The sequence below is a fragment of the Canis lupus genome, chromosome 2, assembly GCF_048164855.1.
Source record: "Canis lupus baileyi chromosome 2, mCanLup2.hap1, whole genome shotgun sequence".
Classification (NCBI taxonomy): Eukaryota; Metazoa; Chordata; class Mammalia; order Carnivora; family Canidae; genus Canis; species Canis lupus.
In genome coordinates, this window is record NC_132839.1 from 36,806,895 (window position 1) to 36,951,073 (window position 144,179).

The window sequence follows — 144,179 nt, forward strand, 5'->3', positions numbered from 1 at the left end:
GGATGTTGGCCAGTGAAGATGATTCTTTTGGTGGGGAGGATGCAGAGGAGCAGAGGGAGAGGGAGAGAGAGAAAATCTTAAGCAGGCTCAATGCCCAGCACAGAGCCTGACATGGGGCTTGATCTCACATCCCTGGGATCATGACCTGAGCCAAAATCAAGAGTTGGATGTTTAATAGACTGAGCCATCCAGGTGCCCCGTGTCAAGATGATTCCTAATGGAAGTTGAAAATATTGGGTATTTGAGCTTACTGTCATCAAAATTCAGTTCCTCCAACTCCCTTTGTCTAGATCTCAAGCTTCATGAGCAAGTATCTGTTATTGAGGGCCCTGTACATCTTCTTACAGGGAAAGAATGTTCTGGTCGTATGCACTGTCAGTATTCCAGTCCCTGTAATAATTATTTCTCTATTTAAATCAAATTGGCATTCTGATTTTAAAATTCTATCTTCTCAGCTTAGTTAGTGTTAATTTGGTTGGTGGACTGCCCTAACAGGCTTCTAAACCTGCAACCATGACAGGCCATCTGAATGTGGTAAATTCATCAGATTTGGCTCATTTGTCCCTTTGTTTATTTGTGCATTTATTCATGTAGCAGATGCTGTTGGTAACCTGGGTCTTATCAACATAGCACATGCCAATCCTAGTTCCTGTTGCCAGCATTTGCATTTTTTTTCTTTGGGCACTCTCTGACCAGCTGGAACTGCCATGCCCCTACTGCAGCAAGCCAGCAGGTGAGCAGTCACTGGGACAGTCAGTGTATAAAAAACTCCCTCTCCCTATTGACAGGATAACTGTGAAGTGAATATTCTACACTTACTCTCAGAGTTCCTCAGCAGAATTAAGCACTAATCACCCACAGTGGATACTTGATTGATAATGCACACTTTTTGGTTGTTCTCCTTCCCTAACTCATTTCCTTGCTTCCCTACCAAAGTTTCTGTGATTACCTCCCAAAGAAAATACTTGTACTCAAATTATTGCCTCAAATCTGCTTCTGGGGAACCCCAAAATAAGACAATTTCATTTATTCACCCATTCATTCATTAACATTTACTGAGCATTTGTCATGTGCCAGACAGAGTCAAGTCCTTAGCAATGCATGGTCTCCTTAATCATTATTCATATCATCCCCTTTACAAATGAAGAAATTGATGCTTTAAGAAGTTAAGCAGCTCATCCAACATCACAAAATAGAACTGAGTGCTGGAAGGGAGTGGTGGCAGATTAGTTTGGCTGAGGCTCTCACAATCTGAGTTCTGGGTTGAACAATATGGAGAAGGAGGTTTCTGTTGGGGTAACAATTGAGAATATTGTTCTGGTATACAAGTATCCTCTGCTTCTGAAAGTTCATGTTACACCACTTTGCTTTTATGAAAGACACACATTAGCACATACCTATTTTTACTAACTGAAAGAAATCTGAAGATTTTTACTTTTACAAAAAAAAAAAAAAGTTGCAGTGAAAATAGTGCTCAGTATTTGTTTTGCAGCTAGCCATAATAGAAGCAGCGCATGCCCAGAGCAGGGGATAGTGTCATCACCAGCTTCTTCTCTAGGAACTACACTAGCATCTCAGCATCTGCCATAGTTTTTAACTGTGTCTATGAGAATCTTTACTTTTTATTTCCATTCATTGTGTCATCCATTAGCAAGATGTTTTCTAAGGTATCTGAAAAGCCTATGAGAGGTTCTTTTTTTTTGGGTCTGGGAATGCTAAAAAGATTTTCAATGTAAATTAATGGTAATTGCTTTTTTTTGCTTTATGTCATTTCAGCTTATGAAAGATTTCATAGGAACATTCTACTTTTGAAAAGCAGAGAAAATTGTAATACTGTTAGGGATGACTGAATGATTAAAAAAGCATTTCAATAAAATATATTTGAATTTTAAAAAATTATTTTATTTTCTGGGAAAATAGCAACAACAATAACACACACACACACACACACACACACACACACACACACACACCTGAATTTAAATCCTACCTCTACTAGGTTTCAGCTGTAAGACATACAGTTACTTACTCTAAGCTTAATTTCCTAATCCATAAAATGTATAAACTCAAAATTGTTATAAGAATTAATGAGATTTATTCAGACAACTAGCATCAAAAGGGTATAGAAATGTAATCTGTGGAAATAAACTGTCATTTCAGAAACTCCGTGTTAAATACTAAAATACAGATGCAATTAGTACCATGCTCAACCAAATTGAAACAAAACATAAAACATCTTATGACATGAATAATATCTACATTGTTGTCTTAAAAAGCCTTTGTCTTTCTATATCAAAATGATGGTTAACTGTCACAAAGCAAAATTAAAAACAAACAAAAAAAGGCAAGGGTTAGGTATAAAATTGTTTGAAGCAATCTTAGAGTCCAGAGTCCAATAGTAAATTTTATCATTTTAATAATTTTGTACTGTTGGTGTCAAGCAAGAATAAAAAAAAGGAAATATTGCTTATCAATTGAAAACAATATTCATGGGTGGCTCAGCAGTTGAGCCTCTGCCTTTGGTTCAGGGTGGGATCTGAGAGTCCCGGCATTGAGTCCAACGTGGGGCTCCCTGCATGGAGTTTGCTTCTTCCTCTGCCTGTGTCTCTGCCTCTGTGTGTGTCTCTCTCATGAATAAATGAACAAATTTTTTTTTAAAGAAAACAATATTCATTATTCTTCCATAGCCAGATATCTTCTTTTGTTTATATCCTGAAGAAAAAAGTGTAGTCTGCACCATTTTTAATAATTGATTTTATTTAACCAATGCCCTTTCTTAGATTTAAAAAAGTATTTTGTTAGAATTCCTGTTAGAATAAGTATTAAAAATAGTTTTAGACATAGGAATGCAATGTGAATGATTTCAAAGAACTAAATGATTCACTTGTCAGAAGGCAAAATTTCTAAGGATGGGTTCATTGATTCCAGTGGAACTGTTTTTTTCAGAACAGCTCAGATTAGCAGCAGTAGCAGCAGCTGGTATTCAATGAAACTCTTTTCCACCTACTCTCCAACTGGGTTTAAGGTAGGCACAAAGAGACTGAAATGACCAAGGTCAAAGCATGATAGCACTTCCAGGCTTTTTTCTTGAATGACTTTTTTTTTTAAATCCCAGTAAACATACAGTATTATATTAGTTTCAGTTGTACAATATAGCACTTCATGGGACACCTGGGTGGCTCAGTGGTTGAGCATCTGCCTTCAGCTCAGGGCGTGATCTCAGAGTCTTGGGATCGAGTCCCACATCGGGCTCCCTGCAGGGAGCCTGCTTCTCCTCCTTCTGCCTATGTCTCTGCCTCTCTCTCTGTATCTCTTGTGAATAAATAAAATATTTTAAAAAATACAATATAGCAATTCAACACTTCCATACATCACCCTATGCTCATTACAAGTATCCTCCTTAATACCCATCACCTATTTCACCATCTGCCCACCCACCTCCCCTCTGGTAACTATCAGTTTGTTCTCTATTGTTAAGTCTATTTCTTGGTTTCTCTCTCTCTTTTTTCCCATTTGTTTTGTTTCTTAAATTCCATATGAGTGAAATCATATGGTATTTGTCTTTTCTGATTTATTTTGCTTAGCATTATACTCTGTAGCTCCATCCTAGTCATTACAAATGAAAGATTTCTTGCTTTTTTAATGGTTGAATAATATTCATATACGTATATATCACCTCTTCTTTATTCATCTATCCATGAACCCATTATGCTATTTCCATAGTTTGGCTACCGTAAATAATGCTGCAATAAACACAGGGGTGCATGTATCCCTTTGAATTAGTGTTTTCCCATTTTTTTGATAAATAGTAATGCAATTACTGGATCATATGGTAATTCTATTTCTAACTTCCTGAGGAACGTCCACACTCTTTCCTATAGTAGCTGCACAATTTGCAGTCCCACCAGAGGCGCAGGAGTGTTTCTTTTTCTCCACATTCTTGCCAATACTTGTTTCTTATGTTGTTAATTTTAGCCATTCTGACAGGTGTGATGCAATACCTCGTTGTGGTTTTGATGTGCATTTTCCTGATGTTGAGTTATGTTGAACATCTTTTCAGTGTCTATTGGTCATCTGTAGGTCTTCTTTGAAGAAATGTCTATGCATGTCTTCTGCTCATTTGTTTATTGGATTACTTGGTTTTTGGTGTTGAGTTGTAGAAGTTCTTTGTATATTTTAGATGCTAACCCTTTATCAGATATATCATTTGTAAGTATCTTCCATTCCCAGATGGTCTTTAGTTTTGGTGTTGAAGGGGATTAGGAGTGCATCTGTCTTGATGAGTACTAATACATGGAATTGTTGAATCACTATATGGTACACCTGAAACTAATATAACACTGTTAACTACATTGCAATCGGAAAATCAAAAAAAAAAAAAAAAAAAAAACAACAAGAAATTGCATGTAAAAGAGCTTCAAATGACTTTTTGAAAGTGTTTAGAGAACTGCTCCAGCAATGGATTCATGTGCAGAGTGGAAGAAGTTGGTGCTGGAAGGGAAAGCAGGGCCCACATCCAATGGGGCTTGGTCTTGGAGTTTGGACATTTTCCAGAAAGCTGTAAAGAACCAGTGACAGATTCAGGCAAGGATGCAATGAAATCATATTTGTTTCCTTAAAAAACATTCCACAGTGAGCTTCAGTAGCGAAGCACTGTAATATGGACCAGCATTGTGTTGCATTTGGAAGATATAATAATGAATAAGGTAGTATGATCTTGCCTTTCCAGGGCTTACATTTGAGTTCAAGTGAGAAACACTAAGGATCTAAATTAAGGTAGTATCCGTGGGATTGTATAAAAGGAAATGGATGTTATAATAATAATAACCATCATAGCTAGTAATAATAATAGTGTTTATTACCACTTATCGAACATGTCCTATATGTCAGGCACTAAACACTTCACACGTGCTGTCTGCCCATTTCCACACAATAGCCAGAATGATTCCAATGGGTTAAGTTTGTTGTAACTCTCTCAAATACTTCTAGGTCGTCTCCACCTCATTCAGTGCAAATACCCATGTCCTCAGGATGAGGTACATAGCCTGGACTGTGGCCCACTCTGACTTCCCTGAGCTCATCTCAACTCTCTCACTTTGTTTCAGAAACTGTGTATGTGCGTATGTGGAGGAGTATACAAATTTTCTAGGGAGTCCTAGGCTGCTGTAGGCACCTTTCTGCTTCAGGGCCCTCTCTGCCTGGAATGCTTTTTCCCTTATACCCTACATCTCATTCTGTCACTTCTGTCAAGCTTAAATGTCACCTTTTCAATGACACCACTCTGGCCATCCTGTGGCATTCTCTGTCGTCCTCATCTTGTTCTACAGTTCTCCTTAGCATTTATCACTTCTGATACACCAGATTTGTTGTTTTTCTCTACTAGATCCTAAATCCCATGAGGACAGGCTTTGTTTACTGCTGTATTCTTGACACCTAGAACAGTGCTGGTCATTGTATCTGTCTGATAAACATATATTAAAAGGATGCATGAAGACTTACAGTGGCCCTATGAGATTAGTACTATTATTTTACCCACTTCGTTGGTGAGGAAACAAAGACATTAATTGGAGGTTTATTTAACTGAAGGTTCTGTATCTAGTAATTGTCAGAACTGGGATTTGCGTCAGATAAAAAAATTAAGTGCTGGGCACTTTAATTATGCACTATTCTAAAACCTTTACATATATTAACACTTAATACTCACAATAACCCCATTTTCAGATGAGAAAAATAAATCCAGGGAGGGATTTATGATTTTGCCTGGCATTTTTGCATTTGCTAATAAATTTGGAGCCTGTGCTCTTAACCATTTTGCTATGCTACCTATTTTTAAAACTGGTGCTTTAAGGAGTATGTGACTTTCCATACTAATTTGCCAGGAGAGTGAGGAAGAGGAAGAAATCTTGGATTACTAACATTATTGTGATTGAGGACTGCCACAGATGAGAGCCATCAAGTCAGGAAATGTAGGATGAATTGGTTTCATTCTCCCTTAACTCCAGATATCCACATCCAAACGCCTCCTTGATTTCTTCATTTGGATATTAGGATACGAGTTCAGCTTCAGTAAAAGGTATCTAGAATAACCATGCAGATTATAGAAGTTAGCTGTCTCACACTAAAGCTCTGTGACTCACAAAGTCTTCAGGGATCCACCTTGTACCTACAAAATAGCTCACATTCCCATCATCAGAAAGGGACAAAGGGAAAAAAGGCATCCCATTTATTTTAGAGTATCATCTAGAAATTGCTCACATCGTTTCAATGGCCAGAACCTACTGACATGGCCACATTTAGAGAGCTTATTACAGGCAACCATGTGTCTGGCTAGATAAATCCATTATCATGAATGAATAGGAGAATGTATATTAGGGGTCAACTAGCAGTCAATCTCTATTACAGATATCCACTACAAGGATAGAGGCATCTCTAACTTAACATTTGCAAAACCCAATTCCTGCTTGTTCTTCCAAAATCTGCTCTTCTCCAAAATTATTCCCGTCCTAGTTAGTGGTGGAAAATGGAACAAATGAGTAGTTTGATTTTAGACATGCCGAGTTTTGAGGTGCTATAGAACATCCAGTATAGATTTCCAATAAGGGGTTGAAGATATGTCTGGTTTGGAGTGAGATCAATATTCAAGATTCAGACTTGATCCCTGACTGAAATAAATGAAGAGGAAGAGTATATGTATGTGGTACTGTCGGAGACTGCATAATACAGAGGGCAAAAAAGAAACAAGGATGGAAAGGAAGAACATTCTGCAAAGAAGACTTCAAGAAGAGGGCCCAAGACACATGGAAAGAGGCTGGAGAATGTGGGGTGATGGAACCAGTGTGTGAGCCTGCAAAAAGGTCAGATACCGTGAACACCGAGAAGCAACTTTCAGATTTGGCCATTGTGCTATTACAGACATTAACACAAGCAGTGTATACAGTAAAATGGGGGCAAATGCTAATGTAAAGAGGGACTTAGAAATGACAAGTACAGATAGCTCTTCCAAATAGAAGGAACAGAATTAGTAGAGGGAGAATTTATGAAGAAGAGAGGGAACAACTAAGGGATTAAGAGTCTTGAGATTCTTTCCCACCTCCCACCGAAGGGGGAAAAAAAACTCTGTAGAAAAAGGATGGCTCACACTTTAAGGCATAAGACAACATAAAGACTCCTAACTCTGGGAAACGAACTAGGGGTGGTGGAAGGGGAGGAGGGCAGGGGGGTGGGGGTGAATGGGTGATGGGCACTGAGGGGGGCACTTGACGGGATGAGCACTGGGTGTTACTCTGTATGTTGGTAAATTGAACACCAATAAAAAATAAATTTATTAAAAGAAAAAGACAGGAGATCAGGGTGAGTGCAAATTTAGGTAAATCTGCAGGAATCAGGGTGAAGGTGTGGAGTTCATGAAGTGTGTAATGCTAATCAACAGTATTGATAATACTATTATTATTACTAAGCCCTAACATTTATTAAGCACCTCTCATATGTCAGTCAATACGCCAGTAATTTGACACAGGCAGAGGGAGAAACAGGCTCCTCACAGGGCACCGGATAAGGGACTCTATCCCCGGACCCGGGGTCACGCCCTCAGCCAAAGGCAGACGTTTAACCGAGGGGATCCCTGGGTGGCGCGGCGGTTTGGCGCCTGCCTTTGGCCCAGGGCGGGATCCTGGAGACCCGGGATCGAATCCCACGTCGGGCTCCCGGTGCATGGAGCCTGCTTCTCCCTCTGCCTGTGTCTCTGCCCCTCTCTCTCTCTTTCTCTGTGTGACTATCATAAATAAATAAAAATTAAAAAAAAATGTGTGTAACCACTGAGCCACCGAGACGTCCCCACAGTGGGTTCTTGAATCAGGTCTGACACTAATGTCACACAAAATACCAATTCATGAACTAAAAAGGCCTATGTGTAATTTCTCCATATTCAAAGGATGACTTGAGATCCTTTATTTTAAAGACCTAGTCATTCCAAAGTTTAACTAAGAGCAGATTTATTTCTCTTCAGTCTTTAACTTTTTGAGACTCAGGAATTTGTTCCATTTTGATGCACCAGGTTATATAAAATCACGTTTCATTTATTCGGGCAATTTCTACTTAATAATAGTTAGAAGTATCTTCACATGCCAGGTACTGCAGTAACATTTTGCTTTGATTATTCAACAAAAATCTTTAAAGATTTTCATCTTATTTGCCTATCTTATAGGCAAAGAAACTCCTTAAAAGATTACGATTTTAACTATCCCATTAAATACAACTGCAAATTGTTTTCAAATGAGGATCTGTTAATGGGAGAAAATGAAAAAAAGAGTAAGGAACCGAGTTAAAAATCGGACATGATTTAATACTGTCATTTATCATTAATTGTTCTGGGATAATTTAAATTCCACTAGCTTATTTTTTACGTTTTTTTTTTTTTTTTTTTTTTTTTTTTTACAGGTTATAATTGGGAAGCCGTATCCATATATCTGACTTATAATGTTCTAAGAATGGCAGTTAAATACAGTGCTATGTAAGACTGTTGATTTAAAAAAAATTGAGTATCAGATGAATGGGATCTATATAGTATTTCGGGGCTTAGCGAAGTCGTAAGCCATTAGGAATACTGTTTGTTAGTGATCCCACTACAGCTTTGCTAAGTGTCGCAGAGCCATAAAATAAGCCCTTTTAAATAAAAAGGTGACCTTGATAGTATGAAGACGCATGGCTTTAAGTGGCTTCAATTGTCACGGGGATGGAATCAGCATCCCCCCGGCTGGTGTGGACCACGAGGCCACCATCTCCTAACAACCTGCCAAGGGATGGGCTTTCACCTTCGACTACAGTGATGACATTGTGTCGGCGGGAGGCCCAAGCAGATGACCTTGTCCCCTGAAGGTGGCTCACGCTCTCGGGGTACCACAGCAGGACCTACAGCTGCCGCCTGACGGGAAGGGGCTGAGATCGAAGGCCCGGTGTCCGGAGGCGTCGGCCCCGCTATGCGGGGCTGGAAGCCATCACAGCCCCCGCCCCCCGGCGGACCCATCCCGGTTAACATCGGGAGCGTTTATGTCCTAGCACGTCCCTGGACTTGGGTATACCAGGGGGCCGTCCAGCCCTCCCAGGGGCTCCAGGGGGCTCCCGGCGTTACCCCCTTCTTTCCGCGGGGATAGAGCCACCACAGACAGAGGTGGCTCCATGGAAACACGAACTCCTCTGCCTCGTCCCAAGATGGCGACCAGCCCTGGTAGGACTCCAGGGAGCCCCGAGCCACTTCCCCTTCCCAGCAGGCCCTGCGCGGGCGACGACGGCAAGAAGGCAGGGGGCGGAGCCGGCGTGAGAGGGCGGGGCACAGCGCTGCGCCCGCCCGCGCGCACCCCAGCCCCGCCTCACGTCGCTGCGTCCCGGCCCGGAGCTCTCGCCCGGCCGGGCGGCGCGCGCTGCCTGCTGGGATACTCGGCCCGCCCAGCCAGTCCTCCCGGCTTGCGCTGCGGCCGCGAGATCCGCGTTTTTTTCCAAGATGGTGGCGCTGGGTTCGGGGTGACTGGCAGTAGACGACAGAGCCTGAATCCCCTTCGCCGGAACCTCGACACACCGCCTTCCTCCCGCTCACGCACCCCGCTGCCACTTAGCCATCCGCCGGCCTGCGCGCTCGCCTTCCGCCGCCGCCTCGGACTTGGGCTTCATCTTGCGGACCCAACGCTTCGGGCAGCGGGCGGCGGCGCCTCCCTCGGCGCGTCTCGGGGTCGCGCTCGGAGCAGTCCGCAGCCCAGCCCCGGCTCGGCGGGCCCCGCAGCTCCCCAGCGCGGACAGGCGGCGGCTGGCGGCGAGCTCGGGGTCTCTTGCGGCCCCGGCGCCCCCTTTCCCGGCCTCCGTCTCCGGAGAAGGAAGCGCGGGTCCCGCATGAGCCCCGGCGGTGGCGGCAGCGACAGGGAACGAGGCGGTGGCGGGCGGAGGCGGCGAGCGAAGGCTACTGCGACCAGTGAGGCAGCCGCGGCTGCGAGGGCCACGGCCCGGGCGCGGGGGCGACCGCAGGTCAGTGTGGCCGGGGGCCGTTCCCGACGTCGTCCGTGTCGCCGAGCCGCCTTCCGGGGCCTGGGACGGAGGGTGGGAGGCCCCCGGACCGCGCGGCGGTGGGGGGGGGGGGGGCGGCTGCTGCCAGGACTAGGCCTCTGGTGGCGGTGGCGGCGGCGGCGGCGGCTGCCTCCGTAACTGTCAGTCCTGGCCGAGGGCCGGAGGGAGGGTGGTGTGGCCGGAGGGGACGCGAGCGGGCCCGGGGCGGGGCGTGCAGGGCGTCGAGAGTTGGCCTCGGTGGAAGGGCTCGCGGAGCAGGCCGGAGCCGGGCTGGTAGGGCCGGCCCTCTCCTCCCGAGGGGAGAGTTTTTCTTGAGGGCTCGGCCCCGTGGGTGAAAAATGCTGAGCCTGGCGCTGCGGTGGGTTGGGATTTGGGGGTGGACGGTGGCGGGGGTGGGGTTGGGGGGGAGGGCGGATGAAGTGGGAAATCGAGCCCCGGGTCGCGTCCACAGATTATCCGCGTTTTCATGTTAAACGTGAGTTACCGGGTTTGCCAGAAATTCCCTTAAATGCAAACCTGCAAACAGTTGGCATTTTTTACTTTCCCTTTTCAGTTGAGAAAATGAAAAGGACTCTTTCTTCGTCATGGCGTGGAGGTTTTGTTGGTAAAGTGAGAATTGAACGTGGCAAATGCTTTAATCAATAAAATTGTTAGAAATGATTTTAATGTAGACTTAGACTCCTTCAAAGATAATTTAGTCTCTGAATTTTTAAAAACGACCAGTGGGCATACTAAAATAGAAACATTACTAAATCTGTCTGGGATTCTATTTATTAAGTGGCTAGGGTGCTGTTGAAATGTAAAAGAATAGTAATATGGGATTTACAGTCCATAGTTACCCTCCGTAAATATGAGGGGAATATGGATATGACCCATAATTTTGGAGAATTCCACTGCCTGCAATATTGAAAGAAGCAGGAAATTATTCCAGAATATTCTGGGGGGAAGAAAAGGGCCTGAAATGGAAAGGACCTAGAGTTTGGAAGTATAACTGTTAAAAAGTTACCTGTCAGAGTCACTGTGGATACCCAATAAATATCTTGAGTGAATTAGACAAGAAGGATAAGAAGTGTTTATTCATAATCTCTGACTAATAAGTACTCAGATTATTGTGTAAGCCATGTAAAAATTTAGAATTTAGAAAGATAAAAGTATAATTTTGTCATGATATATATAGAAATAATTTTAGAGGTAGATGGTGCTTATAAATCGGGTTATCACATTTGTAATAAAATGAATACAATATTCACGATGATGCTGATAAGACCAAAGAATGAACCTGAAGCCTTTTAAAGAAACTAATAATCATGACAACAAAAGCAAGAAATAAATTCAAGAAATAATGACCTTCTCCTTACAAGAATGGGACTGGAAACTAAGGAAGTCTTGTATCAATATATATTATCTAGTATGCTAAGTATTATGTACACTGTTGTCTGGACATTGCCTAGTTCTTGAGGACTTTACAGAGTAAATTACAATATTACAATGTTTTGGTTCCTTTTCAGGGGTTTTGTAAGCTGTTTTTGTTTTACTTCTCTGAAATTGTACATTTTTTTCATGGCTTAAAAAAATACCTTCTTAAGTATGCTTATTAGAAGTGTGAGGAAGACACATTCTCATCCCACTTGCCCAGCTCATGTAATAAGGTTTATTGGGTATTTAAAATTGGATTTTAACATTTAATCAGTTGTATTTCTTAAACTTTAGATCATTTTTAAAGTGGTACTCCTCTCTCCCCTCCAAAAAAGAAAAAAAAAAAATCACCCCACACATCTGAAATGATTTGCCATTTCAAATAAGCAGTCAGTGGAATAATCCAAAACTATGCATCATATCTAAATTTTTCAACCCAAACACTTGAAATATTTACAGATGTTTATTTTCTTAAATGATTATTGGTTATGTACTTGTCATGTTGCACATTTTTGTTTATATCTAAACTAGTATTGGTCAAAACAGGGACATTACATTAAGTACATAGGTATCTGTTAAGAAATTAGTTTTTTGATTTTTTTTATGAGTGAAGACAAGTTTTCTCTTTTTAGGATAATTCGGGATAACAGAGTTTTGGCTGATTTTGACATTCCCTGCTCTGCCCCCACTGCAAATGAAAAGATAAATTCAGACATTATAATGTATACAGGGAAGATAGCTTTGGAATTAGATTCCATTTTTACTTCTGGGCTCAACCTTACTTGTTTGATCTTAGAAAGTTACTTAGTCTTGGTGAGCTGCAGTTTTGTCATCTGTAAAATGGGGTGGTGAAACTAACTCAGTTTCAAGGATTAGAGTTCGTAAAATGTCTGACACTTCAGCCCTCAATAAGTATTATCATTTGAAATCTTCCTGAAACACCGTTTTTTTGTTCTTAATATTATTCTCACCTTACACACAGTGAACTCTTACCATGTTATCTTTTACGTTATTTTCATTCTCACTACCTATGAATTCCCTTTAAGGGCAGGGACTTCTAGAGATTACTAGAAAGTGTGTTGCCAGAGTGTGGATGAATTAGTTACCAGTAAATAGCTAACGTTATTGGGTACCTACTGTGACTGCTGTGAGGGTTAGGTGTAGGAGCTACAAAGACAGGAAACTGTGTGTTTGTCCTTTGGAGGCTTATAGTCTAGAGGACTTTCTCCACTTAACACCATGTTTTGTGAAGTCTATCACACAAGGGAGCCTCATCTGTGCTTTTGGTCATAGGGCAGTTCTGTGGACCCAACACTTCCTGCCTGCAGCTGCTATTCTAAAGAATATTGTTTTACGCTTTTAGACAACTATTTGGCACATGTGATATACTTTATATGCCTTTATACCTTGGTCCTACTCCATAACCCAAAATCGGGCACAGTATGTGTGTGTGTGTGTGTGCGCGCGCGCGTGTGTGTATGAAATTTACTTTGGTAGTTGTCCATAAAGACTTTGATATTTTTCTGGGGTGATTGTCTTCTGGTTCTAGATTTATAGAAGTTTCAAAGGTGAGTAGGACTGTTCTTGAGGCCAGGCACTCCATTTTACACCTGAAGAACTTGAACTGCAAAGCTTTAAAATGATTTTTTAAGGCCACCCAGTAGCAGAGCTAGAACCACAGTCTGAGTCTCTGGACTAGAGTTCAGGACTCTTTGTACACAGTGGCACATGTCCTCTCCTACCTAAAGGGAGTAGTTTGCTTCTATTTGAGTGTTTTCTACACTATTATAGGAAGACAGACTTCCTAAGATGCCATCTTTGGGCCTTCTCTGAGCATAACAGTGCAGGAAATGGGGCTTTTTCTTCTAATAAAGGAAGTCAATTAAAACTACAGTAAATAGAAATGATGTTAATGTACAAACATATCTTGTGTATGGAACAGGTGTTTAAAATATTTAAAGGTGCTATATAATGTCATAATTTAAATACATAAATACATATTTATAAATAATAAATATTTATACCGGCTTTCATTTTCATTTACTCTCAGAAATGTTACCTATAGTGTGCTTTTATCTAAGTTATCTTTAGTAAGTAAACACCATTATGGATAATAAGTTAAAGTTTTTTTAAGTTTAAGGCCAATCTGAGAATGAAAAAAAACTAATACTTGTTTTTTGTAATATTGCTGTTTGCAAATGAGATTTAGCTGACAGTTGTTACTGTTTGATTCTAAGCTTCATGACTGTGAACTCCCTAAATTATATATAAATTTTAAGTTTCAGAGTCTCAACAGGTTCAGTGAACAAAAGCCACCAAGAACCACTGATGTGGAGGAAGAAGCACTTACTTTGGTGTCAGAAGATCATGGGTTCATCCTTCCCATCTAGCTTCCTATCTGGTCCTAGCAGGTCATTTATCTTTCAAAGCCTATGTTCTGTTAACTTCTGTTAAATAAGGTGATACTTGCTTTGTCTGTTTCAAAGGATTGTTTTTCAGATGTGGTCATTCTCAAACATTGGAATAATACTGTATAAAGTGACCTTATACATGATTTAGTGACTTGTCCAAGAAATCAAAGTTGGTTAGTGGTAAACACATGATTGGAACCTTGGTGTATTTACATGCTTTTCTCTATAAACATTTTTAAACTTTTCGTACTTCCAGAAGTATTATTTTGGGAAATATTTAGTGCGTGAATTTATTTTAAATTTGTTAACTACATTTGAAATAAACAATAGATCTTAATAATTAGCGATGCGGGGGCAGCCCGGGTGGCTCAGTGGTTTAGTGCGCCTTCAGCCCGGCGCGTGATCCTGGAGACCTGGGGTCGAGTCCCACGTCAGGCTCCCCGCATGGAGCCTGCTTCTCCCTCTGCCTGTCTCTCTGCCTCTCTCTATGTCTCTCATGAATAAATAAATAAAATCTTTAAAAAAAATTGTTGATGCACTATTTGGTATCATTAATCCTTAGTCAAATTCCTTCTGTAATTACCTTTACTTCTTGACCTCTTGTTACTTTGATAAATGGCAGGTGAATCATAAGGTTGACATAGATTCTTACTTGGTAAGATTATTCCTGAAGTTCAAACCTAGTAAGTCTGCTGGAATCTACAAGACATCACATTGGATCATAGAAAAAAATCCTATATAAGACTTTATTAAAAGTCAGCATCTATGCCACAAATAAAAGCATGGAAGTTGCATTTGATCCCTCAACACTTATTATACAAATAGGATAAAATGTTCCTTAAATGAAACTCCTTGGCCAGTATGGAGCTTAATGTGACTCTTAACAGTTAAGTGTGATACAGAAGTTGACTTTCTATACTCTTCCAGGTTAGTTGAGGTTAGTCAAGCACAGATCCTTTTATATTACAGAAATAAAACGAAAAAAAAATTGACCTGTCTCTGCAGTATGCAGGCTTGTAACTCTTTGTTGCTAATGCGATGACTTCTTGTATCAAGAGGGATATCTTATCCATTTCAAGCTTCTAATATAATAGACTTCTATTCTTGGATGTGAGAGGATAGTTTTAGAATTGTTTTTGTGGCCTGTAACCACTATCTTAATATATTTACTTTTATATTCTTTGTAATTCAGAATAAATTCTGAATTTATCCTCTGAATTAAATATGCAGACAGTACCGAGAATAATGTAACAATCATGTATCTACCATTCAATATGGATAAATGTCACATTTTGTCTCTTGTACTCTTTAGCTCCATCTTTAAAACTGGTGTTATTCATTTTCTTCTGAGATGATACTTGTAGCACTGTAGATAACACTATGGGAATTTTCTTCGTACTGCCAACAAATACTTCCTTTCTCTTGTCAGATGTACAACATAATCCTTTTCCTTGGAAGGGAAAGGATGAAATGCCCACCAATGTTTTCTCTATAAAGGTAATGGGTCATAGGGAGAAACATGAGTATTTCCAGCTTATTAATTATTTTAGTATTTTTTCTTATGGATTCTATTTATTGTGCTTCTGTATGTGTATATGCGCCAATATTGATAACCGTATAATGTGCCGTAAATCAGGATGTTGATTATTTACCTTTGTTAAATAAAGTTTTGTTTGGGGAAAAATATAATCTTTCGAGCACCTGTTGTATGTGATATGTATACTGATCTATTTCACACAAAGAGTAATTGGGTAACATTTTTCTTTTATAGTTTTCTTTTTTTTTTTTTTCTAGATTTTATTTATTTATTCACAAGATACACAGAGAGAGACAGAGACATAGGAAGAGGGAGGAGAAGCAGGCTCCATGCAGGGAGCCTGATGGGACTCGATCCCAGGACTCCGGGATCATGCCCTGAGCAGGAGGCAGATGCTCAGCCACTGAGCCACCCAGGCATCCCCTCTTGTAGTTTTCTGAAGTGAGCTGACATTGCATTATATTCCATGTTGATGATAGAAACTATGCTGTTTAAGATACTCTAAATTTAAAACTTCTAAGAAATGAAAGTTTCCCTAATTACTTAAGCTGTTTCATTCATATTCAATTTCTTACACATTTTTCTATATCTGTGACATATTACTATAGACTGAAAGATTATATCCTTCCAAAATTTAATATGTTGGTATTGTAACGCCCATGGTAATGGTATTAGGTGGTGAGGCCTTTTGGAAGTGAGATCATGAGAGTAGAGTCTTCTTGAATGGGATTAGTGCCTTATAAAAGATTTCAGAGTTCCCTCTTCAGCCGTATGAGGACCCAGCCAGCAGACAGACAGCTAGCTGTCTGTAAACCAGGAAGGTGGTTCTTGTCAGATACTGAATTTGCCAGTTTCTTAGGCCCTAGGAATATGAGAAAGAAGTTTGTTTATAAGCCACCCAGTCTGTGGTATTTTGTTTTAGCAGCCTGAAATGGACTAGGACACATTAAATATATTTTAAAAAACAGAGAGGGAAAGTAGGAAATTAAATGGATAAAGTTTGGTAGGTAAGGTAGGGATACATTGTGCTTGACAGAATGGAAATGCTTAAAAAGTGGAGATAGTATTGAAATGTGAATGCTTAAGGAAATATATTAGAAAAACCAAGCTGACTTTAGTTTTAAATACATAAAACTAGATTTCTGCATTTCAGATATTATTGTATATTTCTTTACTGCCCAGAGTACTGTATTTCAAATTATCAACAGGAAAAAGTCTAACTGGTCTCATTTAACTTTAGAAGGGAGTCAGTTCACTCCTAAAATTCTTCTTACAACTTGTGGGCTAGATGAAAGGCAAGGAGGGGTGAACTTAAAAATAGTTGGATCTCAACTGGAAAATAGGTAAGTCACTTATCTCAACTGAAATTAAATCTTTTCTTTCCTCTTGGATTGAAGATTCTATGAGAACAATAAACATTTGCTGCCTGTCTCATTTTTTTTTCTTTTCATGTATAGTTTTATATATTTGTAGGTGCTTGATGAGTTGAGCACTACTTTTAGATATGTACTGTGGGTTGATGAACTAAGAAAGAATGGTCAGGAACAAAATCCTCTAGGCTTCAGAACTTTAATTTTAAGTAGATACAGGACTAGGGGTCAGCCTAGATAATGGGCCAAAGACCTATCTATGTTATGGCCCCACTTTACTGCCTCTCCCTGTACTGAATTTGACAAGGCTTTCCTAGTAGGAAGGGTATGTTTGTGTTCTCCGTAATTCTAGCTGACATCAAACTTTGAGAAATTGAGGCTTATCCCTACCTTACAAGTTTCTCTTAAGTGATCAAGATTTAATTCCCCTAAGTGCTATTTTAGACATGTAGCATGTGTTTAAAACTGCCATGACTACAATAGTATTTATTTTATGTTATCTCGATATCTTCCTTTAATAAGAGTAGATTGGGTTAGATGATCTCAAAGGTAACTTTCAGTTTAGATACTATATATATTCATTTTTTCTCTTTGAATATATGTTTTAATTATACTTAACACATACAGTAAATAATATAGGAAATATTCATTCCATTCAGAATTAAATTCTTCCACTTTTGATTCTTTGAGAAGTAAATGCAGTCTTACGTATTCACTTACAGCAACATCGTCCTAATCTTTCCCAGTCCTATTACCCTCTTTCTACTTAGATAATAACGATCCTGAGGTTGAGTATACATCATATTGTTTATACTTTTACTGTACCCCTGTACGAGTATCCATAAGTGATAGATGTTCTGTTTTAAATTTTTACGAATGGTACTGTATTGTACAGAATCTTTCATCAGATTCCTTTAAAAAATTTTTTTTGAGATATATGTATTGGTGGATGTGTGTCTAGTTTATTCAGTTTGCCATATGGTACTCCATTATATGGCTGTATAAAATGTATTTCACTATTGATGGATATTTTGAGTTATTTCCCTTTTTGTTATAAAAAATGCAGTGATTGCGTTTACACATTTTTTTTGGTTGAGATATTGGGCAGACTCATTAAAGTGAAATCCCTGGGAATAGGTTGTGAACAACTTTTACTTTATTAGATATTTTTTAATTCTTAAATGAAATCAATACACCAGTATATACTTTACTACCAATATATGTGTATTTTGTTTTCCAGCATCCTAGCCCATACTTGGGATTGTCCTATTTTAAAATTTTTGCAAATTTGATGGCTGTGAAATGATACCTTTTTTTTTCTACCTCACTTTAATTTGCATTAAATGGTGAAAATTGTGGGTAAATGGATATGAATTTTATTATTTTTGGTATCTTTTAAGTTTTGTAAATTAAAGAATTGTTTTAAAAGAAAGAGCCATTTTCATACAGTATATTTGTTGTAAGGGACCTTGAGGATCATCTCATACAACCTTCTTATTTTTCAGCGCAGCCATGAAAATTATCAGAATAAAATACTGCTTTTTGCCCATTATGGTATTCTCTTTTGGGATATAGAATCTCAAGTTTCAGTGTTGAAATCATGAGTCTTTTCCTTTATGATTTGTATTTTTTGTTAAAATCCTCTTTTATATTGTCTGCTAGGGGTTAAGAGGTTCATGTTATTTGGGATTTTGTGGGCTTTTTTTTTTTTTTTAAGATATTTTATTTATTCATAGAGACACAGAGAGGCAGAGGCAGAGGCAGAGGCAGAGGGAGAAGCAGGCTCCATGCAGGGAACCTGACGTGGGACTTGATCCCGGGTCTCCAGGATCATGCCCTGGGCTGCAGGCGGCGCTAAACCGCTGTGCCACCGGGGCTGCCCAGGATTTTGTGTTCTTGTGAGTTTTTTTTTTTTTTTTTTTCTTTTTTTCATTTAGGTCCATGTGGGAGGGAGTCAGAAATCAGATTTTTTTTCATATGATAATCTAGTTGTTCCAACATTAAATATTGAATTCTTCCCTCTTTTTTTTTTTTTTTTTTTGTCCCCTGTATCACCTGCCATGTACTTGGGTTTTAGTTTCTTTTTTTTTTGCTTTTTAAAAATTTTTTGGTCTTTCTCTTTAAAACACCAGTACTACATTGTTTCATTTCAAATAGGTTTATATTAAGCTTTGAAATCTGAGAATATAGGCCTCTCTTTTATTAATTTTCAGAACTATCCTGGCTCTTAGACTTTCATTCTTTCATAATCACTTAAAACTGGTTTATCAGATTCCTTTGGAGATATTATTTGAAATTGCATTGAATATATATTGAGAATTGATGTGGTTTATCTTGTTATTTATTTGATTCTTCTATATTTTGCATTTTTCTACATAAGTGCCTTTTACACATATCTCATGTTCTTAGATATTTGATTAATGTTTTTACATTTAAATAGCATCTTTTAATAACATTTGGTTGTTGCTGTATTGATTTTGTATCCATCAATTTGGATGAACTCCATCATTTCTAATAGTTTATAATTCTTTTGGATTATTGTGAACAAATTACAATTCTGTCTTTTCAAGTGATCTTTTAAAAATATAATTCTAACCTTGTTACTTTCTATTTAACATTTTTCTTTGACTTTCCATTGCTTTTAGAGTAAAATTCAAAAAGCATTATTAGTTAACCAAGTCCCACGTGATCTAGATTTTCTACTTCCTCAGCCTTACCTTTCTCCACACTCCCTATTGAACAGAACCATCCAATAGTACTGACCTTTTCAGTGTTTTGAGCTGTCCAACCTGTTTCTTTGCCAAACCCTTTGCCACTGCACATTTGGGCAACAAATTTCACCCATCCTTTTGGTCTCAGGGAATAGTGCTAAATATTCCAAAGTATTACTCAGGGAAGCCTTCTCTGAAGAATCCTCTTGTACTCACTGGTTTTAGTGCTTCCTTGTATTATGCTGTTATTGAATCCTGCTTTTTCTAAGTACATAATTTCAACTGCAATTATGTAATTTCTTTACTATTGAGTTGATTGTATGAGAAAAGTAAATGGTTCTCTATTTAAATGATTTTTTTACAGTAATCTTTAAACCAAATATGGGGCTCCCACAACCCCAAGATCAAGAGTCGGTGTCCCACCTTACTGAGCCAGCGAATTGTTCCCTCTCTTTTTTTTAATGTGCAATTTCAAGCATTTGTGAGTGTTGGGTGAATGAATGAATGTTCGTGTACTGATTGTTCTAGAAATATTACTCCAGTTGGTAGCTAATCAAAAGAATGAAGCTACTTTGAGGTATTTTACTGCACATTAATAGAAAATTAAATGCCCTCAATTTTTACTATTTATGTCCTTCAAGTATGGCTGGTCTTTAGAACAACAATTTTCTGTTTTTAATAGAAGCAGTCTAGTTCACTTAAAATTATATGTGGTAAGTTTTCTTAAAAGCAGTTTGAAGTTAAATTAGAAGCCAGTGGTCTTTTGTTATCCTTAAGTCAGATTTTATGAGTTTGATACACAGGTGAAATAAAATAAACCTGCAAGTACATGTTCATGATTATTTCAAGGAAAACCCACCTACCTTTAGTTATTTTAGTATCTTGTACTATACATCTTTGTGTGTGTGTGTGCGCGCGCGCGCGTGCGTGTATAACACAGGCTGAAAGCTAGCATAATTCTGAGTTTAATTTTAGGTTAGGCACTATATAAGATTGAACTCAAATGAACTATTAGTGCAAAAAGAACCCAGGGGAAAATTTCACAGTAGCAAGCCCTTGAGACTACGTGGCACATTTGCTTCTATTTTCAGTTCATAGAATAGTTGACTAGAATGAGTGATTTATCATTAAAACTAGGAAATTGAAATAATTCTGGTGACTTAGAATTTCTAAAGGATCTCCATAGATGACACTTGATCTACACTTAGATAAGATATGCTCACTGCTGTAAGTCATGTGATAAAATAAGTGTGTAAAGATAACCTTGTTGGGGGAAAATAACGTTTTATTATTGACCAATCATGAGTCTGCTTTCTATAGTTATTCAGATAGGTAAATAAGCATAATTTAATTAATTTCTAAAATGTTCACAGAACCCAGAGGGAGGGCAGACCAGTTGTTACTTTAGAGAGTTCAGTTCTTTTCCAGTGCACAGTGATTGTGATCCCAGAGTTCTCCTACGTATAACTGATTGTACAACCTAGATTTGCAGCACACTCTCAATTTTAAGTATTAGATTATTCCTATAAATCATAAAACCAAAAATTCCAACATTTTCATATTTCCAGAGAGCCTCCTTTATTTCCTGGTTGGTTGTCCCCCTCCCCCCATATTGGTGTGTAGAATTATTTTCGACTGAGGAAATACAGGTAGATAGCTGTATATTTTTAAGTACAAAAATAAATGAACGTTTCCTCTCTCTTTCTTAGCTAATTCTAAAACATAACAGTTGTTCAACGTAAGTGTGGAAAAACATAAAATTGCCTGGCAAATACCAAACAAGTATATCCATAACTACAGGTACATGCAGCTTTTATCCTTTCTTGAGAAATTAAAACAAACACACACAACACTGTAGTTTTTACAGTTTCTAACTTTATTGAGATATAATTCACATAACCATAAGATTAACCCTTTATTTATCTTTTATACAGATTTTATTTATTCATGAGAGAGAGAGGCAGAGATACAGGCAGAGGGAGAAGCAGGCTCAATGCAGGGAGCCTGACATGGGACTTGATCCCGGGACCCCAGGACCACACCCTGAGGCAAAGGCAAACACTCAACAGCTGAGCCACCCAGGCATCCCAGATTCACCCTTTTAAAGCATACATTTCAGTTTTAGTATATTTGGGTTGTAGTATATTCACTACCACTAATAGAACATTTTCATCATCCCCAAAAGAAACCCTGTACCTGTTAGTAGTCATTCCCTATTCCCTTGTCCTCCAGCCTCTTACAAACACTAATCTGCATGCTTTCTATGAATTTGCCTGTTCTAGATCTTTCATATATAAGAAATCATGAAATACGAGCCCTTTTGTGTATGGTTTCTTTTTACATAGAATTTTTAACTTTTTTTTAATGGCTGAATAGTATTATACTATGAATATATGAACTGTTCAGTCATCAGTTGATAAATATATTTGGATTGTGTCTTTTTTTATATGAATCACATTGCTATAAACACTCATATACAAACTTTTGTGTGAACATATATGTTCAGCTATCTTGGGTATATATATATATCTAGAGAAACTGCTGGGTCATGAGATATCTATGTTTAATATTTTGAAGAGCTACCAAAATCCTCCAAAGTGACTGCATCATTTTACAGTTGCATCAGTAATGTATGAAGGTTCTTTCTGATAGCTCTACTTCCATGCCAAAGATGATTGTCTCTATTTTAGTAATTTTTGTGTGTGAAGGTTTCTCTTTGTGGTTTTGATTTGCATTTGCTTAATGATTAATGATAACATTTCATGTGCTGATTGGCCCTCTTTGGAGAAGATCTACTCAAATCCTTTCCTGTGTTTTAATTTTTTCTTTTTACTGGGCTTTAAGCATTTTTTATATGTTCAGATGCAAGTCCCTTATCAGATAGATGATTTCCAACTATTTCTCCTCATGCTATAGGCTGTCTTTTCACTTTCATGATTGTTTCCTTGAAGCACCCAAGTTTTAATTTTTGATGAAGTCCAACTTACATATTTTTCTTTTGTTGCCTTTGGTGTTAAACCATTGCCTAATCTGAGGTCATAAAGGTTTATGTCTGTTTTCTCTAAGACTTTTGTAGTTTTAGTTCTACATTTAGGTCTGTCACCTGTTCTAAGTGAATTTTTGGATATGGTATGATAAGTTTAGATCTGGAATGCATTTGGGATGTTTTTGGATATGGTATACAAATACCTATCTTACATTTTTTTCCCACTTTGGTAGCCAATTTTTTAGACCACTTGAGGGGTCCTTTGCTCATTGATGTAAAATGCTGCCTTTTTATTTTATTCTCTTTTTTTTAAAGATTATTTTAGAGTAGTGGAGGAGCATAGGGAGAGGGAGAGGAATTGCAAGCAGACCCTGTTGAGCATGTAGCCCAGTTTGGGGCCCAATTCCACGACCCTGAGATCATGACCTAAACTAAAACCAAGAGTTGTATGCTTAACCAACTCAACCACCCAGGAACTCCAAAATGCCACTTATAAACTAAAAAAACGAAGTATAATTTGTATCCTATAATGTATACATTTTTTAAGTATACAGTTTTATGTATTTTGATGCATGTGTATACTGTAACAACTACCACAGTTAAGATACAGAACATTTGAGTTACTCCCCAAAAATGTTACTTTGGTAGTCATTCTTCCCTTTTTTAAAAAAAAAATTTTTTTTTTTCATTCTTCCCTTTTGGCTCTGGGCAACCATTGATCTGCTTGCTAGTTTTCCCTTTTCTAGAATTGCATATAAATAATATGGTAAGTTATGTACTCTTTTTTTGTTTGTTTGGCTTTGTTCCTTCAATACGTATTTGAGATTCCTCCATTTTGTGTTTATCAATTTTTTTTTTTTTTTCAAATATAGTGTGGCTGTGCCACAGTTTACTTATTTATTTGGTGAACATTTAGATTTTTTCCACCACTAGGCTGTTGTGAGAAAAGGTACTCTTTGCATGTGTCTTTGTGTGAACATACTTTGATTTATCCAGGGTAAACAACTTAAACTGGAATTACTAGATCATATAATAAGTTTATGTTTGAATTTATAAGGAATTATTTTCCAAATAGTTAATGCTATTTTGCATTCCCACGAGCACCGTTCTTTCAAATCCTTGCCAGCATTTGATATTCTCAAAAGGCAGACATTCTGATGGTTGTGTAATCCCATTGCAGTTTCTTTTTCTTTAACTGTAAAATACACATAACATAAAATCCACCATTTTAAACCATTTTTAAGTGTACAGTTCAGTGGCATAAAATACATGCGTGTTGTTTTGCAGCCATCACTCTTACTTATGCCTGGAACTTTCTCATCATCCCAAATTCAAATAGTAACACTTCCTCACCTCCTTGTCTTTCCCCTCTCTCCAGCCTCTGGTGACCACTGTTCTACTTTCTGTCTCTAAAAATTAGACTGTTCTAGCTACTTACATAAGTGTGATCATATAATATTTGTCCTTTTGCTTCTGGCTTGTTTCACTTACTGTGATATTCTCAAGGCTCACTCATGTTACAGCATGTATAAGAATTTCTGTTTTTCTTTTAAGTTTGATTTATTTTTGAGGGAGGGAGCATGAATGCAGGAGGAGAGGGGAGAGGAAGGTGCAAAGCAGACTCCCAGCCCAAAGCTGGGCTCCATCTATCTCATGGCTCTGAGATCATGACCTGAGCTGAAATCAAGTCAGGTGGTCAAATCACTAAGCCACCCAGGAGCTCCTCCTTCCTTTTAAGGCTGAATATTATTTCCTTGTATGTAAAAATACCACATTTTGTTTAGCCATTCATTCACTGGACACTTGGATTGCTCTTCTTGTATGTTTAGTTCTTGGGTATATACCTAGGAATGATAATGCTTGGTCATATGGTAATTCTGTTTAATTTTTTGGGGAAATCAGCGTATCATTTTCCATGAAAGCCGTACCCATTTTACGTTCCTACCAGCAATCAGAAAAAGATTCCAGTTTCTCCACATCCTTGCTAACACTTGTTATTTTGTTATTTTTTAAAAATAATTTTCATACTAAAGGGCGTGAAGTATCATGGTTCTTACATTTCCATGATGATGAATGATGTTGAGAAGTTGTCATATGTTTATTGGCCATCTGTGTATTACCTTTTGTGAGTACCCAAATACTTTGCTCATTCTTTTCGGGATACGAATGCTTTATTAGATACATGTCTTTCTTCTGTGTCATTACTGATTTTTTTTTTTTTGGTCAATTATTTTATTAATTACTAAGAATATTGAAACCTTCAACCATAATTGTGAACTTGCTATCTTTTCTTTCAGGACTGTCCATTTGGTCTCATGTATTTTGAAGCTCCAGCTGTCATGTGCATTCATATTTAGGACTGTTAGGTACCTTTGAATTGATTCTTTATTGTTATGAAATATCTCTGTGGTCCTCTGTTAATGTTTATTGTCCTAAGGTTTACTTCGTCTGGTATCAGTATAACCACTCTTCCTTGTGATGATTCATGTTTACATATTACATCTTTTCCAACTTCTCTGTATAGTGTCTTTCTTTTAGACTGTGTATAGTTGCATCTTTTTGATTTTTACAATTTCTTGCTTTCTGAGTGTTTAGTCCATTTACATTTATTATACTTGACTACATGAATGGGTTTAAGACTACCAAGTTACTATTCATCTCTATTCCATCTACGTTCTTTTTTCTCCTCTTTCCTGTTTTCTTTTGGATTGAGCATTTTTATAGAAGTCTGTTTGATCTTTGCTATTAGCTTATACCTTCTCTGCCCCCAGGGGTTGTACTAGTATTTACAGTATATCCCTTAATTTATATCAGTCTGTTTTCAGAAATATACTTCTTAGAGTATATTGTGAGAATTCTAATAGAGTATAAATTTGTTTACCCTCCTCTGTCATCCTTTTGGTATTGTTGTCTTATATTTTACTTCTATGTAAATTATAAATTCCACAGTCTTACTTGTAATTATTTATTTTTTAAAAAATTTTATTTATTTATTCATGAAAGACCCAGAGAGAGAGGCAGAGACATAGGCAGAGGGAAAAGCAGGCTCTGCAAAGGGAGCCTGATGCGGTACTTGATCCCAGAACCCTAGGATCACACCCTGAGCCAAAGGCAGAAGTTCAACCACTGAGCCACCCAGGCATCCCTGTAATCATTTCTTTTATTTTTTATTTTTTTAAAATTAGTTCTTTTAAATGGCCAGTTGTTTTGTAAAGAAATTTAAAAATTGAAAAAAAACAGGTTATTAAACCAGATTTATCAACATTTTTTGGTATTTATGGTCATCTTTACCATTTTTATTTTCCTTTGTGTAGATTTCTTTATGTAGATGCTGTTTTCTATCTTGTGTTATTTCTCTTCTACTTGAAGAATTTAAAATTTTTTGAAGTGCAAATACATGAGCCAGAAAACTTTCAGGTTTTATTAGCATGAAAATGCCTTAATTTCTTTATTATTTTATTAGGAAAATACTCCAACTCAAGTGTGAAATAATTGTAGAATATAATTCCACAATTAACATTTTTCTTTGTGTTGTATCTGTCCATTATTTGTTTTAATTCTTAGAGGTTTTTCAAAGTAAGTTGCAGTTATTATTATTCCTCATCCTTAACTTCAGCATGTATGTTGTTAACTAAAGCTTAGTAATTTACTATTAGATAACTTTAGTATATTGAATTTAACTGATTTTAGTATATTATTCCAGTTATTTATTTCTGTGTACTAAATCACCCTTAAACATCAGCATTTAGTTTGCTTATGAGTCTGTGCTTTGTGCATACTGGAAGGCACAGCTTTGTCTTGGCTTCAAGTATGTCACAGTGGCTTGATAACTGGTGTAACTTGATAACTGGAGGCTAGAATTATCTGAAGTATGGTTCACAAATCTGGAGATTGATGCTGGCTCTTAGGACTTCAGCTAGAGTTCAGATCTAGAACACTTAAATGTTGCCTTTATGTGTGGTCGCTTAGCTTCCTTACCAGGTGGCTGACTTATTCAATATATGGTGACTGAATTTTAAGAGTATCTTAAAAGAGCAAGGCGGAAGTACATGGCATTTTTATAACCTAGCATTAAGTCACACAGCACCATACTCTTGATTCAAAGATCACAGAGGCCACTCATATTCAAGAAGAAGGGACATAGACCCCACCACCTGATGGGAGAATGCCAGTGTTAAGTTTGTAAGAATAGTATGTGTTATGGATTATATTGTGTGGTGACCATATTTGGAAAATAAAATCTGCCAAATATACATACCATTCCATGAGAGTTTTGACAAATGTGTACACCTTTGCAATCCAACCTATACCCATTTCTAGTCAATTTTTTCCTCCAAATCAACCATTGTTCTGATAACTTTATCTTAGATTAGTTTAGCTTACATTAGAATTTCATATGAATGGTATATTAATTTGTATGAGGTTTCTTTTATTCAGCATAGTATTTTTGAGATTCACCCGTGTTACTGCATGTGTAAGTTGTTTGTACCTTCATTCTTATACTGTTTTCAGTTCTTAGCTGTTATGAATAAAGCTAAAATGAATAATTCTTTAAAGTTGGTGTGAATATAATATCTTTTCTCTTGGATAAATGCCTAGGAATGTAATTTTTGGGTTATAGGGTAGTTATAATGCCAGATCTTTTCCCCAAATTCATTTGTTTTGTTTTATACTCCTACTAACAATAAATGAGATTTCCAGTTGCCTAGTGTTGTTAACATTTAGTTGTTTTGATATAGCCATTCTAGTAGTTGTATAGTAGTTTCTCTTCATTATTTTGGAGGGCAGTTTCACTTGATACATAATTCTAGATTGACTTTTTTTTTTTCAGTCTTTGTTTCTTTTTTTTAAAAGAAATATTTATATACATTTTTAAAGATTTTATTTATTTATTTATTTTAGAGATGTGTGCATAAGCTGGGGGAGGGCAGTGGAGGAGGAAGAGAGAGGGGGAAAGAATCTCAAGCTGACTTCGCAGTGAGCCTGGAGCCCAGTGCAGGGCTTGATCCTGTGTCCCCAAGATCACGACCTGAGCCAGAAACCAAGTCAGACACTTAACCAACTTAGCAACCTAGGTGCTCCATGTTAGCCTTTGTTTCTGATGAGAAGTCTGTGGTTATGCTTACCTTCTTTCCCTGTATTTGAAGTCTTTTCTTCCCCTCCCTCCCCCTTTTAAGATTTTCTCTTTATCACTGATTTCATTTGTGATTATCCTGCTTAGGATTTGCTCAGTTTTTCTTTTTGCATGTGTTTTTTTGATCTGTACATTTATAGTTTTATCAAATTTGAAGTGTCAGTCATTGTTTCTTTTTTAAATTACCTCCCCTCCTCTTACACAGTCTCTTTTTCTTGGGACTCCAGTTACATGTGTGTTAGACCAATTGATCTTGTCTCAGGTCATTAACATTTTTAGTCTTTGTGTCTCCCTGCTTCAATTTGCTTTGTTTTCGGTTTCATTGTTTTTTTCTTCCTACAGTGTCAAATACTTTCAGATATCTTAGTTTGTATTTCTAAAACTTCTATTTGGTTTTTATGTTTTCTGTTTCTTACTCATTCAGCCTTCAATTTTTGAGCATATTTATAATAGTATTTGAAAACCTTTATCTACTGGTTCCATCAGTTCTTTCATTTCAGGGTCCATTGATTATCGGTTTTTCTTTTGGTTCTAGGTCATATTTCTGTTTTCATAGTTACTTATTGGATGCTGCGCATTGTAGTTTTTTCCCCCTTTTTTTTTGAAGATTTTATGTATTTTTTCATGAGAGACAGAGAGGCAGAGGGAGAAGCAGGCTACATGCAGGGAGCCTGATGTGGGACTTGATCCCGGGACTCCAGGATCATGCCCTGAACTGAAGACAGACGCCCAACTGCTGAGCCACCCATGCATCCCAAGGATGCTGCACATTGTAATAGTCTGTTGTTGAGTGACTGGTTTTGTTGCCTTTTTAGAGTATTAAATTTTGTTTTGGCAGCCAGCTAAGTAACTTGCTGGCCACTTTGATCAAGGCTGTATTAGGGTGTGTATACAGAAGGCTATATTTAAGGCTAGTAGCTACTATAAAGGCATGGCCCTTTTTAGTTCTTTACAAAATGTCCCCAGTGTTAGTATGTTCTGTTCACTCTGGTTGGTGGGGGGGTGGAGTTTAGGGATTTCCCAGTCCTGTATGAGCTGGGAATATTTCAACTCACTACTCTTCTTTGTCTAGCTTCAGGGAATCTTTTGCCTTACAGTTCAGGTGCAGAATCAAAGGACTGCCAAGTGGCAGATTTCTGGAACGTTTTTTCTGTGTAGCTGCTCTCTTCTCACTTGGTTTTGCAAATTCTATCCTTCAGCCTCTGGAATGCTTGAGTTCTTGGTTTTCACTTTAGTGATACTGTTGTCCTCTGATTAGGTTTTCCCTACATTGGCTACATATTGAAAAGAGCCTCTAGGCAGAAATCTGAGCACGGGATGAGGGGGCTCATTTTATTTCTGTTGGTTCTCTCTTGGATCACAGTTCTGCACTGCCTGTTATCCAGCGCAGGGTCTGAAAACAGGAGTTTCATATAGGTTATCCAGTTGTTGTTTTCGTGTTTTGTTTTGACAAGAAGCAATTATTAACATACTTTTGGATATTTCTCTAGGCCTACCTTCTGTTCCACTTACCTATTTATCTAATGCTTGTACTTTACTGGGTTTTTAAAATAAATATTTAATTGAAATATAATATACATAGAGAAGAGTGCACATAAAATGTACATATAGCTTGTGAACTTTCACACACTAAACACATGTTTAGCCAGCATCCAGATCAAGAAATAACAGCAGCAGCAACTCTGAAGCCTCTTACACTGTTTATTCCCTCTCTTCCTCTGGGAGTAACTGCTATCCTATTATTAATTCTAATAGCATAAATTAGATTTGCCTGTTTTTATGCAGTATATCATTAGAATCCACATTTAGTTGTGTCTAGCTTCTCTCACTTAACATATTTGTGACATTCATCCACATTGTTGGTTGTAGTCATTGGTAGTTTATGGTAGTTGCTGTATAGTATTCCACTTTAGGAATATACCAGAATATACCAGAATTCATTCATTTACTGTTGGTGGGCATATAATTTGGTTACTCTTGGTCTGAGACTACTTAAAATATTGCTATTCTAAACATTCCACTAAATATGTACTCATTTCTGTTTGATGCATACTTAGGAATGGAATTTTTAAGTCCCCGAGTATGCATGCACTTAATTTTAGTAAATATTGTCAGTCTTTTGAGAGTTGTACTGATTGTAATTACACTATTTAATATTCTGTGGTTTAATCTCTGGTAGAATGATTTTCTTGATTTTCCTGGTATGCTAGGTCTTCAGAATTTTATTAAATTGGCATTGGATTAAACTTGTGTTAATTGGGAAAAAAATAATACCCTTGTTTGTTTCTACATGAATTCCATTTGGAACTAGCCCAAAATTCTTCAGCAGGCCATGGATCTTAATTTTTTTTTTTTTTTTTTTAAGTTGAGGGGAGATACGTTGTCAGGAGAACATACTCTCCATTACTATAAGAATAAAAATTTAGATAAAGATGAGCCCTATCATGAACCAGTGTACAGCTGGAAGGACTGATGTATGTACACAGATAGCTATAAGGTAGAAAATTATACTTATAGGATAGAAATTATTGTGTGTATAGTAAGACCCAAAAGACAATGGTTATTTACAGAAGAGTTTAGGGAACCCTGTGAGATACAACCTTTAGAGTGAATAGAGTTTTTAATAAGGTATGATAGATTGTTGGGGGCTGGAGTTTATTTAGTTAGCAAAGGATAGGGAAATACGGAGTGAAGTGACCTGAAAAACAAAAGCATTGAAGTCAGAACTACCAATGGCCAGTATGTAATAACCAGTAATCCAATGATAGTACTAGATCATCAAGTAACCTGGTAATAATATTATGTAGTGGGCAGTAAGACTTATATGAATGGGTCGGGGTCAGTGGCAAGGATTTCATATGATATGTGGAGTTTGAAATTTATCTTCTAGGTATTGGGGAAGCATAGAATATTTTGAGCCTTACAGTGATATGGCCTAAGTCTGGAAGATAATTCCAGTAGAGGGAGTAAAGGATAAAGGCAAATAGGAAACCAGATGAAGTAATGAGGGTCTGTACTGTTTTGGTGTGCATGGAGAAAAAAAAGGAAGAGTGATTTCAAAGATAAAATTTATAGGGTTTGATTTTAAATTAGAAGGGTGGTACAAGGGAAGGAGTATGGCCAAGACAACTTGGGTTTGAATCATAACCTTATATTTACTAGTTAAATGACCTAAAGCAAATCACCAAAGAGAAAACTCCTCTTTTGTAAGATGTTTATTCTGTGAGCATCTTCAAGCATTAGAAATGTAACAATGAATGGTCTAGTCTGGACTGACAAGTTTGGGCCAAATTGTTTATAGTTTGGTCTGAAATGTTTGGGAGATTTGGCTTTATTTTGAAAGTGTTGAAATATAGGGGATTTCTGAGGTAGAATTGGTAGCATTGGGTGAGCAATTTACTATACTGGGAAAGGGGCCTTCTCTTTAGAGTATGACTCAGTTTTCAAATTTGGGTGACTGGACTGGCAGAGCCATTATCATCTCACTGGGTTTTTCTTAATATGTGTGATAAATGTCTTACAGCTTAGTTTATATGTCACCTCATGAAGAATACCTTTCCTGTCCTCCCAAATTAAGTGAGAACTCTGTATACGCTTATCATATCCTATGTTTCTCCCTCAGAACAGCATTATCCATTGCAGTTGCATAATTTATTGTGGTTTTTATTAATAGTGCCCAGTTTGCCCATTACATGAGGATAAGAGATTATGTCTAGTTTCTTTCACTGTTTTTATCCACTTTATAGGCACTCAAAATCTCTTAACATTTTTTAAAATTGAGATATGATTGATGTATAACATTGTATTAGTTTCCACTAGTGGACATTTTTTTGAATGAATGATTAAGAATTTGAAGGTTAAATTATCAACTGATGGTTAGGCTAAATAAAAATAAAGGCTAAATAAAAATGAGAGGGAAAAAGTAAAGATTGGCAACAGTTTTAGTTTGTAACTAGAAAAACAGCAAGATCAGGCGCATTTAGGGTGGAATGAGTTTTTTGGGAAATAACTGAGTTTGATTTTAATGCTAATAATATATCCGAATATCTGTGTACGATTGGTAACTGAGACTAGCAGTCTTAGAACTCAAGAGATAAAGGCATAAAGATGTAGAGTTAAGGGTACTAAGTATAGGGGAGTTCTAGAAATAGATGACATTGCACAGATAATTAATTTAGGTTAAGAAAAGGGGCTAGTGCAAGAAACTTGGGTGACCAAGAATGAAAGGTAAGAAGATGAACTAGCAGAAGACGTAGTTGCTGTCACAGGTAGAAGAATATGGGGGGGTGGGTACAGCATTATGGAAGTGAGAGGGAGATGAGGAGTGATTAGTGGTGTGAAATGCTACAGAAATAAAGTAGGATTGGGGCCACTGGATTTAGAATACACAGGAATGATGATGACTTCTATAAGAAAAATGTTAGGTGAAAGGTTTTGTATGTTAGCAGCTGAGCTAATGGTTTTCAGGTCTTTCGGAGGGGTTGTGTTGATTCACAACTCAACAGGGGTTAATGAAGTTGAGGGGATTATGTGGGGATTATATATGAAAGCAGTATTTAAACATTTTAGTTTACAGAATGGATGAGAACAGTCTTCGTTGAGTTGTGACATTTATAAATCTACAAAGCTACAAGTAGCTTTACCTATAAATTTAAGACATAACCATGGTGCAAAGGAGAAGAGAAGTGCTGAGGGAACACAACAAAAAAGTAATAGAAAAGGTAGTCCTTGAAATTAAGTTTTGACCTAGGCTTAGAAGGAGGTGAAGGAAATAGGCTGTTGGAGAGGAGTTGAAGTGCATACCAGATGTAGTAATAATAATATAGAGACATATGTATATGTGTGTTGTGCGTATATAGTGTGAGAGTAGGCAGATGGACCATTGTAAGAATAATGAAAATATTAGAGGGGCAGATGAATGTATACCAGTAAAGGCATTTCTTAATTAGATTGGATTTCTTAGATTATTAATTATTAGACTGAGCCATCTGTTGAAGAGGGACACAGATACAAAAATAAAGTCGTTAGGGTGCTAATGGTTTGCAAAAAGACTAACATTTCTGGTTCTTACAGTTTGTCTTACTTATCCTGTATCATTCTAGATTTGGTATATTTCCCTGTAATTTTGTGTTCTTAATCTTCTAAGGCAAGGTTTTTCAAATTGAGATCTGTGTATTGCCTGAAATATATGTTAAAAATACAATTCATGCACCTCTACTTTGTGTACTCAATCAGTCTCTGAAAGTAAAGATCAAGTATCCACTTTTTACAGATTTTCCCAGCTGATTCTATTCCTGAATAGATTGAGACTTGGTCCTCCAAGGTCTTAAAACTTGGGTAATTGAAGAAAGATGTGTTTATATATGCTGTGCATTCATTTTCTACCATCAACCTATAGGCCACTGAGTGATTTTCTTAGTCTTTGGGAGTTGGTTTCTTCATATGTGATTAAAGGAGATGGATTAAAAGATTGTAGTTCTTATTCCACTGAGAAATGCTCTGATCATTAACAAATGAGTTAAGAATTTATAGTGATTGTTTGGACACATGCTTCAAGCTCAGAATTTGTTTTTTTAATGATCAAGTTTTGATAGACATGTTAAATATTTGATTTAAAGAAATAATCATTGCTGTGTATTGAGCTCCTTTTAAGTATCAGTAAGCATTGTCCTACATACTTTGAAAACATTTTCTCTAAAATTCACAACAACCTGAGGCCTGAGACTGACTCAAAAGACAAAAGGACTTGTCCAAGGTTGCTAATCTAGGAGGCAGTGGGCAGATGCCTGTATAATGTACCTAACATAGCAGATGCTCAGCATAGAGAATTTAAGTAAAAGCTAAATGGTTATAGGTGTCTGAAGGAATTAGAGGCATATAGTCAAACAGTTGTCATATATTCTCAGCCCTTTTGGAGGGAGGAAAGAATAAAGAAATGGTATGCTGTCAGCTCTGTGGATGAATATGGAAAATATGGCTCTGCCAGCTGAAAGCACCAAGGCAACAGAACCTGTCTAACCACCCTTGCATGTGTCCTGGCAACAGCATTAGGGACACTTGTATGGTTTTGGATATTCATAAATATTACAAAAAATGAATTTCCTTTCAATGGATTTTTTGGGGAATTTTTTTTTTTTTTTTTTTTTTTTTTTTTTAGTTTATCCAGTTTTTGTGAAAAGAATTGAGTGAGGTGTTTTATATTTTAGGTTAAAAATCTGTAAGAACCTGATTTTAGAATTCACCAGCTCCTCAGAAGTTTGGCGAAATATGGTATGTTGCTGTTTTTATATTTTGGAATTCAAAACTGCATGTATATCTTAATGTCATGGTTAGAATAGTGACAAACATTTTCAGCAAATTTGGGTACCTACCATTTTTAAAGCATTGTGCTAGGTGTTAAGTCACTGTGCTACCAGGTAGACTATGAGGGACATAAGTGGGATCCTGAAAGAAATCAGAAGAGGTTAGTGTGTTATGAGAAGTTAAATCTTATGTATGAGAAGATTGAAGGGGGCAGGTTTGGCTGTTAGATGATATGAGTTAATAGTAGCTTCAATTTGTTGAGCTCTTACTATGTGCCAGGTACTGTTCTGAGCAAATTATGTGTTGGTTTGTTCATCTTCAGGACAGCCCTCTGAAAAAGACACTACTCTCATCTTAGTTTTCCTTATGAATGCAGTGAGGCTCAGAATGGTTAAGGAACTTGGCCAAGAATTGCCATCTAGGAAATAACCAAACAGGAACTTGAATCCAGGTTGGCTCTGGAGCTTGAACTTGTTTGTGCTCTGTTGGAATACTGGACCTCATAAAAGAGGAGCCTAGAACTTGACTCAATAATTTTTAAAATACATGTCGCTCTTTAATGAATTTACCTCAATTGATTAGTCAAGAGATTTTAACTTTATTATTTTTATGGTGACATGTTAGAAAGTTAGACTTCTTTGAATCTTCTAAATCTACATACACATTTAGTCTTATGAGAGAGAACCCAAGAGAGGACATTGTTCATTTCAGGGATGCCAATGCCTCTTCCTTATTTGACCTCAGGAATGTCTTAGGCTCTTATTAGGAGACTGGTAGCTCTGATAGGGAAATTATTTCTTTCAGGGGTAATACTTATTGTAGTCTCCTAAAGTTATTTAGTTATTTATATAGACTAAAGAGACTAAGGCCAATCTTCACCCTTATCTGAATTTGAAGCCAAGTTTTTAGGCTGCTGCAGCACTGAACATTTTGACTCTTCTCTAGGTATTTTCAGATACTTTACTATTTTATATTGGGTTTTGGGTCCATGCCAGTAACCACCTTCTATGATTGTCTCTTGTCACTTTGAAAGTGTTCATTATCAAGGGTATTTTTTTCTCATTTTTCCTCAATTCACTTTTCAGATTTGGCCTGGCTATACAGTTTGATAGGGAAATAATCAAGGGGAAGAACTACTTGCACAAAGAGTTCTCGATCCTGGGTTATTTCAGATCTTTGCCAGAACTATATAGGATTAGGATGCTTGGTAAGTTTGAACCGTGACAATCAAGAAAGTTCAGATAAGGCCAAGTAAAGGGATCAAAAGATACTAGATTGAGGGAGGAGGACGTATTTTTATATTTTGCCAATCTCTTTCATGGAATTGAGTATTAGTGGGTTTATGGTTGAGAAAGAATAGAACACATTTTCATGAAGTACCCCAAGAGGTTTGGGCTAATGTTTGATTACCGTACTAAATATAGAATAAGTGGGACTAGACTTGAATGTGTGTGTGTGTGTATATATATATATATATAATTATCTGTTAAGCATTTAGCTACCTGGAAAACCATATGACTGTTAGTCTCATTTAAACAATTGCCAAAGAGTGGGATCTCAGTCCATATTCTAAATATTTGCTCAGTTACATATATATACTTAATGAAACTGTATAGTAAAACTAAAACCAAAAAATTCCAACCCTGGATAGGAAGTCAGTAGATCTGAGTTTTAATCCAAGGTTCAACACTAATTCTAAAATCTTGAGTGAGTCAATTAATCACTCTCAGCCTGCTTAATTTGTTTTTTTGTTTTTCTTAAATTCTTACTCTAGTATCTTTCGTGATCAGGTAGAGCCAAAGTTGTCATGAGACTCAAGCAAGATAACTCTTCACCAAAGTGCTTTTGTAAACTGTAGCACTCCATAAAAGTATAAGAGATTATCACCACATTTTCTCAAGAGATCAGTAAAGGGGAAAAAAAAATAATGCTGGAAAATAGTCTTTAAAAGCATTTCTATAATAATTACTCTTCTGAAGAATGTTGCATTGACACCTAATTTAAAGCTTTGAAGATTATGTTTTGAACAATGGATTGGGTTTATATATTAAAGTGTTCTAACTAAAGGTTTGTTTAATTTATTAGAGTTATTAAACCTACGCTCAGATCAAGTTAGCAGCTAAACTGGTGTGACAACCTGTTTTTAATCAGTGACTCAAAGCTGTGATCACCCTGATGTCACCGAATGGCCACAGCTTGTAAAAGGTAATTTTGAATGTTATTTTACAGCCTTTAAAAGGCTGTTATTGTAAAGTAAAATACATACTGTACAAAATGAAGAAAATGTATAGTTGGCAGGAATAAGTAGTATACCTAAGTGTTAATGTGCTTCTCCATTTAATATCCTTCCTGAAATATTTTATGCTCCCCCCCCCAGATCTATCTGTATAAGTAAACAGGAAAGTATTTCTCAAGAATGTCAAGCTTTTAAGTAAAAAATATCATTCTGAACATTATAAAAGCTATGAAAAAATGCTCAATGTGCATTTAATGTGGTGAGAGTTTTAACTCAAATGCTGCTTTAGAAATTTTTACAGGTTTAATAAAGCTGATGTAATTTTCTCTCGTAGAGAGTTACAGTTGGAGGGTAAAAGGAGTGGCTTGCATGCTGGATAAGCTACACCTGTTATTATTGGAAGTGAGCCTCCATTTGAATGTTCTGGCTCATACTGCAGTATTTAGAGTAGGAAGTATTTTGTGATTACTTTTCTGTAATCCAAATCAAGACCTAAAATAGAGACTCTTCTGAGATTTATTTTTTATTTTTTAATGTTACTTATTGTTTGTTTTAAAGTTCCTTTTCTGGTTTGTTACTGTGACAAACTTTAGGTTAACCTAAATCTGTACTTTTGAGTTTTTTTTCCCCTTTGATTATATCCTGAATTTGGTAAAACTATGAACATGTACTAGACCCTTACTTCCAAAAACTGGACAGTAACGAATAAAGAAACTGTAGTGGGGCCAAAGTAAAGCTTGGAAACTATTGCTAGATGTTAATTTAATAGTTTCGGGAATCTGAATGTTAACTAAGATATGTTTAGGTAAGCTATTCATAATATTACAGAAATATAAGCAGAATGACTAGAAATTTATTCAGCTGTGTATTTTAACATATTACTGTAAGAAAAGTGTTTCTCTTAGTTATTTGTATATTCACTTTTCTCTTAATTAAAAATAATTTCCATTTTGAGTAGAAAACTTGCGCTAATAACCATGTTTAAGAGACCCAGGGATAGACCTCTTTTAGGGTAATATCTCTTTCAATCCTTTCATATTCTATCCTTCTGTTAGACTGAATTGGTTTAAATTACTTGGTTTGACATATAAATGGTTTTTCGAAGCTCACTTGAATATATGTTAATATTAAATGATAATCCACTTATATATTTACAATAATTTGGTGACAGTTTGATGCTAATGTTTACATACTCTTTTGTTTAGGGAACAGAAATTGGAAAACTACCATTTGATGATGTATTTAATTTCAATCCCATTTCTCAAAACTTTGTAGTATATATTGTGCTTTTAAGACTCCAATTTGTTTTCCTTCTTGCTTATGTCTTACCTTTTTGCAGTAGTATTTTAATTTTCCTGTCATTGTGTCCTCATTTTTTTCCCTCTCTCTTTCTCTTTCCCTATTAATTTTGAAAGTTTTGCCGCCTGCGTGTTTGAAAGCTTCTAATCTGCCTTTCTTCCCTTAGTGCCAGCAGGTTTATTTTTTGTTTTGCAAGCCTGCTCTGCCTCCTTTACAGTATGACATCTGATGCTGGAGGGTCGCACTTTCAAAAATGAGTCAGCTGGTACATGGGGTTATCATCAGTTTTTAGCTCTTCTGTCTGAGACATACAAACAAGTTTGGAAGCAATCTTGGGGTACTTACCCACAAGGCTGGTGGAGACCAGGTGTGTCACAAAGGTGATTTGCTTGCTCCCTGGGGGAGAGGGTGGAGTGAAATTTTTGCATTTGTGTCAGTGCCAAGTCACCTGCCACCTCCAGCATGCCCCAGTTTTTAGTTCTAATATAACTATGCAAAATTGAAAATAAATATACTGCAAAGAGGTTCTAAAATATTTGAGCTGCTGGAGTCTTTTTTTTTTTTTTTCTTCCTTTTTTTTTTTTTTTTTTTTTGCGTTCTTGGCCTTGGACTCTGAATGAATGAACTGCAGTGAGGGGTAATTTTCATAGTCTAATAAATCAGATTTTTAACAGCTAAGAAATGTGGAAAACTGTTTTTGTTACTTTTCTTTTTTTTTTTTTTTTTGATGTGGCTCTGATTTTAAGATTCTTCTGTTAAAATTGTTCAAGATTAGTCTCAAGTCAGTGATAGATTTAAAACTCAGGTTATTGTAAATGTCATTTAGCTTTTGATCTCTTAAAAAAATTGAGAATTTGAGTGTTAGCAATCATTATTCTATTGATTTAATATACTGATGCTGTTTATAAAACTGAATAGGGTAATAGGAGTTTCTTTTTTTAACACCATAGTAGAAATAGGCAAAATTGATTCATACCCCAAAATGAAAATAACAGACTTTTTAGTGCCTAAGAGTTTTGAATATTTCTATGCAAGATAGTATATTTAAAAAATAATAGAAAACAACTGACAACTATTAATAACAAATCAGTTCATAATTATCCATAGTAAAATTTTAATACCCCAGCTTGGTATACTTTTGATATGTAGTGCATCTTGCCCCAGTATATTTTCAGGGAAAGTTAATTTCATTGTTGAACCAAGATAATAATGATTAGAATGATAAATCTCACTTAAAGTATCTCAAAATTCATTAAGGCTATTAGATTTAAATTTGAATTACTTAGAGCATAAGTTGGCAAACTTTTCTTAATGGTCCAGATAATAAATACTTTAGGCTTTGTGGGGCATAGCTCTATTCTAATAATACAACAAAAATAGGTGACTGACCCAGGCCCTACTTTGTTGTCCCAGGAAATAGTTTGCTGACCCCTGATCTAAATACAGTTTGGGACTGTGAATACCAGTAAATGAATACTTGGAATATTTTGGATAACCAGTATTTGTAGAAAGTTTCATAGTTGTATGTTTTTATTATAAATATTTGACTTTGTGAATAACTGTGATTTATTATACATTATACTGCTTTGTATATTGGTATCTAAATACAGTGTTTACAGTTTCCTTAAAAAAATGCACTGACTTTTTTTTATTAGTCCAGCTTTTATAATAAACGTGTTGAATGGCAATCTGATTTGATAACTTTTCCTTCTGTTAAAATCTTTAGTCACTTTTAAAATTGTTAACAGTTAAATCTTGTTTTCAAATTTGTCTTCTAATATAATATGTCTGCCCCTTTTTGGAATATGGAATATTTTGCTTAATTTTCCTCAATTACATTTTACAGATCGCCAGGAGAACCTCAGTCTGACGACATCGAAGCTAGCCGAATGTAAGTGTATCTTGGTTGCAGCTGTGGTGTCTTTTAAGTTACCCTAGATTGCTTTAAAGGTGTTATATTATTTGAAAATAATTTCCAAATGTAAGAGTAATATAATTTAAAAAAACCAATTGCGAGAGAGGAACTTTCTTATATTATTCCTACCAAAAAAATTCCTTTAAACTTTGGTACCATATCATTAGATTTCTACTTTTATTTATTTATTTTATTTATTTATTTATTTATTTTATTTTTTTTATTTTTTTAGATTTCTACTTTTAGATAGGTAGTTGTATACTCCTGGATTCTAATGTCTTTTTGGTTACCTAGCAGTTGTGGGAAAATAGGGGAAAGAATTCAGGTTAATAATCATTTATTAAATATTTACTATATATAAGGCAGCTGGTGATGTGTTGTGGATACAAAGATGCTTCATGGGGTATTCCTGGGTAGCTCAGCAGTTTAGCGCCTGCCTTCGGCTCAGGATGTGATCCTGGGGTCCTGGGACTGAGTCCCACATCAGGCTTCATGCATGGAGCCTGCTTCTCCCTCTGCCTGTGTCTCTGCCTTTCTCCCTCTCTGTGTCTCTCGTGAATGAATAAATAAAATCTTTTTAAAAAAGCCAAAAAACAAACCAAAGTTGCTTCATAATAAGTTCCTAGCCCACAGAATAGTCTAATCAGTGTGAAGGACAGGAAAGCAAATCATCAATCATCATAGTAGAAGGATACTTAGGATGCAACAGGAACATAAAGGAGTATTGAGTTACCTAGGTATATAGTAGGAGCCTAATGCAGGGAAGTCAGGGTGGCCAGGGACGGCCAAATTAAATCTTGAAGTATAATTGGGAGTTAAGTAGCAGAAAGCATTGGCAGGGTTGTTCTAGGCAGAAGTATGGGTAAAGTTATAAATCGGCACAATGAGCTTAGGGAACAGTAGGTAGTTGAGGATTTTTAAATCATAAACTGATTGAAAGACAGGAAATAGAAAGGAGATAAGACTTGATAGGGTTAAAGCCTTGCATGCTATGTGAAGGGCCTAGGCCTGTTTCATAGGTATTTGAGGGTCAAAAAAGAATTTGCTAAGGAAGGTGTAGTAACCTTGTTAGACATAAAATTTTAATAGTATTGGCAGCAGAGAAACCTAATTGAAGAGAAGTGTGTGGTCAAGAGAAGTGTGTGGTGGTAGGGTGATCAGGGCTTCAATAGTTCAGTCCATGAAAGCCTTAAGAAGGACAGTGATAGGAATTCAGGATAACATTCCCTGGATGTAAGAAAAATATTTGGAAAGTGAAATAGTTAAGACTTCAGTGATTGGTTGTAGGAATTTAAGAAGTTTAAGTTAATAGGAAAATGGTAATTACTGAAGCAAGGTTTTTAAGGTAGTAAGGGTTGGAAAGAAGAAATAGGTATAGGGATCGCTTTTGAATAAGAGCGAAGGCCCCTATCTTCCAAAACTACTGAAGGAGCTAAAGATGGATATGTGATGTTAACTATGTTTGTAGGTGTGAATGGGGAAGTCAAGTCATTCTCAAAGAATTTTCTCAGTAAATTCGTTTAGGTCTGCTGTACCACTGTTTGTCTCCTTTGAGATGATATGACACATTTCTTGAAAAGGAGGTTCAATTGTTGAGTTTGGAAACTGCAAAGTTAAACAGGTTTCTTTACTGAAAATGGTGGAAATATACTCTAAAGTGGTGTTATACATTGTGAATCTCCAAGAAGGGACTGTAAGATGTATTTCTCAAATTTATGTGTCCATGTAACCTTTTTTTTTTAATTTGGCAAAAAAAAATTTTTGTGGTAAAATACACATAATTTATCATCTTTATTATTTTTAACTGTGCAGTTCAATGATGCATGCAACCATTTGCCACCATCATCTCTACAGCTCTCTTCATCTTGCAATACTGAAACTGTATCTTTTAAACAGTAACTCCCAATTCCCCCTTCTCCCCATCTGCCAGCAACCATCATTCTATTTTTTGTGTCTGATTTTCACACTGATTAGACTATTAAATTCTGCCTCATACAAGGGGAATCATGTATATTTGTCTTTTTGTGATGGCTTTATTTCATTTAGTGTAATGTCCTCGAGGTTCATCCACACCGTGACATGTGTCAGAATTTTCTTCCTTTTTAAGGCCAAATAATATTCGTGTGTGTGTGTGTGTATGGCATTTTATTCATCCTTTCACCCATCGATGGACAGTTGGATTACTTTCATGTTTTTGTGATTTTTTTTTTTTTAAGATTTTATTTATTTATTCCTGAGAGACACAGATAGAGGCAGAGACAAAGACAGAGGGAGAAGCAGGCTGCCCATAGGGAGCCCGATGTGGGATCCAATCCCTGGATTGGGATCACGCCCCGAATCAAAGGCAGACAGACAGACGCCCAACTGCTGAGCCATCCAGGCGTCCCGTTTTTGCTATAGTTAATCTGTCATGAACATGGGTGTCTAAATTGCTCTGAGACTCTACCTTTATTTCTTTGGGTAGATACCCACAAGTAGAATTGCTGGATCATATGGTAATTCTTTGTTTAATTTTTTGAAGAAACTTCGTACTGTTTTTCATAGGGATTGTACCATTTTACACTCCATCCAAGGGTTATAATTTTTCCACATTCTCATCAGTACTTGTAATTATCTGTTTTTGATAGTTAACCATCCTAATTAAGTGATTTTTAAAAATCGTAACTTTCTGATCATGTAACTTTTTAAGAAAAATGTTTTAATATTGTTTTGTGGGACACAGGGTTTGATTAGGGAATTGAGAAGACTATGAAAACTTTGAAAGTGACTAGGGGGAATGAATGAAGAAATAGACCAAATATTGAGTCTTATGCTACTGAGCAGCTAGTTGAAGTTAGGAAACTTATCATAGTTGGAGTTTAAAGACCCTTTACTAGCCAGAAAAGTGGCATGGTATTTCAAGGTTGGGTGTTAGCAGAGCAGATGGGGCAGTATGCTAATGGCATGTGCATAGGTTGTTAACACTGAAGGAGTTGAATTTATATGTCATTGGTGAATACCATGATTGGATAGGTTGTGGGGCCAGGCACAAGAGTTGGGTTGGTTACAAAAAGCCCGATAGGTCATAGAGATAGTTCAGTGTAAATGAAATTTTTAGAAGGGTGGATGGTGATGATCATGGGTTGTGTGTTTAATAATGCCTACAGTCATGGTTGGCTGACAGAGGAGGTGAACCTTTTTGAAGAAAGTCAAGTATTTTGGATAAGAGGGAGCTAAAGTGTTGGGATAGATTGTGAACACTGGCATCGAAGTTGGCATCCAGGTGACTGGTGCAAAATGAAGCTGTTAGTATAATGGGTATAATTTACCAGAAGAGAGAGGAAAGGTATTCACATAGATAACATGGCTTTCAAAGTACAAGTTCTGTTTGTGTTATATTTTGTTTTAATGGATATTGCTTTAAATATAAGGAATTAGAAGAATAATGGGTTTTAGTTGTCAGTTCACAGAAAAGGTAAAAGATAGGCAGTGCCTTTTGGGGTAAGCCAGGCTTTAGTGAAAGCTAAGAGGTGGAGGGACCGGGACCATTATATAAAGCAGTTGCAGATTAAGGACAATCTGTATTATAAATGTTTTTTCTAGAGATTGTAGTAGAGTAGATTAGTGGGATGAAGTAATAATAGTAAAGAATAGAAAAGGGTAGGTGAAGTTTGGCACTATGTAGTAAGAATCAAGGATGACAAGAATGCGAGGCATAATAGGATATTTGTCACAAGATTCCAGATGAAACTCTGGAGTTCTGGTTGAGTTCAGTGAACTGTTAAACTGTTTAACTTGGCCATGTTAACATGGACTAGCAGGAAATTATGATGTCTTGATAACGGTATGTAAGGTTCCACACATAATCGCTGGAATATAGTTCTGAGTCTTCATTTCTGCCCCCATTTCTCAAATTCCTATACCTGTGGAAACCATAATCAGGCAGTAGTTTAGTAAGGTAAATAGGTCCAGGTTCTATAATTTTCTGAGTCTGGATTTACAAAATAGATAATGAAGGATTCTTGGCTTTACCTAAGAATTAACTAGGGTCTTTGATTAATGGCAGCATCTTACATTTATTGAAGTATGATTTTTTGGGGGCACTTGGAGACACATTTGCATTTGACATCCTTTAACTAGGGAACATGTTGGGTGCATTTTAAATGGCAATTATATAAAAGAAGTTACCCATTTGTTTTCAGGTGTTCTTAGTGTTTTCTATTCTCCATGGTGCATAAAAACAGTACAAATTTCTAACATTTGCATATCATTCTGTAGTTGAGCCTAGAAATAGAACTAACACAATAACCCAGATCTTTTTATCCAATTGTATGTATATTGTCTCTGTATTTTGTGTAAGCTTATATATTATTATTATTTTTTTGTAAGCTTATATATTATTGGAGTCTTTTTGCATATACTAATTTAGACTTTATTTTTTTTTTTTTAATGATTTCATTCTAATAACTTCAATTTCTCCTCCTTTGGTCTTTACTCTCCACCTCTATCTTTAATGCTTAGGATATGTTTTCAGGTGTATAACCAAGACAATAAGTGGAACATGGGTAAACGTATTAAGTGATTTATGGTTCAGTGCATATCAAGGCTATTTCCGTAAGTACTTAGTTTTCTCTACATGTTGGTATGAACTAGCACTCAGGTCTCAGGCCCATCATTATCTCTTATCTCTAGATAGCTCTCATATTTGTCTCCAACTCTAACTTACCCTCTGAGTTGTAGACTTCATATATCCAATAATTGAATGTCTGATTGATTCTCTTAACATGTCCAAAGTAGCTCTTGATTTTCATCCTCTACTTGTCTTGTATCTTTTTGCCATCTCAGTTGGTAGCAGCTCTTTTTTTTTTCTTCCAGTTTATCTAAAACTTTGGAAGCATCTTTGATTTCTGTTTCTCACTTAAATTATCAGCAAATCATGTTGACTCCACCTTTAAAATACCGTAATTCAACCACTTGTCCTTTTACACCATTTCTACCTCTATCACTCTAATTAAAGCCATCATCTTTTGCCAAGAGAATGAAATTGTTCCTCAGTAGTTTTGCTGCTTCCATTCTTGGGCCTTTCAGTATATTTTCTATGTAGCAGCCAGATTGATCTTTCCTAAGATTTATTTATTTTAGAGAAAAAGAGAGCATGAGTGAGAGGGGCAGAGTGAGAGAGAATCTGAAGCAGACTTCATGCTAAGCACAGGAACCTGACAGGGCTGGATCCCACAACGCTTGAGATCACAACCTGAGCCAAAACCAAGAGGCAGATGCTTAACCAACTATACCACCCAGGCAGGCGCCTTCAGAGTGATCTTTTTAAAATCAAAGTTAAACCATGTTATTTATGCTCAGAACTTTCAAGGGCATTCCATCTAAGAGCAAAATCTGAGGATCTGCCAGGACCTGTATGAGCTCCCTTGCACTTGTGTGGCCTTTCCATTTCTCTTGCTTGTCTTTACACTGGCTTTATGGTCTTGCACTTATGTTTCAATGTTCTTAACACTCGTGTCTACTGTTTGTGACCCTTCTCTAATATCCACATGGCTTCCTTTTAGTTACCTCAGTGATGCCTTATCAGAGAGGCCTTCCTTGACCAAATTTATCAAGGAATGGTCATGTGTTGTGTTCTTGATTACCTTGTTAGATTTATCATCATAGGATTTAATGTCAGTTGACTTGTTTCACTTTGATTTTCTTGTTGTCTTGTTCATTTAATACTAGAGTGGAAACCTAATGAGAGTGCCTGGTCTATAATAGGTAGTAAATACTTATATATGAAAGAGTGAAATTACTAAATTAATGTAAAATGTTTATTTCAACCCTTTTAATTCCTTTGCAGAAGTGTAGGAAGAATTTTCGAGCATCAGTGTATGTGTAAATAAATGATAAATATGTACACAGCCCATAGACCTTGTGTAGTTAGTTAGCGCCTAACATCTTGAACACTTACCATAGGACATGCCACTATGCTCCGTACTCTACATGCATTCTATCATTTGATAGGAAAGGTGAACCTTTTTAAAAAACAAACAATAATGAAAATATTTATTTCTTTAGGTATATAAAGTTTAATTTCTCGAATTTGCATTTTATATATTTTTTGACATCTAGTTGGCACATAGTGTTACATTAAATTCAGGTATACAGCATAGTCATTCACAACTTTCTACATTATGCCATGCTCACCACAAGTGTAGCTACCATCTGTCACCATACAATGTTATTACAGTACCATTGACTATATTCCCTGTGTGTACCTTTCATCCCTGTGACTTCTTCATTCCATAACTGGAATCCTGTACCTCCCACTCCCCTATACTCATTTTGCCCCTCCTACTATCCTGCCCCCACTCCCTCCCCCTCAGCAGCCATCAGTTCTCTGTATTTATGAATCTGTTTCTGCTTTTTGCCTGATTTATGTGTTGTTCTTTTTTTTTTTTTAAGATTATATATGTAAGTTAAATCATATGGTCTTTGTCTTCCTCTGTCTTATCTCACTTAGCATAGTGCCTTCTAGATCTATCAGCATTGTCTTAAGTGGAAAGATCTTACTGCTTTTAAAGCTGGGCCTTTTAATCAGATTAGACTATAGACACAAAGCTTGGATCATTTGAGATTGTAGAGAACTGGTACAATTTCTTACTTAAATTTTTGGCAAAATTCCCCAGTGAACCTAATCTGGTTCTGGCACTTTCTGTTTTGGAAGGTTATTTATTCAGTTTTCATATCAGATTGTCTTTCTTCTTGTGAGTTTTGGCAGATTGTGTCTTTCAAGGAATTAGTTCATTGCATCTAAGTATCAAACTTGTGGGCATAGAGTTATTCATAGTATATCTTTTTTACCCTTTTAATGTTCATGGGATCTGTTGTGATGTCCCTTTACTTCATTTGCGATAGGAGCAATTTAGGTCTTTTTTTTCCCTTAGCCTGGCTAGAGGAGTACTGATTTTATTAATCTTTTCAAAGAACCAGCTTTGGACGTTGATTTTTCTCTGTTGGTTTCTGTTTTTCAATTTCATGGACTTCTCTTAGCATATTTCTTTTCTTTTCCTTACTTTGGATTTAATTTATTCCTTTTTTGGATTAATAAAGTGGGAATGTAGATGATTAATTTTTTATCTTTGTTTATGCATTCAAAGTATAAATTTTCCTCTGAGCACTGTTTTTGCTGCATCCTGCAAATTTTGATAAATTGTTTTCATTTTTATTTAGTTCAAAAGGTTTTTAGTTTCTCTTGTGATTTTTTTTTTTATTGACTTGCTTTGTTTAATCTCCATGTATTTTGAGATTTTCCAGTTATCTTTCTGTTACTGATTTTTTTTGTAAGATTTTATTTATTTATTCATGATCGACAGAGAAAGAGGCAGAGACATAGGCAGAGGGAGAAGTAGCCTCTCTATGGGACACCTGATGTGGGACTTGATCCTAGGACCCCAGAATCATGACCTGAGCCAAAGTGAGACACTCATCTACTGAGCCACCCAGGTGTCCCGGTTCTGGTTTAATTCTGTTGTAATCTGAGAGTAGACATTGTATGATTTCTATTCTTTTATATTTGTTATGGTGTATTTTATGGCCCAGAATGGGATATATCTTGATGCATGTTCCATGTTAACTTGAGTAGAATGTGTAATCTGTTGTTGGATGAAGTAGTCTATTGATGTTGATTCTATCTAGTTGATTGATGATGCTGTTGAGTTCAACTGTGTCTTTACTGATTTTTTGCCTGTTGGATCTGCCCAGTTCTGATAGAGGGGTATTGAAGTCTCCAATTATGTTAGTGATTTTTTTTTTTTTTTTTTTTTTTTTTTGTAGTTCTCTCAGTTTTTGCCTCGTCGAGTTTGATACTCTGTTATGTTTTGAGGATTGTTATGTCTTGGAGAATTGATGTATTGATCATTACATTGTGCCACTCTATCTCTCATGATTTTACCTTGCTTTGAAGTTGGCTGTCTGAAATTAGTATAGCTACTCTAGCTTGCTTTTGATTATTGTTAGCATGATACATTTTTCCTCTTTATTTTTCATCTGTATCTTTATATTTAAATGTAAATAATATGTGGTTGGATCTTATTTTTTGACCCACTCTGGTAATCTGTGCTTTTAATTTAGACCACTAATGTGTTTAAAGTGATTATTGATATAGTTAGATTAATATCTAACAGTTTTGTTACTATTTTCTATTTGTTGCCCTTGTTCTTTTCCCTGTTTCTGTCTTCTGTTCTTTCTTCCTTTGAGTGCTGAGCCTGACTGGGCTCGATCTCCCCACCCTTAGAGCTTGGCTTGAGCCAAAATCAAGAGTTGGCTGCTTAACTGACTGAGCTACCCAGCTGCCCTTAGAGTTTTTATATCTTAACCTTGTCTACTTTTAAATAACATTGTATCATATCACAGGGAGTATGAGTACTTTATAACAACAAAATAATCGTGATTTCTTGCTTCTGTCCTTGTATCACTGCTGTTGTTTCACGTATGTATATATAAGTGCATATACATATTTAAAATTATATACACATAAGTATTACATAACTAAATACATTGTGTTATTATTTTGAACAAACTTATCTGTTAGATCAGTGATGATTAAGAAAAATAAGCTATTTTATTTCTACTCATTCCTTCCTCAGTAGTTTGTCATTATATAGGTTTGAGTTTCTGATCTATATAATTTTCTTTCTAAAGAAGTTCTTTTAATATTTCTTGCAAGTTAAGTTCACTGACAACAGATTGCCCTCAATTTTTTATTTGTCTAAGAGTCTTTCTCTTCTCTTAAAGAATAATTTCACAAGGTACAGAATTTTTAGTTTGGTGAGTTTTTTTTTTTTTCTTTAAATTTTGATACTTTAGCTAATTCATTCTATTCTTGTATGCACGGTTTCTGCAAAGTCAGATGTAATATTTATTTTTGTTCTTCTGTAGGTGTTTTTCTCCTGGCTTCTTTCAAAAAATTTTCTTTATCCTTGGTTATCTGTAGTTTGAAAATGATATTCCTAGGCATAGTTTTTTGGTTTGGTGTGCTTTTTTTGGTGGGTTTTGGTGGGTTTTTGTTTATTTTATTTTTGACATTTATCCTTCTTGATGTTTTTTGAGTTTCCTGGATCTGTGGTTTGGTGTCTAATATTAATTAAAAAGGGGGTACTCTCTTATTTTCAGATATATCTTCTGATTCTGTCTTCAAGTTCTTCTGATAGTCCCATTACGTGTTATACTTCTGTAGTTTTTCCACAGTGCTTGCATATTCTGTTTTGTATTTTTTTCTCTTTGCTTTTCAGTTGTCAGAAGTTTCTTTTGATTTGTCTTCAAGTTCAGTTTCTTTCTTCAGTTTCCAGTTCACTGTTAAGCTCATTAAAGACATTTTACATTTTTGTTATGGGGCTTTTGAACTTGGGCTTTTTTTGTTTGGGTCTTTGGTTTTTTTTCTGCTTACATTGTTCAACTGTTCTTTCATGCTGTCTACTTTATCCATTAGAACGCTTAGCATTTTAATCATAGTTGTTTTAAATTTCTGGTGTGCTAATTCTAACATCCCTGCTGTATTTAGTTCTTTTGTTTGCTGTCTTTTCAGTATTTTTTCCCTTTGGTATGCCTTGTAATTTTTCTTGATAACTGGGTATGATTTTCTACGTAAAAGGAATTACTATATATAGGCCTTTGGTAATATGGTAGTGAGGTGTAGGGGGGAAGGGAAACATTTTATAGTCCTGTGTATAGGTCTCAGTCTTCTAGTGAGCCTGCCTGTGCCTCTGGATTGTGAACTTCACAAATATTTCTCCTTTTTTTATTTCCTTAAGTGGAACAGGATGACTAGAGTGGGCTGGAGTTGGATATATCTTACACAGGTCAGTTAGGCTCTGAGAATACCTGGCAGATTAGGCTTGGGTTAACTAGTTTCTTCTGAGGCCAAGCCTTGTTAAGAGTAAAGTGCTCTGGTATATTTCATTATAGTTCCTTTTTCCCTCTCCTGCTTGAATATGAGGGGATTTTTCTCCAACATGGGCTGTGAGAACCTGGTTGAGCTTCTTGACATAAATATCAAAATTGTGGACACTCTGGTGGGACTAGGTCCCCCTGGAGTTTTTAATGGTTAGACTTTTATGTGCTGACCTTCCAGGAATTTGTCCATGATAGTTTAGGTTTCCCTGTCCTATTATAGGTTCCTCTGGCAATAGCCTGCTCTCTGCTTCAGTAAGCCATGGCTCCCTGTATTTGCCTCTCTCTCCAGTCTTTGGGGCAGCAGTTCTATATTCTTCTCTCAGTAATCCAAGAAAAGTTGTTCATTTTTTAGTCTGTTCAGCTTTTTACTTGTTTTTAGATTAGAGTAGCAGCTTCCTAGCTCTTCCATGTGGAACTAGAAATCAGAAATTGAGATATAGCATAGATTGGATGCTTTTATTTTCTATATGGAATGGGAGACAGTATTTCTGTATGACTTGAATTTAGGTGTACTTAGTGTGTATAATTGCATTTGTGGATTAAATAACATCTTGAAGTATATTTTACGTAAAATATATAAATCTCTTTAATCAAATGGAGATCTCTTCAAGATCCTCTGCTATAGGTTCTGATATCATGTTCTTTGCATATTCTTTTTATACCTCTGATATACCTATGAAACTGGGAAGTTTTTTCAGAAAACAGTGATTTTTATTTTTTGTTCCATTTTATTTTAAATTCCAGTATAATTAACTGTTATGTTAGTTATGTTAGTTTCAGGTGTGAGTATAGTGATTCAACAGTTCTTTGTGTTACTCAGTGCTCATCACATTAAGGATACTCGTAATGCCCTTTACGTATTTCACCTATCTCTTTACCTGTGGTTATTATCCCCTCTGGTATCCATCAGTTCTCTGTAGTTATGAGTCTGTTTTTTGGTTTGTGTTTTTTTTTCTTTGTTTGGTTCTTAAATTCTGCATATGAGTGAAGTCATATAGTATTTGTTTCTCTTTGAATAATTGCACTTAGCATTATACCCTTTAGATCCATCTGTGTTGTTGCAAATGGCAAGATTTCTTTTTTTTTAATGGCTGAGTAATACTCTGTATATGTATATGTATATGTACACACACACACCACATCTTCTTTATCTGTTTGTTAATGGACACTGGGATTGCTTCCATATCTTCGCTATTATAAATAGTGCTGCAGTAAACATAAAATGAGAATATCTTTTTGAATTAATGTTTTCATATTCTTTGGTAAATACCCAGTAGTGGAATTATGGGATCATAGGGTAATTCTATTTTAAATTTTTTGAGGAACCTCCATACTGTATTCTATAAGTGGTTGCACAGTTTGCATTTCAACCTACAGTGCGTGATGAGAATTCCTTTTTCTGAAACTGGGAAGTGTTCTGACAGTTATTTCCCTTTATGGTTAAATACTGGAAAAAGGTAGGATTAATTGACACTGTTATATAGTTACTATCAGAAATTGAAGGATCTTTATTAACATTTCATAATTTGCTAGGTTCTGAGAACATAATTGTAAGGAAGCTATTTAGTCATGTCTCTTAGGGAGCTTACCATTTAAATAATAGTTATAAGATGTACTGAGAGTAGGTACACGTTGCTGTGGGAGCAAAGATGGAATATGAAATCATCTTGGAAATGGTATGTAAGCTGAGTCTTTGAGGATGACTCAGTATAAAAAGGGATCATTGTATTCTAGCCTAGAAGAAAACTTTTCTATAGACTTGGAGCCAAAGAAGAGAGCAAAACAAATTCTTTGAACTCTAGGAAGTTCAATATTGATTGAATGTAGATTTGGGTGGTAGGAGGAAATGTGCTTAAAAAATGTGGCTGGAAGTAGGAAGCCTTGATAGGTAGTGAAAGGCCATGACACTACTGAAAAGTCCTGGGTTTTCTCCTGATAGACATAGGAAGTAATGAAGGTAGGTGTTAGGCATAGAACTGGCCTGAGTCATAGTCCACCTTTTTTTTTTTTTTTTTAAACCAAATGAAACATCATATAAACTTCTATAAATTCTCTTCTATCTTTTTTTTTTTTTTTTTGGAGAGGGGCAAGTGGCAGGAGGGAGAGGGAGAATCTTAAGCAGGCTCTGTGCCCAGTACAGAGCCTGCAGGCTGGATCTCACAACCCTGAGATCATGACCTGAGCTGAGATCCAGAGTCAGACACTTAACCGACTGAGCCACCATTTAATGAGCCCTATACATTCTATTTTAAATAGAAAGTATCACTCTTCTTGTTTATGGTGGAGATGGAGGAGAAGATGAGCTGCCTCTGGTTGAGTCTTCTCAGAGAAGAATGAGCAGAATCTGGCTATTTTTGTTGAGGTACTCTAATAAGAGGGTTTTTAGAATCAATGTCAATTAATTACACGTTTCATTCATTATATCTTATGTGTCCCTAAAAAGGTTTTAAGAAATATTAATGGAAATGGTGTACTTTATTAGATAGAATTTGTTAGCTGTAAATGGGATTCAAAGCTAAAAGAGGTCAGTGAAAATAAAAAGGATACTGTTCTCCCTAAATTATTTAAAAGCAGGATTTTCTGATTTACTAGGTCCTTTATTGGCTTCTCCATTCTCCTTTCTAGAATAATTGTATTAGAGGACACAATAAACTGTGTTTGTTCACTGTAGGTTAATGAATGCTCATTGTTTTTGTTATCATTTCACTTTGTAGCACTACCTTCTACCCAGTTACCCATGACAGAAACTTAGGCACCTACAAACTACATCTTTTAAATATTTCTTGCATTAGTTTCCTTTTATTCATTCCTGCTATTATTACTTTCTTTCCCTGGTCTTTTACAATACTCATTACCTAGATTATGCCTACCTCAACTTTTGCCAGCTTTGATCCCAGTTTACAAAATGGAATTAATCATAAAGGGAGATTTGACTTAGTCACTTACTTGCTTAAACTCTTTTGTGATTTGTATTACAGATATTCTTATGTCATGGTTTATGAATGGTATATAAATCTGAAATTTTTTGTAAGATTGGAGTACATGTGCATTTTTATGGGGAGAAAATCAGTCACCTTTATTAGATTACTCCTCTGCTGACTAAAATCAGAATTCTTATTTTTTATAAAGTCTCATAATCTGGCTCCTTCCTGCCACTTCATATTTTCGAGTCCTTTTTTAAACTTTATACTATTGAACTTAAGTTGTCATAAGATGTTCTCGGGCTCCTGTGCCTTTACTCACTCATTTCCTTCTTACCTTGTCCTAAGTTGCCTTTCTTTATATTGCCATAACTCTGTATTTCCTATGATATTAAAATCCTCTGGCTTTCAAAACCTCCTTTAAACAGTAAGTTTCAGACAGCCCGGGTGCCTCAGTGGTTTAGCGCCGCCTTCGGCCCAGGGTGTGATCCTGGAGGCCCCCTGGATCAAGTCCCACGTCGGGCTCCCTGTGTGGAGCCTGCTTCACCCTCTGCCTGTGTCTCTGCCTCTCTCTCTCTCTCTGTCTCTCTCTGTCTCTCATGAATGAATAAATAAAATCTTTAGAAACAATAATAAGTTTCTTGAAGAAAAGAGCCCATATGAAAACAGTAAGAGGACCTAGAATAGGACTAGATTTTCAAGCAGAGTTTGAACTATGCTGAAGGAGACATTTGGAAGTCATCAGGTATTGCTTTGAAGGAAGAAGGAAACTGTCCAAAGAGAATTTAAAAGAGAAAGTGTCTAATGGCTGGTCCCTGGGGAGTATAAACATTTCTAGATTAAGAAGGGAACTCTGAAGAACAACCAGAGAGAAAGGAGGAAATCAGAAAATGGTGTCCTGAAAGCCCACAGTAAATTTCCAGAAGGTCTACATTTCTCAGCAAGGTTAAACCAAATAAGAAGTGAAAAATGATGACTTGGCGAGATTATTTTCTACATCACTAGATACTGAAGCTAGGTTATAAGGTGCAGTAAGCCTTGACCTGTTCCTTTCCCACACACTGTTATTCTTGTTCTCAACTGATGCTTCTGGATTATTCTCTCAGTATGCTGCTCTTTTGAAGCTGTGCATTCTCAGTATGTCATCCTCTGTCTTTCTTGTTTAGTGATCTCCCAGTCACTTCTCAGTCTTTGAAGAATTCATACTCTTCCACTCTACCCCAGATCTGTGATGTCTTTGTTTATATGCTTAACTTCCAACTCCCTAGCATCACAATTCCCTAACTATTTTATCTTTGAGCGATTTTATCTTTCACCTCTGCTTTGCTGTGTCTTCCCATTCCCTTGGGCATGCTAATGTTTGTTGTTTAATGTTAATTAAAACACTCACCACAGGTTGTAGTCTTTGTATGCTTTCTTACTTGCTTTCTCTCATCTCATATGTTTTGATCTCACTTGTCTTTGAGAGGTGTCCTGTTACCCCTGTAATTGTCTTCCAGTCTCAGCCCTCTAGTTTCTCTATTTCCTGACATTAAGTGTTCAGATCCAGAAGATTGAATAGATCATATTCTGTAGTCTTTTCACTCAATTGATTGTTTCCTTTGCTGTACACAAGTTAAGTTCACTGTAGTCCCATTTGTTTTTGCTTTTGTTTTATGTGCTTTTAATGTTATATTGAAGATGCATTGCCAAGTCCATTGTCATGAAGCTATTTCCCTGTGTTTATTTTGGGAGTTTTTTAATGTCAGATTTTATGTATATGTCTTTAATCCATTTTAACTTTTTTTTTTTTTTGTAATGTAATATAAGATGTAGAGGTCAGGGGCACCTGGGTGGCTCAGTCCGTTAAACATCTGCCTTCAGCTCAGGTCATGATTCTGGGTACTAGGACATAGCCCCACATCAGGCTCTCTACTCAGTGGGGAGCCTGCTCCCTCTCCTGCTGCTCCCCCTGCTTGCACTCTTGTGTGCTCTCTCTCTGTCAAATAAATAAATTAAAAAAAATCAACTGCAGCATGTCTATTAAAAAAAAGATATAAGGGTCTAACCTCATTCTTTTGCATATGGATATCCAGTTTTCCCAGTACCATTTGTGGAAGAGACTCTCCTTGCCACCTGTGCTAAAGCTCATTTGACCGTATATGTGAAGGTTTATTTCTGGCTTCTCTGATGTGTTCCATTGGTCTGTGTCTTATCTGACGTACTGTTCTGATTTCTTTAGCTTTGTAAGATGTTTTGAAATCAGGAAGTGTGAGACTGGCTTTCTTTTTCTTTTTCAAGATGGTTTTTGCTGTTTGGGTTCCATTGAGATCCCATATCCAGGAATTTTGTTTTTTGGATTTCAATTTAAAAATGCCATTGAGGGATCCCTGGGTGGCGCAGTGGTTTGGCGCCTGCCTTTGACCCAGGGCGCGATCCTGGAGACCCAGGATCGAACCCATGTCAGGCTCCCAGTGCATGGAGCCCGCTTCTCCCTCTGCCTGTGTCTCTGCCTCTCTCTCTCTCTCTCTCTCTCTCTCTCTCTCTGTGACTATCATAAATAAATAAAAATTAAAAAAAAATGTGTCTTTTAAAAAAAAATGCCATTGAGATTTCAGTACGGATTGAATTGAATATATAGATTGCTTTGGGTATTATGGACATTTTAACATTATTGTCTTATCCATGAACACAGGATCTTTACATTGGTTTCTTTCAACAGTGTTTTGTAATTTTCATCGTACAGTAGTTTTTCCTTATCTGTGGTTTTGCTTTTAGTGGTTTCAATTAACCATAGTGAAATGTGATCTGGAAGCAGGTAATGCTTATAAATTTTATATATTGTTAGAATTTGATCACTAGTAGTCTAGCATTACATCACAATGCCTATGTCATTCACCTCACTTGATTTCATCATATAGGCATTTTATCATCTCACATCATCATAAGAAGGGTGAGTATAATACAATAAGATATTTTGAGAGACCATATTCACATAACTTATTGTAATATATTGTAATTGTTCTGTTTCATTATTATTTGTCTCTTAACTATGCTTAATTTATAAATTAAATTTTATCATAAGTATGTATGTATAGGAAAAAACATTATATATAGGGTTTGGTACTTTTATGGTTTCAGGCTTCCATTAGGAAGGGGCTTTGGAATGTATCCTGCATGGACAAGGAGCACTGTTTGGATACAAGTCTTCCACCTCCTCCATTAAGTTTATTAGTAAAGTATTTTATTCCCTTTGATGCTGTTGTAAATAGGAGTATTTTTTTGTTTGAAGTGAAAAGTTCACTAATTTTATTTAAATTTTTTAATTTTTATTTATTTATTTATTTTTATTGGTGTTCAATTTGCCAACATCTAGAATAACACCCAGTGTTCATCCCATCAAGTGCGCCCCTCAGTGCCTGTCACCCAGTCACCCCCACCCCCCCGCCCACCTCCCTTTCTACCACCCCTTGTTTGTTTCCCAGAGTTAGGAGTCTCTCATGTTCTGTCTCCCTTTCTGATATTTCCCACTCATTTTTTCTCCTTTCCCCTTTATTCCCTTTCACTATTTTTTATATTCCCCAAATGAATGAGACCATATAATGTTTGTCCTTCTCCGATTGACTTATTTCACTCAGCATAATACCCTCCAGTTCCATCCACGTCGAAGCAAATGGTGGGTATTTGTCATTTCTAATGGCTGAGTAATATTAATAGGAGTATTTTTAAATTTTCCTTTTGTTCATTGTTCATAGAAACACAACTTGTTTTTGCATTGGCTTACTTTTGTACCCTGCAACTTTGTTAAATTTTATTAGTTTTAATATATATATTTTTTATTTGTGGACCCTTTGGGGTTTTCTACATATGAGATCCTGTCATCCGCAAACAGGTAATTTTGTTTCTTCCTTTCCAGTCTGGATGCCTGTATTTATTTCTCTTGCCTGATTGCTCTGACTAGGATTTCCAGTACTGTTCTAAAAAGAAATGGTAAGAGCAGGCATCCTTGCATAGTTCCTGATTTTAGAGGGAAAGCTTTCAGCTTTATACCATTAGGTATAATCTTAGCTTTTCATATATGGCTTTCATTATGTTGAGGTAATTTTCTTTGTGTTGTTTCTTGAGTGTTTTTATTATGAAAAGATGTTCATTTTTGTCAGATGTTTTCTCTGCATCAGTTGAGGTGATCATGTTATTTTTGTCCTTTGTTTTGGTTGAGTGTTTGATTGATTTTTGTATTGTGAAGCATTCTAACATTCTAGGAATAAATCCCACTTGGTAATGATAAAACTCTCCTGATGTGTTAATTGAATTCTACTTGACTAGTATTTTATTGAGGATTTTTACATCACTAATCAGGGATATTGGTCTGTATTTTTCTTTTCTTTGTCTCATTTTGGTATCCGGGTAATGCTGGCTTCATGGGATGAGTTTGGAAGTGTTTTCAGTTTTTTGGAGAAATTAGAGATGGATTCTTACTAATCCCTTTTTAAATCATTGGTGGAATTCTCCACTGAAACTGTCTGGTCCTGTGTTTTTCTTTGTTGGTAGGTTTTGGTTTACTGATTCGATATCTTTACTTAGGTTGCTTCAGATTTTTTATTTACTTATGATTCTGTTCTGTTAGATTATATGTTTTACAAGTATATTCATGTCTTCTAGATTATTCAGTTTGTTGGCATATATCGTCAACAACAGTCTCTTACGATCCTTTTTATTCTTGTGGCATCAATGTTGATATTCCCCATTATTGAAAGTGGAGTATGGAAATGTCCTACTATTATTGTGTTACTATTTGTCTTAGTTCTTTTTCGGTGTTTAAAATATCCGGGTGCTCTTCTGTTAGGTGTACATATATTTATAATTGTAATGTATTTCTTGTGAATTAACCCTTTAATTATTTGATGTGTTGTTTCTTACTATAGTTTTTAACTTGAAAGTTTTTTTGTGGTGTATGTGTATATGTCTATCATATACATATTTAATATATATGTATGAGACTAATCCCTCTCTTTTTTGGTTATTTGCATATGATCTCTTTTTCAATCCTTTCACTTTCACACTGAGTATATCCCTATATCTAATGTGAGTCCCTTATAGGTAGCATATAGCTGTTTCTTTTTTTTTTAAATCCATTCAGCCACTCTGTCTTTTGATTGAGGAGTTTAATCCACTTATATTTAAAGTTATTACTAATGGGAAAAATTATTGCCATTTTTTGTTTTTTGTATGGTTTTAAATTAATTTTTCCTTCTTGTCTGTGAGGTCTTCCTTTGTGTTTCGTTGGTATTTTTTTGTAGTGACATATTTTGATTCCTGTCTCTCTTTTGTGTATCTTCTATAAGCATTTTCTTTCTGGTTACCATGGAGATTACATAAAACATCTTATAGTTGTAATCTGTTTCAAACTGATAGCAATTTCAATTGCATACAAAAACAGCTCCTTTACATCTCTCCCCCCTTTTTGTTATTATTGACACAAATTATGTCTTTTTATGTTTTATATCATCTACCATATATTTACAATTCTAAAAAATGTTTTCATCTTTCAGATCTGCCTGAATTGATTTACTCACCACTATTACAGTATTAGAAGATTCTGTATTTGCCTATATATTTAACTTTACCAAATATCTTTATATTTTTGCATGATTTTATATTGTTTACAGTCCTTTTTTATTGTTATTGTTGTTGAAAGACTTTTTGTATTTTTTGTAAGGCAGGTCTAGTAGTGATGAACTGTCAGCTTTTGTTTATCCCTGGAGGTCTTTATTCTCCATTCCTGAGGGTCAGTTTTTCTATATATGGTATTTTTGGTTTGTAGTTATTTTTTTCAGCACCTTGCATAGATTGTCCCACTTCTTTCTGGTCTTTCTTGAAGACTTCTGCCTTGTAGAAGACTAATCATTTTTCTTTTGCTGCTTTCAAGATTCTGTCTTTGACTTTTGATAGTGCATTTTAGTATCTGCCTCTGGGTTCATTATAGTTGAGAGTCCTTCAAAACTCTTAAAATTAGATGTCCATTTCCTTCCTCATATTTGGGAAGTGTTTGACCATTGTTTTTTCAGGTAAGCTGTCTGCCACATCCTCTCTTCTAGGGTTCCTCTGGTTCATCTATTGGTCAACTTGGTGGTATCCTAAAAGTGTGTTAGGCTTTCTTCACTTTATATTTTAAAATTTCCCTCTGACTCAATACTTTCAAGTGGGGCCTGCCTTTGACTTTATTTTCTTTCTTCTGCTTGGTTTAAGTCTTCTGTGGATCCTCTCTCATGAATTTTCAATTCACTTATTGTATTATTTACCTCTAGAATTTTTGTTTGGTTCTTTTTTATATTTTCTTTTTGTTGATACTCTTATCTTGCTTATGAGTGGTGATTTCATCTAGTCTCCTATGTTCTCTTGTAGCAAATTGGTTTTCCTTAGGCAATTATATTGCATTTTTGTCAGGTTAATTCATAGATCTCTGTTGTTTTTGTTTTGTTTTGTTTTTGTTTTTTTTGAGAGAGGGAGAGTGAGAGTGTGTGACAGCAGGGCTTAATGCTTGTAGTTTCCCAAATGAAGAGGTTTGTTGGTTTCTTTTCCAAGAGCTTACATATAGTCTTTTAGCCTCTTAGGTCTTTCTGTAGTACTTCAGGTTCTCTGGTGCTGCAAGAAGCCAGTGAACTGTCTTGTTTTCTAAAGCCTCTAGGCATCTAGTGTATGCTGGTTCCAGCCATGCTCCAAGTCAGGTGAGATAGAAACTAGTTGCTTCAGTAGCTCCATTTACCCCCAAAAAACAGGAATGTTGGACATAATTACAATGGGTGAAGCTGCAGGTTGGGCTTTTCATCATGATTACAAACTGTGCCAGTTTGGGGAGATATTAAAGGAATTGAAATAACACAGCTTTCTGTACATGTGTCTGGCTGTTTTTGGCTTTGAGCTTATGTGGGTTGCTGTAACTTTCGAACTGGTTTCTAGAGGTCTCATAAAGGGTTTTCAAACCATGTGTAAGTTAGTGTTTTTGTGAGGGAATAAGTTCTGGGGCCTTATTTTCCTCTGTTGCTGATGTCATTCCTTGGTTCGCTTTTTATCTTTGTTCAGATAAATTTAGTATATCTCCAGTTCAGTTGGTAGGAGAAAATGCTAGAAGAGTCATTTATCCCCTATATAGAGCTAACTTTAATGTATAGTAACTAATCCTTAGTATAAGTTCAAAGATCTCTTTTAAGGGTTTTCTCATAACACTGGAAGAACTCTACTTGTTTTTCAACAGTATCTATAAAAGCTCTTATGTTTCCAAAGTTTACTCAGCTCTCTAAACCCCTAAAATAGATGATTTTTTAAGAGTGATCCAGATATTTGTAATGCAAAATAATCAGTTAACCATACCTTCTTTTATCACAGAATTTATAACATTGCCTGGTCAGTGGTAGACACTCAAGTATAAATTAACCAAGGAATACATTTTGTCTTGATTATAGTGAATCAGAAAGAGATGAAAAGACTATTTCATGATTATCACAGAGAATTGATAGATGCACTACACTAATGGCAACAACTCTTTTGTGTTTCTATCCTTTTAGGATCTTAATTGGAGGAAGCAGATGGATATAATTTGTGTTTAGTTCATTATAACCTCACTGTAAAATGTGACACTTTTAGAGAAAAAAAACAGGTTAAAGTTGAATAATTTTAACAGTTTTTTTTTTTTTTTAATTTTAACAGTTTTACAATTTTAATTCATGTTTAATGTATAACAGGTACTTTGGGCAGATTATAAACCTCAATAAAATAATGCTTAGAGATTATTATGGTAAACATATTTATTATTAGTAAAAATACTGACATATAATTAGTTTTTTTCCCTTGAAAAATGTATCTTACTTTATAGTTAATGGCTTATTGGTTAAATATGGTAATAATGACTTTCCAATCAGAGTCAATCTTGCAATAATCTAATATTTCCTGCAATTCCTCTGTAAACAACAGACCTAACCTTAAACCTACCATAACCATGTCACAGACATCTTATGTCATCCATTTATATAAGTTGTGCGATCTAGGATACCATTGTTCACTCTTCCAAAATTTTTATGTTTAATGTAACTTTGGGGGAGGGAGTGGAGTGTTTACAGAGGTAACATCCCAGAAGGAACAAAAAGATGTCCTTACTTTGAGAAACCACTAAGTAAATGGTGATGGCTTTATACACATTATGTAATAAGTCTTTTACTTCTGGCTTCTTAATTCCTCACATCTTCATTTAACTTGATCTTCAATTAAAGTCACTCACATTGACGTTTTTTGATCTTTGCCTTTTTATCTCCTTTATTCTTTACTTGATCTACCATTAGTTTTGCATGTCATAGTTACTATTCCTTATATCGTTGTTTTTAATTCTAATTCCACTAATTCCAAATGTGTTGTTCACTAACACATTTTCACTTTCTGAGGGTATCAATTGTTGTGGCTTCCTTATCTTTATGCCTATATTCATTACTTATTTTCCAACTACTTGTTATGTTTAAGATTTTTTTCTCTCTCTCTTTTTAAGATTTTATTTATTCATGAAAGACACAGAGAGAGAGGTAGAGACATAGGTAGAGGGCGAAGCAGGCTCCTCGCAGGGAGCTGGATGTAGGATTTGATCTCCAGATCTGGAGATCATGCCCTGAGCTGAAGGCAGATGCTCAACTGCTGACCCACCTATGTGTCCCAAGATCTTTTTTCAACTTTAATCATCTGTGTTGTTGGGCCATCTCAGTCTTCTAATCCTAATGACTTGCCATTGGTATAGGAATATTAAACATACTTTCCTAGTATTTATCTCCTTGATAGGTAAATTAAGCTGCTATACATAGTTATGGTTAGCTTATAATTTTTATCATTATTACAGGCATGTTTTTTTGTTTTGTTTTATTTTGTTCTGTTGAATACTGGATTGATTCAAAAACTAGATTTGAAGTCAGAAAACATGGTATTAGTGCCATTGATGACACCTTGGTTTTCCTTTTTCAGCTGCTCATGACTGAAACCATTTCTTCTGCCAGTTGATTGACTGTTCTAAAAAGTTATAGTATGGTGACAGTATTTTCTTGTAGTGTTTTATTTTGAAAACTTCTATACATGTAGCAAAGTTGAAAGATTTTTGCAATTGACGCAATATGTCTATCATCTAGATTTTACTAATAATATTTACCTTGTTTTATCACATATCATTTTGCCCATGATTCGATCTTTTATTTTTCATGCATTTCAAATTGCTGACTTCAGTGCCCTTCCCCCTAGGTGAAACTATTTTTTAAAATATTTCTGTTAACTTTTCTAGAGTAACTTTGGCCTACCACATGTAATTCATTTGTAGAACTGTCTCACTTAATCGAGCCTTAGAAATAAAATAAGTAGATAATATTACCTGTTTTAAATACATACTTTCAGGTGTCTACTTTAACTTTGAGAGCTTTCTCACTGGAAGATCTCACTCGCCCTCCTACATTATTGACTCAGTAAGAAAAGTCTGTGATATGTGAGAAAATTATAAAAAGTAAGCTATATTTTTAATTTTTTGAGGAACTGCCATATTGTTTTCTAGGGTGGCTGTACCAGTTTGCATTCCTACCAACAGTGCAAGAGGGATTTGCCTTTCTCCATATCCTCACCAACAACTGTTATTCCTTGTGTTGTTGATTTTAGCCATTCTGACATGTGTGAATTGCTATCTCCTTGTAGTTTTGATTTGTATTGCCCTGATGATGGGTGGTATGGAGCATCTTTTCATGTGTCTGCTGGCCATCTGTATTTCTTTGAAAAAAATACCTATTCGTCTTCTCATTTTTAAATTGGATTATTGTTTTTTTGGGTGTTTTATAAGTTCTTTGTATATTTTGAATACTAACCTTTTATTAGATATGTTGTTTGCAAATATTTTCTCCTATTCTGTAAGTTGCCTTTTAGTTTTGTTGATTGTTTCCTTTGCTGTGCAGAAGCTTTTTATCTTGATGAAGTCCCAGTAGTTTATTTTTGCTCTTGTTTCTCTTTCCTCAGGAGACATATCTAGAAAGAAGTTGCTATGGCCAATGTCAGTAGTTTTGGTTGCACTACCAAGTATTTACCCAAAGAATAAAAAAATACTAATTCAGAGAGATACATGCACCTCGGTATTTATAGTAGCATTATCTACAGTAGCCAAATTATGAAAACAGCCCAAGTATCCAGCTGATGAGTGGATAAGGAAGATGTGGGATATATACACAATGGAATATTACTCAGCCATTAAAACAATAAAATCTTGCCATTTGCAACGTCGTGAATGGAGCTAGAGAGTATTACACTAAGTGAAATTAAGTCAGAGAAAGACAAATACTGCATAATTTCACTCATGTGAAATTTAAGAAACAAAACTAATGAACATAAGGGGCAAACTCTGGAAAACCAAGAGACAAACTCTTAACTATAGATATCAGAGAAAGACAAATACTATATAGTTTCGTTCATAAGTAGAATTTAAGAAACAAAACCAATGAACGTTGGGGGCGGGGCGGGGGGAGTGTGGAAAATCAAGAAACAAACTCTAACTATAGAGAACAAACTGATGGTTTACCAGTAGGGAGATGGGTGGGGGAGGGGATGGGTTAAATAGGTGACGGGAATTAAGGAATATACATTTGATGAGTACTGAGTATTGTGTGGAAGTGTTGAATCACTATATTGTATACCTGAAACTAATATTAGACTGTATGTTAACTAATTGGAATTGAAATAAAAACTTTTAAAAAAAGAAAGTAAGCCATAGTTGTCCTCTTGTAGTTTTGATTGAGTGACAGATAAGGTTGTCCCTAAAGGGATCTGATAAGGAAAGGAGTCTGTCTTAATTTCCTTCCTTTTTTCTATATCTTTTTGTTCTTTTTCTTTTTATCTCTTTACTACTTTTTCTTTCTCTCTCCTTTAATTTAATCATAATTGGGATAAAGTGCACATTTTGCTGCATTGATTTGCTGAGGAGAGTGAGCAGGCCATGTGCTTAGATGGAAATGTCATTGGAGAGCAAGGAACACAGACTCTAAATTGAGAGTTGGGAAATTTTTCCTGTGAAGGGCCAGGTGGTATTTATTTTAGGATTTGCAAGCTGTACAGTCTCTTAAAACTACTCAACTCTGCTGTTGTAGTGCGAAACAGCCATAGACAATAATTAAATTAATGAGCTTGGTTATGTTTTAATAAGACTTTTAGTCACTGGAACTTGAATTTCATATAATTTTTGCACAAAATAATTTCTTTTTTGACTTTGTCAACCATTTAAAATAGAACCATTTTGGGGGCTATAAAAACCAAGTGTCTGGCTAGATTTGGCTCATGAGCCTAGATTTGGTGACTGCTACTGTATAGCAATAACTTTGCACAACTTATTTATAAAAATGTTATTATTAGTGTATGCATTCCCAACATGGAGGCCTTTTATATGCTCTAAATTATATGGGGATACAGAATTGTACAGAGATAATTCAAGGTGTCACTGGTGTGAGGAAGAAGAAAAATGTTTATATTAAACATATATATATTAACCATATTGGTTGATTGCACGGATAACATGGAGGTTCTGGCATGGCCTCCTTTCAGTCCTTTCTCATCTGTGTGACTGGTTTTTCTAGGTCTTGGGCAGAGAAGCAGACTGAATAGTAGGATATAATTTCCTTTGTCTGGTATTAAATCTCCTCTTCGTGATGTTAAAAACCCAAGTTTTGAGTCCGTCTTGGGCTCAAATCTCTTATTAGATGTGTGACTTGTTTATGTAACAGCTCTGAGCATCAGCAGAATGATGGTTTATATAGCTAATTCATAGACTTAGGAGTATCTTAGTAATAACTAGGTGCCAGGTAGTGTTGTAACTGTATATTAACTCATTTAATTCTCTCACAGTCGTGGTAATTGTCATGTATACCATCACTTTAATGATGAGGAATCTGAGACACAGAAATGTTAAGGAACTCATTCAAAGTCCCGTAGTTTTAAGATTTTATTTATTTATGACACACACATGTAGAGAGAGAGAGGCAGAGACACAGGCAGAGGGAGAAGCAGGCTCCATGCAGGGAACCTGACATGGGACTCGATCCCAGGTCTCCAGGATCAGGCCCTGGGCTGAAGGCGGTGCCAAACCACTGAGCCACCTGGGCTGCCCAAGGTCCAGTAGTTAATAAGTGGTAGAGCCAACATGTGAATTTGGGCAGTCTGGCTTCAGAGTGCAAGCTCTTAGCTGGTAGGGTTTACAGCCTTCCAAAGTGGGAACATCTGTAGCACGTAGGTTCTCAAGAAATTACAGATACATTAAGTTTATAGAATTTTGTGGCATGTTTCCTCTCAGAAAAGTTGGTATACTTGTGAGATAGCAGATATCCATAAATGTAAGATTCAGATTTTGATTTTTCAGGTGTTTTGCTCTTTTTTCAGTTACGTAGTATTTATGGAATTTTTTTTGGTAGGACTTTTTAGTACTACTATTGTTAAGAATTATTTTGAAATGAATCACTTTCTGTGAGACAGTATAGTGGGAATTACTTAGACTCCAGAGCAAAAAGACCCATGATTCCTTTTCTTATCCTGATTGTGCATTTTCCTTTGTGTGATCTTGGATATATGATTTTACTCTTTCAGTTCTGTCTCTTTTAGCTGTGAACTGAAGATATCTTCAAAGTCATGGGATTCAAATGAGAGATAACTATGCCAGAGTGCCCAGGCACAGTATGTCTAGTATGTTATCAGACATTCCTCAAACACTAGTACCTTGTTCGCCTACCTATTACATAGAATAACCTAAACCTTAGAACTGAAAGATGGGAAAACTGAGGCTCAGACCATTACTTGTTGAGGGTTGCACAGGTTATTAGAGGCAGAAGGAGCTGTCATTTAATGCAGTTCATCTAATTTCTCAGTCTTGTTTTTACTGTTCATACTCCTTTATACATTACATACAGAGGCATTATGTAATATGATTGGGCTTGGGGGAATTTTCCTTAGGACAAAACCTGACATTCTTATTAAGAAAATAATTAGTGTTTGGTATTTTGGATTTTGATAATTAATCATTAAAGTCCTATGGACAATTTAGCCTCAAGGCTATTCAATCATGTATATGAAATTATAAAACTAACATTTTCTCTATTAATATATGCAAGTAGCATGTTTATTATAGAAAAAATGAATTAGAAGCAAAAACATAGAAGAATTTTAAAAAACCCATTCAACATCATTTAGAGAAAATGTTAACACTTTGAAATAAAAGTGGCTTCATCTTACACTTAGAACTTTGTAACTGACTTTTATCAAATACTGATGAATGAGGAAGGCTATTCCTTGCCAAATTTAGATCTTGGTAATTTTCATTTATTCCATTCTGACATTTAATGCAGGTCATCTAATTTCTGCATGAATGCGTATCAGTTCATTTACGTAGTCCCCTATTGTTGGGCATGTCATTTTTTGCAGATTTCCTAGAAACAATGCATTTTTGCAAAATTGTCCCAATTATTTTAATTTGATCTCTGATTGTATGATTTATTCTCTGTTCATTTTTAAAACTTTTGATATATGTTCATAATTTTCCTCCAGAGTAGAAATACATATCCATTAACATTTTCTCTAGGGAAAGCTACTGTATTTTGGGAGAGGATGGTATTAATATTTCATTCTTTTCTAGAGGATAGCAACATACAGTATAAATGTTCTAAATTCTTATTCTTCTCTTTACATGTTGTCACTTAAAAGTTTTATGTAATAAATCTGGAATAGTAATCTTTAATTTTCAAAAGTTGGGTTGTTTGTAGCTATATGTAGTAAAGTAACTATTAAGTGATTCCCATGCAATTTTTAAGTGTGTTTTTGTAAGGTTTTTTTTTTTTTTTCTCCCTCTATTTTGCATGCATGTATTTGCATGGAACATTTTAAAAATAGAAGCATCAGAATGAATTGAATGTTTTGAATTACAGTTGACCCTTGAACAACATAGGTTTGAACTGTGCAGGTCCACTTAAGTTTTTTTTTTTTTTAAATAGATATATAAACTTGGGTACTGATAAATACCAGTACAGTACTGTAAATGTATTTTGTCTTCCTTAAGATTTTTTAAATATTTTCTCTAGCTTACGTTAAGGTAAGAATATAATATAAAATACATAAACATGAAACGTGTTAATCACCTCTTTATGTTATTGGTAAATCTTCTGGTCAATGGTAAGCTATTTGTAGTTAAGCTGTAGGTTACTCTAAAGTTATATGTAGATTTTCAATGATGCAAGGGGGTGGCACCTCTAATGCCAACATTGTTCAAGGGTTAATTGTGCTAGCTAATCTTTGTCACTTACCTTGATAGTTTAGAGACAAAATTAGACTTAATTAGTATGTCCCTTATCTACTACTCATTTGCCTTCTTGTTCAGTTTCTCATGATTAACAAGATACATCTCACGGTTAACAAAATGTGAACTCTATTGCCATTTGCCATTTACACGTTAGTAAGATAATTGTACTAACATTTTGAGAGTTAGGTAAATTTTTTTAATAGTTTTGATTCTGTTCCTTAGGAATAGCTATGAATTATGGTTTTTGGATCCAGTAGACCACTTCCCTTAAATTATGTAATCTCGCATCATCAGATAGTAGAAGCATAGATCTTAAGAGTTGAATAAACCATAGAGATAGATATTGTAGTCCAGCTTCTTGCTTGATGAAACCATCTCTTCTTCAGTATCTTTGGAACTTCTGCTGGAACAGCCAATTAGGAATGTGAATCTACATATTTTAGGTTCACAAAGTAAGTGAAACATAAGATTTTGCCCTAAGAGAACTTAAAATATTCCATGTTCTTATGACATGGGATTGATAAGCAAGTTCAGTGACATGTTTTAGGTTCAAGATGTATGTTCAGAATCATTTTCTTGTAATATAACACAGCTTTGGATATTTCATTTATAAGTTTATTTTTAAATCCCTTGTATGGTAGATAATTGGAGAAAAAACTTTCTCTGTTCCTATAAGTTCTGTGTTAACTATAAATCAAGTATTTATAAACTATTAAAATTGTAATTACATAAAGGGAAGCTGGGATGATACTTTAACTAGACTCTCATTTTCTTAATGTTTTTTTTTTTTAGGGCAGCCCTGGTGGCGCAGCGGTTTAGCGCCGCCTTCAGCCCAGGGTGTGATCCTGCAGACCTGGGATCGAGTCCCACATCAGGCTTCCTGCATGGAGCCTGCTTCTCCCTTGGCCTGTATCTCTGCCTCTCTGCCTCCCTCCCTGTCTCGCTCATGAATCAATAAATAAAATATTTTTTAAAAATGTTATTTTTTTAATGCTAAAATACTAAAACTCTTGGCCATAAACCTTTGATTTTCATCTGTTGTGCTAAATAATTTTTTTTAAAGATTGTATTTATTCATTCATGAGACACAGAGAGAGGCAGAGGGAGAAGCAGAGGGAGAAGCCTGATTCAGGGACTGGATTCCAGGATCCCAGGATCAGGACCTGAGCCAAAGGCAAATGCTCAACCACTGGGCAACCCAGGCGCTCTGTGCTAAAAAAATTTAAGCACATATAACATTGAACAAGTTTTTTCCTCCTCTTTTTTTTTTTTTTAAACCTAAGAAAAGCATATTTTTAAACAATGATTTTGATACGTGGTGCTGTTCCTTATCATAGTATGTTGGGCAGTATTTATCAAACATTTCAGTAGCTAAAAGTTTTATATACACAGTGAATCTCCATTTTCTACACTTCATCTTAATATCCAAGTTTATTACTTTAGTGCTTGACTAATTTGCCTTGCCTCATGATCTGTTGAGCTTTTTATGTGAGAGCTGTACTAATCTTAATCACTGTGCTTATTGTTTGAATGCTACAGGAAGCGAGCAGCTGCAAAGCATCTAATAGAACGCTACTACCACCAGTTAACTGAGGGCTGTGGAAATGAGGCCTGCACGAATGAGTTTTGTGCTTCCTGTCCAACTTTTCTTCGTATGGATAACAATGCAGCAGCTATTAAAGCCCTCGAGCTTTATAAGATTAATGCAAAACTCTGTGATCCTCATCCCTCCAAGAAAGGAGCAAGTTCAGCTTACCTTGAAAACTCGAAAGGTGCCCCTAACAACTCCTGCTCTGACATAAAAATGAACAAGAAGGAAGGACAAGGAGCAAGAGATGATTTTAGAGGTAAGATGTTCTATTTTTTTTTTTTTAAGACGTTCTATTTTTAACTGAGAATTTTGGATTGAATCTGATTGTAAATTTAAATAAAATGTATGAGGTTTTTGTTTGTTTTGTCTAATTGTGTGACATTAGGACAAGATAGTATAGTGGTGTTTATTATCATTATATTTATTTATTGTGGTAAAGGACAGAACTTATAATGGAACTAATAACTTAATGGTATCTTATGGTATCTTATTGTTCTAATGGTCTCTAATTAGAAGCAGATTATATTCCAAAAGTTGCTTTGTTAATGGATTGGAACTTTTGAACATTTTCCACTAAGAAGAATGTGTATTAAGTGGTAATCCCCTAAATTAGACCACAAAATCTAACTAAATTATCAAATAACTGGGCTGAATATGTAAAATGAGTTGTGAAACCCCAGCGTTAATGAGGGTGAAAGAAGCAGAAAAAAGTGGTGGCAGTCCTTTCCATTTCCAAGAGCAAAGCATAATTTTGTAGCCATCACTTGAGAAATAATTCAGTTTTCTTTTCAATACTCATTCCATATTCTGCTCAGCTTCTTCTAGACATTTGGCACACTCATACTGCCAAGAATCATCACCTACCGATGGCAGTCTTCACCCAAACACTTGTTTTCTAAATGATCCTGTATTCCAAAATTGTTTTAAAAATATATATGTTTTTAGATCTTCAAATCCAAGGTTTCTTTTCCTTAAGTGAAGATAATCATTGTTAGTAACAAGGTAATTGAATTTCTAAATAACTGACCGGGCTCAGCTCATCAGAGGTAATTGTACTTTAAAAGAGAAAGCTTTTTGTTTAAGGCATGTATAAGTTGGAGAACACCTCTAAAGTTTTCAGTAGCATGATTTGAATGTAGGTTTAATTGGTTATATGGAATTATGTTATACCTTTCACTCTAATTTCACAGTAAAGGTGTTTTCATAACTTGATAACAACTTTATACTGTTTCAAAATGTATGATTCTGTTATATGATTTAATCTCACACTGGATAAGTCTGTGGATGTTTGTCATTATGTATAATAGGGAAGTTGCAGTTGACTCCATTATACATATTTTCCAGCAAGTGTGTACCACAGAGTAACAGTTAATGTAGAATGTGCTGGTGCAATTGAATGCAGCCACCTATGGGGAATTATAGTACAGGGTAGATGGACACATGTTTTTGCCTCTGTGCTTCATCATAGGTGCTTATTGAGTAGTTATTACTAATCTTTGCTTCCTGTTTTTGCTCAAGTCTGTGTAATTTAGCAGCTCCTTATACTTTCTTCCAATATGCTACTCTGTCCTCCTACTCCCTTTTTCCTACAACTTTCTACTTACTATAGTATTTTTCCTATTAGGAATTAACAAATGCATTAAGTACACTTGTACTTTTGATTGTTAATTATATTTGTTAATTCTGATTACAAAGTTCTATATGTATTAAGTAGCCTGCCCCAAACTCTGTTTTTGCATAAAAATTTTCTTAAGTATAAAATTTTATAGACTAAGTGTATTTTCAGGAGCATGTATACATTGTAAAATACACAGATACACCATACAGAAATGTTTCTTCATTCAGCATTTTCTCAGTAGAACATCTAAACATTGTGAATGTTTGTGTCTCTTATTATAATGGTTTTTAAAGTAATTTATGTCTGTTCAGCATTTTAAGTGAAACACCAAATAGGAAAAGTATGGGCACATTTTATATAGAATTAGTAGAATGTCAGAAACACTTGAAGGCATTCTGAACAGCGCATCAACAAAGGGTATCTGGGTGTTGCTGTCCTTTGAGATAGGTCATATTACTGCATTAAAAAAACCCACTTTGTTAATAAGTTTATGATTTGATGATTTAGGAAGCAGAGTGTTTTATGTTTTTTTAAAAATCTTCTTTTTAAAATTTTTTTTAAAAAGATTTTTTATTGATTTGAGAGAAAGAGCACAAGCACAGGGAGGGGCAGAGGAAGAAGCAGGCTCTGATATGGGACTCAGTCCCAGGACCCTAAGATCATGACCTGAGCCGAAGGCAGATGCTTAACCGACTGAGCCACCCAGACATCCATAGTGTGTTTTGTCCTTTAGTTACTTATAGTAGGTATATATTCTATTTTGGTTACATTTTAGGGAACAAGGGATTTTTCATTGTTTTGTAAGAAGGTGTTATAATTTTTTCCAATTAAAATAATGGGAAATAAGCTCCCAGTTAGCAGTTTCACACTTTTCAGAAAGAGATTACTAATATTTAGCAGAAGATGCCTATATGATTTCCCCACTATCTGAAAGTAGAGCATTCCAAAGAAACTTTCGTGAGCCAAGATGGCAAATAAAGTGAAAAAGCAATTACCATTAATTTCTGTGAAAACAATTTTGAGGTTCCCTTATCTAAAAAATATCCTCTCAGGCTGTTCTGATACCTTAGGACACATCTTGCTAATGGATGTACAAAATTGAGATAAACACAGATGCCTACATAGTTGAAAGTTGTGGTGACTTAAAGCTGAGATATTGAGTGTAATTCCTGGGGAAGGAGCTCGGCAGTGCCACTCTTGCTCCTCGGGGTATATGCTGCCTCTGTAATGGCTTGCTGTATAACAAATACTAAATGTTTTTTTGCTTTTTAACTTTCTTAGTATAAGTGAAGTAGCCTCATGGGAACTGTCAAAAAGCAACGTATACCTATATATCTAATAGAACAAACCTAAAAAGATTAACTCTTTATTAAAGAGTTAAAACCCATAAAAGAAACTAGGTATTGACAGTCTGATAGTAGGGGCCAAAGATCAGATTCACATTGTGTGGTAAAATTTGGTATTTTTCTGGTTGAACTTTTACAGCTGTTCATTTTATGATCACTTGAATGTAATACTCTCTTTTACTGTGGAACAAATATACAAAGAGGTAGAAATTGTAGTAAGAAATTTTATATGTTGTACAGTACATGTATATGAGTCCATTTGTCACAATGAAGATTGAATTACCTACATGTGTCTAAATTATCCTCTGCCTAATTTATTTGTTGACATGTCGGTCTGCTGCTTCCTTTATTAAAGGGATAGATTAAGACCTTTGTCAGTATTATATTTGACCAATATAATCTCCATAAAATTAATAGACAAAATATATCATTTGTTCTCTTTCCTATAAAGTAACATATCCAAATAGTTTATTCAAAACCTAGAAACTATTTGGGGTGCTCCACTTTTATTTCTTACACAATTTGATAGTGTTTTTATTGACCTATATAGTACTACCTTATGGAAAAATGGTCTTGAAATATTAGTAAATACTGTTTTATATTTTTTAATTTGAAAGACAATATTTTGTAATTTGTAGAGATATGCATGCTTTTGCTTAGATAATTTGAAGATGATACTATCTTTTTTCACATATCTGCTGATTAGCAGATTCTTTTGTTGTACTACAATATGAGTTAATCAATTTTGCCCCTATTTATCAGGAAAATAAACACTTAGAAATTCATCAGTGGACTTCCATTTAGGTAACTGGCCAACCTGTGCTATATGCCATCACCCAGGTATAAATGAGGATTGGAATACTGATGTTTAGTTTTTATAGTTTCTATTATGATGGCATGTCAGAGAAGAGGTGGTGAATAGATTTGGAGTTAGCCAGCCTACAGTGTCTATCCAGATGACACTGTAGAGAGTTGGAAGGAAGACCAGAGTTTTCATAAGATCCCCTTTTAGATACAGAATGATTGATAATTAATTCTAATTTGGAGTTAGAAATAATCTCAGTAGAAAATTTAAGTTGATGTATTCACATGAACCAAACTAGTATAATTCAGGACACAAAACCTTTGGGGTACTATCTAGCAGTGAATGTAGACATCTTTGTATCCGTTGAGATACAGAGCTTTCATGGTTTTTGAATTATCTTTCCCCAGATCATTCATTCTTCCCTTAGCTATTAGAACAGGTAATATAGTTGGTTTGTAAAGTGAAAGTCGATTATCTAATGTTTAAAGGATATTTTCACGTCATTTATTTAATGAAGTTGTTTGGCTGTCAGGTCGGAATATTTTTATTTCTGTATTTTCATTTGAAATACAGCCATTTATGTTCTTGTTAAAACAATTTATTATATCCCCAGTTACCTGATATTCATGCAAGTCATAAGAGAAAAAATAAGTGTTCAGGTATGTTTCTCAGTTTCAGTAAGGTGAAATTTTGCGATTATTTTTACCTTATCTCAGATTATAAATGAAGGATGTGTTTTTTTGTTTTTCTTTTAGAGTAGATCATGAGAGTGAGTACATTAGAGCTAAGCTATTTTTAATTTTAAAATGTTTTTTTTCCTTTTTTTTTTTTTTTTAAGTTGGATTCATGCTAAGTACCAGGAAGTTCATTATTTGAGGTGTTGAATCTATGAGTTGTCAATTGTGTGATGTCTCCAGCCATGGAGATTTACTACTCTTTGAGTTGGAATCTTCTTTTTTTTAAGATCTTATTTATTTATTCATGAGAGAGAGAGGCAGAGACATACGCAGAGGGAGAACCAGGCTCTCTGTGGGAAGCCTGATGCAGGACTCCATCCTAGGACCCCCGGATCAGGGATCACAACCTGAGCCAAAGGCAGAGATGCTCAACCACTAAGCCACCCAGGAGCTCCTTGGTTGGAATGCCTTTATAGGGTTTTCCTTTTCAGTCACTGTACTCAGTGCTTTCTAATGAAAAAGTCAAATGTTATGAAAGGTCAGATTAAATTGCATGAAATAGGGAGACAGAACGTAAAGACTGCTAACTCTGGGAAACGAACTAGGGGTGGTAGAAGGGGAGGAGGGCGGGGAGTGGGAGTGAATGGGTGACGGGCACTGGGTGTTATTCTGTATGTTAGTAAATTGAACACCAATAAAAAATAAATTAAAAAAAAATAAAATAAATTGCATGAAATAAATTAATATTTGAGTAGAAGATGACAACCTGGAGTTTTAGAAAGCAGCATGTAAAATTCTTTTTTGTTGGATGGAGGTGGTGAGTAAGCAAATTGTTAAGAGGAGAACACACACAGAGTTTTTCTTTGTTCTAATGTGTTTCATCTAGTGGCATTCCATTTTGGGAGTGGAATGCTTATGCATTCCATAACCTCCAAATTTACTCTTCATTCCTCTCAAGGGGATATATGTATAGATTTAAATTTTATGGTGAAGAGAATGAGAGCCGTATGTTTTTGTCTGAAGGAGCATAATAGCAAATACAGAAAATTTTTAGAAGGTGATAATGGAGGTCTAAGCTACTGTTTAGACAGATGTGAGAGGAAAGGAAGATGCATGCCAGCAAACTGCAACAGACTCTTTCACCCCCACATTAGTAGTCCCTGACTCCAGAGATTTTTATCTCAAAAATCCTTGAAATGTTTTTTGTTTCTCTGTGAATTCATTCGAATTTCAACTTGTTAACATTACTATAACTCTGAAAATGTATAATAAATTGATATTTGGTCTTTCATTGCCTCCTGTCATTTTTGCCTCTTATGAAGTTATTTCTTTATGGAGGAGAATGGATGTGATAGAAAAACATAATAAAACTCCCTTGGATTTAAATAATACAGATTGCAAAAACAATCAGATACTCTTACTTATAAGATTTATATTACAAGAGAAGTACCAAGAAGGATTAAACATAATTAAACAGTCTCCTGGCATTCTAAAGGCTTTGAAGGCAAGATAGGGAAAGGTGAAAAGCTTCTTTCTACGTTAGCAAGGTTCAACTAAACTGCAATATTGAGTACATACCAAAAAGAGCATTAGCTTATAAACAAAGTGGAAATTTATTTCTAGCTTATCTAACAGCCATCATATTCCAGGTTGGCACCGTTCTACTTCACATAGTCTTTCAGAAATGCTTCTGTAGTGGCATTGTTATCTTCAACACATGGCTTCCAGAGCATCCTGGGAGCATCATCCCATTAGCCAGAAGGAAAAGCCTTGGCCTGAAGTAGCCCTTAACCTCAAAAACCTGGGAAACCTGGGAGATGGAGTCCAAATCTGCCCAGAAAGGAGAGGAAAAAGATTTTGGTGACTACATAGTAATCTGTTTTACTTGTCTGCTTTTATATCCGTTCTTACCCCACTGTATTTTTTATTACTCTGTAACAATATCCTGTTAGTCTATAAGGTGTCTTCTAATCTGATTCCTGGCTACAGATGGCAGTGTTTGTTAACTTCAGATCTTATGAGAAATGGTATATTAATTCTTCTCAATCACCCACAGAATGACTACCCTGGAAAAAAACTAAAAAGGAGGATTCAAAGGAAGCAGTTGGATTTTAAGATGTATAAAAATAAGACAAGGGCTATTTCCCAAAGAGGATGCTGAAGGAACCTCTCTTGCCTTCTCAGTCTTTTGAGAAGAATAGTGAGATAAGAAACCTCTCAGAAGAACAGTAGTTTCTGCTCTGAAGTGAGGTTGTAAGAAGTGTATCATTATGAATTAAATCAGCACATAGTTATCTTGGTTCATATTTATAAATTAAAGCTACATGTTAATTTCTACTGTGATTTTGAAAAGAGTTCAAGCTCATTAAAAGCTATATATTATGAAGGTATATAAAAGATGAGATTGTTGCAATTAGTAGTAGTTCATTGAAAAAATAGGAAAATATATTTTGTTTGTTGAATCTAAATATTAGATCTGTTTTTAAAAGAGTTGTAATTCAACTGGTATTGAGTACAAAAGGGCTGTTTTACTTTTCACTAGAACTTAAGACAAAATAAACATACTTCTAAAAATAAATGTTCTCCTTTTTTTCTCTAACTTTCTAGATGTGACTTACCTAACAGAAGAGACGGTGTATGAAATTCTTGAATTATGTAGAGAGAGAGAGGATTATTCCCCTTTAATCCGTGTTATTGGAAGAGTTTTTTCTAGTGCTGAGGCATTGGTACAGAGCTTTCGGAAAGTCAAACAACACACCAAGGAAGAACTGAAATCTCTTCAAGGAAAGGATGAAGACAAGGATGAAGATGAAAAGGAAAAAGCTGCATGTTCTGCTGCTATGGAAGAAGATTCAGAAGCATCTTCTTCAAGGATAAGTGATAGTTCACAAGGAGATAACAACTTACAAAAAATAGGCCCTGATGATGTGTCTGTGGATATTGAGGCCATTAGAAGGGTCTATACCAGATTACTCTCTAATGAAAAAATAGAAACTGCTTTTCTCAATGCACTTGTGTATTTGTCACCTAATGTGGAATGTGACTTGACGTATCACAATGTATACTCTCGAGATCCTAATTATCTGAATTTATTCATTATTGTAATGGAGAATAGAAATCTACACAGTCCTGAATATCTGGAAATGGCTTTGCCATTGTTTTGCAAAGCAATGAGTAAGCTACCCCTTGCAGCCCAAGGAAAATTGGTTAGACTGTGGTCTAAATACAGTGCAGACCAAATTCGTAGAATGATGGAAACATTTCAGCAACTTATTACTTACAAAGTCATAAGCAATGAATTTAACAGTCGGAATCTAGTGAATGATGATGATGCTATTGTTGCTGCTTCAAAGTGCTTGAAAATGGTTTACTATGCAAATGTAGTGGGTGGGGAAGTGGACACAAATCACAATGAAGAAGATGATGAAGAGCCCATCCCTGAATCCAGTGAATTGACACTTCAGGAGCTTTTGGGAGAGGAAAGAAGAAATAAGAAAGGTCCTCGAGTGGACCCATTGGAAACTGAACTTGGTGTTAAAACTCTGGATTGTCGAAAACCACTTATCCCTTTTGAAGAGTTTATTAATGAACCACTGAATGATGTTCTAGAAATGGATAAAGATTATACTTTTTTCAAAGTAGAAACAGAGAACAAATTCTCTTTCATGACATGTCCCTTTATATTGAATGCTGTCACAAAGAATTTGGGATTATATTATGACAATAGAATTCGCATGTACAGTGAACGAAGAATCACTGTTCTCTACAGCTTAGTTCAAGGACAGCAGTTGAATCCATATTTGAGACTCAAAGTCAGACGTGACCATATCATAGATGATGCACTTGTCCGGGTAAGTTGGGCTAATGCTTAAAAACTAGTATTAGAATAAATACCTAATGCTGGGGAGATTGTAATACAGTTCAGTGAATTCATTTTATAAGTAGACTGCTTAAAAAAATTACATGGCATTACGTGGTATAGAAACATTTGGGCATTTTGTATTATAAGTGTAAATATTATACGTTTGTTGTTCCTGTCCAAATTTATAAATGTGTTCCACAAAGTATTGGTTGTCTTGAATAATGATCACTCTCTCTTTGGGAAAAACAAACAAACAGACTTCTTAAGTATCAACAACTAACTCTAAAAGTTTCTTCTCTGTTCAGAAGACAAATGGATGTTGGAAAAAGACCTGAGCACAGGAACAAGGGGGAATGTGGACATACCAATAAGTATAAATGTCAAATCTTAACTGGGAAAAGTGGTATAATAAAATCATACCATAAAGAAATAAGTAGTATCCAAAAAAATTCCGTGACTTAAAATTTAGAGTTAGTGTGAAGTTGAAATGATCTGGGCAGTTTGGTGTGCTGCTCTAGTAAGAGTTCTGTTCATTCTGGATCATTTACAGGAGCCCCTGTATAGCACTACCTGACTGTGGTATTTTCTTACCACTTAAATATTTTGGAGTTGGTTGGAACTACTGGGAAAACATCAGCCATTCCAGGAATCTAAATTAATGGTGCTTTGTCATCAACCCAGTCCAGGGAGCTTGAGCTGGGAGAATATTGGGAACACAAGTACCCACTTCTAACTTCCTGTTTTTCCAGATTTGCTGCCTTTTGTTCATTACTTGCTTCTACAAAAATTAAAAATTTTAGTGCCCCCATTTAAGAACGGAGGCCTGGCCAGAAGATAGAAACCAATTGCCAATCACCAGCAACTTATTTTCCATAGTTTAGCAGAATGATGTAGAGTATCTGTATGACATGAGTGATGTGTTGTGAAAAATGTGTTGAAAATCTTGTAAATTTCAGTTGTTAGAGTAGAATTGCAAATCCCAAGACTATACACTTTATGGTTGGCTTCTTGGGTTGGGATCCTTTCATCTATCTCCAATAAAAACTATGCCTAGCCTTTAAAAAGCAGTGAAGTTATTCTCCATAAGATTCAATCCAGAGTTAGAAATTTAAAAAAAAAAAAATTGTCCACCTTCCTAATCCGCCTTCAGCTAAGAAATCTACCCAACTAATCTGCCTTCAATTAAGAAATCTACCCAACTTTATTTTCCTTCCCCTTGTTTCCCACCACCACCTCCTCTTAGTAAAGCAAGGCTAAGAACCAATAAAAGTTTAAGTACTTGTTGTATACTTATTTTGTCATCTAGAATTTTGAGGAAACAGTCATTTTTGTTTATAAGGCCTTTTTAAAAGCAGGTTTTAAGGTAAAACTGGACTTTTTAATTATGCTGAGGTTTTTTAGTGAGTTCTGCTTAATTATGTCAAGCCAGAATATTATATTTGACCAATTTTAAACCAGGATTCACTAAATAATAAATGTACTTAACTGTTACCAGTTCATGAAAGTTCACTTCAGAAATCTTATGTATGAGGCACTTTGCTAAGCAGTAGAGATATAAAAATGAATTATGATACTAAGAAGCTTCTTAGGGACTAAAATACTCATATTAAGCAAATTTATTCTTCCTTCCCTTTTTTCTTTTTTTTAATGACAGAAAAGGTTAGGAGAAAAACATCAAAATAGGCCTTGTGAGACAGTCAAATTGATCCTATTTTAAAAAACATTCATAGCTGGTATGGTTATGATAAAGTCCTAGTATTTTAGGACAAACTACAACAAAAAGTAGTTTAAGGTCCTCTTAGCTGAACTCTGAAAAGTACTGATGGAATTTTAATATCTTACTCTTCAAGGATCTACTTTACTTTTTTCTTAAAGCCTTATTCTTCCTCCTGTATCAGTTTGACAAAATAAAGCTATTGACCACTTTCTTATGACCTGCTAATTTGAACTAGAGAGTAGGTTGGGAAGAGAAAAAGAAATGAGAATTTTGGTGAGTTCAATGTTAATAAGTAATTAAGGTTATAGGATCATATACTTTTTTTTTTTAAGATTTTATTTATTCATGAGAGACAGAGACAGAGAGAGAGAGGCAGAGGGAGAAGTAGGCTCCATGCAGGGAGCCCTACGTGGGACTCTATCCCAGGTCTCCAGGATCACACCCTGGGCTGCAGGCGGCGCTAAACCGCTGCGCCACCAGGGCTGTCCCAGGATCATATACTTTAAAAGCTAAAAGGAGCCTTGCAGTTCATCTACTCATTAGTTTACAAATGAGGCCCAGAAAATAGTGACTACATATATGGCACTCTAGGGTATGTTTCTGTGTTAGTTCTTATTTTTTAGTTATGAATTGTAAGGCTGACTGGCATGGTAGAAAAGAGGAGGAGTGGAGGAGTACCTTCAGTTAATAATTACAGTTTTGCTTTTTTTTTAATAAAAAAATATGTTCCTTCACTTTCGTGTACCATGTAATTCAAAGACTAGCAAATTATGTCCTATGTAGGGTTTTTAGAGTAACTGGGTTTTGTTTGTTTTAAAGATTTATTTATTTATTTATTTATTTATTTATTTATTTATTTGAGAGAGAGCGTGGGGGGGGGGTGGCGCAGAAGAAGTGGGAAAGTGAATCTCAAGCAGACTCAGCACAGAGCCCGATGCAGGGCTCGAGATCACAACCTTGAGATGAGGACCTGAGCTGAAACCAGCAGTTGGGCCCTTAACCAACTGAGCCACCCAAGCGCCCCAGAGGAGCTGTTTCTGATGGCAGCTGAAGAATACTGTTTACAGTATTTTATTGAACCTTAGATACTATTGATTGGAGGACACACTATTATTTTCTTAGTACTAAAAGGGAAAAAAAAAAAAAGAAGCTGCCAATTAGTTGTGAGATGCCATCAATTTTATGGTATATCCTGATTTCAGAGATGTTAAAATGTGAAAAAGGAATTTTAGAACCAATGAAATAATGGTAAAATATAAGTTGTCTGGTCACAAGTAGGTATCTCAGAATCATTTAAGAACTACCCACACCTCTAAGTTACTGGAGTATTTCTCCCTGTGACTTTGATTAGTTCTTGTTGTTGTTTCTTAGAAAATCATACAGTGATACTCATGAGCTCACTTGAATTAAAACAATCCAAACTCATAAGGTTTTTACAATATTTTACTAATAACATTTGCCTATTTGTATATTCTTTTAAAAGTAGATGATTTGTCATTTTTCTTAGCATTCCCAGGGGGGAAAGGGGTATGAGATTTTATTTTACTTTTTATTTTAGGAGATGATATTAGGAGAATATGGATATCATGAAAGACAGCATGGCCACCTGTCATGTACCCTAAAACTGTCTTCACATCTGCATGTTTTTAAAAAAAAAAATCCAAGCTTCTACCTTCTAGAGATTCAGATTAGGAGCTCTGATAATAGAGCCTAGGAATTCTATTTCTGGTAGTGCCCCCAGATATTCTGATAAAGCCAGACTACAAATCGATATTTGGGAAGATGGCGGTTGGTACAGTTTATATATACATATTTATTGAGGCCATTTTTAAGGTTTTTTTTTTGTTTTTTTTTGTTTTTTAAGATTTTATTTATTCATGAGAAATAGAGAGAGAGAGAGGCAGAGACATAGGCAGAGGGAGAAGCAGGCTCCATGCCGGAAATCCAATGTGGAACTCGATCCCGGATCTCCAGGATCATGCCCTGGGCTGAAGGCAGATGCCCAACCAATGCGCCACCGAGGGGCCCCTATTGAGGCCAGTTTTATATACAAGTACATATTTAGGAAACTAGCAGTCTTTGAGAGCAGGTTTAGAATAAGGGTTGACAATGGTATGCAACTTGTTTCAGATTAGGCAGGCAGGTCCTAGAATTCTGGATTGGGATCTAAAGACTGAAAGGAATGGCTGAAATGTAAACTGAGTAGGAAAGTCCAAAAATACGAACTAGAGCTGATCAAGGTGATAAGCACAAATGAATAGCCCTACTACCAACTGTTTCCCTCAGTTCCATTCATTTTTTTCCTGAGCTGTGACAGGGCTATCTAACCGAGGCCCCAGCATTTTCCTTGGCAAACACCCTTAGTTATAATTTAAATAAAACTTGATTCTTTTATTTTTCACAATTGATGATTACTTTAAGAATAATATCCTGTGCTGCTCTGAGTATGATTGATTTTATCTTGTACATTCAGTATATTGTGCTTAATGCAATGACCATTATTGTTTTTTATGATTTATTCTAAATGAAATGAAGAACTTCATACCTGATTTATGTCCTCAAAAGAGATAAAAAGAATGAAGTAGATCTGCATAGATTCTCAGCATTATATAATAAACTAAGAAAATGAAACTTGTCAAACTTCTTAGTTTTATGTGTGAGACAAATGAAACTCAGATTCTGGCCTATAGAAATTAATGGCAGAATTGGAAATAGAACAAGGTCTATTGGTCTGCTGGTCTCACAAGCAGATGTGGTTATATGATATGGCTGTTACTCAAACATCTAAACTTTATATGTAAGATATAGAAAACTTCAACTGTTTATAGAGAAATGAAAATGAACAAATGTATCTGGATAATCTAAAGATCTTGTTCTAGTCAGTAGCTTGAAAGTGTAAACAAAGTGTTTAACCCTAGAGTCTAATAAGTTGAAGTTGCTTAAGCCAGCCATTCTTCAAGATCTTAGGTATTCTTAAGTATTAGGTCTATTTTATGTGACTACTACTTCTACTTAAATATCTATACTACTAAGGAATTTTTTCAGTTATGGATAAAGATGACTTTATCATAAGTAATAGTAGCCCAGAATACTATTTAAAGGATGGGGTTTTTCTTTTGACTCTTGTAAATCTGGCAAGTATGATATTTTTATAATAAGATGTCATCCTACCTAGGTATTCTGGGAATGCTTTGATACCAGATCAATTTTTTAAAAAATGATCTCTCTAGGATTTCATCATCATGGCCAATTAAAAGTTCAGAAATTGAAAATCGTTTTGTCCAACAATTGATGAAATCAAGAGTCTTAGTAAGAAGAGGAAGTCATATAAGGAAGAGGTAGATTTCATTACATCCAGTCTACTTTTGTTTATTTTCCCCCAGCAATCTGTCTTTTTCCAGTCTCCTTATTAAACTAATATAAAATATATTCTACTGTAAGAAAATCTGTATATAAAAATACAGCTCTATGTACTATAAATGATTTCAATTCAAGGATGCATACAGATTCTCATTTTCACAATGTTCACTGACATAGTCTTTAAGTTTCCAAATATTCTTCATTCAAGGCAGCTTTTGATTTTCAAAATTCTGTTTTAAATGGTATATATGTATTACGGAGAGTTATACACCTTTACTGTTCTTAAATCATTCTCCATTTGAACATTGAGTCAGAAGTGGTTGTTTTAAGAAAAATAAAAATAAGTGCAGTTCCTTAAGTTCCTTAATAATAATAGCCTTTATCAAAATGATAACTGGTAAATTTTAATGTTAAAATTAAAAGTAAAAGTTGTTTTTTAAAGGTAGGCTACCCTTGTATATTATATGTAAATGATAAAATGTTATAGAACCACTTAATAGATACTCAAGAATAATAATCTAACAGATAATAATAGGAAATTTTTAATTGTAGAGTTCAATTGCTTCAAATACCTATTTCTCAAATCATTCTTTTTCATGTTTGCATTTGACATCCTGATTCTAAATTAAATTTATTGTAAAAAATAATATGTAGAAAAGGGTAAAGAAGAAAATAAGTCACTTGTAATCTCAAAAAAGATTTTTGCTAATTGTTGAGAGTAGGAGGGCCTAGTATAGTAGTTAAGAGCTTGTTGCCTGGATTAGAATCTCTGTCTACCATTTACTCATACTGAAAACAAGTATTGAATCTCTCATTATTTTGGGATCTTCATCTGTAAAATGGGAGTGATAATATTACTGGCCATATAAGACTGTTGTGCAAATGAAGTGAATTGGTAAATGTAAAGTGCTTAGAAGAGTGCCCTGGCACATAAGTGCTATATATTATTTTTGTGTTGTTATTGAAATATTTTGTTTTATACTGCCTGGGTTTGGTTTTCAGGCAAGGTTGAAAAAAATTTTAGTACAAATAAAAGTAACAACAACAAAAGCTAGTAGGTATATGGTATTATTGTACAGGGAATTCATCTAAGTGCTTCGCATGTATTAATTTTTGCTTAATATATCATTCTCATTTTATAGATGAAATTAGCAGAAAGATAAAGCTACATGATTACGATTAATTATGGAACATTGCAGTAAATTATTTTGGCACTTGGGTGGGGGAGCAGAGTGGAGATTGGTGGAGATGGACAGACGTAATATTTTAATAATAATGAAGATAAAATTGTTTCAGTGAAAATACAAAGTGTCTTAGGTGTAGCTAAGACTATAACACATGGTCTCTGAATCCTGTAGAAATGACGCCAAATCCTTTAAAAGATATAATCACATTGATAATGGAGTCTGCTCTCATTTGTGAATATGAATGAGGAAGAACTATAGGATGCATAATTTAAATACCAGATAATCATTTTTTTTCACCTTGGAATGCATTATACTTTTGATATAAGCAGGTTTGTCTTTGTATTATAAGGGCATACATAAATATTGACTTATATTCCTTTAACACCTAGGCAGGTGGGAACTGGACGAAGGAAACTAGGAATGCGTTCCATGGCAATATGGGATGTTGGCGTGATGGGTAAACCACATTGGAGCTGACAATTCTGTTTTAGTTCTCAGCATTCTTTATTTTCTGTGGCTTGAAACAGGTTTCCAACTGGAACTATTTTTCCCCAAGTTTATTTTCAAAACTTGGGACAGGCTGTAAAACCAGATAGTGAATCTTTTGTTCAGAGATCAAAGTTGTTTTAAAAGGTTGCAACATAATGTGTTATCTTAATAATATTGCCCACTCTAGAACTAACTGTTACATATTTTTATTAAGCCTTCACATCTTTTCAGTATGAAGAATACTATCCCTTTTTTTTCTTTGCAGATGAGGAAACAGGCTTACTAGAGTTGCTTGCTAAAATTTTAAGTTTAAAAGTTAAGTGATAGTTGGAACTAGCAGAATGTTCTGTCTCAGTCTTCACAACAGTCTGTCACAAAAATAAGTTATCCTAATACAACTTGGCATAAAAAGGATTTTGTAAACATCAGAGACCACTGTTGTACAGGATATTTTTTAAAGCTAAAGATTTTAAATTCACAGTATTATAGAACCCAGAAGTTGAAGATACCTAAGATCATTTCAGCCTTTGTTCTTAAAACCTTTTTGACTGCAGTACCAAGTAAGGTATTTTGCATAGCATAGGTACATATATGCGTATCTGTCAGTACATATAATTAGGTGCCATTACTATGTGGAATACTTTCTGACTTTCTCCCCTGATAGTTGGTTTGAAACCACTAAATGAATTGGGCTACCCCCTAACAAGTTGCAGATGGCAGTTTGAAAAACATTGATCTAGGACAACTGACTTGATTCATGAATTCATGATTTTTATTTTAGTTTTTATAGACCTCCAAGAATATCCAAACTTCATCTAAAGTCACTACTTTAGGACTGTAGTATAGTTATTTCAATGATGTTTGCATTGCTCAAATCCATTTTTAAAATCCTAGTTGTAATCATTAGTTGCAGTAATTTGAACACCCTTAAATATTCTGTTCCTTCAAAGTTAAAGTTTTTTAACAGCCAAATGGCATTTAAAGTCAGTGTATGTAGCAAATAACGTGGGTGATAGTGAGGGAATGCTGTTAGTAAATTTCAGATACATTAAAAAAAGGGGGGGCAGTATAAATATTTCACATTAGAATTTAGTGTGGATTTTTCTGATCTCTTAGTGACTGAGATCAGTTATTATGTATATTATTATGTATATTATTCTGTAGACACAAAGAAATATTTGGTAGAGATTTGTAGTTGAAAAATGCTCGATACTAGGGTTTTTGATAACTGTTAGTAAGAAATTAAGAGTAAAGATATGAGCAAGCGTATGTCTCATCTGCTTTCAAAAAAAAGTGTATATGAGATGTGTTGTGATCCATTAAGTGGCAATTTATACTAAGCACTTGTAAGAGACCACAAATTGTTTCCCTATTGTGGTTTTTTCTCTTAATTGAGGTTATTTTATTTATGGCTGATTGGATAATAGGAATTAATTCCTTAGTTTCTGTTCTATTAAACATAAAGAATTACTAGTGAACAAATTTGAAGTTATACTTCTATACTCCATTATTTTTTGTTGAAGTGATTTAGATTGAGTAGTCACTTATGTGTTTGGCTGTCATGACTTCTTTCCCTGTCCTAAACTTACAGCCCAGGTTTGTTATACAGAAGTAACAAAATATCTAATTTTAATTTTCTACTGTATGTTAACTTCATGACAAATCAGTAGTTAGAAAGTAACCTTTTAATAATTCTATGCTGGCTTATTTTCTGTCCTATTTTTCCATTATCTGTGAGACTGAATCTTTGCCTTTACTGGCTTTTTACCAGTTTGCTTCCTGTTTCCATTTAAAACAAATCAAGTCAGTATCTTTTATTTGCTCCATAGCCCTACTCCTTATTTTTATTTTTTGCTTCTCCTTAGTTTTATTTTGCTTTCATCTTTAAACTGGCAGTCATCTTCTTTTCACTTTATCTTTTCACCACTAGCTAGAGATGATCGCTATGGAAAATCCTGCAGACTTGAAGAAACAGTTGTATGTGGAATTTGAAGGAGAACAAGGAGTTGATGAGGGAGGTGTTTCCAAAGAATTTTTTCAGCTGGTTGTGGAGGAAATCTTCAATCCAGATATTGGTAAATATTTTAGTGATGTGATCATGAAGTCATATCTTTTCGAATTAAGGATTTTACCAGGGTTTATAGGTATTCTCAGTTATAAAGAGCAATAATAGGTTTTGGTACGTATTTCTTAGAGTCACAGATAATGACTGAATGTGTGGGTTTGGGGGACTGATTTGCATCACTCGTTTATTCAAGTTCTCATTTAGATTACTTAGTCAAATATTTTACTACAGGAAACTCTCTCTTAGGTAAATGAAACTGAAAACACTTTAAAATGGTATATTAGAACAATTGAAAGATTTCTTTGCTCTTTTTACTCTAAAACATTTCGTCACACTCCTACCATTTCTGAAACGAGTTTCATACAATAGTGGTCTTAAGAATGTTCAGTGTCTCACAAGGGTATCATGCTCAAAGTTTGGAAATCTTGCCTGGTATCAAATTAAATTTTTTATTTGCTGCAGGATTTCTTGGATCTTAATATAATATTTTTACAAACTTTTTGAACTCCAGAACCCTTGTTCCACCCCACGTCTAATAACATTTACTCCCAGAAATGTTTTTGATGAACAGTTCTGGAAAACACTAATGTACATATGCCAGTCTGAAAGTGATGGATTTGAGTTTTATTGATGGACAAAGTAGAATGGGTAAAAGACTGCAACTTCTTGGATAGTGTTCTTAACTGGGTCAATCTGAACTGATTGATTGGGTTCCTAAAATATAACCACTAACTTGGTTACTAGGTTTGCTAATTTTTAAAACTGAATGTATGGCAATTAATAGGAAAAGGATTCCATGAAAGGTACCGTCAGAATTGTGAAGAATGGCACATAGAATAATGCATATGTCATTTCCATTAACCTGTGGATTCTCAGTGTGTACATTGGATTGACTTTTCTGTTATTAGGTGGTCATATATATGCATATATGTAAACAGAAGTAGACATGTTGAGTTCATAATATAAATATAGTTAAGGCTATATATTTTAGCTAGCATTTATTAATCAGAAGGCTATGAAATTTGTTCAGAGTAAACCTACAGACATCTAAAACCATGCCTTTTTTGAGAAAATTTGTGAGCTTCATAGTTTTGGTAGACCTTAGATCTAGGTTCCTTTGTATCTCGACACATTAAACATTAGCTGTAAAGCATGCTTACGTTATATGTAGAAATACTTTTAAGAGAAAAACATTCATTAAACAGTTCCACTTGATAGTAAGGTAATTGAAATGATAGCAGTTAAAACTATCAAAAAGGAATATCTTAGAAGAGTCATCCTTTATGGTGCATTTCTTCCAGGGACTGGCAAAAATATGCCCAAGATGGAATCACTTTGAACCTTAAAATTACTATCTTTGATATACATAGATGAATGTAATGACCTGTGTAATTTATATTCTGATTAATTTGTAGTTTATTGCTCTTGAGACCAAAGACATTTGTGTGATTTCATCAAATGTATTAATTAATTGTAATTATTTTTGACTGTTCTTAACTCTGTTAATAACAACTTTATAACTAAGTGAAGTTTTTAGCACTTCAGTGAATCTTGTAACTTGGGGCGTATAAAAGTTTAGCTCTTAACTCTGAAATTCAGGGAAGAATTGTATAATTTTCAAACTTTATTTCATGAACATTAACTTTCACGAGAAAAATGTTCTAGTTTACTTTATACTGTTATGATCCAGGGGATATTTTACACTTCCTTTTGTATTTAACTTAATCTAAATGTGAAAATAAACATTTTTAAAGCTTTCAAAAATCATATAAATTGATGTACTTATGTGTCCTATTGATTTCTAAAGTTATATTGGAAATTGCCCGTTTTTTCAGACCTAATTTTTAAAAAATTTTTTTAAGATTATTTATTCATGAGATGTGGTGAGGCAGAGACATAGGCAGAGGGAGAAAGAGACTCCCTGTGGCAACCCCCATGTGGGACTCAATCCCAGGACTCCCAAGATCAGGGCATCAGCAGATGCTCAACCACTGAGCCAAGATCAGAGCATCAGCAGATGCTCAACCACTGAGCCACCCAGGCTTCCCAGACCTAATATTTAAAATATTTTCATTCAGTTACCCAGTAGCAACTGAAAAACATTTTAGTAAATTGAAAAAAGTCAGAAATTCATAAAATAACATATAACCTTTTCCTTAGATATTCTGTTCACCTAAAGGGAAGAAGGTAATTCTGCCTTAGTAATGGTATTCAGATAGGTAAAACCAAACATTCCTACTTTTTAAAATGAATGATACAAAAAAGATCTCCAAGCTCGGGTTTTAAATAGCGAAGGCCATGTGAAATTGAAAGAAGACTACAGATACAGACTACTTTTGTTTTACATACTGGCTCATAATTAACGTGTGTATTAAATAGCTTTGTGTTTTATTTATTTATTTTTTTTTTTAAATTTTTATTTATTTATGATAGAGAGAGAGAGAGAGGCAGAGACACAGACACAGGCAGAGGGAGAAGCAGGCTCCATGCACCGGGAGCCTGATGTGGGACTCGATCCCGGGTCTCCAGGATCGCGCCCTGGGCCAAAGGCAGGCGCTAAACCACTGCGCCACCCAGGGATCCCCTAGCTTTGTGTTTTAGATATAATCTGACTTGACCAAATTTACGTAGGCTTACATGCTTGGCTTTATCTGACTTTGTTAGAAAGGTGCTAGAAAAACTTTATGGGATCATTGTACAGTTTTGAAAAAACAAAAGCTTCCTTGAAATTAAAAATTGTTTTTTGAAAATAGCACATATAGATTAAATCTGTGTTAATAAGTTTTTATAAAGCTTTTTTCCCTTCAATTTTACATTTATTTTTCTATCATATCATTTGTATGAATACAAATTAATTTATCATTTGTATTAGTAGGAGATAAGAGAACTTGAATTTAGTGAACATTTTCCCTAACTTCTTGGAAAATGCAACCGAAATTGCTTTTTGCCACTACGTACAAGTTTGTGTAATTATTTTATATTTATATTTGTATCGTTCATCAGTCTTTAATATTACTGTATTTTTTAAATCATTTTTTATAGGTATGTTCACATATGATGAATCTACAAAATTATTTTGGTTTAATCCATCCTCTTTTGAAACTGAGGGTCAGTTCACTCTGATTGGCATAGTGCTGGGTCTGGCTATTTACAATAACTGTATACTGGATGTACATTTTCCCATGGTTGTCTACAGGAAGCTAATGGGGAAAAAAGGAACTTTTCGTGACCTAGGAGACTCTCACCCTGTAAGTCTGCTATTTTTTTTATTTGATGTTGTAGATTTTATTTAAACGTAAAACTATAGTTTATGTAAAAAAGTTTTCATTTGGAATTATTTTCATTTGTTAATATTATACCTAGTAAGATACAGTTGTTTTAATTTGTTGAAGTACCATGGACACTAAAAACTCAAAGGAGAAATTTATTGTAACTATCAGCAAGCAGATTTTGTAGTATTGATACTGTAGAAAAGGGCTTTTAAACATGTTTTGGTTTTTTGGTTTTCGGTGTGGGATTTTTTTTTTCTTTTTTAAATGAAACCACATGAGATCGCCAGGTGAAATCAGAGCTACTCTGGATAAGGGGCTTCGGTGGCTACAGTTAGTATGTCTGTTTCTGTCTCCAACCCCTCCATTACTGTTAGACACCTCTGAGGTTCTCTCATAGAGCACAGTGTAAAATCCATTGCTAAATCGATGCTGTGATTTTCTTAGCAGAGAATTGGACAGATCAGTGACTGTCAATGTCAATCTTTCTGTATTGTAAACTATTTGAGGGACTGAAGGGATACTTTCTGTGCTTCAGGGTTTTTGTTTTTTCTTTTTTTTTGTTGTTGTTTGTTTTCTGTGCTTTAGTTCTTATTGTCTCTTTTTTTCTTCCTAAGAAGAGGGAAACTTGTATTTTATAGTTTTGTGGTAGCCTAATTTTTCATTTCTGGTTGTTAGGTCCTCTATCAGAGTTTAAAAGATTTATTGGAATATGAAGGGAATGTGGAAGATGACATGATGATCACTTTCCAGATATCTCAGACAGACCTCTTTGGTAATCCCATGATGTATGATTTAAAGGAAAATGGTGATAAAATTCCAATTACAAATGAAAATAGGAAGGTAATAAGTGTTTAATATCATCATTGTTTCTTTATTAACAGTTTTAAAGCATATATGCTTGTAATTTTTAAAGAAGTATCTAAACTAGTTCATACAGAAAATCAAGAAATCAGGTAATCAAATTCTTATAAGTGAAAGCCACAGTTTTCTAAATCTTTGGTGTAAGCTAGTATGAGTCTGTAGTTGGGCTAAACTTGCCCTTTTTAAGAAAAAGGACAGGAGTAGGAGATAGTGACACAATGTGGCTGTAATAAAAAGCAGAAACAATGTATTTATGATACTGAACTGTAAAGGGGAGAGAAACAAGGACCTCATGATTAGGATCCTTATCACCCAACAAATTATCATTGCCTTTAATATATATATATATATATATATATATATATATATATATACACATATGTGACTTAAAAATACTAGTGAAAAGTGTTTTTTAAGTTAGATACATGTTTTCTGTAAGCATCTGGAAACAGAGGGGAATAACCCGGAACGTGACAGGAAACTTAAGGTAAACTATATAGTAAACCTTTAAAAACCATAGTTTTATAATATAATTTTTGATAAAATACTATAATCTCTAGTTAGGATACAAAATGCATTTAGCGTTTATGATTTGGTACCAACTTCTTTATCAAGTAAAACACCAACATTTTGGCTGAACTGGATAACAGTAGGCAACTTCCCAAATATTCTAGCATAGACAACATGAGGCTTCCTGGTTTGCTCAGATCTAGTACATTGCAGTTGTTCGTTTTGCAAATAGATATATACATGATTTAAATGTCTCTGTGTTCACACACCTGGTTGACGGACTCAAAATTGTATTGAGGCCTGCTTTTATATTCAGTCTTACTTAATATAAAATCAAAATTGAAACGTACATAATTAGTTTATGTACATGGCCTTTTTAGAGTTCAATATTTGCTATTGCAGAGAGCTGTGAAATTGTTAAAGGTACAGATATACCTTGTTTTATTGTACTTTACTGCACTTTGCAGATGTTGCATTTTTTTATAAAGTTTTATGGCAACCCTGTATTGAGCAAATCTGTCAGCACCATTTTCTAACAGCATTTGCTCACTCTGTGTCTCTTTGTCACACTTGGTTAATTCACATTTTTCAAACTTTTTCATCATTATTGTATTTATTATGACCTATGCTCAATGACTCTGACTCATTGAAAACTCAAAATGATGGTTAACAATTTTTAGCAATATTTTAAAAATTAAGGTACATACATTTTTTGAGACATACTATTATTACAAACATCAGTTACAGTGTAGTATAAACATAACTTTTCTATGCACTGAGAAACCAAAAACTTCATTTGACTCGCTTTATTGCAGTATTCACTTTATTGTAATGAACTGAAACCAGCCTCACAATATCTCTGAGGTATGCCTGTATTTTCCTTTCTATGTGTAAAATATGAATCTTTAAAAATATTCATGAATGTTCATTCCTTCTCTGGGAAAATAAAAACAAGCTATGCAGCCCAGTATCTTGTTGTGTTTTACTTGTATAGTATATTATAAGAAGTTCTTGTGGTTAATGTTTTCTGCAGGAATTTGTCAATCTCTATTCTGACTACATTCTCAATAAATCAGTAGAAAAACAGTTCAAAGCTTTTCGGAGAGGTTTTCATATGGTGACCAACGAATCTCCTTTAAAGTATTTATTCAGACCAGAGGAAATTGAATTGCTTATATGTGGAAGCCGGGTAAGAAAGCAAAGTGTCTGAAAAACACCCTATTGTTTGTAATGGTGTGATATATATGTTAAGACATATTTTCTTGAATTTGCAGAATCTAGATTTCCAAGCACTAGAAGAAACTACAGAATATGACGGTGGCTATACCAGGGACTCTGTTCTGATTAGGTGAGGTACTTAATTCTTAAAAGGAAGATGAAATTCATCAAAGGGGTGTGTACTTCATGCTTTAGACCTTCATCTCTAGGTATTACTTAGCACATAAGCAAACTCACAAATTCTTAATCTATATTAGAAGTGTATTTATAATATCACCAGTTTTTATTATTATGATTCATTTCTTGATTGAAGTGTTTTATGTAAGTCACATGTTTTATTCTGCATTTGGGGTATAAATGACCTAACATTCCTAGTGATTCTGATTAGCATGTGCTTACTGCTGGTTCGAAAATGATGAAAATCATCGCTGAAAGTTTCTCTTTTCTTTTGAACCCTGTGTTAGTGAGCTGTTATTCTTGACCCTATTTGAAATACCCTTTGTGTGAAATTTACATTCTTTTATTTAATCTTTATAATCACATGCCAAGATACATATTAGTATTTGTTTTACACCTGAAGAAACTGAGCCCCAGATTTTCACAGAAAAATGTAGAGATTCCCAATCTTACGTGATTCCAAACAGATGCTGTTCAATACCATACTATCTCCTTTTCTGTACTATACTATTCAATCTTAAAAGACAGACTTCTTCCTCCCTTGTGGAGATTGGTAAACGGGGACAAAGGTGCTTTTTTGTTGCCTACTAGTGGGATAAGTTGAGGAATGCAAACATAACTTCTGGAGGTTGTTTCTGAAGGTAATTGCTCTAAGACTCCAGTATGTGAACACCAGAATTGAGTATCAGCTGTATCTAGAGATGAATAACATTTTATATTACATTATTTTTCTGTTATTTTATTCTTCCTGCTATGTAGGAGGATACTTGTATTTCTTCTTTTTTAGTACACCCTAAGTCATTTCTAGTAGCAATTATATAACTAAGCAACTGCTAATATGCTACTTACCTGAAGTTTCAAATTGACACATGAAAGGGTTGAGGACAAGATAAAACCTCACTGTGAGTCCCAAGGACTTCACAGTAGTATTTGTTAGTGATGTTAATCACAGATAGGTTTGTCACCTCTTAGTTTTTCTTTGAGAATAGTTGGAAATATTTTTTGTGTTCTTTATAGAGAAATTATTTTTTAAAGTTTTTATTTCTAGCTTATAACATAATTCCTACTTGATACTTAAGATCATATGTTAATGTGTGATTTGAAAGGCAAATGAAAAGATGGGTGTAGTAGCTTCCAAATCATTCTCACCATTAACGGTATTCTTAAAACCTTTTTAAACAAAATTCAAACTTCTTATTTTGTCAACATATATAAGAAAATATTCACTGATTAAATAGAATCTACAACTACTAGAAAGTTGAAGACTTACAATAGTTATTATAATACCAGGAAAAAATTGGCGATATTGTTATCTTGGTTGATATTTATTTCATTTTAAGTGTTCAGATGTTATTGAATTGAAATGAATAAAACACTTTGAAACTGTTTAATACATTTAAGCTAAAAATTAGTAGCATAACACTTGATGTAATAGAAAAAAACCAATAAAGGTATTTTAGTTTTTATTGTTAAAAATATAATTCTATTACAATTGTTACCACTGATAAAGTTAATGAAAATAAATTTTTCAAAAACAACTAAATGTAAAACATGAACATTTAAGAGTCTAGCATTAATAAAAATAAAGTGTTAAATGTTGATTCTTAAGGAAGTTTTTGTGTATATGTTTTCTAGTTGCTGATAAAGCACTCCCTGATTTCATTTACTAAGAGACTTAGAGGTATCTTTTTAAATGGCCCTCCTTAGTGTTTTGGGGTGAGAGTCGAGGACTACTACAGTTTCTTTGTAGTTGATACTGACTTTCTGTTTAAAAGGCTTGATCAAGCAACACCTGGGTGGCTCAGTCAGTTATGCCTTCAGCTCAGGTCATGTCCCAGTCAGTTATGCCTTCAGCTCAGGTCATGTCCCAGAGTCCCAGAGTCCCAGAGTCCTGGATCAACCCTCACATCGGGCTCCGAGCCTCCTCTCTCTCACTCTGCCTGCTGCTCCACCTGCTTGTGCTCTCTCTGTCAAATAAATAAAATCTTATTTAAAAATTTAAAAAAAAATTAAGATTTTATCAAATTCAGATTTAATTATCCTCTCCCCACAGTTAATGTGATTCATTTCATTGAATTTTTCCATATTATATCAGCCTTTTATTTCTAGATAAACCTTACTTAGCCGTGTGGTCTATTAGTTATAAATGTGTTGCTCTTTTATTTTACTAACATTTTAAGGTCTGTATTCATGAGGAATATTGACCTATAATTACCTTTTTTTTATACACATCAGGCTTTTGCTACCCTTGTAGTGAGTTGAAAAAGAAAACTGTTCCTTATTTTCAGAAATACTTGCGTAAGATTGGTATTTTTTTCTCTTAAATATTTGTTCACATTCACCAGAGGAGACTATCTGGGCCTGGACATTTCTTTGTTGAAAGTTTTGTTCTTTGGAGTTTTTAAAAATTTTATTTGGAAATAACTGTAGATTATTGGAATTTTCTTTTAAAGTATAGGTTGGTCCTGTAATAGCCTCTCTACTTTCCCACAGTGGTAACATTTTGCATAACTATAGCACAGTTTCAAATTCAGGAAGTTGATATTGGTTCATCCTGTAGATCATATTCAGATTTCATCAGTGGTTAGGCCCTTATTTCTATGTACGTTCAGTTCGTGTACTTGGATCACATTGTATAGATTCAGATAACCACTATCCTCATCTTAGTGTACAACTTTTTCATCACCAGAAGGGTCTGTGTTGCTCTCCCTTTCTAGGCATACTTTGCACCCCAGCATGATTACCTTGAGATCCATCAAAATTGTCACATGAATCAACTAGTCATTCCCTTTTATTGCCATGTGTAGAATTGCATGGCATACATGTACCAGATTTGGTTTAACCATTCAACTGTTAAAGGACACTTGGGTTATTGTCAGATTTGGCTATTAGGAATAAAGCTACTAAACATTTAAGCACAGATTTTTGTGTGAACATAAGTTTTCATTTCTCTGGTATAAATGCCCAGGAGTGCAATCCTGGGTCATATGATAAGTACATGTTTAGATTTCTAAGAAACTGCCAAATTATTTTCCAGAGTCCCTGTACCATTTTTCATTTCCCTGGGGTATATGAATGATCCAGTTTCTCCATATTATTGCTAGCATTTGTTGGTGTCAAAATTGTTAACTTTATCCTTTCTCCTAGATAGGTTGTGATGATACCTCATTGTGCTATAATTTGAACTACCCTTGATGGCTATAATGTGGAATATTTTTTCATGTACTTATTTGCCATCTATATATTATTTTTGGTGAAATGTCTGGGGTTTTATTGAATTTTGTGTTCTTCATAATTTTTAGTCCTTTTTGAGGTATGTGCTTTGCAAGTACGTTCTCCTACTCCTGTAGTTAATCTTTTCATCTTAACAGAATCTTTGCATAGCAGAAGGTTTTCATTTTGATTAACCTTGATTTTTCTTTTATGGATCATGTTTTTGGTAAAGTCAAATCTAAGATTCTTGGCCAGCCTTAGGTCCTAAAGATTTTTTTTTTCCTAAAATTTTTTACAGTTTTACATTTTATATTGAAGTGTGTCCATTTTGAGTTAATTTTTATATAACATTTGAGATTTAAGTCAAGATTCACTTTTGGCCTATGGATGTCCATATGTTCCCATATAATTTATTGAAAAAGTTATCCTTCCTTTACTGATTTGTTTTTGCATCTTTGTCAAAAATCAGTGTATAATGTTTATATAAATCTTTTTCTGAATTCCCTATGCTATTCCCTTGATCTGTGTTTCTATCCATCCCTCTGCCAATACTGCACTGTCTGTATTACTATAGGTAAATGGTAAACGTTAACATCAGATAAGAGTGCGAATGAAAGATTTCTTGTCTTTTCCATATTTTAGCTACTCTTTAACATACAAATTTTATATTCACTTTGACTATGCTTAAAAAACCTTGATGAAATTTTGATAGGAATTACATTAAGATCAAATTGGGGAGAACAGACATTTTTACTATGTTCACTGTCCAACCTATGAATACAGTATAATTCGTCATTTATTTAGGTCCTTTTATTAAAATGGCATTGTATTTTTAATTTTGGTTCCCACATGTTAGTATACAGGAATATGATTGATTTTTTTTTTTTTACATGTTGATCTTCTATTCAATTATTTTAGAAGGTTTTTTAGGTTTTTTTTTTTGAGACCTCTTGGGGTTTTCTTTGTAGATAGTCATGTCATCTCTAAATAGGGATAGTTTTGCTTATTTTTAAGTTTGTATGCCTTTTATCACTTTTTTTCCTGCCTTATTTATGCTAAAACTTTTAGCACTGTGCTAAATAAGAGTAGTTAAAACAAAAGCCTTGACTTGTTCCTGAATTTAGGAGAAAGCATTTATCTTTATCTCTTAAGCTTCATATTAGTGTAGTTGGTGCTCTACAAATTCAAGAGGTTCCAACCTCTGTACCTTGTTGTTGTTGTTGTTTTGTCTTCTTGTTTTGTTTTATTGTCTTTTGTTTCTTAAGATTTCATTTATTTATTCAGGAGAGACACAGAGAGTGAGGCAGAGACATAGGCAGAGGGTGAAGCAGGCTCCTTGCAGAGAGCCTCATGTGGAACTCGATCCCAGGACTCCAGGATTATGCCCTGGGCCGAAGGCAGGCGCTAAACCACTGAGCCACCCAGGGAAGCCCCCCTATACTTTGTTTGTTGAGCTTTGCTGTGAACAGGCTTTTGGCTTTTTGTCAGATGTTTTTTCCACATCTGTTGCTAGAAGCATGGTTTTCTTAATTTCTATTTGATACAGCACACTGCATTAATGGATTTTCCATTATTGAACCAACTTTCCATATCTCAGTCATTTCCATTTAGTTCATTGTCACATTTGACGTGGTAATGGTGGTTGATTATTTCTGTGTCTTGAGTTCATGAGATATACTGGCCTATAGTTTTTGTCTTTTTTTTATGTTGTCTTGGTCTGGTTTAAACATTAGGATTAATTCTGGCCTCGTAAAGTTGGGAAGTGTTCTATTTGTAGGAGAGATTGTGTTAAGGTGGTACTAATTGTTTCTTAAATGTTTCGTGGAATTCTCCAACGAAATCATTTGGGCCTGGAAATTTCCCTTTTTTTGGGGGAGAATTTGAAATTCAGTTTCTTCAGTGTTTATAAAACGATTAAGATATTCTTTCATACTGGGTAGGTTATGGTAGTTTGTGTTATTCAAAGAGTTGATCTATTTTATTTAAGTAGTCAAATTTATGTGTGAAGAGTTCATAATATTCCCTTCTTATTCTTTTGATGTCTGCAGGTCTGAACTGATCATACCCTTTTTTATTCCTCATAGTGGTAATTATGTTTTTTTTTTAACTTGTTAGTCTTTGTTGAGAGATTTGAAATTATTGATTATATTGAAAAGCTGGCTTTTTATTTCTCTGTTCTTATTTTCAATTTCATTGATTTCTGCTCTTTATTAGTTTCTTCCTTTGTTTTGGTTTATTTTGCTCTTCTCATTCTAGCTTACTGAGGAGAGAAACAGTGATTGGTTTGAGACCTTTCCTCTTTTCTAATGTAAGCATTTAGTGCTTTAAATTTTATTCTCATTATTGCTTTAGCTATATCCCATATGTTTTGATATGTTGTGTTTTTCTTTTTTTTCATATCTGTATTTTTTAAAATTTATTTTGAGACTTTCTCTTTGTTAAACCAAATTATGTTGTTTAATTTCCAGGGGTTTTGGATATTTTCTTCTTTCTTCTCTCTTATTTATTGATTTCTAGTTTGATTCTTTTATAGTCAGAGAACTTATTCTTGCGTAACTCTCAATACTCTTGAATTTGTATATTCTGTGTTGGTGGGTGGAATGTTTGGTGATTGTTAATTTAGATTTTGTTCATTGATGATTTTGTAGATTTTGTGACCAGTAGTTCTGTCAGTCACTCAGAGAGAGGGGTGTTGAATGCTCCATACTGGTGGGTGTGTCCATTCCTCCTTTCAGGTCTATCAGTTTTGACTTTATGTATTTTGAAGATCTTTTGATTGGTGCATAAACCTTGAGCCTCAGTATGTCTTTTTGATAGATTGATCATTTATCATTATGTGGTGTGGTTCTCCATCTACTGATTTTCTTTCCTCCAGAATCTATCTGTCTGATCTATTAATCTTCTTTTAACATTTTTTAAATTAAACTTCTTATTGTGAGATAATTCTAGATTGGTATGCAGTTGTAAAAAATCGCACAGAGACCCTGTGTACACTTTATCATATTTCACTTAGTAGCAAATTTTTATAAAACAGTTACAATATCACAAGTAGGATACAGTCAAAATTCAGAAAAGTTCAATCACCACAAGAATTCCTCCTGTTGCTCTTCTATATTCCGTCAAACCCATATATCTATAGCTTTTCACTATGCCCACTCTGGTCCTTAACCCCTGACAACAACTAATCTGTTGTCTGTTTCTTTAATTTTGTCATTTCAAGAATGTGAAATAAGTGAATCACACCTAATATGTCACATTTTGGGATTTGCCAATATTTTTTAGCCATTTGCCTGTTGAAAAACTTCATGTTTGTTCCTCATTTGGAGCTGTTATGAATAAAGTTGCTATGAATAATCACATGCAATTTATTTGGTAAACACAAAATTTTCGTTTCTCTAAATGCCAAGAATGCACTTAATTGTTTTTTACTATTTGAGAGTTCTGATACTTTTCTCTTACTCCTTTTATCTCTGTCACGTTTGCTTCATGTATTTTGAGGCTCTGTCATTTGGTACATATCTTGCATTCTTTCTTTCATTTATTTTTTTTGTACATACCCATTTATAGTCATTATGTCTTACTGGTGGATTGGTCTTTTTATCATTACATAAAGTCCCTTTTTTTAATTTGTAATTTTCTTTGCTCTAAATCTAATATGAATATAACCATTCCTGGTTTATTTTTTAATGTTTGCATGATATCTTTTTTCTGATGTTTTATTCTCAACCTATCTGTTGCTGATTTTGAAATGAGTTTCTTAGAAATAACATGTAGTTGAGTCCTTTTTTTCCATCCACTCTGTCTGCCTTGTAATTGATATAGTTAGAAAATTCATATTTAAGGTAATTATTGATACATTAGGGCTTATGTCTACCATTTCATGTTTTCTGTTTCTCCTTTATCATTTTGTTTCCAGGGGTTATCTTGTTACTTGAACGTTTTTTTAGGATTCCGTCTTGATTTACTTCTAGTGTTGTTTGGGTTGTATGGTTTAGTACAGTGTTCTTCCTGTTTGCTGTGGTAACATAACATTGTACACATGTGAAAGTGGATCAGCATCTCTTCCAATGAAGTATGGAAACCTTGCTTTCAATTAGGTTTCTTTCCCCACTTTTAAATATTGTTGTGAATATTAATACTGTTATAATTTTTATATCAGTCATCACAGGATTTACAAAATTCATGAGAATTTTGTTGTGTATACCTGTATTTCTGCTATTTCAATTCTTCCCTTTTGCTTTAAGAGTCTTTTATGACTTCTCTTAGTCATTCTTCAAAGACAGGTCTACTAATGGCAGATTCTATTAGTTTTCCTTTGTTTGGGGATGTCTATTTCCTCTTTATTGCTGAAGAGTAGTTTTGTTTATGCCATTGGGATTTGTTCAGCTTCTTGGATTTGTGGGTTGTTTTTTTGTTTGTTTATATTTTTTGCCCAACATGGAAAATTTGGGGGCACTATTTCTTCAAATATTTTTTCAGCCCCAGTGTCTCTCCTTTCTTTCTGAGCTTCTAGTAGTACCAGTGTTCAGTCATTTATCATCATTACACATGTATCTGAGACTGGTTTGGTTTTGGGTTTTGGTGTTTGTTTTTTCTTTTGTTTTCCAGTTTTCTCTAGTTTGTTTCTTTTTTTATCCTCTGTCTTCTTTACTATTGAGCCTATCCAGTATTTTTCTCTATGTTTTTCCAGTTCTATAATTCACATTTGGCTCCTTTTTAAAAATAACTACTGTTTCTTTCCTGAGATTTTTCTCTTGTTTCATTTCTGAAACAATAGAGCTTGTAATTGTAAAATCATTTTTATGATGAATGCATTAAAATCCTTCTGAGATAATTCCAACATACCCTGTTCATCTCAATGTTGACAACACTTGTTTCTTGTTCTTTCATGTTGTAATTTGGCTTGCATCCTAGACATTGTGTCTGTTAGGAGATCCTGGGTCCTGTTTACATTATTTTACTTTAGTAGGCAATCATCCTATTCAAGTGTAACACACGGGTCCTAGCATACTTTTTGTGGGTTGTGGTTCCAGAGACAATTTTAGTTTTCAGAGCCTTTGCGGCACTTAATCCTGCTTTGCTTTATGTATCTTATTCCATGAGGGCTCCCACTGGTCCATGATGGTGTTGCTTGAGGGAGATGAAATGAACAGCTTCTCCATGCAGACATGTGTGGTATCTTAAGCCTCCCATGGGCTGGAGAGTTCTTGCTGTGCTCAGTGCCTTTTGTGGCAGTTAAATTAGGCCCGTGTTGCCGGCCATTCAGGGTCCCTCGGCTAGGAGGGACTCTGGGTCCCTACAAGAAAGACAAGCACTTACCAGGCCAGGACCAATTGTGGCAGAAAAACCCTCCCAGCTGTGACTCTGGGTTGAGAAAGGAAGTCTCAAGTATGACTTCTTTTCTTCTTGTTCAATTTAAGTTTATCTTCTGTTTTTGTGGTACTATCATTGTGCTTCGTTTATCCTGTGGTTCCTCTAGTTCAGTTTTAGTTTCCTCCATCTGATATGATTTCTTTTCTTTGTATTTCCAGTTATCCCCTGCTCCTGTCATACCTTTCAAGATCTTTTCTTCAGTTTTAGTTATGTTTCTGACTTAATTGTCCTTTCATAGCCTCTACTATGACTTAAAATTTTTTTTACCTTAATTTGAAATCTGTTTACAGTTTTCATGTGTTTTGTTGGCAGATCTTTGGCGCACTTTTATTCTCTATAAAGACATGATTCTTTATCTGCTCTTATCTGTCCTTAGTTGTTCACACTCTTGGGGTAGAGCTCTGCCCTTTCGGGGTGAACTCTAACCGGTATTGTTATGCACACCCTCCTCTTCCATATTGCTCCTGTAGGACTCTACTAGTTCAGGCTCAGGTATTCATACTCTCAACTTATGTGTCAGTTGGGAGTTTGCCACTCTTTCTTCCTAGTTTTAATCTAAACTTAAGTTATGGGTGTTTTTATTGGATTTTTCGCTGCATTTTAATCTGCATAAGTTTTAAGAGAGGTAGATGGAATGTGATTCATACATATGACTTAGGTAGAAATACAGAAGCCTCTTTTTCAGTTTTCTGAATAGTTGCATTCCTAATAAATAAACAAAGAATATAAACAGACTGGTCAGGGTCCTATCTCTCTGCCTGTGTCTGATTCGGTTAGGATTCAGAGCCCTCCTACAATGTGAGAAAACCTGATTACCACTCATTTGTAGGGCAGCTCTGCGGCCCTGACAGAAGCTCTGGCATACAGGAGACTTATTTTTTCTTGTCAGCCACCCAAAAGGAGTGATCTAGACTATGGAACGATTTTGTCCTCCTGAAAGAGGCACCTGGATATTCCATGTCTTACTTCCTGTGATTATGATATAGTTCTCTGTTGTTTCTCTAGGTGAATGAGAAGTTTGCCAGAACTGAGGGGTGGGGGAGGATGTTAGACTGTCAGGGAAAAGAAGCAGAAAGACATTGAAGAGAGCCGAAAAATCTAATAAAGCTGCTAGCTCATGTCAGAAGAATTGGCATTGTACCAACAAAAATGCCTGCATTTTAATAATAGAAATTGTATACTGGAATACTAGAATATCAAAAACTAGAATTATAATTACACATGTAGGAAGTGTGATATTCTCTGCTAAGATTCCGGAAAGAGCTTTTCAAATAAATATTAAAATTATCCTTTGACTAAGTAACATTGTCAATTTTTTTCTGAAATCTTGAAATTTTTTTAGCTGAGAATTAGTGTATATGTTAAATTTATGGATACATCATTATTCAAACAAGCAAGTCAAGATTGCTCTTAATGTACTGCATTTTGTTTTTGGTGTGAGTATAACAAGCATCATTATAACAACATGACTTTTATCACATAGATTTTAGGAATGCCAGGGACTAACTCATTCTCTTAAAATAATTGCATATAGCAGAAATATCAGAATTATCCCCCATCCGCACTTCTACAGTACACAAAATCAAAAGTGTTCAAGTTTATTTTTTAAAAGTATGCTTTTGGATTAGTACTATTAGACGTGTGTTTCTCTGTATTTTGTCCTTAATCTGTATCACCTTTTCCCGCCAAAATCTTGTATTTTCAATTCGCAGGATTTGGGTTTTGGATTTGGTCTTTTGTTTGCTGCTGATTATATATTATGAGTATACCATAGTTTATATAATTACTTCCTGTTGTTGGACACTTAGGTTTATCAGTTTTTACCATTCTAAATAATGCAGCAGTGGATTACTCTTATATGTTTTTAAGTGTTTCAGTAAGATTAATTAGTATAAGTAATTTGTAGATCCTTGATTACCAGGAATGAATGTTCAGGATTTCTGATATTAATTTCCAAGTTATCTCTGTAATATGGTTTTAATAAATCATAAACTCTTATTAGTGCTAGTTATAAATGAATGCCAAACTAAAATCAGTATTCTGTCTTTTCTCAGAGAGTTCTGGGAAATCGTTCATTCATTTACAGATGAGCAGAAAAGACTCTTCTTGCAGTTTACAACAGGCACAGACAGAGCACCTGTGGGCGGACTAGGAAAATTAAAGATGATTATAGCCAAAAATGGCCCAGACACAGAAAGGTAATTATTAATTTTTTTGTAGTTTTACATAGAATTATCCAAATCACATGAAATATTAGTTCAGAGAGTGTTTTTCTATTACTGTTTGAGGAAATTTTTAACACACTGGCCTATTTCAAAACTATTACAGAGCTCACTTGATTTAAAATTTTGCAAATTGATATGATTCAATTTTTAGTTCATAATTTTTAAATTCAAGACCTTATTATGTATTCTATTTAAAAATGGTTGAATTGAGGCTTGGAAAATTGTTCAGCACTAGGTTTCATAATCTTAACATTTGAATCCAATTTCATAATCTTGGCATTTAATTTGTTCTCTATTATATAAGTTAATGTTTTTGTTGAGTAAGGATCATTCATGAACAGTAGTATATTTGAGGGTTTAAATATATAGAAATATATAGAAATGTCTGTGCCTCCCTTCTTTATTTCTATTAGCATTCCATATTATTTGATGTATTATTTGATGACTTTAATGTAAATTTGTTTATATTTGTTATTAAGTCATTTATATAACATATTGCCAAGAATATTTCTGACTGGCATTAAAGAACACAGACTTTGAAATCTTAAAAACCAAATTTGGGTATTCTCTCCACTTTAGAGTAAATTTGCTTCTCAGTGATGTCAGCTCTGTAGTGGGAATAATGATAGGTTTATTGTGAGAAGATTTAGTTAAGTGAGATCTAACAGTTAAATACCTGAAACAATGTCTGGTTTGTCATAATTCAGTGGATACAATATGTTATCATCAGTCATCACCATCTTCATTATCATCAGTATTGAGTAATATATAAGATAAAGACAAACTGATACTTGATAGCTGTACACAAAAAGCAAAAAGTTTGAGTTGCATTAACGTGTACTCTGCATTGCAAACCGTCTCAACTACAGGTACAATCTAAAAGTAGGACTTTTTAATGATGAGCATGTTCCCCATGATTTATTTTCCTATTTTCCCCCCCTTCTCCCTATTTAGGTTACCTACATCTCATACTTGCTTTAATGTCCTTTTACTGCCGGAATATTCAAGCAAAGAAAAACTTAAAGAAAGATTGTTGAAGGCCATCACTTACGCCAAAGGATTTGGCATGCTGTAAAAAAAAAAAAAAAAAAAAAAAAGAAAGAAAAGAAAAGAAAAAGAAAAAGAAAAAAAAGGAAAAAGAAATTTAAAATTTTAATAAATATAATGAGGGATAAAATTGGTGGTGATAGTGTCCCAGTACAAACAGGCTGTAAGATAGTGAACCACAGTAGTCACCTATGTCTGTGCCTCCCTTCTTTATTGGGGATATGTGGGCTGGAACAGCAGATTTCAGCTACTTATATGAACAAATCCTTTATTATTATTATTATTTTTTTTTTTTTGCGTGAAAGTGTTACTTATTCTTTCACTTGTATGTACAGAGAGGTTTTTCTGAATATTTATTTTAAGGGTTAAATCACTTTTGCTTGTGTTTATTACTGCTTGAAGTTGAGCCTTTTTGAGTATTTAAAAAATATATACCAACAAAACTACTCTCCCAAGGAAAATATTGCCACCATTTGTAGACTGTGTAACCTTCAAGTATGTGCTACTTTCGTCCCTGTATCTAACTCCAATCAGGAACTGTGTTTTGTTTTTTTTTTGTTTTTGTTTTTTGTTTTTGTTTTTTTTTTTTGTTTTTTTTTTAAACAATTTGCTTTGAAACTTGAAGTCTTGAAAACAGTGTGATGCAATTGCTGCTGTTCTAGTCCCCAAAGAGTTTTCTGTGCAAAATCTTGAAATCAATAAAGATGGAAGGGAGAACTTGAAATGTTTTAACTGCAGCCCTCAGAACTTTACTTTTAGTGACAGCACAACAAATTAAAAACAACTCATGCCACAGTATGTCGTCTTCATGTGTCTTGCAATGAACTGTTCCAGTAGCCAATCCTTTTTCTAGTATATGAAAGGACAGGGATTATTTTGTTGTTGTTGTTGTTGTTGTTGTTGTTGTTTTAAGTTTACTGGGGAAAAGTGCATTTGGCCAAAAGAAATGGTAATCACGCCTGTTGCAAGAAAGCTAGGAAGTTTGTTGTTTATTATAAACACAAAGCATGTGAAAGTGCACTTAACATAAATTTTTTATTAATTACTTATTACCTGCATTTTAAATAGACAATCCAAAGTCTTCCCTTCATGTTGCCATCATCTTGTCTAATCAGCCATTTTATCAAGGCACATGATCAGTGTTGCAACATAATGGAAAGGATGGCTATTGTGCCTTGTTATTTAATCATACATTAAACAGACCTGGAAGTGAATGGAACTATTACTCTTAAGTCCTACTTACATTGTATATCCCCAAAGATTAAGTTTTACTTCAAAAAGTAAGTGTTAAATATTACTTTCATGTACTATGGAAAAGTACAAATAGGTTTAAATTACTGGGCGTTCAGAAGTACGTAGTTTCCCCTTTCTAGTCTTCTGTGTCTGTGATGTTAATTTCTTTTATTGCAATATAAAATAAAAGGATTATGTATTTTTAACTAAGGAGAGACATATGGATATATCCTTTTACTACAAGCTACATACAGCTGATGAGCTGAGCTTGTGCTTTGATGATTGTTTTAACAGACTACGATAGATCAGCCTGATGATTTGTGAAATTGGCAGGAAAAATACAGCTTTTCAAATCAGTGGAGGGGAAAATGGATGTCTTTCAGGATTATTTTAATTATTTTAGTAATTGAGACAGATCTGTTATGTACCATAATGCTAAATAAAACAGTGACATTTTTCATCATAATTTAGTGGAAAAAGAAAACAGTGCTTTCCATCTTGTGATAAGGTAACCTTTTTTTGTTGTTGTTTTTTCTGGGCCAGCCTTTAGAAACACTGTTAAGGTATGTACACTACCTTGATGCAAGGGACTCTCATGATACTACAGTCATCTTAAAGAGTGTCTCATCCATGTGCTTGTGTATAATGAAAGGAGAGAAATCAAATACTCTGGGGGCATTTTATATAATAAATTCGTGAAGAAATGTGTGCTCTTCAGTTCTCAAGTTCTATTATCACAGTATTGAAGTTCTATAATTGTATTAACATATCTGTATGAAGTTTGTGAATGGTAATTGAGTATAGGTTATCAGATATAGAATTCACATCAAATAGACTTTTAACAAACAGTTCAAAATAAACCTACCCTTAAAAATATTTTAAGAGAAAAAGTCATTGGTTGTCCATACTAGCTGCTCTCACTTGCATAGTTATTTTCCTGGGCATGTTACCACTTCTCTTACCACTGCCTCCTGTTCACTACTGTTTACTAGAATGCCATTGAACAATATCTCAAGGAAGAGGAAAACAGAAATTTTGACTATGATGACTACTTCTACCCTAAAGTCTTACCATTAAAGTACTTTTTTTGTCTGGATACTCTTACATATTTTGATTATCTGTGAATCAGCCCACAGTCTGCAGGAAGCTCTGCCAAAAACATGAACCATAAACTAAAATAATTAGCTTTCCAAATGAAATAGAAACTTGCTCTTACATTTTATTGTTTTAGAAAACTTCAAACATGCAACGTAAAAATACAACCTGCTGCCAAACTTTTCTGGAAACTGACAGCTTCAGCAAATGAGTTGGATTTCCTCACCCTATATACCACTATCCTGGGTTGTGGTTAATTTTATGATAAAATACAACTACAACTTCCCTAGTTTTATTTTGGGGTGCATACCTGTGTAGGAAGATGAATATCCAAAAAACAAAGCCTTAAAAATGAGGCTTCAAACTGAATTTGCTGATGTTCATTCATTCATGATTGTGACCTAGCAATATCACTCTGTTCTCCTTATACAGCTGCTGAGATTTCAGACCCCTTTTGGGGTTTTTCTCAAGAATTTCTTAGTCTGTTAGAAGGATTGTTTTCCCAAAGCTACTTTATTTGTAGTCTTGATTTCCCTTACCTTCTCATGCACTTTCCATATTTTTTTTTAACTTCTACTAGCTCCTTAAGGATCATCTACCCTTTCCACCTTTTCTGTGAGCCACCAAAGAATTAAAAAACAAACTTCAGTTTTCTCCCTCTTTTGCCTTCTACTCAATGTTATTAGTCTATAATTTCCTGGGGAAGACTGTTAACAAAATGCAAAGTCCCAAGGCTTTCCCCCTTCTCCGTTCAGATCCAGTAAGTTGGCATTTGTTAACCACTGCAAGATTTTGATGCAAATGTCTCACTGTGAGAACTGCTTAACCCACTGAAAATGGTCTTCTGTAGAATATTCAAAACCACCCCAATTGCCAGTATGAACCTTGCCAGCACCTTGAACTTAATTTGGCTGCTACTCTGTTTTTCAGTTGGATGTATACTATCCAGATCTTGGATGGATACTATAATTCTACTTAGTTTTTTGTCTTTACTTGTCCAGTTATCTCTGGTCAACCTCAACCACTCCTGGAGATTCTTGTATAAATCCATATTTTTTGCTCAGACTCTAGCCCCAGGAGATCTTTCTGGTACCTCAAAGTTTATACCAAAACTTCATCTTGCATCGCTGCCTACTGTTAATTTGTTTCTTCCTTAAAAGGATCACTTTCAGCCCCGTCATCGAAATCCTTCGTGTCTCAGTTGTCACAGTTTATATCAATTTTTTTCCCCTCCAGTCTTCCCAGTTGGTTGTTGTCCTTCATCATACTTTCAGGTCCTGGTTGCTTTTGATAGTTTCCTAAAACTACCCTGACTGTAACCTCTTCCAATCTTTTTCATTCTGCTAAAACATTTTTGTTAATTTTTCAATATCCCCTGCTTCAAAATTTGTTCCCCTTTGAATATTCTTCAAACTTGGCAGCCAAAGCTCTCCATAAACTGGGCTCCAAATGGTTTTCCAATTTTGCCATCTGTTACAGGCACTTCTCTCCCTGCATGCTCACCCAACATCTTCATTTTGTGCTTAATTATTTCATATTTCTCAAGGACCCTTCAAAACCAAACTTTAAAACACTTCACCCATGAAGATTTTGTTGATCCCTGATACGGACCCCCTCCCCCCAGGTGCTTGTGTGACTTCACAGCAATTCACACTTCCCATAATAGCTCAGCTTGGTGGAGCACATTACTTATTTAAACAGCAAAGGAATCCCCAGGGGGTTTTCCCCCATAACCATTCCCTAGGATGTGAGCAGATTCATGAAAAGGTTATGTTTGTCATCTTCCCACCAGTTTGTCACTACTCGAATGATTGAAAATGACTCAGCATGCAACAATGTTCAGTGAAGCTTCCTGTTTTTTCACTAAAAATGGCCTCTGTCTCCTCGTCTCCTCCCCACAACCCCCCCCTCCATGCACGCACACCCTGAATTCTTTATTACTATTAAGCATTGAATGTAGCTGAATGACTTGCCACTTGAAGTGACTCCGGATCAATGACTGAATGACAGATAAATGACAGATTTCCTTGAGAGCAATATTGTGTGACTTCCCCAGCCCTACCTTTTGGATGTGCTCTTGAACCAGGAGCCTCTGAGCAGTCCTGCTGTCTGGCCGCACTCCTCATGGAGATGCGGGCAAGCATCTTTACACCATCTCACTGTTGCCAGCCCTTCATGTCTGTCAAAGAACAATCCTCTGCCAAACACTATGCTTTTACACTAAATGAAGCACCATGATGAATTCCTGTTTATCCAGAAACTCATTACCATTACTACAAATCAATTCTCAAATCAGGATTCATGGATTCATTTGAACAGGACCTGGAGTAGTTATCCTAGCTATCATCTGGTCTTTAGCAAACTAGAAAATGGGATAAGCATGTGTCTGGTACATGGTACACAGTTGTTGAGGATGCAGTCTACAGAGTCAGATGACTGGGTTTCAGTCCTGGCCCTGCCTTTCCCTCAGCTTATATTATATCCAAGCGTATCTCATTGCTGGCTATCAGGATTCAGTGAAGTTGAGGTACAGATGCTAGACAACCTGGTGCAAGACCTCCTGAGAGAGACAGAGATAGGTACTTTGAATATTTGCCAGTTAAGGGAAGAATCCATTGAGAGGTTGGAGATAATTACAATGAATTTCTTTTGCAGGAGTTGACCCTCCCTCATCCACCTCAAAGTAGAGGAAGGGTACTTCCCTCATCTTTTTGTTTTTGTTTTTTCTAATTCAGGTAAAATTCATGTAACAAAATTCACCACTTTAAAGTTGTATAATTAGTGGCTTTTAAAATATTCATGAAATTGTACAACCATCACCATTGCATACAGAGCATTTTTATCACTGTAAAAAAAAATGTGCCCATTAGGAGTGACTTTATTCTCCCCTCAGTAATTCCCTCCCCCCCTCTCCAATTCTCCTACACAAACCAAAACCCCTGGTAATCACTAATCTTTCTGTCTGTAGATTCCCCTATTTGGGACATTTCATATCAATGGAATCGTGCAATATGTGGCCTTTTGTATCTGACTTTTTACTTAGAACTATGTTTTCAAGGTGCATCTATGTTGTAGCATGTATCAGTACTTCATTTCTTTTTATGGCTGAATAATATTTCACTGTATAGATATACCATATTTTTGTTCATTCATTTGATGGATATTTGTGTTATTTCTGCTTTTTGGCTATTATAAATGCTACTACTCTGAACATTTGTGTACAGGTTTCTATGTGAATATGTTTTTATTTCTCTTGGTTATGTGCATAGGAGTGAAATTGTTGGGTCATATGCCTACTCCTTTCTAGGAACTATCAAACTTTTCCAGACTATTTTTGACATTTCCACCAACAGTGTGTGAGTGAGAGTTCCAATTTCTCTACATCCTGGCTAACACTTATTATTGACATTTTTATTCTAGCCATCCTTGTAAGAGTGAAGTATTACATGGTTTTTGCATTTCCCTAATGACTAATAAGGCTGAGCATCTTTTCATGTCCTTTTGTCTATTTGTTCATCTTTGGACAAATGTGTATTCACATACTTTACCCATTTCTTAATTGGGTTCTTTTTATTACTGAGTTCTTTATTCTGGGTGCAAGTTCTTTACCAATTAATTACTTGCAAATATTTCTCACATTCTTTGGATAGTATTTTCACTTTCTTAATGGTGCTCTTTGAAGCACAAAAGTTTTAATATAGTGATGTCCAAATTTTTTTTTCTTTTGTGATTTGTGCTTTTGTTATCATATCTTTAAAAAAATTACCTAATCCAAGTCATACCTGTTTTCTTTTAAATGTCTTATAGTAAGGTCTTCGATCCATTTTCATATTGTGCACTGTGGAAGTCCAGCTTCATTCTTTGGCTTGTAGATACCCAGTTGTCCAAGCATAGTTGCTCAAAAGACTTGTTTCCCTATGAATGGTCTTGGCACCATTATTGAGAAGTAATTGCTCATAAATATTAGACTTATTTTTAGGCTTGCAGTTTTATTCCATTGATTTTTATGTCTGTCCTAATGCCAGTACCACACTGTCTTGATTATCATAGTTTAATTACTGTAGGTCAGATTTGAATTTGGGATTTGTGAGTCGCCCAAGTTCCTTTCGCAGGTCCTTTTGTCTGTTTGAGGTCCCTTGCAGTTCCATATGAATTTTACAATCAACAAAACACACAGGTGGAATTTTGATACGGATTGTGTTGTGTTTAGAGGGAATATTGCTATTTTTGACAACATAAAGGTTTCCAATCCATGAACATGGAATCTCTCTCCCATTTGTTCAGTCCTTATTTTTTCATTGATGTTTTATAGATTTCAGTGTACAAGTCCTGACTTCTTTGATTAGATATTTTCCTAATTGTTTTTGATGCTACTATAAACAGAATTGTTTTCTAAATTTCATTTTTGGATTGCTCATTGCTAGTACATAAAATATAAGTAATTTTTATATGATAATCTTGTATTCTGCTTGCTTGCTTTTTTTTCCCTCCCTCTCTCTCTTTCTCTTTCTCTTTCTTTCTTTCTTTCTTTCTTTCTTTCCTTTTTCTCCTTCCTTCCTTCCTTCCTTCCTTCCTTCCTTCCTTCCTTCCTTCCTTCCTTCCTTCCTTCCTCTTTCTTCTTTTCTTTTCTTTTCTTTCTTTCTTTCTTTCTTTCTTTCTTTCTTTCTTTCTTTCTTTCTTTCTTTCTTTCTTTCTTTCTCTCTCTTTCTTTCTTTCTTCCTTCCTTCCTTCCTTCCTTCCTTCCTTCCTTCCTTTTCTTTCTTTCTTTCTTTTTCTTTCTTTCCTTTTTCTCCTTCCTTCCTTCCTTCCTTCCTTCCTTCCTTCCTTCCTTCCTTCCTCTTTCTTTCTTCTTTCTTTCTTTCTTTCTTTCTTTCTTTCTTTCTTTCTTTCTCTCTCTCTCTCTCTCTCTCTCTCTCTTTCTTTCTTTCTTTCTTTCTTTCTTCTTTTCTTTCCTTCTTTTTCCTTCCTTCCTCCCTTCCTCCCTTCCTCCCTTGTTTCTTTTTTCTTTCTTTCATTCCTTAGGAGATTTTACATCTAGCACCATGCATTTGTGGATAGAAATGATTTTTCTTCCTTTCCACTCTGGATTTCTTTTGCTTGTTCTTCTTGCCTAAGTGCCCTGGCTAGCTCTTCTAGTACAATATTGAATAGAAGTGGCAGGAACAGACATCTCTTCTTGTCCTTGATTTTAAGAGGAAAGCATTTAGTCTTTCACCGTCATGTGTAACGTTAGCTGTTTTTCATAGATTCTTCAGGTTGAGGAAATTTTCTTCTATTCCTAGTCTGTTGAGTGTTTTCACAAGAAAGGATATTGGATTTTTGTCAAATGCTTCTGCATCCAATAGAGTATATTATTACATTGATGGATTGAACCAACCTTGCATTCATGAGCTAATCCTACTTGCCCATAGTACACAAACCTTTTTAGATGCTGCTGGATTTGGTTTTAGTATTAGAATATTTGTGTTGATAAGAAATATTGGTCTGTAGTTTTCTTATCTGATTTTGATACCAGAATAATACTGTTTTCATAGAATGAGTTGTAGGTTTTCCTTCATCTTTAACTCAGTGAGGTATGTTTCAAAATGAACTACTTGGAGACCTTGATCCTGTGATCTTTAGATTTGGGGGAACACAGGGATGGTACATGACTCTTCCTGGAAAGGGTCCTTGTAAGGTTTGACTGAAGGAGTCTGTGACAACTGAATAAAGGACACATTCACCAATAATGGGGCTGAGCTGTATGTTTCCTGTGTGCCAGATGTGGTGTAAGAGATGATCCGTCTTGAAAATTACCCTACACATGTGGGCTTCTTGCATGTGGCCAGGTACCCAACATCTGAGAACCATCAAATGTAGAAGCTGTGAGGGGTGGAAAATGGGACGCTGCCAGCCAAACTAGAGGTTCTCAGTTGGGGTTCCCAGCAGGGCATATTTCACGAAAGAAAGCTATTAACCCCCACCTCTGAAGGTTCAATACCCTATTACAGCTGCACCAACCGGATAAGGTGGAATCCTTTTTTCTGATGCCCACCCTTTCAGAAGAAACAGCTGTTTAGTAAGAAGAAAGGTAAAGAGAGGAAGATAAAAGAAACATTGTTCATTTTACTATCTTCAGGCTTTCCATCTAGAGGAAAGTATGAGTGAGAGTTGTTTTCAGTTAAGAGAATTTTGATAGTGTGGACTTAATACCCAGAAATGTCACATCACCTGAGATTTATTTCATCCCTGTAAAAATAATTCAGAGCCAGAGAGAAAGTTTGGTAAAAGAAAGTTGTCTTTTGCTGCTCCACATTCCCTTTCCCATATACACCTACAGTACTCATTATTTAGTAAATCAGACCTATGGAAAGAACTTAGGACACATAAGACGACAATGATATGGTAAGGAAAGATTTCTATAAGAGATTTCAAAACCTGCCTCTTACCCTTTTCCAACTGGAGTATGAAATGTTTTCCTTTCATTAACATTTACTAGACAAATACCAATTGAATGCCACATTGCAGGTTTGCTGGAAATTTTTAATTGATTCAAAACTGCTTTGGTCATTCAAGAAGTCTATTATGGGGAGACAATCTAATCGACCAGACATGTACAAACCACTAAGGGTAATAGAAGTATCTCAAGGTACAATTTGGGCAGAGAATTAAGATCCAAAAAAATTTCAGGTAGGACTTAAAGGTTTAGCTCTTTCTTTTCTTCTGTGTTCATATTTTTATTTTTATTTTTGTATATTTTATTGAGTTCAATTTGCCAACATATAGTATAACATCCAGTGCCCCCCCCCCCCTCAGTACCCATCACCCAGTCACCTCATCCCCTTGCCCACCTCAGATTCCCTTATTTCCCAGAGTTAGGAGTCTTTCATGTTCTGTCACCATTTCTGATTTTTCCCACTCATTTTCTCTCCTTTCCCCTTTATGCCCTTTCACTATTTTTCATATTCCTCATGTGAGTGAACCCATATAATGATTGTCCTCTGACTGACTTCACTCAGAATACCATCCAGTTCCATCCACATCAAAGCAAATGGTGGGTATTGTCTCTTCTGATGGTTGAGTAATATTCCATTGTATACATATGCCACATCTTCTTTATCCATTTATCTTTAGATGGACACCGAGGCTCCTTCCACAGTTTTGCTATTGTGAATATTGCTCCTATAAACACTGGGGTGCAGGTGTCTCGGCTTTTCACTGTATCTGTATCTTTGGGTTAAATCCCCAGCAGTGCGATTGCTGGGTTGTAGGGTAGCTCTATTTTTAACTCTTTGAGGAACCTCCACACAGTTATCCAAGGTGGCTGTACCAGTTCACATTCCCACCAACAGTGTAAGAGGGTTCCCCTTTCTCCACATCCTCCCCAACATTTCTTGTTTCCTGTCTTGTGAGTTTTCACCATTATCACTGGTGTGAGGTGGTATCTCATTGTGGTTTTGATTTGTATTTCCTGATGGTAAGTGATGAGGAGCATTTTATCTTATCATGTTCTTGGTGGCCATGTCTGTGTCTTCTTTAGTGAATTTTCTATTCATGTCTTTTGCCCATTTTGTGATTGGATTGTATGTTTCTTGGGTGTTGAGTTTAATAAATTCTTTATAGATCTTGGATGCTAGCTCTTTATGTGATAGGTCATTTGCAAATATCTTCTCCCATTCTGTAGGTTGTCTTGTAGTTTTGTTGACTGTTTCTTTGGCTGTGCAGAAGCTTTTCATCTTAAGTCCGAATAGTTCATTACTGCTTTTGTTTCCTTGCCTTCATGGATGTATCTTGCAAGAAGTTGCTGTGGCCAAGTTCAACAAGGGTGTTGCCTGTGTTCTTCTCTAGGATTTTGATGGATTTTTATCTCACATGTAGATGTTTCATCCATTTTGAGTTTATCTTTGTGTATGGTGTAAGAGAGTGGCCTAGTTTCATTCTTTGCACGTGGCTGTCCAATTTTCCCAGCACCATTTATTGAAGAGACTGTCCTTTTTTCAGTGGATATTCTTTCCTGCTTTGTCAAATTATTAGCTGTCCATAGAGTTGAGGGACAATTTCTGGGTTCTCTGTTCTGTGCCATTGATCTATGTGTCTGTTTTTGTGCGAGTACCACACTGTTTTGATGATCACAGCTTTGTAGTAAAACTTGAAATCTGGCATTGTGATGCTCCTGGTGCTGGTTTTCTTTTTCAATATTCCCCTGGATATTCAGGATCTTTTCTGATTCCACACAAATCTTAAGATGATTTATTCCAATTCTCTGAAGAAAGTCTGTGGTATTTTGATAGGGATTGCATTGAACATGTAAATTGCCCTGGGTAGCATAGACATTTTCACAATGTTAATTCTTCAAATCCATGAGCATGGAATATTTTTCCAACTCTTTGTGTCTTTTTTTTTTTCCTTTTTTTTTAAAGATTTTATTTTTTTTAATTTTATTTTTTATTGGTGTTCAATTTACCAACATACAGAATAACACCCAGTGCTCGTCCCGTCAAGTGCCCCCCTCAGTGCCCATCACCCATTCACCCCCACCCCCCGCCCTCCTCCCCTTCCACCACCCCTAGTTCGTTTCCCAGAGTTAGGAGTCTTTATGTTCTGTCTCCCTTTCTGATATTTCCCACACATTTCTTCTCCCTTCCCTTATATTACCTTTCACTATTATTTATATTCCCCAAATGAATGAGAACATACACTGTTTGTCCTTCTCCGATTGACTTACTTCACTCAGCATAATACCCTCCAGTTCCATCCATATTGAAGCAAATAGAAACGACAAACTCTTTGTGTCTTGCTCAATTTCTTCAGAAGTGTTCTGTAGTTTTTAGGGTATAGATCCTTTACCTCTTTGGTTAGGTTTATTCCTAGGTATCTTATGCTTTTGGGTGCAATTGTAAATTGGACAATCTAGAAGAAATGGACACATTTCTGGAAAACCGCAAATTACCAAAACTGGAACAGGAAGAAATAGAAAACCTGAACAGGACAATACCAGGGAGGAAATTGAAGCAGTCATCCAAACCTTCCAAGACACAAAAGTCCAGGGCCAGATGGCTTCCCAGGGGAATTCTATCAAACGTTTAAAGAAGAAATAATACCTATTCTACTAAATTGTTCTGAAAGATAGAAAGGGATGGAATACTTCCAAATTCATTCTATGAGGCCAGCACCACCTTGATGCCAAAAAACAGACAAAGACCTCACCGAAAAGGAGAATTATAGACCAATATCCCTGATGAACACAGATGCAAAAATTCTCGACAAGATACTAGCCAATAGGATCCAACAATACATTAAGATTATTCACCATGACCAAGTGGGATTTATCTCCAGGACGCAAGGTTGGTTCAACACTCGTAAAACAATCAACATGATAGATCACATCAACAAGAGAAAAAAGAAGAACCATATGATCCTCAATAGATAGATAAAACATTTGACAAAATGCAGCATCTATTCCTGATCAAAACTCTTCAGAGTGTAGTGATAGAGGGAACATTCCTCAGCATCTTAAAAGGCACCTGTGAAAAGCCCACAGCAAATATCATTCTCAATGGGGAAAAACAGAGCCTTTCCCCTAAGATCGGCAACATGATCGGGATGTCCTCTCACCACTGTTATTCAACATAGTACTAGAAGTCCTAGCCTCAGTTATCAGACAACAGGAAGAAATTAAAGGCATTCAAATTGGCAAAGTCAAACTCTCTCTCTTCACAGATGACATGATACTGTACGTAGAAAACCCAAAAGATTGCACCCCAAGATTGCTACAACTCATATAGCAATTCAGCAGGATACAGAATCAATGGCCAGAAATCAGTGGCATTTCCATATACTAGCAATGAGACTGAAGAAAGAGAAATTAAGGTTTAGCTCTATCTTGACAGATGGGTAGGTGTATACTAGGCAGTGAAAGGTGTTCAATATTCCTGAGTGTGAGCCATAAAAGGGTCAAGATGGAGTTGGAAAAGACTATGATAGATCAGATCATGGAGGGCCTGGTAGACCATACCCAACACTTGGGACTTTATTTTGCAGACATTAAGTAGCAAGGATAATCAGTTTTTCATTCTATATCTATTTTATGATATAAACTGAAGGAGCATAAGTGCCATTTTGTTTTGTTTTGTTTGTAGTTAGGAGACTATTGATATAATGCTAGAAATACATTTAAGAGCTGAGGAGTGAAGAGAGGGAACAATCTAAGACATGTTAGGGACTGGAGCCAGGTGACAGATTAGATATTCTTGCATGGGACAGAGAGGAGTCCTAAAAACTACATATTTGGTTTGGGTAATTGGGTAGATAGTGGGTCTAGAGAAAAGCATACTCAGAAGATAAAAATTTTGGATCTTCAGCCTATAGATCATATGGGTCATAGCTGAACCCATAGGTAGAAACCAGGGAAAGGGAATAAAGGGAGGGAAGAAGAACAGTCAGTATCCCTGGGAAATGGTATCATTTGACATACACATGGAACTTACAGTAAGGAAAATTGTCAATGTTGTTTGCTCATTTTTATCTGTGCTCCACTAGAAACCAAGCCCAATGAAGGCAGACAATCTTGTCTTGTTCACGACTGTGTCCCCAGTGCCAACATCAGAATGTAAACATGATTTATGGAGCTACACAGCAACCTGGGTATCTCAGAAAATCCCTTCCATCCTCCTTGCTGTACCTTTGCACACGACTAACTGACACCCTACCCTCAATTGCAGTTCTTCATGCAGCTTTTAAGAAGGATATATATGTACATCACATGAAGATAAATCAGCTAAGTGAAAATATTTCAAAAGTTTTGAAATGTGATAAACTCCGAAATCAATTATACCAATTGTCCACCTATCATTGCCTGACACTGCTGGGTTTGATCCACTTCTCAGTGGGCCCTAAATGGGACAGTAGTGATAACAAATCTGTTGCTTGAGGTAAATAAGAAGATAGGCTTGCTCCAGAGATAACACCAAGGGCAAGAAGATAACCTTCAAGTGCTTAAAGCTGAGATTGAGACAGTCCCAGCTCACCACAACTAGACAGTGTATAGTTGGGCCTGTCAAATATGGAAGTTATCAAAAAAATGCATTTCAAAATTGCCCACAATGTGGTTGCATTCAGCACCCAATCCAGTGAAAATGCCATTTGCCTTCAATATATATTCATAGGACTCACATATTTTTTCAAATTTAAATTGTTTTCCAAAACATCCATAGTGCCTATCACAATATATTCTTTTGTTTGCTTCTTTACTGCCTAACTCCCTTCTTAAATGTAAACTCCAGGAAAGTAGGAACATGTCTGTTTTCCTTGCCTCAATGTCCAGTACATAACTGTTGAAGGGATGTATGAATGAAACTATATTTGCAAACCTGAAGGGCCTGATTTGTCAACTGGACTTCCAGATCTCTATAGAAACTACCAGTAAAAGGTAGTGTAAGAATTATTCCTGAATGTGAAGAAGGATTTTCAGCTTTTCTGGTGGTCAGGTGCTTCTCACACTTTCTTTCCATTTTTCAGAGACAACACAACCCTTATATTATAAATGTAGCTGGTTTGGGAAAGCAATAAAAGGAAAACAGTTTATTTTCCATATGTTGTTATGAAGGTGGTGAGTAAATAGATCACCTTTTCCTAAGTGACTTTAAAGACAGCTGCTTTATTCCTCTCTACTCCAATTTTTCATCTAGACTCCCCATTCCAAAATCATTCTTGTAATTACAGTATTTATTTAAAGATAGCTTTTTTTTTTCTCCTGATAGCCATCTGTGTGTTTTCAATGCTTCTACTCAAGTAAGCCAATAAAATTCACACTGAACCCGCATGAAGTAGGTCATTTGGGATAGCACAGATCACTGCAATGTGTGACAGGAGTAGGCTCTGCCTCATTTCAGTCATCTGATTTCACAAGTGACACTAAACCTGTGATTAGCCATGTGCTTTATAACATGAATTCCACTTTCTTAGGTTTCTTTTGCTGTTATCATGGGACTTAAATATTTAGAAAATACACAGAAATAATATTTAAAGAGAGACTTAACATTACTTAAGTGTAAAATCACTACCATGTATTTATCTCACTACTATCTAATTAATAATAAAAAATTTAACTGCCTTATGTTACTTAAGAAAAAAGTCTGAAATATTGACTTACTGGACTTATCATAAGGCCACTGGAGGGACAAGACTGAAGATGTTTTATTTTGCTCAAGGGCAGCCATCCAGTATCTGTTTTTGTGACAAGTCAAATATTGGACTGAAGAAGTTTACAGGTAAAAGTAACCTAAAAGATCATATTGTATAACCCTTATAGATGAGGAAACAAGTGTTAACCTGTGAAGCACTTTGCCCAAGATTACTCTGGCCATTGCATTTGTATAAGTTTAAATACATAAAGGTAGAAACCAGAGCTTCTGACTCTTGCTCCATGCTCTTTCCACATTATCATGCCAGTTAACTTCAACTTGCTTCAGTCAGCACTATATTGTTTAACTAAATGTAGGGAAGCTCCCTATAAGGCTCTCAACCTGGGAAGAAGGGTTGGGAGAGGAAAAGAGAGAAAGATTTCCCCTAGTTTTCAAGTCAACTAGTTTTCATTTGTTTTAATTAGAGTTTAAGTTCCCATTCCCACTCCCTCTCCATGCCACCGAAGAAGCAAATTTGCTAACATTTCCCAAATTATTGTCTCTCACACTCTTTTTACAGTAAAAGTAATATTGGCAAAGAATTTCCCAGAATCATGTTCCTCTTAGATATTACTCCTTGAAAAGTGTTGTTTGTTGTGGAGATGAAGACTGGTATGGAAAATTCAAGATGCCCTGGTTCCAGGGCAGCCTGATCTTCCTTCGTTGCCTGTGCTCTCAGCTTGTCTCTGTGTCTTCATATTCACAGGCAGCAGAGCCAGTCATGATCCAAGTCCACTTTCTTACTGTTAAATCCTGCCTTGATTGTCATGTTTTTATAGAAGAGGAAAAAAAAAGTTTCTCCCTGAGTTCGGAAGCACTTTGAGGTCATGGGTAATATTTTTCTTTGTTAAGAATAAAGAAATTGTTACTGAATGATAAATGGGTAGAAAGGAGAAAGGTATCTTAAAAAAAAAAAACAAAAAACATGTTTGTTCTTGGTGATGGAATTACTTCAAATTTGTTTTCTGATCTCTTCAAGAATGAGTTTCTGTCCTCTTCCTATAGTGTGCATTCTGATTACTGGAGCATACAGTATTTCCTCACTTCCTTTCTCCAAGGGACTGTTGGAAGAGTAATCTTGAAAGAGAAAATGTGTGGGCTGTAGCAGACCTTGGATTCTGTCCTCCAGATACATAGCTCTTTCATTCATGAAAAATTCTTGCCTTAGGAGGGCTTGGATCTGGGTCAGGGATGCTGGGTCCATTTGCACACTTCCCAGGCCATGGGGGTTATTCCTAGGTCTGCATTGGCATTTTCTTTTTGGGGTGTTCCACACTTCTGTCTCCATACACTATGTATTTAAGCAGTTTGCCTTTTGATTTCCTGCCAATGGGTGGATCTTGGAAAAAACTCTGCACAATACTTGATGGTTTACTGGAGAAGTCCCTCATGATTCCTTCCCCTTCCAGTGACAGCCTTCCTTCTATGGGAAGCTTTTTCTGTTTTGCTTCCTGCTGTGGCCTATCCAGAGACTCTAAAGATAAAAGAATTGGCTTGCCCTCTTCTCTGGAAGGAGACCTACTGGTTTTTACAGTTGCCCTTACGTTCTCTTTTTTGGAGTCTGCCTTTAAAGTTGCCCTGGAAGTTGATTGGACCTCTACCTTTTTCAGCAGACTACTGCTGAGGGGGTGGGTAGAGTCTGTTTTTATCCAGGCTAAGTCTGAAGATCATCTTGTTCTTCTCCCACCCTCTCCTATCCTGGACTATCGCCTTCACTGCTACCTCACTCTCATCCCCCGAGGTGGAGGTGTAGTTGGACAACAAGTTCTTGGAGGTGAGTGTTTTTACCAGGTCCTGATTTCCTAGCAACTGGGTACATGCCAGCTCCAATCTTCGAAGCTTTAAGTAGCATTGTTTATAAAAGGCTTTTTGTTCCATTAGTCAGGCATTAGCTTCATATTTCTTCATGGACTCCAGAAAACTGAGTTTCTTTTTCAGCAAGTTCTCTTCTTTCCAGTTGAGGGACAGAATTGAGTAGGACTTCTCTGTTTCCATAAGCTTTCTGTTTTCTCCAAATGTGGAATAGCGTCTGTTTCCTGGATTGCTGATGCTGTCCAACAAGTTCTGACGGTTGCTGTGCTGGTGGTTTCTCCCTTAGATGCCCAGCTGAATCTGGGGATCAGACATTTCTCTGCCTACCTGGGACATGGCAGCTAGTGTTCTGTCAGCAGACCTCTGAGGAGGCTTAGTGACATATGGACACTATGACCAAAGAGTTCTATTCCAGGATTCAGTGTTTGTTTTTAAGAACTCTGTGGGTCATCGGGGTACACAGTCTGGTGATCAAGTGCTTCTCCCAAGAACAGAGGTCCTGGGAGACATATTCACTGGCCTGTTTTCAGTAGCCCAGTTTCCACTTGACAACTGTTCCTTTTCCAAGGGGAAGGAGGTTTGGAGGATATATATCCTGTCTCTGTGTGACTGGACTGAATTAGCAAGGGCAGGGCTGAAAAATCCATGTGCTTACTTTTTAATAATTTATGGGTGTTAAAGATTTCTTGAATTTAGTTCCTTCTATCTCCCTGGCAGGTGATGATAGGGAACTTTTTATTTTTTTTTAAGATTTTATTTATTTGTTCATGAGAGACAGAGAGAGAGAGACAGAGAGACAGAGACAGAGACAGAAAGAAAGAAAGAGACAGAGACACAGGCAGAGGGAGAAGCAGGCTCCATGCAGGAAGCCTGATGCGGGACTTGATCCTGGGACTCCAGGATCGTGCCCTGGGCCGAAGGCAGGCACTAAACTGCTGAGCCACTCAGGGATCGATAGAGAAGTTTTTAATACGATTTTAACAGAGATAGAAGATTTAGAAGTATAATCCAATTAAAAAAAACCATTTATGTAAGTGGTTGAAAAGTTACTTTATATAATTTTATTTTGTGAACCTCTCGAGGATAGAATTGGTCAGTTGATTGAAGTTGGGCCTCTTCATTAATTGTGATATATAAGAACTTTATTCAAAATTGAGACTTCCCAAAAGTCAAAAAGAGGGTAGGGGGTATGGGAGAGCTGGAGATGGAGGAAGAAGAGAAGAGATAAATGAGGATACTCCTGTTGAAGGCACATCAACTGTTAACAGTCTGCCCCTGGATGCTGAGCTCAGAAGATGTGGCCCTAACTGGATGTGACCTTCTCTAGACAGCCTCAGACAGGGTAACAGAAGGGTAGGTAACAGAAGCCCCAAATATTTTGGTGCCAGCCTGCAGAATCTCTAAATTTTAACCCTAGTTATTATCCCTCAATCTGTATCCCCACTTATGTAAGTACCTTCAAGCAAGCTGCTACATTTGTTCTACCAGGAATTTAGTATAATTGTCACCCAGCCACTGCAGCTCAAGACTATTACCTGTAAAGGTTTCCTTCCTCCTTTCCTCTGTCTCTTCCTCCCTTTCTTCTTTTTTTAACTACTAAGTTTTTAAAACAACTATAATTTTCCTTAGGGCCATTAAGTGTTGCCCATATAGTATATAAATCACCTGTCCCCATCCTTATTTTCCCCAGTCCCTCTTGCTACTGCTTTCTAGTACCTTCTGAATTCTCCTCAAGAAAGCAGACGCCGACTTCTTTTACCTAAACATTTTATTCCTAAAACAGCACTGAGTCTTCTTTTAGCCCATTAAACCTTCTTGCAATCTTAGATTCTCTGTATTTGTTCTCCTTTCTTAACAGTTACTGCTTTGCCTAACCCTACTGTATAAAAACACAAAGCTTTGACAGCTCCCTCCCAAACCTGGACCTTATTATCCTTTGCTTATCATTTGCTTTACATTTAGAGTAAAAATAGTATTTATATTAGTAAAATGAAATATATAAAAGTGGCTTGTTAATTGGAAAATAGTATATAAATCTAGGTGAGTTTTCATAAATGTAGATTGCCCCCAAACATCCAGGCCACACTTTCCCTCTGAATGGCTACATGTAATTTGAAGTGTTTGCCCCCAAAATAGGAATATTTTTCTAAAATATAGGGATAGGAAAATTTTTCTAAACCAATCGAGGCAATGCTAAACTTGCCTTGCCATAGTGACTGGTTTGAGTCTGGGCTGGCCCAAACCACTGTGAACCTGTAGAATATGACAGGATGTTTACTATGGCTTGGAAAAAAGTATGCTTTTTTTTTTTTTAGATGTATTTATTTGAGAGAGAGAGAGATAGAGGTGATTGAGGTAGAGGAATAGGGAGAGAAAATCTCAAGCAGACTCCCCACTGAGTGCAGAGCCCAAAGTGGGCTCCATCTCAGGATCTCAATATCATGAACTGAGTCAAAATCAATAGTTGAACACGTAACAGACTGAGCCACTCAGACGCTTCTAAGTATGCTTGCTCTTATGTGAGTTTTGGGAAGCAACACTCAACCTAAACAAGGAAACTTATTTCTCTAGTTGTTCTTGGCTTCAGTTTGTATTGTCAGCCTTCCTATCACCAAGGGCATCCAGCCTTGAGATAATGTTGACCCAGGGATAGCTAAGTAGAAGGATAAAACCCGATTTTTAATCATATGGTTGAGCTGTATCATCCAATCATCCCAGAAGCCTTCGACCAACAGTATCTTCACTGATAAACTCCTGTAACTGCTTTTAAGAAAATTTTACTTCTTAACAAAGTACCAGAATTCCTTTGAAGGGGAAAGGAGTGGTCTTGCAAAAATTATGTTGATCTACTGCACGATGTACAGGAGGATCCCTCTTTGACCTCACCAACCTTAAATAGCAGGATAACCATCATAATGGCTTGGGTGGTTGGGTTGTCTTATTGCAACTGGTGAAGGGGCTGAATTTACCCACTTACACCTTTGTTGAGTATCTTTCCCTGCCTCCTCATGGTGGTTTCTCCTAGTCTGAGCCTATAGGTGGAGTTAGAAATACTAGTTTGTTTTACAGGCAACAGAGCCCAGCCCCACTTTTTTTTTTCATTTGTTTTTATTGAAGTTTGATTTGCCAACATATAGTATAGCACCCAGTGCTCATCCCATCAAGTGCCTTCCTCAGTGCCTGTTGCCCAGTTACCCCAACCACCCCCCCGCCCACCTCCCCTTCCAGCCCAGCACTTTAAAACAATCAAGGATAATCTCCAAAAATTTGACAATGTAGCACCTACCAACTGGAATAGATGCTAGCTATAAAGAACCATTGCAGCAGAAAACACACCTGCACCTGAAACACTGCCTTTAATTATAGATGTGTCCATATAATAGAACAATTTTACCACTGTAAGGGATCTTAGAGATCAATTAGTTTAATACATGAGGATTAGCTATGCAATGATTTACTAATGTTGTAAAAGAGACGAAAGGCCCAAAAAGTCCTTGGTGGAGGTTAGCACCACCAAAATGTGGAACAGTACCAAGTTCTATATGAATAACCAATAGCACTGTCCCACTATGATTAAGTGGTGACATTTACACTTACCATTGATACAGCACCAATCTATGTGATTTTCTCCTAAAGTCATAGGACTATTAGTTGAGATAATCAGCTCACCATACCCTTGAGGTCCATGAAATAAACACTTTGAAATTAAAATTTAGTTCAGTGACTATACACTATACCTTAATCTGATGTTGATGCTTTCTTAAATAATATGTTACTTATGTTGGGATTCTCAAAGACATCTCCACCTCTTTGTTTCTGACCCTCCCTATCTAGTTGTGCCCTTGGTCTTATATATATCATCTCAGATATTGGTCTTAATATCATTTCTTCTCTGTGGCTATCACTCCAGTTATCCTTCACATAGACTAAGGAGCCTTTGTGACCCTTCAATCTATCTTCTATCCTGCTTCTGAGACCTAGGATCTGAGTGCCACAGTGCAGTCACCCTTGATATTTCACTTTCCTGTGGAATTTGGAAATACAGAAATAAGATTACTTTAACAAGGCAGGATTCCCAGGCCTATAATCTGACACAATACTTTGACCCTTCTGTGAAGGCCTGTATCAATGAAATGGATTGACCAGCCTCAGAAATATCTATAGAAATACTGAAAAAGGCTAGCCCTGGAGATGCCAATGGCCAAGAGGACCAACTCCCACCTGTGATGGACATAGCCCAACAATGTGAGGAGTATATGCCTATAAGAACTGGCAACTGGAGTCAATAATACTTGATAGCATCAACCACTAGGATCCTCTGACTCACTCATTTATACCATAGCTTCTTCTGTCTGATACAATAAAAGTTGAGAACTTCCTTGTGGGTTAATTCAGCCTCTGAGATTACAGAATATAAAGTACAAAAGGCTTCCAGGGGTCACACAGCTCAAATGATGAGGGGTCTGAAGGCCAAAGAGGATATGGGATTTGCCAAGTTTTCACACAGAGCTAGACCCAGGGGTTGAACCCAGTAGTACCCTGTGGCCTCTGCTTATAATTTTGTTGGGGAGATAGCTAACAAAGTGCAAGACTAAGGTGTGCTCTTTGTGGGCACAGAGGCAGAGAACATTATCCTCCCAATGGGAGTCTACAGCTCCCATATCCCTTTCATTCAAACTGAATGGGCATGTTGTTCTCCCTTTCACCATCTACACAGATGCTGCCTCCTTTAGAGGAGAGTAGGCTTCTCCCCTGCTAGCCCTTCTCTTGCTGGGCAAGTGGAACAGAAATCCCTTCATTTCAAATCACCTTTAGAGCACAAGTCAAATCAAAGATTATTTTAAAAACCATTTCAAAGACACATTCTCACACTAAACTCTGCTTTCAATGCGTTTTGACCTAACTGGCATATTGACTAGGTACAGCTCTTAGGTTCTTTCGGTAGGTAGCAGTAGGTTCCTATTAGGCAAGGAAAGCAGGTAAGAGTTACCTATGCCAAAACACTTTGTTAGGAGGTTATTTAAAAAAAAGCCAGTGTCAAATCAAATTGTACCATAGACATTAAGGCACATTTCTTAGCAAGCACACATAGGAGTGTTCACATAAGTTACTTGTAAGATTTCAATGCCTTCAAGATTTGCAACCTTTCAACTTACATGAAGTGTTTATGTGACTCATTTGTAAGTGATTCAGAAAGTCTTTGCCACCTATCTGTGGAGAGGATCTCTAAAGTATTTTAGCTAGGATACATATCTTGAATACCCTTAATTTTACCAATGCAGGCCAATTTTTTGCATCACACTAATAAGCAAAGCACCATTTTTTTTACCAATAAAAACTGTTATTAACATTTATCATGGGATCCCTGGGTGGTGCAACGGTTTAGCGCCTGCCTTTGGCCCAGGGCGCGATCCTCGAGACCCGGGATCGAATCCCATGTCGGGCTCCCGGTGCATGGAGCCTGCTTCTCCCTCTGCCTGTGTCTCTGGCTCTCTCTCTCTCTCTGTGACTATCATAAATAAATAAATTTAAAAAAATTAAAAAAATATTTATCATGTCACTGGCAAAGCTTCTGGTGTACATTGGATATAAAATTACTGAAGCATCTGTAGTTGCTTCTTGTGGAGCATTGTCATTGAACATACAGCCAGCTGACTATGTAGGGATAAGTTTCTGGGTGAATACTAGCAACATGTGGGGTATAAGGCCAACAGAAACAGATAATTTCAAGCTTTTTATGCTCTAGTATCTTTATAACAGCTTTCTTAAGATATAATTAGTATACTATGCAACTCCCTTACTTAAAATATTCAGTGGTTTTTAGTATGTTCAGATACATCCACTGCCACATCAATTTCAGAACATTTTTATCAACGCATAAAGAAACTCTGTACCAATTTGCTGTCACTTTCCATTAGCTCTCTCCATTAGCGTTTAATCCTTTCAGCCCTAGGCAATCAATGGTCTATTTTTTCTGTGCATGGATATTCTTATTCTGCACATTTCATATAGATGGAATCATAATATGTGGCCTTTACTCTTTAGCTTCTTTCATTTAGCATGATGTTTTCAAGGTTTATTCAGGTAGCATGTGTCAGTTCTTCACTTATTTTTATTAGTGAATAATATTCTGTTGTATGGATATACCACAACTTGCTTTCTCATTCATCAGTAGATGGACATTTGGGTGTTTTCGACCATTTTGCTATTATGAATAATGCTGTTGTGATAGCATTCATGTTTTGGATGGACATATGCCTTCATTTCCCTAGAATATATACCTAGGAGTGGATTGTATCTTATATGTATATATGTATATATGTATATATCTTATATGGTAACTTTCACAGAACTGCCAATGGTTTTCCAAAGTGCTGCACCATTTTAAATTCCCTTTTATTCTGTATATTTTTTATTGGAGTTCAATATGCCAACATATAGCATAACACCCAGTGCTCATCCCGTTGTTCCCCCCTCAGTGCCCATCACCCAGTCAACCCCACCCCCCACCCACCTCCCTTTCCACCACCCCTTGTTCATTTCCCAGAGTTAGGAGTCTCTCATGTTCTGTCTCCATTTCTGATATTTCCCACTCATTTTTTTTCCTTTCCCCTTTATTCCCTTTCCCTATTTTTTATATTCCCCAAATGAATGAGACCATATAATGTTTGCCCTTCTCGGATTGACTTATTTCACTCAGCATAATATCCTCCAGTTACATCCACCTTGAAGCAAATGGTATTTGTCATTTCTAATAGCTGAGTAATATTCCATTGTATAAATATACCACATCTTCTCTATCAATTCATCTTTCGATGGACACTGAGACTCCTTCCACAGATTAGCTATTGTGGACATGGCTGCTATAAACATTGGGGTGCAGGTGTCCTGCCATTTCACTGCATCTGTATCTTTGGAATAAATCCCCAGCAGTGCAATTGCTGGGTCGCAGGGCAGTTCTATTTTTAACTCTTTGAGGAACCTCCACACAGTTTTCCAGAGAGGCTGCACCAGTTCACATTCCCAAAAACAGTGCAAGAAGATTCTGCTTTCTCCCCACAGGCTCCAACATTTGTTGTTTCTTGTCTTGTGAGATTTCACCATTCCCACTGGTGTGAGGTGGTATCTCATTGTGGTTTTGATTTGTATTTCCCTGATGGCAAGTGACGAGGAGCATTTTCTCATGTGCTTGTTGGCTATATCTATGTCTTCCTCTGTGAAATGTCTGTTCATGTCTTTTGCCCATTTCATGATTGGATTGTTTGTTTCTTTGCTGTTGAGTTTAATAAGTTCTTTCTTTTGTTTTTAATAATAAATTTATTTTTATTGGTGTTTAATTTGCCAACATACAGAATAACACCCAGTGCTCATCCCGTCAAGTGCCCCCCTCAGTGCCCGTCACCCATTCAAACCCACCCCCCGCCCTCCTCCCCCCACCCTCCTCCCCTTCCACCACCCCTAGTTCGTTTCCCAGAGTTAGGAGTCTTCATGTTCTGTCTCCCTTTCTGATATTTCCTACCCATTTCTTCTCCCTTCCCTTCTAATCCCTTTTCACTATTATTTATATTCCCCAAATGAATGAGACCATATAATGTTTGTCCTTCTCCAATTGACTTATTTCACTCAACATAATACCCTCCAGTTCCATCCACATTGAAGCAAATGGTGGGTATTTGTCATTTCTAATGGCTGAGTAATATTCCATTGTATACATAAACCACATCTTCTTTATCCATTCATCTTTCAATGGACACCGAGGCACCTTCCACAGTTTGGCTATTGTGGACATTGCTGCTAGAAACATCGGGGTGCAGGTGTCCTGGCGTTTCATTGCATCTGCATCTTTGGGGTAAATCCCCAACAGTGCAATTGCTGGGTTGTAGGGCAGGTCTATTTTTAACTCTTTGAGGAACCTCCACACAGTTTTCCAGAGTGGCTGCACCATTTCACATTCCCACCAACAGTGCAGGAGGGTTCCCTTTTCTCCGCATCCTCTGCAACATTTGTGGTTTCCTGCCTTGTTAATTTTCCCCATTCTCACTGGTGTGAGGTAGTATCTCATTGTGGTTTTTATTTGTATTTCCCTGATGGCAAGTGATGCAGAGCATTTTCTCATGTGCGTGTTGGCCATGTCTATGTCTTCCTCTGTGAGATTTCTGTTCATGTCTTTTGCCCATTTCATGATTCAATTGTTTGTTTCTTTGCTGTTGAATTCACTAAGTTCTTTATAGATCTTGGATACTAACTCTTTATCTGATAGGTCATTGGCAAATATCTTCTCCCATTCTGTAGCTTGTCTGTTAGCTTTGTTGACTGTTTCTTTTGCTGTGCAGAAGCTTTTTTATCTTGATTAAGTTCCAATAATTCATTTTTGCTTTTGTTTCCCTTGCCTTCATAAATGTATCTTACAAGAAGTTGCTGTGGCCAAGTTCAACAAGGGTATTGCCTGTGTTCTTCTCTAGGATTTTGATGGATTCTTGTCTACATGTAGATCTTTCATCCATTTTGAATTTATCTTTGTGTATGGTATAAAAGAATGGCATAGATTCATTCTTCTGCATGTGGCTGTCCAATTGTCCAAGCACCATTTATTGAAGAGACTGTCCTTTTTCCAGTGGATAGTATTTCCCACTTTGTCAAATATTAGCTGTCCATAGAGTTGAGGGACCATTTCTGGGTTCTCTATTCTGTTTCATTGATCTATGTGTCTGTTTTTTGTGCTAGTACCACACTGTCTTGATGATCACAGCTTTGTAGTACAACTTGAAATCTGACATTGTGATGCCCTGACTCTGGTTTTCTTTTTCAATATTCCCCTGGATATTTGGGGTCTTTTCTGATTCCACACAAATCTTAAGTAGATTTGTTCCAATTCTCTGAAGAAACTCCATGGTATTTTGATAGGGATTGCATTGAACGTGTAAATTGCCCTGGGTAGCATTGACATTTTCACAATGTTAATTCTTCAAATCCATGAGCATGGAATATTTTTCCAACTTTTTGTGTCTTCCTCAATTTCTTTCATATGTGTTCTGTAATTTTTAGGGTATAGATCCTTTACCTCTTGGGCTAGGTTTATTCCTAGGCATCTTATGCTTTTGGGTGCAATTGTAAATGGGATTGACTCCTTAATTTCACTATCTTCAGTCTCCTTGTTAGTGTATAGAAATGCCACTGATTTCTGGGCATTGATTTTGTATCCTGCCTCACTGCCAAATTGCTATAGGAGTTCTAGCAATCTTGTGGTGGAGTCTTTTGGGTTTTCTAAGTACAGTATCATATCATCTGCGAAGAGGGAGAATTTGACTTCTTTGCCAATTTGAATGCTTTTATTTCTTTTTGTTGCCTGATTCCTGAGGCTAGGACTTCTAGTACTATGTTGAATAGCAGTGGTGAGAGTGGACATCCCTGTCGTGTTCCTTATCTTAGGGGAAAGGCTCCCAGTGTTTCCCCATTGAGAATGATATATGCTGTGGGCTTTTCATAGGTGCCTTTTAAGATGCTGAGGAATGTTCCCTGTATCCGTACACTCTGAAGAGTTTTGATCAGGAATGGATGCTGTATTTAATCAAATGTTTTCTCTGCAACTGTTGAGAGATCATATGATTATTGTTTTTTCTCTTGTCTATATGATCTATCATGTTGATTGCTTTATGAGTGTTGAAGCAGCCTTGCATCCTGGGGATAAATCCCACTTGGTCCCACATAGTGAATAAACTTATTAATCTACTGATGGATTGCAGAAAGCACTTGTTGAAGTCTCCCAGTATTAGTGTATTATTATCTAAGCATGTCTTTACTTTGGTTATTAATTGATTGGTATACTTGGCAGCTCCCACATTAGGGGCATAAATATTCATGATTGTTAGGTCTTCTTATTGGATAGATCCTTTAAGTATGATATAGTGTTCCTCTTCAACTCTTACTACACCATTTTAGATTCCTATCAGTGGTAGATATCTGATTTCTCCACGACCTCATTAACACTTATTATTATCTGCCTTTTTTATGATAGTAAGAGTCAAGTGGTAGCTCATGGCTTCAATTTGAATTTATCTGATACCTAATAATGTCAAACATCTTTTTGGGATGACTGGGTTGCTCAACGGTTGAGCATCTGCCTTCAGTTCAGAGCATGATCCTAGGGTACTGGGATCAAGTCCCACATGAGGCTCCCTGTGAAGAGCCTGCTTCTCCCTCTGTCTGTGTCTCTGCCTCTCTCTCTGTATCTCTCATGAATAAATAAATAAAATCCTTTTAGATAATGTCAAACATCTTTTTATGTACTTATTTTTCATTGGTATGAAGAAGTGATGTTAGTATTAGCACACAAGAACATTAAAAACAGTTATTATAACTGTATTTTAGATATTCAGAAGTAGACATGAAAAAGATTTTTAAAAGGATCCAAATAAAACTTTTATAGATTGAAACAATGTTTGAAACGAATGTGGTTAACAACATATCAGATATTACAAAATAAAATATTAATAAACTTGAAATTGCAGCAGTAGAACTATCTAAAATGAAACAGAAAAAAGAAGTTGTTGAGTAACTTCAACCGCCTTAATATGGGTAGATGTAAATTAGAGTTCCTTAAGAACAGCAAAGGCAAAGAGAAAACTTAAAAAATATATTTTAAGATATAGCAGCCAAAGATTTCGAGATTTGATTTTTAAAGCCCCTAAGTTCACAGAATGAAAAACGTTACTGAATTTCAAGTAAAGACAAAAACAATACCAAAAACACATAATAATGAAATGGTTCAAAAACAGTGATAAAGAAAAGTCTTATACATTTTCAGGCAGAATGAGTAGGTATCTGTTGGGAATATGGATATGAAAGTAATATTTATACTGAGTAAACATATAAGATGTTTTTATTTAAATTTCTTTAAAAGATAACTGACTTTTCAAGCAAAAATAACATATTGTAGGATTTACAACATAGGTGTAAATCAAATTATGCAAATTATAGACTGAAGCCCAGAGAGAGGAAATGGAATATAGTATTATAAAGTTCATAAACTATACAGACATTATATAGATATAATATATAATATATATTATACATAGGTAGACTGTGATGAGGATGTATAGTATAAACTCTAAAGCAATTGCTAAATTAACAGAGTTGTAACTAATAAGTCAACAAAAGACATAAAATAAATTTATATATGTCATTTATCATAAGTTGAATTGTGTCCCCTAAAAGGATATGTTGAAGAACTAATCCTGGATAACTGAATGTGACCCTTTTTGGAAATAAGATCTTTGCAGATATAATCAACTTAAGGTAAGATCATTAAGTTGGGACTGAATTCAATATGGCTGGTATCCCTATTGGAAGAAGAAAACAGAAACACACATGGAGAAGATGGGCATATAATGATGAAGGCAGAGATTGGAGAAATACATCTAAAAGATAAAGAATATCATGGATTCCTGAAAAATATCAGAAGCTGGAGGAGACAAGGAAAGATTCTCTTCTATAAGTTTCAGAGAGAGCATGACTTTGCTGACATTTTTATTTCAGATGACTGGCCTCCAAAACTGTGAGACAATGAATTTCTGTTGTTTTAAGCTATTCCATTTGCAGCATTTAGTTATAGAAGCTGTAGGAAACTAATACAAAAGCCAAAAGGATGCAGAAAAGGGAAAAAAATAACCTGATGAGAGAAGTAGAAGCCAAAAAATAGGATGATAGACTTCGTATTAGACATAACAATAATTATATCAAATATAAATCATATAAGAACTCCAATGAAAAGCCAGAGAATATCATATTGGATTAGAAAAAACAAAACACCAACCATATGCATTCTACAGGAAATGCACTTTATTTTATTATTATTATTTTTTTAATAATAAATTTATTTTTTATTGGTGTTCAATTTGCCAACATACAGAATAACACCCAGTGCTCATCCTGTCAAGTGCCCCCCTCAGTGCCCGTCACCCATTAACCCCCACCCCCCACCCTCCTCCCCTTCCACCACCCCTAGTTTGTTTCCCAGAGTTAGGAGTCTTCATGTTCTGTCTCCCTTTCTGATATTTCTTACCCATTTCTTCTCCCTTCCCTTCTATTCCCTTTCACTATTATTTATATTCCCCAAATGAATGAGACCATATAATGTTTGTCCTTGTCCGATTGACTTGAGGAAATGCACTTTAAATCTAAAGACACAAATAGGTTAAAGGTAAAAGGATGGAAACATGACGGAATGAGCACTGGGAGTTATGCTATATGTTGGCAAATTGAACTCCAATTTAAAAAAATATATACAAAAAAAAAGATAGAAATAGATATACCATGCTAACACTACTCAAAGAAATCTGGAATGACTATATAAATACCCACAAAGTATGTTTCAGGGCAAAGAATATAATAAAATTATAGAGATAATTAAATTTAGAGATAATAAAATTTACTTCAGAATTGTAAAGGAACCAATTTAGCATGGCCACAACAATCTGAAGTGTTTGTTCACCTAACTGACCTTTGAAAGACTTGAAGCAAAATTGACAGAAATGTGAGGAAATACCATTCCAAAATTAAAGCCAGAGATTTTAATAAATCTCTTTTAGTTACTGATAGAATAAATGGGCATAACATCAGCAAGGTTATAAAGAACTGAACACTATGAATCACCTTGACTTAAGTGACATTTGCAGAATACTCCATACAACAGCAGCAGAGTATATGTACTTTTTTAGTGCACATGATATGTTTTTTGAGATAAGTAATATTTGGGGCCATAAAAATAGGTGTAAATATATTGGAAGGTAAATAGATAATAGTGACATCAGCAACATGGTGGACTAGGAATCTCTAAATTGTGGTTTTCCCATGGAGACAACAGAAAACAACCAGAAACTATTTAAAAAAACTTTTTAGGAGTTATAGAAAACAGACAAACGTCTATAGTAACCAAGAAAATGCCCAATAAAAAACAATTCCAAATGGTAGGAAGTTTTATAATTTGTTTTTTTTTTTTTACTCCCACTTGCCCCACTACCTTCCTGGCACAATGTGGTCATGGTCTGGAGAAGGTGAAACTCAGTTCCTAATACCTTCCCTTGAGCCAAGGGGAGCAGAACAGACCTTATTTGCAACACTCTAACCTGCTGGGAAGCTGTTTTATCTAATTCAGATCTCAGATAGGAGAAAACAGCAGCCATTAGTGGTGAAAGCTGCAGTGGTACTACAGATATGCAGACAACTAGGGAAAGAGTTTATAGGTGGAGACATACAATAGACCAAGCAAAGCCTTGAGGAGAAGCTGAGATGAGATGAAACATTTTGTGAAATTAAGACATTTAAAAAGAGCTGTGTATGTATATAGGGGTATTGAAAAAGTCACACACAGGCAGTGTCAAGAGACAGGCTCTGGAAAACTAAAGCTTTACCTCAGCTGACCCCTAAACTCAGCATCTCCAGCTAATCAGAGGACTGCTTTGGCACAGAAATAGTCCACAAATAATGAGAAAATGGCTGTTTTCACAATTGCCGATTTTCAACAACAAAATTGCAAGGCATACATACAAAGAAATGATAAAAACATTGACAATTTAAAAGAAGAAAGCAAGTTTGGCAAAAACTATCACTGAAGAAGCACAGACATTAGACTTACTAGATAAAGATTTTAAGATAATTCTGTTAAATATATTCAAATAGTTCAAGGAAAACACTGACCAAAAATAAGCAAATAAAAGAAATCAGGAAGATTATATATGAACAAAATGAGATTATCAACAAAGGTAGAATTTATAAAGGTGGACCAAACAGAAATTCTGGATCTGAAAAATACAATAACTGAATTGAAAATTTTACTAAGGATTTCAACAGCATATTTGAGCAGTTAGAAGAAAAAATATAGAAAAATTTTATAAAGGACAAGTTAAATGATCAAGCCAAGGAGGTAAGATAAAAAGATTGATGGAAAGTGAACAGAGCTTAAAGGACTTGCCAGCCATCATCATGTAAACCAATATAGGCAATATGGGGTTCCCACAGGGAGAAGGGAAATATCATTTAAAAACAACAACATCTGAAAAAGGGAAATATGAAAGACATGAATCTATAAAATCTAAGAACCCAACACTCTAAGTAAGATACATTCAAAGAAAGACACCTACATCAAGGCCACATTATAATCTGTCAAAAGGCAAAGACAGAATTTTGAAAGCAGCAAGAGAGAAGCAACGCATCATATACAAGTGTTCTTCAACAAGATTATAAGCAGAATTCTTTCAACAAACATCTTGGTAGCTAGATGGCACTGGAATGATATGATAAAAGGCTAAAAGAAAAGAAATCTGTCAACTAACAATTCTATAACCAGTAGAAATAAAGGAGAAATTAAGACATGCCCAAATAAACAAAAGCTGAGGTATTTCATTATCACTAAACTTGCCCTACAAGAATTTCTAAAAGGAGTCTGTCAGGTTGAACTAAAAAGACACAGTACAGTAATTCACAGCTGTATGAAGATTTAAAAATTCTGGTAAGGGTAAATACATGTACAAACATAAAAATGCCTATCCAGAATATCTAAATAACTCTTAACAATTCTATAATAAAGACAACTTAATTGAATAATGGGCAGAGTACTTAAATAGACCCCCCCCCAAGTAAGATATACAAGTGGCCATCAACCACATGAATAGATGCTCACCATCATTATTCATTAGGGATAAATCAAAAATCAAAACCACAAGATCACACACCCATGAGATGGCTATATTTGAAAAATGGAAAATAAATGTTTTTGATGAAGTTGTGGAGAAATTGGAACTTTTATCCATTATGGGTGAGAATATAAAGTGATGCAGCCACTGTGGAAAACAGTTTGGCATTTCTTGAATAAAAATATATAGAATTACAGAAGAGTTAATATGGCAGAGTAATAGGAGGACCCTATGCTTGCCTTGACTTGACACAGATTATTATCACATCACTATGAACACCAAAGAAATAGATCTGAGGACTGAGAGAACACACTACACATCTAGAGGGAGAAAAATAGCCACACTTTGGAAGGTAACAGCTGTGAAGAGTGGATTTGGGAGAGAAAAGAGTCACAGTTTCTGTGGAGGGGAGGGAGCCCTGATCACAGAGAAACAAGAGAAAGATAGAGAAAGCAGAACAGAGGGGATTTCACAAGAAAAGCTCTTCCCAAAAACCATAGACTGGGAAAAGGAGAGGGGCTGATTATCACAAGTTTTTACAAGCAGAGGAGTTTAAATTCTGAAGCTGAAGAAGTTTGTGCCATTGCTGGAGTTGTCTCTGGCAGACTTAACAGTACTCCTGTCAAGAACTAAAAACTAGAGAGGGAGACAAACCACAAGAGTCTCCTAACTCTGGGAAACAAACAAAGGATTGCAGAAGGGGAGGTGGGTGGGGGGATGGGGTAACTGGGTGACAGGCACTGATGGGATGAGTATTGGGTGTTAAACTATATGGCAAATTGAATTAAAATTAAAAAGGTAAAAAAAAAGAATTAAAAATTAGGCTGAAATTTAAAAAGCTACAATTGAGATACAGGATGAACAGAATGTAATAACCACAAGAATGTATGAAGCAGAAGAAAAATCAGTGATACAGAAGATAAGGTTATGGAAAATAATGAAGCTGAAAGAAGAGGGAAAGAAAAGTATTGGATCACAAATATAGACATAGGGAACTCAGTGACTCCATAAATTACAATAACATTCATATCATAGGAGTCCCAGAAGAAAAAGAGAGGGGTAAAAGGGCAGAAGTTTATTTGAGCAAATTACACCTAAAAGCTTCCTCTCATCTGGGGATGGAAACAGACATTGAAATCCAGGAGCCCTAGAGAGCCCCCATCAAATTCAACAAAAGCCAGTCAACACCAACACATATCACAATAAAAACTTTAAAATATAGAGATAAGCACAAGGGAAAAGAAACACCTAACCTACAGGGAAGACAAAGCAGCTTTACAACATCTCTCCACAGAAATCTGTTAGGCCAGAAGAAAATGTCATGATACATTCAACATGCTAAAGGTGAAAAATATGAAGCCAAGAATACTTTATTCAACAAAGCTGTCATTCAGAATAAAGGGAAAGATAACTTCCCATACAAACAAAAACTAAAGGATCAGGGAAGATGGTGGAAAAGTAGGGTCCTCACCTCCTCTGGTCCCCCCAACTTACCTAGATAACTTTCAAACCATCCTGAACACCTACAAATTTGACCTGAGATTAATTAAAGAGAGAACAGCTGGAACGCTACAGAGAGAAGGGTTTTCACTTCTAACAAGGTAGGAAGGTGGGAAAAATAAAATAAAAAAGAATCAAGTGGGGGAGGGGTCCTGCGAGGACCCGGGCTAGTGGGGAGAGCCTCTAGGACAGGAAAGCCCAGCCCCGGAGAAGCAGGAACCTTAAAAATCCACACCAGATTTTTCCAGGATGGAAAGGCGCTTAGCAGGGAAATCAGGCAGAACTTCTGGAGGGGTGGGGATTCCTCCGGTCTCCCCAGGTCACTAATAAAGGAAATGCACCTGGGGGAGAGCACACCGCACACTATGGCTGATCTCCATAAAGGGCTGGGGCGCGTATCCAGTGGGGCCTCTGGAAGAAGCCAGTTGGTCAGGCGGGGGCTCCGGATGGAGGGGTCTGCGCCCTGCTGCCTTCAGGAGCCGTGGCCGGGAGCAATCCAGCAACACAGGCCCTGGATCCCAGGGCCAGGGGGACACAGTCCATGATCCTGCGCTCCCCCAGGACAGGCGGAGGCGGGGAGGGCACAGGACAGCAAAGACTCTCCTGCTGCTGGGTGGCCCAAGCTGTGCAGGTCAGCACCCCCTCCCTGGGAGCACCTAGGCCAGTGCAGACTGGGAGACTGCAGTAGTTACTGCGGGAGCTGACTCTAGGGCTGGAGAGCTGGCCGCCGCCAGTGTGATTGTTCCTCCCTTTGTCACCTTGTTCCTGGGATGGAGTGGGGCCACCAGGGAATAGGTGCCTCAGGATAAACAGCTCCCACTGAGCCGTGCACCTGGCAGGGGGCAGGGCAGCTCCCCCAGGTGCACACACCTGGGAATCAGCACAGCAGGCTTCTCTCCCAGAGACCAGCTGGAAGGACAGGGGAAGAGCAACTTCTTGGCTGAGCAGCACTGGGAAGCTTCCGGGGAAGTCGAGGGATTTATAGTATATAGAACTAGAGAATACCCCTCTTTTCTTTTCTTTACTTTGCTTTATTTTCTTTATTTATATATTTAAATTTTTTTCCTTTTTCCATTAAAACTCATTTTTATATCAGACTAAAATCTTCCAATGTTTTTTTCTCTTTTCCCGCCTTAACTACAATATTTTACCACCTCTTCATTTTTAAGTTTCTTCCTTTTTGACTCATATTTCTATAATTACATGTCTTAGATATATTTTTCACTTCTGGATTCCCTTCAACATAGTCAATTTAATTTTGGGAGATATACAAGATATGGGTTTTTGTTTTGTGTTTTTTGTTTCCTCTGCCTTGTTTTGTTGTATAATGGCAGAAGTTAATACCTTCCAAAACATGACCATCATGCACCTAGAACCAAGTGGAATACCGTGCTGGTTCATTCTCTGAGATTATACTCTCTCTTCATTCCCATTCTGCCCCAATCTTTTGTCTCATTTATGTTTTGGTGGTCAATATTGGGGCTTTCTACAAGAATGGCTGGTTTATATAAATTTGAGACTGAGCATCTTCTAGCATACAGAACTTAATAAACTCAGAACCAAGAGTATCACCTTATAGGACCCCTCATTTGATTACATTCTCAGTCCACTACAACTTCCTCACCACCACCATCTCCCAGAACCCCCCCCTTTTTTTCTTTTTCCTCTTTACTTTTTTTTTAATCTTCTATTTTTCTTTTTCTTTTTTTTCTTCTTCCTTGGGATTTTTGGCTTTTATTTTTTTACTACTTTGTTTTAAAATTTGTTTTTCACTTTAATGGACCTTTTGTTGTATTTTGTTTTGATCTACATTTTCATTTTCTGGACTCTGACTTGTCAGAATTGTCTAGGGTGAAATTTACTTAGGTCATGGCTGATATTCTTGACTCACCCCGCTCATACAGCCACTTTGCATTGAACAAAATGATTAGAAGGAAGAATTCACCACAAAAGAAAGAATCAGAAACTACTCTCTGACACAGAGTTACAGAATATGGATTACAATTTGATGGCAGAAACCCAATTCAGATGCACAATTATTAAGCTACTGGTGGCTCTGGAAAAAAGCATAAAGGAATCTAGAGACATTGTTAATGCAGAATTAGGTCTAATCAGGCCAAAATTAAAAATAAATTGAGATGTAATCCAAACTGGATGTCCTAATGGCTGGGGGTAATGGGGTGGATGAAAGTGACATAGAAGACAAATTGATGGTAAGGAAGAAAGCTGAGGAAAAAAGGAAAAAAAACAATTAAGAGACCATGAGGAAAGCTAAGGGAAAGAAATGATACCTTGAGAAGGAAGAATCTACATATAATTGGGGTTCCAGAAGATGGAGAGAGAGAGAGAGAGAGGGAGCGAGCGCAAGAGAGAGAGAGCCATAAAGTATATTGGAATAAATCATACCTGAGAACTTCCCTAATTTGGGGAGGGAAACAGGCATTCAGATCCAGGTGATAGACAACTTCCCCCCAAAATCAATGAAAACCATTCAATACCTTGATATTTAATAGTGAAACTTGCAAATACCAAAGAAAAAGAGAAAATCCTTAAAGCATCAATAGACAAGAGATTCTTAACTTATACGGGAGAAATAGCAGATTAAGAGCAGACCTATCCACAGAGACCTGTCAAGCCAGAAAAGGCCATGATATATTCAGGGTATTAAATGAGAAGAACATGCATCCAAGAATATTTTATCCAGCAAGGCTGTCATTCAAAATAAAAGGAGAGATAAAGAGCTTCCAAGATAAACAGAAACTGATAGAATATGTGACCACCAAACCAGCTCTGCAAGAAATATTAAGGGGGACTCTGTAAAGGAAACAGGAAGCGCAAAGAAATAATACACAAAACAGGGACTGAATAGGTATTATAATGACACTAAATTCATATCTTTCAATAGTAACTCTGAACATGAATGGGCTAAATGATCCCATCAAAAGATGCAGTGTATTGGACTGGATAAAAAAGCAAGACCCATCTATTTGCCATATACAAGAGACTCATTTTAGACCTAAGGACACCAACTGCCTGAAAGTGAAAGGTTGGAGAACCATTTGCCATCCAAATGGTCCTCAAAAGAAAGCAGGGGTAGCAATCCTCATATCAGAGGATTGAACCCTCAATCCCAAAGCCTGTAGTAAGAAATGAAGAGGGCCACTATATCATACTTAAATGGTCTGTACAACAAGAAGACCTAACAATCATGAATATTTATGCTCCTAATGTGGGAGCTGCCAAGTATATCAATCAATTAATAACCAAAGTAAAGACATACTTAGATAATAATACACTAATACTGGGAGACTTCAACACGGTGCTTTCTGCAAATGACAGATCTTCTAAGCACAACATCACCAAAGAAACAATGGCCTTGAATGATACACTAGACCAGATGGGTTTCACAGATATATAAAAAACTTTCCAACCAAATGCAACTGAATACACATTCTTCTCAAGTGCACATGGAACTTTCTCCAGAGTAGACCACATACTGGGTCACAAATCAGATCTCAACTGATACCAAAAGATTGGGATTGTTCCCTGCATATTTTCAGACCACAATGCTTTGAAACTTGAACTGAATCACAATAAGAAATTTGGAAGAAACTCAAACACATGGAGGTTAAAGACCATCCTGCTAAAAGATGAATGGGTCAACCAGAAAATTAGAGAAGAATTAAAAAGATTCATGGGAACTAATGAAAATGAGGATACAACCATTCAAAATGTTTGGGATACAGCAAAAGCAGTCCTAAGAGGGAAATACATCGCATTACAAGTATCCTTCAAAAAAAATTGGAAAAAACTCAAATACACAAGCTAACCTTGTGCTTAAAAGAACAGGAGAAAGAACAGCAAGTAAAACCTACACCAAGCAGAAGAAAAGAGGTGATAAGATTCAACAGAACTCAATAGAGTTCTGAAATAGAGACCAGAAGAACTGTAGAACAGATCAACACCACCAGGTGTTGGCTCTTTGAAAGAATTAATAAGATAGATAAATCATTAGCCAGCTTTATTAAAAAGATAAAAGACTCAACTTAATAAAATCATGAATGAAAGAGGAGAGATCACAACCAATACCAAAGAAATACAAATGATTTTAAAAGTGTACTATGAGCAGATATATTGCAATAAACTAGGCAATCTAGAAGAAATGGATGCATTTCTGGAAAAACTACAAATTACCAAAAACTGGAACTGGGAGAAATAGAAAGCCTGAACAGGCCAGTAACCAGTGTGCTTAAAGCAATCATCAAAAACCTTCCAAGACAAAAAGAATCCAGGGCTAGATGGCTTCCGAGGGGAATTCTATCAAACATTTAAGAAGAAATAATACCTATTCTACTAAAGCTGTTCCGAAGGATAGAAAGGGATAGAATACTTCCAAACTTATTTTATGAGGCCAGCATCACCTTGATTCAAAATTCAGACAAAGACCCCACCAAAAAAGAGAATTATAGACTAATATCCCTGATGAAAAGAGATGCAAAAATTCTCAATAAGATACTAGCCAATAGGATCCAACAGTACATTAAGAAGATTATTCACCATGACCAAGCAAGATTTATCCCCAAGATGTAAGAGTGGTTCAACACTCATAAAACAATCAACGTGATTGATCACATCAACAAGAGAAAAAACAAGAATGATATGATCCTCTCAATAGATGCAGAGAAAGCATTTGACAAAATACAGCATCGATTCCTGATCAAAACTCTTCAGAGTGTAGGGATAGAGGGAACATTCCTCAGTATCTATGAGGAAAAAGCCATCTATGAAAAGCCCACAGCAAATGTCACTCTCAATGGGGAAAAACTGAGAGCCTTCCCCTAAGATCAGCAACACGACAGGGATGTCCACTCTTGCCACTGCTATTCGACATAGTACTAGAGGTCCTAGCCTCAACAACCAGACAAAAAAATGAAATAAAAAGTATTCAAGAGGGGAAAGAAGAAGTAAAACTCTCCCTCTTTAAAAGATGACATGATACTGTTCATATAAAACCCAAAAGATTCCACCCCAAGATTGCTAGAACTCATACAGCAATTGGCAGTGTGGGAGAATACAAAATCAGTGCCCAGAAATCAGTTGCATTTCTATACACTAACAATGAGACTGAAGAATTAAGGTATCAATCCCATTTACAACTGCACCCGAAAGCATAAGATACCTAGGAATAAACCTAACCAAAGAGGTAAAGGATCTATGCCATAAAAACTACAGAGCACTTGTGAAGAAATTGAGGAAGACAAAGAGATGGAAAAATATTCCATGCTCATGGATTGGAAGAATTAATATTGTGAAAATGTCAATGTTACCCAGGGCAATTTACACAATGCAATCCCTATCAAAATACCTTGGACTTTTGTCAGAGAGTTCGAACAAATCATCTTAAGATTTGTGTGGAATCAGAAAAGACCCCAAATATTCAGGGAAATATTGAAAAAGAAAACCAGCGCCGGGGGCATCACAATGCCAGATTTCAGGTTGTACTACAAAGCTCTGATTATCAAGACAGTGTGGTACTGGCACAAAAACAGACACATAGATCAATGAAATAGAATAGAGAACCCAGAAATGGTCCCTCAACTCTATGGCTAGCTAATATTTGACAAAGCAGGAAATACTATCCCTGGAAAAAGGATAGTCTCTTCAATAAATGGTGCTGGGAAAATTGGACAGCCACGTGCAGAAGAATGAATCTATACCATTCTCTTATACCATACACAAAGATAAACTCAAAATGGATGAAAGATCTACATGTGAGACCAGAATCCATCAAAATCCTAGAGAAAAACACAGGTAACACCCTTGTTGAACTTGGCCACAGCAACATCTTGCAAAATACATCCATGAAGGCAAGGGAAACAAAAGCAAAAATGAACTATTGGGACTTAAGATGAAAAGCTTCTGCACAGCAAAAGAAACCGTCAACAAAACTAAAAGACAACCTACTGGGAGAAGATACTTCCCTACTGGGAATGGACGAAGATATTTGCAAATCGCATATCAAATAAATGGCTAGTGTCCAGATCTATAAAGAACTTATTAAACTCAACAGCAAAGAAACAAACAATCCAATCATGAAATGGGCAAAAGACATGAAGAGAAATCTCACAGAAGAAGACATAGACATGGCCAACAAGCACATGAGAAAATGCTGTGCATCACTTGCCATCAGGGAAATACAAATCAAAACCACAATGAGATACCACCTCACACCAGTGACAATGATGAAAATTCACAAGATAGGAAACAACAAATTTTGGAGACGGTGGAGACAAAGGGACAACCCTCTTGCACAATTGGTGGAAATGTGAACTGGGGCAGACACTCTGGAAAACTGTGTGAAGATTCCTCAAAGAGTTAAAAATAGAGCTACCCTACAACTCAGCAATTGCACTACTGGGGATTTACCCCAAAGATACAGAAGCAGTGAAAAGTTGAGACACTTGCACTCCAATGTGTATATCAGCAATCCCACAATAGCCAAACTGTGGAAGGAGCCTTCGTGTCCATCGAAAGATGAGTGGATAAAGAAGATATGGTCTATATCTACAATGGAATATAGCCCTCAGAAAGGACGAATACCCACCATTTTCTTTGACATGGATGGAACTGGAGGGTATCATGCTGAGTGAATTAAGTTAATTGGGGAAGGACAATCACTATATGGTTTAACTCATACGGGGAATATAAGAAATAGTGAAAGGGATTATAGGGGAAAGGAGGGAAAATGAGTGGGAAAAATTAGAGGGGTGACAAAATATGAGAGACTCCTAACTCTCGGAAACAAACAAGGAGTAGTGGAAGAGGAGGCGGGTGGGGGGATGGAATGACTGGGTGATGGGCAGTGGGGAGGGCACTTGACAGAATGAGCACTGGTTGTCATACTATATGTTGGCAAATCGAACTTCAATTAAAAAACAAAAACAAGCAAACAAACCTAAAGGATTTCATGACCACTAAACCAGCTCTGCAAGAAATATTACAGGGGACCATTTGAATGGGAGAGAAAGACCCAAAAAAACAATAACTAGAAAGGAACAGTGAAAGTCTCCAGAAACATTGATTTTAAAGGTAATACAATGACACTAAATTCATATCTATCAGTTAACACTGAATGTAAATAGACCAAATGCTCCAATCAAAAGACATAGAGTATCAAAACTCTATGGATAAAAACAAGACCCATCTATATGCTGCTTACAAGAGACTCATTTTATACCTAACATCACCTGCAGTTTGAAAGTGAGAGGATGGAGTAGCATCTATCATTCTAATGAAAATCATAAAGGCAGAAGAGTCATACCAAACAAACTAGATTTTAAACCAAATATTGTAGCAACAGGTGAAGAAGGTTACTATATCATAATAAAGAGGTCTGTCCAACAAGATGTAAAAATTGTAAGTATTTGTGCCCCTAATTTGGGAGCACCCAAATATATAAATCAATTAATAACAAATTTAAAGAAATACATTGATAATAATATAATAGGAGGGAACTTTAACACCCAACTCCCAAATGGAAATATCATTTAAGGTGAAAATCAGCAAGGTAATAATGGCTCTAAGTAACACACTGGACCAGATGGACTTACAGATATATTCAGAACATTTCATCCTAAAGCAGCAGAATGCATTTTCTTTTCAAGGGCACACTGAACATTCTCCAGAATAGGTCACATACTGGGTTATAAATCAGCCCTCAACAAGTACAAAAAGATTGAGATTATAGCGAGATTTTTTTCTGACTACAATACTTTAAACTTTAAACTGAATCATAAGAGAAAATTTGAAAAGACCTTAATACATGGAGGTTAAAGGACATCCTACTACAGAATAAATAGGGTTAACCAAGAAATTAAAGAAGAAATTTAAAAAATACATGGAATCAAATGAAAATGAATGAAAACACGACTGTCCTAACCCTTCGAGATGCAACAATGGTGGTCCTAAGAGGGAAGTCTATAGAAATACAGGCCTACTTCAAGAAGCAGGAAAAGTCTCAAATACATGCTCTGAATTTACACATAAGGACCTAGAAAAGGAATATAAAATAAAGTCTAAAGCAAGTAGAAAGGAAATAATAAAGGGCTTTTCATGAGTCCTTTATTATTTCCTTTCTACTTGCTTTAGACTTTATTTTATATAAAGGTTAGAGCAGAAATTGATGCTGTAGAAATAAACAAACAAAATTTGAACAGATCAACAAAACTTAAGAGCTCGTTCTTTGAGAGAATTTAAAAAAAAAAGATGATCTCCCAGCCAGACTTCTCAAAAAGAAAGAGAAAGGACCCAAATTAACAAAATCATGAATGAAAAAGGAGAGATCATAACAAACACCACAGAAATACAATTATAAGAGACTATTATGAAAAATTATATGCCAACAAATTAAGCAATCTGGAAGAAACAGACAAATTCCTAGAAACCTAAAAACTATCAAAACTGAAACGGAATAAATAGAAAATTTCATCAGACTGATAGCCAGCAAAGTAATAAAATCAGTAATCAAAAATCTCCCAACTAATAACAGTCC

General features: G+C 35.9%; 1 protein-coding gene across 14 annotated transcripts; it reads left to right on the forward strand.

The window, feature by feature from the left end:
- The first annotated feature begins 9,718 nt into the window (after positions 1-9,718).
- On the forward strand, positions 9,719-105,246 carry UBE3A (ubiquitin protein ligase E3A). Of its 14 annotated transcripts, XM_072795552.1 has the most exons (15): positions 9,875-10,011; positions 33,822-33,885; positions 35,004-35,125; positions 36,004-36,123; positions 37,620-37,820; positions 39,300-39,344; positions 68,064-68,371; positions 75,169-76,412; positions 85,107-85,251; positions 88,284-88,489; positions 89,189-89,353; positions 90,918-91,073; positions 91,159-91,232; positions 101,920-102,063; positions 103,045-105,246. In XM_072795552.1, coding segments are annotated over exons 6-15 (2,565 nt in total). In that variant the 5' UTR covers positions 9,875-10,011; positions 33,822-33,885; positions 35,004-35,125; positions 36,004-36,123; positions 37,620-37,820; positions 39,300-39,342; the 3' UTR covers positions 103,166-105,246. The 14 variants fall into 14 exon arrangements, with proteins under 14 accessions (XP_072651662.1, XP_072651640.1, XP_072651653.1 ...); XM_072795539.1 differs by lacking the exon at positions 35,004-35,125 and having other exon boundaries at positions 9,807-10,011; XM_072795501.1 differs by lacking the exon at positions 37,620-37,820.
- The last annotated feature ends 38,933 nt before the right edge of the window (positions 105,247-144,179 follow it).

Coding starts and splice junctions, on each gene's coding strand:
- UBE3A (XM_072795478.1), top strand. CDS start 37,682: ATGCTGGAGGGTCGCACTTTCAAAAATGAGTCAGCTGGTACATGGGGT. Junction 76,413..85,106: donor TAGATGATGCACTTGTCCGG/GTAAGTTGGGCT, acceptor TTTCACCACTAG/CTAGAGATGATCGCTATGGA. Junction 85,252..88,283: donor AATCTTCAATCCAGATATTG/GTAAATATTTTA, acceptor CATTTTTTATAG/GTATGTTCACATATGATGAA.